The sequence below is a fragment of the Mauremys reevesii genome, linkage group 26 (assembly GCF_016161935.1).
Source record: "Mauremys reevesii isolate NIE-2019 linkage group 26, ASM1616193v1, whole genome shotgun sequence".
Lineage (NCBI taxonomy): Eukaryota > Metazoa > Chordata > Testudines > Geoemydidae > Mauremys > Mauremys reevesii.
The window spans coordinates 13664895-13805020 of record NC_052648.1 but is presented as its reverse complement, the minus strand read 5'-3'; the positions used below and the strand labels follow the sequence as shown (position 1 = coordinate 13805020).

The following is a 140126-nucleotide window of genomic DNA, read 5'->3' as shown; positions in this document are numbered from 1 at the left end:
CTCTTGTTGTTGCAGAGAAACCAAAAGGCAAAGGAAAGGGCCCGACCTTGCTGTTTTCAACCAGTCCTGTGGTTCCTGGGACCTGACTCATGAGGTGTGAGTAACCTGAGCAGCCAGCAACTGAATCCTACAGATAACAGCATTGAATAAAAAAAACAGGAGTACTTGTGGCACCTTAAAGACTAACAAATTTATTTAAGCATGAGCTTTCGTGAGCTACAGCTCACTTCTTCGGATGCATAGAAGCGGATGCGGATGCGGATGCGGATACAGACGAACACGGCTGCTACTCTGAAACCTAGCATTGAATAAGATGCCCTGGGGTGTCTGTTTTGTTCTTCATGGGGCGGGCGCGGGTGCGGGAGTTGGCTTGTGCAGTTCACCAGCCTCACAGGTTCTGGGAGGGAAAAGCTGAGCTGCAGCTATTCAGCCTGGGTGCCTGCAAACTCTGTCTGTTGCTCTTGCCAGCTCCTTGCTCTGGAGCTAATGGCTCTGTGGACCCAGATGCCGCTTTTACTAGCTCCACTGTGTCTTGCTCCAGAACTGTTACGGCCACTTTTCTCAAGAGCTTGAGCAGGAGCAAGTTGCTATTCAGGTCTTTCCCCCAATCCAGGACACACAGGGGGTGGGTGTCAGGGATCATACCCGCGTTGCATGAAAGTCCAGTGGCTTGAGCACTCCAAGGGGGCGGGGAGAGGGCTCTGTTTGGGCGAGGAGCAGTCGGTCAGTATGTCAGGCAGTGCTGGGTGTGCTCCGTGGCTGCTCAGCAGTTGGTCGTGTTAAGAGACCCAGCTAAGAGGTGTAGGGAAGGTGCCAAGACCTTGTTAGCTTCCCTGCAGCGCATGCACCCGAATCAGACAGCACCCAGCTGAGCGTGCAATGGCCGAGAGAGTCATGCAGACAGGAGTGGCTGGACGGAAAGTCAGGCTGAGGAGCAGGGGTGGGAGTTCCTGGGGGTTGCGGGACAGGGATGCAGCACTGGGAGAGGCTATATTGGGAAGTATATATATATATATATATCAATATACATTGTGATTCATAGATCCATGTAATATCTTATAGGTCATTGAGGCCTGGTGTGAATGATGTCTGCTTAACATGAATACATGCACTGCAAGTTAGCAACCGAAGCAAGAACTTACGGTCAAGGACTATTAGAACTATTTGTTCAAAAAACATCGTATGTTCAAAAAAAAAATACAAAAAATACAAAAAATCAGCAGAAAAGGAAACAACACCAGCTGAATTAATATAAAATTGTATTAAAATTTTAAAAAATGGCCTCACATCATGGTGGCCTGCCCAGAATTGTCTCTTTGGAATTGTGTGGGTAGAAGGCCTAGTAAACAAAGACAAAAACACAATAACGCAACAGAATAAACTATATTTGGTTGCCTCTAATTTCTGCAAATCGGAGTCGTTTATTGATCCAGCCTCCCGTGTGGATATCGATGTGGTTTTATCATATTATAATCAAAAGGAATCTCAGCCGTCCCTCGAAAGCGTTCTGGCCTTTGGACTCTGGTATAGTATGTTTGGGATGTAAATGTAAAGTGAGTAAGGTTGGTTTTGTAATCAGTAAAAAGCATTTGAAGTGTTATATACCAACACCGTGTCCTGTATCTGCCTGCTTCCCATCCCATAACAAAACCTCCAACAGCTGGAGTACAGCACCTGCCCATGCTGGGCCTGCACAGGAAAAGGAGGCACCAGGCAGGGAAGGTGGAAGCTCAGAGAGCCCCCGTCCTGCTCTCATCCCTGACCTCCCTCAGACCTGGGTCACTCTGACACCACCCAACACCTCTGTGATGAGCTGCAGAGGCAGCTGCTGCCCCTCCCCCACCTCATGCCCTCCCCCCACTAAGCGAGTTTCCGATTGTTTTGGTCCTAGGCTGACTCCGGGTTGTCATGTTCTGCTCACATCTCGAATCTGATGAGGCCCCTGCGTGGGACTTCTCTGTCCTGCCTGTTTAGCATCATTTCTGAATATTGCTAATGTGCTATTTCCCCCGTAAACACGCCGCTGCCGCCTGCTAATGAAGAAGTTAATGAGACCAGACCTGCCCCGATCCCTGCCGAACACACTGCACTCATGCGCTGCCATGGACGCCCCTAAAACCAGCATGCAGCGCGGGTGACAGCTCTCCCAGCCACGGAGCCACTGATGAGACACTGCTCTGCATCAGCCCAGGACCTGATCCTGCTGTCAGGGACAGAAGCAGCCAAAACAAGGACAACTGCACTAAGCGGGGGGAGGGGATAAAATGGGGCCTAGCCAGAGCTACCCCTCCCCCAGACCCCGACCCCAAGGCCACAACTGTACAGGGGAGACTGTCACACTCTGGAGGCACTAGGACCCAGGTGGTCCTTAGTCGGGGGGAAAACTGCAGAGAGGAACCAACCAGCCAGAGACTCCATCCGGAAGGAGCAGAAGCTGCAATAGCAGGGACATTTGGGCAGTAAAGAACTTTCTACTGCCCTGTGCTGACAGGCTGTTTGCTCCAAGCCTTCCCCTCCCTCCCAGTCCCTTCACCTCAGCTTCACTCCACCCCCGAGAGCAGAGGGACTGAAAGCAGAGCCAGCAAGCGTCACAGGCCCTGTCCAAGTTCTGTCCACACCTGGCTGCAGTAGCAGAACCCAGATCTCAGCTCCCCAGGCAGTTGAGTTCAATGGAACTGGGCATTAGCCGTGCTGGACCAAATGGTAACAAATGCCCGTCCTGGATACGACCAGCCAGCAGAGCCACGGACTGAGCTTTTGCTTTTCAGGCTTCTGTGAGCTGTAAATGCAACATCTGAAGAGGCTCGTAGAAGGAAGACAATTTGGATAATGAGCGATCAGCTGTTGTGACCTGCACAGGATGTGCCATGTTTGGCTTTCTCCCAGAGGATTAGAAGTGACTTTGTCTGTACGAAGTGCAAGCTGGTCCCCATATTGGAAGAGAAGGTTAAAGGACTAGAGACCCAAGTATCAACCCTGCATTGCATCAGAGAAAATGAAGATTTTCTGGATAGAAGTCAGCGTTTGGTACTGCAGGCACAGCATGCTGAAGAATCAGAGAGGACAGTGCAGAATGGGGAAGAAAATTGGCAGCATGTGACCTCCAGAAAAAGAAAGAGGAGAACCCATGTACCCCCAATGCAGATAGAGGGAAGAAACCGTTTTCAGGCTCTCCGCACAGGTACTACGGTGGAGAATGGTTTGGAAAAGTCATCTGAGGGAAGGGATCAGAAGGGGACCCCATCGACTGGAAGGCATGGGATGCATTTGTCCTAGAGATGGGGGTTCCACAACCACCACTTCTGTCAAGGTTCCTTCCCCACTCTGAACTTTAGGGTACAGATGTGGGGACCTGCATGAACACCTCTAAGCTTAACTACTAGCTTAGATCTGGTCTCGCTGCCACCATCCAGATTTCTGAGTTATCTGGAAAACTCTCAAATACTAGCTCCCTTTTCTGGATAGTCTTGAGAGACTTCTTCACAAAGTTCCTGGTGAACACCGATCCAACCCCTTGGATTTTAACACAAGGAGAATTTAACCATCCCCCTTCCTTTCCCCCACCAATTCCTGGTGAGTACAGATCCAATCCCCTTGGATCTTAAAACAAGGAAAAATCAATCAGGTTCTTAAAAAGAAGGCTTTTAATTAAAGAAAGAAAGGTAAAAATCATCTCTGTAAAATCAGGATGGAAAATAACTTTACAGATAATCAGATTCATAGAGCCCAGAGGAACCCCCTCTAGCCTTAGGTTCAAAGTTACAGCAAACAGAAGTAAAATTCTCTCAGCAAAAAGGAACATTTACAAGTTGAGAAAACAAAGAGAAACCTAACACGCCTGGCCTGGCTGTTACTTACAAGTTTGAAACATGAGAGACTGATTCAGAAAGATTTGGAGAGCCTGGATTGACGTCTGGTCCCTCTTAGTCCCAAGAGCGAACAACGCCCAAAACAAAGAGCACAAACAAAAGCCTTCTCCCCACCAAGATTTGAAAGTATCTTGTCCCCTTATTGGTCCTTTGGGTCAGATGTCAGCCAGGTTTCCTGAGCTTCTTAACCCTTTACAGGTAAAAGGATTTTGTTGTCTCTGGCCATGAGGGATTTTATAGTATTGTACACAGGAGGGCTGTTCCCTTCCCTTTATAGTTATGACAACTCCCTAGAGGAGAAGACAGGTGGTGGTGGTCGGGGACTCCCTCCTAGAGGGGGACGGAATCATCCATCTGCTGTCCAGACCGGGAAACTCGAGAAGTGTGCTGCTTGCCTGGAGCTAGAATTCAGGATATGACAGGAGTGTCTGCCAAGACTGATCAAGCCCTTGGACCGCTACCCCTTCCTACGTGGCTCTGGGAAGAAGGATAAAGAAGTTTGAGGCACAAGTCGTGTTCTCGTCCATCCTCCCTGTTGAAGGAAAAGCCCAGGTAGGGAACATCAAATTGTGGAGGTAAATGCATGGTTGTGCAGGTGGTGTTGGAGAGAGGGCTTTGGATTCTTCGACCATGGCATGTTGTTCCAGGAAGAAGGATTGCTAGGAAGAGATGGGATCCACCTAATGAAGAGAGGGAAGAGCATCTTTGCAAGCAGGCTGCTAACCTAGTGAGGAGGGCTTTAAACTAGGTTCACCGAGGGATGGAGACCAAAGCCCTGAGGTAAGTGGGGAAATGGGATACCGGGAGGAAACACAAGGAAGAGGGAGCAACAAGGGAGGCCTCCTGATTCACACTGAAAGAGTAGGGCAATCGGCTACTTACCTTAGGTGCCTGTACATGAACGCAAGAAGCCTGGGAAAGAGGCAGGAAGAACTGGAAGCCCTGGCACAGTCAAGGAACTACGATGTGATTGGAATAATAGAGACTTGGTGGGGTAGCTCACATGACTGGAGCACTGTCATGGATGGGTATAAACTGTTCAGGAAGGACAGGCGGTGGAGAAAAGGTGGAGGAGTTGCTGTCAAGGCTGATTCCCCACTCTGTCACCCCGAGTGCAGAAGGTGGGGGCCCACAAGGGTTCTAAAAATTAATACTGGCCACTCCAGGCTTGTATTAAATGCCCAAGGTTACAGCTTCTTTCTAATGTTCGATTGTTAGATGCTGCCACCACCCATGTGCAAAACCCCTTTGAGAGCCTAGGAAGGCGCACTTGGGAATTCCTTCCTGTGGGGTCTCCTCAAGCCCTTTCGCCCCCCCCCACCCCGGGAAGAGCTGAGAAAGAAAAACAAAGGAAATCAGCTGTTGCCACCAGCTAATTAAACAATGTGTGCACAAACCTCTTAGGACACAAAAATCCAGTCTTGTTCTTAAAAAAGGTAAATTTTATTAAAGCAAAAAGAAAGCAAATACATCTGGAAACTCAGGCTATTGCTAGATTTAAAAAGAGCAAATAGAAGGATTAAGCATCAAGAATAGATCTTGAGGTCCAGCTTAAAGGTTACAAGGAAAACAAAAGCACCTGAGGTTAGCACAGAGGCGTCCACAAGCCATAAAGAAATAAAAGGAGATAAACCTGATCGCATCTTCCCAGACATTTCCTGATCTACTTACATATCAGAGTTTTAAATAAGTAGTTTCTAGGTATGATACTGATGGGTTTTCATACCTGGCCCCAAGATTCTTACAGCAGAGCTCTGCCCTGTCCGCGTCTCCCCAGGAGAACAACCACAGACAGACAAAAGGGGAGTCTTGTTTCGATTTTAAAAAGTTCTAATCTTCCCATTGGCTCTTTTGGCCAGGTGCCCACTCACTTCCTTTTATCTATGCATAGCAGTGAGTTTTAACCCTTTACAGGTAAAGCAAGTAGAGAACAGCGACTAAGAGGGATTTTATAGCTAACTGGCTGGCTGGGTTCATAAAAGGGAGCTACCCTCCCCCCACCTTTTCATTTATCACAGTTGCAATGTATGTAAGAGACCAGTATGATTGTTCAGAACTCCAGTCTTTGGGTTAAGCTTACAGGCGAGAGCAAGAAGGGTGATGTCGTGGTGGGCATCTGCTATAGACCACCAGACTAGGAGGATGAGGTAGACGAGGCTTTCTTCGGAGTATTAACAGAAGTTTCCAGATCACAGGCCCTGATTTTCATGTGGGACTTCAATCACCCTGACATCTGCTGGGAGCACAATACAGCAGTGCACAGACAATCCAGGAAGTTTTTGGATAGTGTTGGGGACAACTTCTTGGTGCAAGTACTGGAGGAACCAATTAGGGGCCGTGCGCCTCTTGACCTGCTGCTCATGAACAGGGAAGAATTGGGAAGGGAAGTAGAAGTGGGTGGCAACTTGGGCAGCAGTGACCATGAGATGGTCAAGTTCGGGACCCTGACAAAAGGAAGAAAGGAGAGCAGCAGAATACGGACCCTGGTCTTCAGAAAAGCAGGCTTCGACTCCCCCAGGGAACTGATGGGCAGGATCCCCTGAGAGGCTAATATGAGGGGGAAAGGAGTCCAGGAGAGCTGGTTGTATTTTAAGAAGCCTTGTTTAAGATGCAGGAGCAAACCATCCCAATGTGCAGAAGGAAAAGCAAATATGGCAGGCGGCCAGCTTGGCTTAACAGATAAATCTTCAGTGAGCTTAAACACAAAAAGGAAGCTTACAGGAAGTGGAAACTTGGACAGCTGACTAGGGAGGAGTATAAAAACATTGCTAGAGCATGCAGGGGTGTAATCAGGAAGGCCAAAGCACAACTGGAGTTGCAGCTAGCAAGGGATGTGAAGGGTAACAAGAAGGGTTTCTACAGGTATGTTAGCAACAAGAAGAAGGTCAGGGAAAGTGTGGGACCCTTACTGAATCGGGGAGGCAACCTAGTGACAGATGATGTAGAAAAAGCTGAAGAACTCAATGTTTTTTTTGCCTCGGTCTTCACAGACAAGGTCAGTTCCCAGACTGCTGCACTGGGCAGCACAGTATGGGGAGGAGCCCTCAGTGGTGAAAGAACAGGTTAAAGACTATTTAGAAAAGCTGGACATGCACAAGTTCATGGGGGTGCTGAGGGAGTTGACTGTTGTGATTGCAGAGTCATTGGCCATTACACTGCTCTACAGCCAAAATGCTTCTGAAATAAATGTAGTCAAACTTTACTAATTCTGGGTCACTGAGAACGAGAATGATGCTTAAAATTGTTGATTGGCTCTAGTTTTCAAGTTATGCTATTGGGTCAGTATATCCGACCCTTGACTTGGGAATAGTGGAGGATAAGTGAATTATAAAGGGAAGGGATCTCAATTTAAACCAGAAATGACTAAAATACATCTTTGACTGGATCTATGAATAAATCTATGACTGGGTTTGGACAGTACTTGCTTTTTAGGCAAAACAATGAATGATGCAATCTGAAGCTGGTATTGCGTCATACGTGATATGAATTGCATCATGTTATTCCTAGAAGTCATGGATGATGCCATCATAACGAAGCTTACATCACTCTGCTGAACTTGATTCAACAAGTGGTGGATGCTGAACACTTTACCTTCCAGGCTCCAATGACTGTCGGAGTGGCCAATCTTTCTTGATGTAGTGGGAATCTCTTGCACGATTATCCCATTCACAGAGAATTAGAGCATTAGTACTAACACCCTAATTAAGGGGTGTTATTATAATTCATTATAAAAGGGGTAGCACACTAATTTTAACTTATGCGCACCCATCCACCACCAAGGTACTCTCAGAGAAAGGATTGTGAATCCCCCCTCATGGACTGAGCACCTGTACCTGAATCACTCCATCTCAGGAGGTGAGGATCGGTGCAGTGGGTGGTGATATGCCCACACCTTCAATACAATGTGAGCTCAAAAAAAAAATATTGGAATTGGAAAAGGTTCAGAAAAGGGCAACAAAAATGATTAGGGGTATAGAACAGCTTCCATATGAGGATAGATTAATAAGACTGGGACTTTTCAGCTTGGAAAAGAGGTGAATAAGAGGAGATATGATTGAGGTGTATAAAATCATGACTGGTATAGAGAAAGTAAATAAGGCAGTGTTATTTACTCCTCATAATACAAGAACAAGGAGCCACCAAAAGAAATTAATAGGCAGCAGGTTTAAAACAAACACAAGGAAATATTTTTTCACGCAACGCACTGTCAACCTCTGGAACTCCTTGCCAGAGGGTGTTATGAAGGCCAAGACTATAACAGGGTTAAAAAAAGAACTAGATAAGTTCATGGAGAATGGGTCCATCAATGGCTATTAGCCAGGATGGGCAGGGATGGTGTCCCTAGTCTCTGTTTGCCAGAAGCTGGGATTGGGTGACAGGGGATTGATCACTTGATGATAACCTGTCTGTTCATTCCCCTTGGGGCACCTGCCATTGGCCACTGTCAGAGGACAGGATACTGGGCTTGATGGACCTTTGGTCTGACCCCAGAAGTGGCCATTCTTATGTTATGTTCTTATAATGCGAGGCCTCTTTGCTTAATGCGCTGTTTTATATTTAATAAAGCTTTTAATTTGGTCACTCATTGAGTCATTCACAGGCCTGCGCTAAATTAAACTGTGTTTCACCACCCTAGAGGCTCGAACCTAGAAAAATTCAGTTTGGTTTTATTCCTCATTACTAATTGGGAACACACCGAATCAAAGGCTCCAGAAACCCTGGAGACGAATTCCTCCCCAAGCTGTCACCGGGCCTCCACACCATCCTCCCAGCCGTGGGCTGTGCATTGTGGGAGAAATTCACTTTCCCACTCACTCCCAGTGTGGGGACTAAGTAGCACATAGGCCTTGGCCCCTGCAGAGGGGTGAATTTCACCCAGAATCTGACCTGCCAAGCCCAGGCATTCAAAAGCACAAAGTGGCATGAAAATCATGAGATTCTGTTTAAAAAATAAATTCTGGGTGCTTATATTTTTTTGTGTTCTGGTATTTGAACCGCTAAGATTCACATTTTCAAGCTTTTCTCTGAAACTGAGAGGGCCAGAAACTCTCTTTATCTAAAAGAAAAAAACAAAAAGTTGAGATTGTCACATGACGGCAGCAGCTGGGGCTTTAAGAGAAACACCAGATATAGCGATTCTCATGCTAAAGTGGTAAGAGTAGCAATGCCACATGATGCACAGTTTGTATGGAACGAAATCAGTGAAGTTCAATTAAACGTCAGTGCTAGCTGCCATGATGGGCTCTGTGGTTCAATAGCGAGCTAACCGCGGAATATCCAGGCACACGGAGGTTTCCCACATCACCTAAGATGCACAGACAGTGGCTCTGTACTCGGAGCACCGCCGCATGTGGTACCTAGACAGCAAAGCTTCTCTTTTCTCCAGCAAAACCTGCATTTCAAGTCCATGTGAAATGTGCTGGGGAGAGAAAGGCACTTTGCGCTGCCTTTGCCAGTCTCTGTGGAGTTTTATTTAGACATCAAAGAACCATTGTGTTTCTTGTCGGATCATTTAGATTGTCGGCGCTTTGGGGCAGGGCCTGTCATTATGCTTGTACAGCGTGTAGCACAAGGGGCCCTTGGTCTTTGCCTGGGGCTGCTAGGTGCCATGGTCCCACAAACAGTAAATAATAACAAGCGGAGATGACGCCGCGTGGCAGGTCAGCTGCGGCTGCTTTGGGGTCAGAAGCGCTGGGGGGTTCTGTACCAAAGGACTCTGCTGTTTACTAGAGAGAAAAAGAAATTCTGTGTCAGCTTAAAATTGTGCAACACTTTTCTCCTCCCGGCAGAGAGGTCCTTTCCGTTGAGTCAGAGGCAGGGCCGCCCAGAGGATTCCAGGGGCCCAGGCTCTTCGGCGGCGGGGGGCCCTTCCGTTCCGGGACCCACTGCCGAAGTGCCCCGAAGACCCGCGGCAGGAGCCCCCGCCGCCGAATTACCGCCGAAGCGGGACCCGCCGCCGATGTGCAGCCCGGTCTTCGACGGTAATTCGGCGGCGGGTCCCGCTTCGGCGGTAATTCGCCAGTGGTGGGGGGTCCTTCCGCCCCGGAGCAGAAGGACCCCCCGCCAGCGAAGACCGGAAGCGAAGAAGCTCCTGCGCTCTGCCCCGCGAGAGTTTTCCGGGCCCCCCGGAGCGAGTGAAGGACCCCGCTCCAGGGGCCCCGAAAAATTCTCGTGGGGGCCCCTGTGGGGCCCGGGGCAAATTGCCCCTCTTGGCCCCCCCCGGGCGGCCCTGACCCTATCCACCCCCCCCCAACAACACCCACAATCCAACCCCCCCAGTCCCTGCCCCCTGACTGCTCCCCCAACCTCTGCCCCCTCCCTGTGCCCTGACTGTCCCCAGGACTCCCTGCCCCTTAGCCAACCCCCCCGGCCCCAGCCTCTTACCCCCGGCTCCCTCCTCACCCGGAGCCTCAGCGCGTCGCTGAACAGCCGCAGCGTGTCTCCGGCGGGGCCTGAGCTCCGTCCCACTCCGAGCCGCGTGGGGAGGGGGCGGGGCTGGGAGCTCCACGCCGAGCGGAGGGAGCTGAGCTCAGCCCGGAGCTCGCAGCCCCGCCCCCCTCCCACGCGGCTCTGAGCGGGGCGGGGCTCAGGGGCCCTGCCGGAGACACGCTGCTTGATGTGCCAGGGCTCCAGGAGCGGGACGGAGGCGGGAGCCTCAGCTGTTCTCTTGGGGGCCCCGCGGAGCCCGGGGCCTGGGGCAAATTGCCCCCTTTGCCCCCCCCTCTGGGCGGCCCTGGTCAGAGGACATGGGGCTTGCAGGGCAGCATAAACAGCTCAGGCTGCAAGTCCCTTATTCTCTAGGTGCCAAGAAACACCTCCCAGATTCTGGGCCTGTAACGGGGGTGCAAGGCAGAAGTGGGGGAATGGGCTACTGGGTCCTTTGGCCCAGTTAGCCCCAGTTAAGACTCCTGGAGCAGGAAGCAGGCCCCCAGGGAGGTTTCAAAGGAAGAGCCCGGCTCAGGTGTTGCGAGCAGGTGGAGAGTGAGCGGATGTTGAGCTCTCGGTGGGGGAGAAAAGGCTGGATAGGGGGGCCAGGGACTGGGAAGACTCGGGCCAGGCGGCTCTCCTGGCAGCATGGGGAATTATGTTGCTTTATACTTGGTTTGGACTTTGAGCGCCCTGGAAGGGGTAGCACGGTAAGAGGCCTTGCTGGAGGGCTGCGCATTGGAGGGTGGGCAGAGCAGTGGAAGCCTGCCCAGCTGGGAAACTGAGGCTGAGTGGCGGCTGCCCTGCACAGCGCTGGACAGGGCACGCTGCGTTTACACAGCTGTTCCGGTCCGGCGTGTTAGGCTGAATGTTTTAGCCATTCAGTTGCTGAGGGAAGGGTATTGTGCAAGTCCAGGGGAGAACCAGGCATCCCTTGCCAGTGGTGCACCCTGCCAGTGTATCTGATCTAAAACCTTCCACCTGGCCACAGCAGCAAAGGGGAGAGTGAAGACCCCCCTCCCTTGCAGCGTATCCGATCACTTTACAGCCGAAGGGATTGCACTTTGCCCACAGACGGGCGGAAGGACAAACCCCCGGGGCTGGACGGTTGGAGCTGTCATGGGACAGGCACTGGCTGTGTTTGAAGCTGGTTTTTGCCACCTGGAGGTGACGTCAAGGTTCTTGAAAGGAATTGTCCAAGCAGAGATGCCTTAAGCTAAGACGGCAGATGGTGGATTAGACGCAGCATCAAGCAGGGGAGACGTGGCACGTCTTGTGCCTTAAGGGTGGGGACAAAGCCCCTCCCGAGGCCACTAGGGAGGGTTCTGCATGGGGTGCCCTGGACAAGCAGTGCACTGGACCCATGACCGCCTGGGCTGTGCCCAGGGTCTGTCTGCACTGCAATCCGAGGTGTGACTGCAGCACAGGCAGACGTACCCGAGCTAGCTCCGGGAACAGCAGCCTGGGGCCTGGGGCCCTTGGGGGCAGCTAGACCGTGTAGCTGAGAGTCCTTGGGGCGGAGGGAATGAGCAGAGCAGCCCTCCCATGATTCCCACCCCGGCCTGGTCCCGCTGTCAGGCCAGCTCCGCCCGGAAGGACATGGGCTCAGCCAGTGGCTCTAGCCTGGCTGTTGGGGATTGTCCCATGCTCTCCTTCATTTATTCTGTTTCCTTCCGAGAGCTGAAACGCCCCCTCGCTTGCCTTCATCTCACATACGTGAAGGCTCTGCCGTGGTCCCCAGCCCTGCGCTGAGACCCGCACAAGGGGCTCGAGTCTCCCCTCCTGGGTACGTGAGTCACACCGCTGCAGCCCATTGACTCCTTGGAGCTACTCCTGGTCGGCGTGTGAGTGAGGAGAAGGGCAGGACACAGCAGTGAGGCCCCCAGGGAACCCTGCTCCTCTGTACGTCACTCCAGGCCCTCTGTGGTTCTTACCAGACTCCCGTCTGGGAGTGCTGCCACAGCTGGACAGGACCTTGCCATGCCTGGAGGAGGTTCATTTCCTGCACACACCAAAGGAAGGGAACAGATTTATCTGCTCCAAAGGCCTAAAAATCGTCTGCCAGCTTGGGAGAGAAACGTCCCGCTGTGCAATAGGAGAACAAATACTGAACCCCGGGGCGGGGTCCACACTGGCGCTGGGGGCTGGATCCCAGGTGGTTGTGCTCTGAGGGGTGGCACGGGGGGAAGTGAGTTTGCACTGGTGCTGTAGAGGGCAAGGAGGAGCCAATTCATGGTGGCACCAGCCACGCCGGCTCATTAGCGCCCGTCGCTTTCTGCAGAGTCTGGCCACCTTCTTCTTTTCAGAAAAATAAAGATTCTAGGGTGGGATTTTCAAACTGCCCAAGGGATCTGGCCGGTATTTGAGCATCCAAGTCCCTTCAGCAGCTTGGCAAATCCCCTCCCTAGCTTGTCTCACTGCAAGGATCTCGTTCCGCTGCAGGGTTCTGTCTGTACCTCCCTTCCCATTGAGGCCTGGCCCATGGACGCTCCGGAGCACAGCAGGGCCATCACACAGCCCAGCTGGCTGTGCCAGGCGATTGCACCCAGAGAGGAGAGGGCTTTGATAGACGTGCTGCTGTGCACACCCCAGAGCCAGAACCCCCACAGGAACTGTGCAGAGGCCCCAGTGCCACCAAACCCATCGGGCAGTGGGGCAGCAACACAGGTGATGACACGGAGCTGCTGACCTCGAGGGTGGGAACAGAAGGTATTTTTCCTCTTCAAGGCCCCTTAGATTCTCTGTTCAAAGGCGTGTACTGGGGCTGCGGATGAGGTGGGAGGGAGGGGCCTATTAGCGTGGAAGACAAGGGCAGACCCCCCCACTCAGCGCAGTAGGGCGTTCGCTTGCTAGCAGGGCTCTTTAAATGTCAGGTTGTTAACCATTTCCCTGCAGCAGCTTTGCAGCACTTCCAGCAGTCCCTCCCAAGCCTCATTGCAAAGGGAGTCGTTCCCTTTAGCTCCCTTCCACATGGGTGGGCCACCCCCTCACTTTTGTTGTTATTCCCAGCGCAAAAAATGAATCATGAAACCGAGGTTACAGAAAGCGTCGTTTGCACTAATGTCCCGAATCCCACAGCGTTGGAAATTTCATTTCCCGGGGGCAGAGTGTGGTTGCAGGCATAATGGTTCAGCTGCAGGCTGCTTATTTAAATTGACAGAATCTCCATCATTAATTACAAATGTGCTTTTATGCGGGAAAGAAAGTGCTTCCCCTGAGCATCTGGCTGTGTGTACGCGTCTCTTGCCCACTCCGTTTACTTGCATGGCTACAGTTCTGTTATCGGTTGCTAGACTGTTTGCACTGAGCTTCCATGCGGCCTGTGATGTCCGTATTTCACACTAGCAGAGCTCCCTGGCTGGAGGGCAAACCCACATCCGGAAAAGGCAAACACTGGCGAGGTAAAAATACAAGATGAAAAAGTTTGGTTTGGGTTTGTAGTGAATTGGAAAACTCAGTCCCCTGCTTGTTAACATCTGGGGACTCTGTTAGCAACACACTAAACACTTTGCCAGGCCAGTTGATTATTTACCCTGTAGTGAGTTAGGTGGCAGGATAAGGCTCTGGGATTTGCAACTCCCAGAATTCCACACTGCTGGAAACTCTCTACTGCAGTGGTGTGAAAACTTTTCCAGTCGCCCCCCCCATCACTGTGCCCCCCTCCATCACCCCACAGCAGCAGAGCATGAGCCAAAGTCAGAGCTGGGGGTGGAACTGGGGACGGGGAGGAGCTGGTCTGGGGACGGAGGGAGAATGAGGGCAGAACTGGGCTGGAGGCGGAGCAGGACTGGGAGCTGAATGGGGTTGGGGGTGGAGCTGATCTGGGGGCAGAGCAGGGCTGGAAGCATGGCGCTCCGTTGCCGACCCCTGTGGGGGCTTGCCTGGGTCCCCTACACCTCCCCCCCAAATGTTCCTCCGTGCCTCCCTAGGGGAGCACACCCTGCAGTTTGGGGGCCACTGGTCTATGGACCCGAATGATGGGGAGAATAAGAGTGTGTAATAATAAATACTAATCCTTAGCTCTTATCTAGCATTTTCCTCAGTAGATCTCAAAGCGCTTGGCCAAGGAGGTCAGAACTTTACAGATGAGGAAACAGGCCAGAGAGGAGACGAGGCTGGTAGCACTGCCTGGGATTAAGGTGCCTTTCCATTATAAGACCTTGTTTGCTTGTTTATAACTTTGTCAAACTTTAATCATTTGGGCTAAAACTTTCCGCGCCAGTGTCTGCCTCAGGCTGATTTTCTTTAATTTCATCCAAGGTGGTTCAGCCATTTCTGAGAATGAGCTTAAGGAAAACATTTCTGGCGATCTTTTCTTTCAGTGCTCTAGCTCGCCCATGCTCTGGAGCAGGGACTGGGACTTTGGCAAGGGAGTGGCCTGTGGAGAGGCCTTCTGCTGTGTCAGTGAAAACTTGCCCAGCTTGGTCCATGCTTTAAGGATGGCATGTCCCTCGGGCTCCTAGGCAGGGGACAGGGAAGACAGGGGAACTCCACACACTGCCCCCACTCACAGGCGCCACTCTGAGTGCTGGCTCTGCTGTTCCCATTGGCCAGGAACCGCAGCCAATGGGAGCGGCGGGGACGGCGCCTGCGGGTGGGTGCAGCGCATGGAGCCCTCTGGCCGCCCCTCCACCTAGGGGCCTGAGGGACATACTGCCACAATAGCTGCAGTTAACTGTTGTCGGATTTCTTTTCCGATTGCCTCCATCCTTCTCATTATGGTTGTGTCAGACAGTTGCAGCCCTTTGGTTTGCTTTAGGGTTGCATTTTTGTTATTGAAATCAGCATACAGGATTGCCGCAGAAGACAGTTTGCACATACTCAGTAGAGACTTGCTAGAGCTCAGCAGTTAGAGCCACTGAAGATGCCACGTGAAGCAGGCGGGGCACCGGGGCTCAGCTCCAGACAGCAGTGGGGTTGCCAGGAATCCAGTTTTTGACTGGAACGCGTGGTCAAAAAGGGACCCCGGCAGCTCCACTGACGCAGCGGGGCTAAGGCAGGTTCCCTGCCTGCCCTGGCTCTGCACAGCTCCCAGAAGTGGCCAGCATGTCCCTGCAGCCCCCGGAAAGCTCCACGCACTGCCCCCGGCCTCAGCGCCACCTCTGCAGCGCCCATTGGCAGGGAACCATGGCCAAGGGAAGCTGCAGGGGCAGCGTCTGCAGGCGTGGACAGCATGCACCATGCAGAGCCATCTGACTGTGCCTCTGCCTAGGGGCCGGACATGGCAGCCGCTTCTGGAGCAGCACGGAGCCAGGGCAGGCAGGGAACCTGCCTTAGCCCTGCTGTGCCACTGACCGGGAGCTGCATGAGGTAAGTGCTGCCCGGCTGGAGCCTGCACCCTGAACCCCCTGCCCCAGGTCGGAACCCCCTCCTGCACCCAAGCACCCTCCCAGAGTGCACCCCCCCCTCCCACACTCCAACCCCCTGCTCCAGCCTGGAGCCCCTTCCCGCACCCTGACCCCCTCATTTATGGCCCCACCCCAAAGCCTGCACCCCCAGCTGGAGCCTTCACCCCCTCCTGCATCCCGACCCCCTGCCCCAGCCCAGTGAAAGTGAGTGAGGGTGGGGGAGAGGGAGGGAGGCTGGAGTGAGTGAGTGCAGGGCCTCAGAGAAGGGATGGGGCAGGGGTGGGGCCTTAGGCAGGGAGGGGGCTAGGGTGTTCGGTTTTGTGCAATTAGAAAGTTGGCCACCCCAGGCCCTGAGCTCAAGCCTGCCAGCGACCAGGAGCAGCGCTGGGGCCAGCAGGGGGAGGAGGGGCTGGTGCGGGGGACAGCCGCTTGGCCTGGTGGTAGAGTTGCCAGGCATCCGGTTTTCGACAGCTGACCAGGCTGCTAAAAGCCCGGTTGGCCACAGCAGGGCATGCAGGCTCTGTGCCCGGCTCCGCGCGGCTCCGAGGAAGCGGCTGGCATGTCCCTCGGGCTCCTAGGCAGGGGACAGGGAAGACAGGGGAACTCCACACACTGTCCCCACCCACAGGTGCCACTCTGAGTGCTGGCTCTGCTGTTCCCATTGGCCAGGAACCGCAGCCAATGGGAGCGGCGGGGATGGCGCCTGCGGGTGGGTGCAGCGCGTGGAGCCCTCTGGCCGCCCCTCCACCTAGGGGCCTGAGGGACATACTGCCACAGTAGCTGCAGTTAACTGTTGTCGGATTTCTTTTCCGATTGCCTCCACCCTTCTCATTATGGTTGTGTCAGACAGTTGCAGCCCTTTGGTTTGCTTTAGGGTTGCATTTTTGTTATTGAAATCAGCATACAGGATTGCCGCAGAAGACAGAATCACTCTTTAACGAGCTCTTTGTCAGTAAATGCCTTTTTATGTCTTGCTCAGATCCATGCGATTTTGAAATATGCCTCTGTCAAGCATTCTGCAACGGACCTCGAGCGCTGTTTCATTTTTTGCTGGCCTTTTAGTGAAGCAGCAAGTTGTTCAATTTTACTTTTTCGTAGGTTACTTCCAGGTGGATAATTTTTGCTGAAATTTGCATGCGCTGTTGCATAATGGCATTTGAAATTGCTGCACTTAAAAGCAGAACAAGTCTGCTGACAAATTAAACAAACAGGCTTCATGCATGTTTCATTAAGCACAAAGGAAAGGTCATCAGTCCACTTTTCTTGAAACGTCCGGTTTTCATCTTCCAAAGCACGTACTTTTCTCTTTTTCTTGGCGGGCTCTGGAAGGGGGCTCAGGGCTGGGGCAGGGGCTTGGGGTGCAGGGGAGGGGATTGGGGGCTGGCCCCAGGAGGCTGCAGGGTTGGTGGTGGAAGAGAAACGCTGTTCCAGCATAGCTGGGCCTGCTGTACTCATGCTACTCCTGGTCTTAATGCTGCAGAACTGTTCAGAACCTGCCCATTGAAGGGGCGGCACTTACTTCGGGCAGCCTGGGCCCCACGCCACTCCCGGAAGGGGCCAGTGCGCCCCTGTGGCCCCTGGGGGGGGCATGTGGCTCTGTGCGCTGCCCCTCTCTGCAGGCACCTCCCCCACAACTCCCATTGGCCACAGTTCCCTGTTCCTGGCCATTGGGAGTTGCAGGGGCAGTGCTTGCAGGCAGGAGCAGCGTGCGGAGACAGCACGGGCCGTGGGGGTGCGGTGGCTGCTTCCAGGAGCGGCGTGGGGCCAGGGCAGGCAGGGAGCCTGCCTTAGCGGCAGCCCCACTATACCACCGGGGATCGCTGGAGATCGCGATCGACAGGGAGCTGCACTTAGGGTCGATCGGAGCCGCCACTGGCTCTCGGGCCTTGCAATGAAGAACAGTGGTTTACACTGTACTGCTATGGCAGGTCCTCCAGCCCCCCGCAGCACACATACAGATAGGGACACGCCCAGCTGCAGCTGCACACGTGCTGACATCAGTTCTGCATGGGCAGGCTCAGCTAAGGCACCTCCCGGTTTCCAAGGCTCGCACCCCCCTCTGGAGTGTAAACCCCAAATGATACCAGCTTGTGCTGCACAGGGAGCTGTACAGCGTAAGCTCGTGAAATTCGCCCCCTCCCCCAGTGTGGAGGAAGATATACACCAGCGTTCTGCCCCCGGTTATGATTCCCACACATTGGGGGTATTTTGGCTGGAGCCTTTCTACTGCTGGTTCATGCAGTGGCTGGCAGAGCCTTCCCGAACACAGCCGGGTGTGGCCGCTGCCTGTGGATGCCTGTGTTGGGGCAAGCTTGGAGGGCTCTGCAGCTCGTCACAGCATGAGAGGGAACCCAGACTAGTAAAACAGAGGGCTCAGCCGTACCCCCGTTCCAGGGGGCACCCCGGGGGGACCCCTCACAACCAGAGCCTGTGGGAAGAGCTTTGCGGCTGCTGTAGCCTGCTACAGGGGCTGGCCAGGGCCCAGAATTTGGAAGGCACCATGGGAGCCTAGAGCCACTTTGCCCTTACGCCACCAGGGCCTGTATGCTGCCCCCACCATTGCATCGGGGGCCCCCTGATGCTGCTAATCCACCTCCTGAAGGGACTGAATTCCCAGGCTCTTTGGCTGGAAAACAGTCTCTCTGTGGAAGCCAATAGACTGTTTTTCTCTTCACCTGGGCAGGACACCTCTGGCAAACTCTCAGCCGCTGGTGTTGGCTTCCTGACAGATGTGGGAGAACTTGTCCTTCATCCCTGCGCTGCAGACCATGTGAGAAGGACAGGCCGTCACACAGGGCAGGAATTGCCATCTGGCAACATTCCTCCTTCTGACCAGCTCCCAGGTAGAAATCAGAGCCTTGGATTGCGCGTCTCTCAGGCTGGGAGGAGGATGAAGCATAGTGCGTGGAGATGGGAGTCTCATGGGAAGAAAGTGCATACAGGCGAGGACTTGGTTACTCTAGTAACTGTATCCATAGTGATGGAGCTCACTCACCCTGATCGTTAAAAGCATATTACAAACCATCTTACAGCTGGGCACAATCTCCAGGTAAGGGGCTTTCCCACACACATTAATGACAGTGAGTCACTCAGATACTGCAGTAATGGGGACTACATAAGTAGTATTGTCCTACTGGCCTGAGCGGTTAGCCAATACTTGGGGCTTTGCAGGGCTGTTTCCCTTCGGAGGTGATATGATGATACGAGTCAGGTCATTCTTTGGTGCAATTCTATTTATTTACAAAGAATGTGACCAGAGTGCTCTTCCCCTGCACACAATAGGAACAAACAATTTCAGGGAGTTTCCTTGCTCAGGAATTCTCAAGCCTGCCATTCTAGCCAGCCCTGTGCCCCAAGAAGCTCTATTTCTGTGCTCCGTCTCAGGGCCATGCTGGTGATGTCTGCTGGCTTTTTCCTCGACACACACAGCTTGCCAAACAGTCCCCTACCTCTGCATTTACAACCAGTCACAAGGAAACCCCTCAGACCACTCAGCTTACCCTGATCAAGCTTTGGTATGTGGCCCTGTACCTTGGGTGGTAGCCTCCTACAATTTCCAGTTATCACTACATAAAGGGGCATTTAATTGCTTCTTCCATTTAACCTAAAAAAAGGATGCTTAGCACATCCATCAGCTTTAACCAGGTCTGTGACTGACTGTAGAGCAAAGATCTCTTTGATTGCATCTTGTGACATTCTGTACCTCAAAGCAGCACCCTGGAACCACCATATTCACCACCATCATATAATTATATGTTTCGTACAAAGTATGCCTTGTGAGGTATCATTTTAAAAGTCTTGATCTGTTGAACATTAATATCCTGTTGGATTGTATGTGCTATCACTGTATGTGGAGTTATGAAACTGTGCTATGTGTGTGTTATTGAAATATGTTGTGACTTTGGGAACCCCCACAACTAGCCTTTCAGGTAAAACAATGAAGTAGCCAGACGTACCGATGGTCCATTAAAGGGAATCCACTCTCCTAACAACCATCCCAAAAGACTTCTCAGAGTGAGCGTATGGACAATGGAGAATGCTTGATCCACATCATAGCAAAAGATCTTTCCAGCAAGCTGGAAAAAAACATAAAAGAGGGGAAGTGACATCAGGATTTGTCCTCACTCTCCCCCCCTACCCTCAACTCAACACCTGGAAACACAGCTGGAGGACAAAGACTTGGAACTGGGGGAGGGTGGTCCCGGGCTGGAAGGCAGTTCCAGCCTGTGTATTGAAGATCTGTGACCTGTCTGCTATCTATCAGGGTGAGTCACGGCTTGATTCAAATCCTGTTTAGTTTATAGAACTCAAACTGCAAATTTACTTTTATTTCTTAGGTAATCAACTTTGATCTCTATACTCACTACTTATAATTACTTAAAATCTGTCTGTAGATAATAAATCTGTTTTATATGTTACCTAAAACAGTGTCTTTCAGTTGAAGTGCTTGGGAAATCTCAGCTCAGTTTACAAAGGCTAGTGTGTGTCCTCTCCACATCGAGGGAGGGGCGGACGGGTAATGGATTTACACTGCTCAGGCTTCTGACCAGGGCCAGACAGTACAGCTCTGGGGCGCAAGGTTGGGCAGCTGGGGGGAATTGACTGGAGCCTCCCTATTGCTGGTTCATGAGTGGCTGGGAGAAGCATTCATGCTTCTCAGCTGGGTGTGTCCCTGCCTGGGGATGTCTGTGTCAGTGCTGTACCTGCCAGTGGTTTGTAGCTTGGCAACAGCATCCCAGGGTGAGAGGGAGCCCAGGCTGGTGGGACAGTGGCTCAGTGGTCCCCCAGCCCAGGTTGCACCCTGGGAGCCCCGTCACACAGTTATTAGCACCTGCCGGGAGGAAAGCGCTGGGGAGGAATGGAGAGTAGCTAGCTTGCACAATGCTGCAGTGTTGGGCTGCAGACACATTAGGGGAACAGACTCTTGAATCCTTGCTCATGTAGGTGGCATCCTTGTTCTAGGGGACATCAGAGCTGAGACTGGGGCCCTTTTTCGCACCCAGGGACTGTATTCAGCAGCAGCTGGAACAAAAATGCACAGGGAGAAGAGCCAAGAAATACGAGGGGAATGTGGAGGCTTGGAGGGGGTGGTGTCTCTCCTGCTTTGCCAAAGGGAATGTGGTGATTGACAGCACCATAGACATACTGGGGGTGTCTATCAGTCAGGTGCCACTAGACAGATTAGGTTGTGATAGGAAGATTCCTAGTTGCCAGCAGTGGGTTTTGGGATGCTGGGGGTGGTGGGTTTTGGGATGCTGGGGGTGGTGGGTTTGGGGGGGGCTGGGTGATCACATTACTGACCCCAGGGTCACCCCATGCTGTTGGTTACAATATCTGCCTCCTTGCCACGGGACTCATTCCCCTGGCCTGAGCTGGGCTGCTGCGGGGAATGACGTGTGCCGGGTAGCAGGAAAGGTGAAATGTTGGCCCCACTAATTATCCCGGAGTGGACTCAATGGAGCATTGTCTGCTGCATTGTTCCTGCAATTCCCTTGAGGGGGGCTTACTGGCATGAAAACTGGGGATTCGCTATTTGAAGCCTAAAGCCCATGTTAAAGCAGCAGTTGTTTGGATTGTCTATGGCTCAGGGGGTGGGGAACAGTCCATGGCAAGGAGGCAGACATTGCATCCAGTGGCACGGGGTGACCCTAGGGTCCATAATGTGGCCACCCTGCATTGTTTGTGCACATCACTGCCAGGCTGTTTTTAGGGCCCCAGCCACCAGAGCCACGGCGCGTTCTGCACTTGGGAGCATTGCGCCTGCAAAGGAAATCTGGGTGCACATGGGGAGGAGCAGGCCCAGCAGGGCTGCTGGCCAGGGAACGTTACTGAGCAAGTGGGATTGGGAAGACAGGCTCATTCTGAGGGATGATCCCACCTCTCCAGGTGCATCCCCAGCCCCACTCTCCATAGTGTCTGAGCACCAGGTAACTGTCCAGGAAGTCAGGTTTCAGAGTAGCAGCCGTGTTAGTCTGTATCCACACAAAGAACAGGAGCACTTGTGGCACCTTAGAGACTAACACGTTTATTTGAGCATAAGCTTTTGTGGGCTACAGCCCACTTCATCGGATCCACAAGTACTCCAGGAAGTGACCCCCTCCCCTGCCCTGGGAAGTGGGGTCTCCACCGCAGAGCCAGAAGGTGACTTTCCCCACATCACCCAGGGAGTCTGGGTCAGAGCTTGGAATTGAACCCAGCTCTTCTGGGCCCCAATCCCGTGCCTCAGACAGCACAAAAGAGGGGCTCTGCCCTGCCCTGTGGCAGCCCTGTTTTGGGAAGTGGGCCCAGGACTGTTTGAAGTCCCTCGACCCCTGCTGGGGAGACCTGTGTGATGTGACGATCATGAGGAAGGAAATCATTTGACTCGGGGTGCTGGTTTGTGAGCATTTTCCTGGGGTCCCTCTGCTTCCCTTCCCCTTTGGGTGGGGACCGTCCGCCTGGAGATGCTCGGCAGGTGGGTGTTGAACCATTGTCACTGTCTTCATGTAAATGCTGCCCCTGGTTTCTTCCCTTGGAGACCGTTTGTCTTTGTTCACATGGCAATGGGCTGGTTTTGAAGGTGTGATTCTGAGCAGTGTGACACATTCCATGAGGAAAGTACAGGGCCTTGGGCTCTTTCAGGTGCATTTGTTTGGTGTTAAAATCTGTTCGGCTTCATTTTAACTGCATTTTATCTGGGCTTTTACCGGGTGCTGCCCAACGCAAGTCTGTGCAGCTTTTCATTCCCTGTGGCAACTTTATAAGATTGTTTTCTATTAAACAATAACAGAGTCGTCAAATGATCAGAGTGGTCAAATGATTCCCTGATCTGTGAATCCAACCACGAAGTGAGACAATCAGTTAGTGGGGCCCAGAGCTGAACACCCAGGGTCTGGGAGAAACGAAAAACTCTCTGATGAAGAAAAGAATTGTTTGTGCTTTTGACATTCTCTGTCCCAAGAGGGGATTGCAAAGAGATCCAGACTGAACGTTAACACAAGCAATGGGCAGCCTCAGAAATCACCACACAGCACATCCAGAAAATAAAGCAGGAGCTGGTGTGGATTCATCGAAAAGCAACATCTCTGGAGAGCGTCCATTCCATAACTGCATTTAGCAGAACCAGTGAGCAACTAGGGCAAAAGCTGGGCTGTGGGAAATGCGGTTCTGAGCACTAGAGAAATAAGGCGCCGACACAGCAAACCACTTACATTAAATCCAAACACGCTTAAATGCTTTGCTGAACAGGGACGAGATGACTCACTTGCGTAATGGTAAGCACGTGCTAAAATGCTTTGCTGAATCGGGGCCTAAGTGTCCTGCACTTGGAAATATCTGCAGAGACTGTCCCAGAAAGGACCATGATGAAAGAGACGTGAAGCAAGAGACGTGCCAGCAGGCACAGACAGGCATGAAGTGAGGAGCGTGAGGAATGGAACTGAACAGAGGTGCTGGGTGAAGTCTTCAAAAGCACCTAAATACCTTTGAGGATCTGGGCCTTAACTCCCATTGAAAGCAAGGGGGGATCTGTGCCTATGTGATGTAGAAGTAGGGTGACCAGATGTCCTGATTTTATAGAGACAGTCCCAATATTCGGGGCTTTGTCTTATATGGGCACCTATTGCTCCTCACCCCCATCCCGATTTCTCACACTTACTATTTGGTCACCCTACCTAGGAGCCTGAGAAGCCAACGGGACATAAGCTCCTGAGTCACTTAAGTGGTTTTGAAATGTTGTTTGCAGTGGTGTTGTAGCCATGTCGGTCCCTGGAGATTAGGGAGACAAGGCAGGTGAAGGAATAGCCTTGACTGGATCTTTGAGTGAGAGACAAGCTTTTGAGCTTCCCAGGGGTCTTCTACCTGAAAAAGCTCTGTGGGGCTCAAAAGCTCATCTCTTGCCCCAGCCGAAGTTGGTCCAATCACAGATAACACCTCCCCAGCCTTGTCTCTGAAAAGTTCACACTTCCATGGTCAGTGTAAGGCAGGAGCTGAAGTCACTGCAGTGCCAGGAAAGCTGGCAATAAATCCGAGCTAAAAAGCACAAAAGAAATGTGGTTTGAGCAGAGCTCAGGAGGCCAGTCCTGAGTGAGGAGAGTGACAAAGTCTGGGGACTACGGTTTTAACAGGAAGAGGGGGACAGCAAAAAAGGCTGAAGTTTGAAAGTTGAAATTTGGGGTGGAGCCAGATCTGGGCAGCCTCTGGCCGGCTGAATGAAGCTGATTGGAATTGACACATTAGGAACATTTGAAAATTGCCCTGGGCCAGATTGTGCAACCCGTACGCTGAGAAGTGCTTCTTCATGGGAGCCTGAGAGCGCGTGCTCACCAGCACAGTGTGGGGGTGACTGAATGCACCCCTCTATTCACACCTCCGTGCTAGTGTAATAATCTTTGTACCCAATATGCCTTGTGAGGTATCATCTGAAAACTAACAACACACCGTGCAATCATATCATGAGGCAATGCAGCAACATTATAAGTAAATGTATGAATTCCTCCTGCATGGTGTTGGTAGCACATGTTCAAACCCACGTAGCCCTGAGCCAGCAGGAGTGGTTATGCAGGTCTATCTTAAACAAAGGAATGTGTGTTTACCTCAATTTACATAGAAGTAGTAAACCGGGTCCTTGAGACAGCAAGGGGGAGACAAGGCAAATCTGCATTTCAGCACACGCAGGGGAGAAGAAAGCATGGGGCAACTTCACCCCCAGACTCCACGTTGCCTTTACTGCTTGAATAAACTTGGGGTTAATCTTCAGATGGGGAGAGGCAAAACACCCCAGTCTCCCTCTCTCTCTTTCACTGAAGAAGACAAGGGACCCGGAGTTCGGGAGGGGTTCCGGCCAGAGAATTTGGTCAGCCCTGTGGCTGGGACCATGTGGTAAAGATTTTACCTTGAACCAAGTCTAGTTTGTTAAACCTAGAAAGAGTTTTCTCTTTATTTCTCTTGTAACCATTTCTGACTTTAATACCTTATACGTGTCCTCACTTAAAATCTCTTTGTAGTTAAATAAACTTGTTTTCTTTAAAATAAAATTGAATCTGGTTTTGTGTTTAAACTGAATGGTTTGGTAACTCCAATTAAAGTAGCAAACGATTGTGTATTGACCCCTTCTAAGGGCAATGGACCAGTAATCTCTGAGCTGTCCAGGTGCACGTGGACAGTGCAGAATACATGTTTTTTGGGGAAAATCCAGGACTGGGAGTGTGCTGGGGTCACCCTGCAGGTAGGAACCAAGGCTGCTGGAAGCCAGAGTGGGGCTGGTGTGTTGCTGACAGGCTGCTGGGGTCAGAGCTGCTGGACCAGGGCTGCAGCTACACACAGACACTCAGGGTGTGCCCTCCATGCTGGTGGGTGGATCAGGGCCAGCTCTACAGTTTTCGCCGCCCCAAGCAGCGCACCGAATTGGCGGGGGCAGTCCGTGTGCCCTTATGGCGGCAGGCGCGTTTCCGCGGTGGCAGCAATTCGGCAGCAGCTTCTATGTTTAGCTGAAGCCGCTGTGGACAGCCACCCCTTGCAGATTGCCGCCCCAAGCAGCAGCTTGCAATGCTGGTGCCTGGAGCCGGCCCTGGGGTGGATTGTGGGCAGGACAAGCTGCGAGATACAGCAGCAGGGCATTATGAGACACCCCAGGTGGCAGGGCAAACGGTGTCAAAAACCCTCACTGGTCTGTATGGCCTGGAACTGGAGTAGGGGAGAGGAGACCAGGGAACTGGGGCAGGGATGCTGGGCAACAGGAGGGGAGTATGAAATGGACCCAAGCCGCAGCAACCTACAAAGAGCATTTGGAGACTGGCGTGGGCGGACAATGGGTTTGTGGAGCAAACGGCTGTACGGGACAGGGGGGTTCCAGTTAATTTCTGGGGGTGCTACTGAGGCAGTCTGTCTACACCAACATGCAGCAAGGGAAATGCCCCTCCCCCCAGAGCAGGGCCTGAATCGGGGGTCCTGGGCTCTGTGAGCAATTCCAGAAGCAGAAGCTCATTTTGGATTGAAGGAATTTTCCAGGAATCTCCTTTCACTAGCCAGCCGCTAACACTTCCTCTGCAGCATCGCAAATTCCTTCAACCTCCCCTTTCCAGGACTCAGGAACAGGACACTGGCACTTTCCTTACTGTGGCAAATGGCTGGCACTATTATGATGGGTCTCACACTTTCTCTTCTTTAGGGGGGGTTCAGGGCACCATTTCTTGCCCCTGAATTGGAATATTAATTGCCTCACTAGTGTCTTTGAGGAGGGGAGTGGAGAGGGAGGGACCTGGGCCTGCTCTCTACTCCAGGTCCCAGCCCAGGGGCCCTGAGGATAGTGGTGAACCACTTGAATTGGCGGTTCCTTCCCCTGGGCTACTTCCCTCTCCTGCCCTTCAGCTTGTGGGGGCTTCCTGCCCTCCCTCTGCACAAGCCAGGTGCCCCTTACCTAGGGTCTAGGACTTCTTAGCCCACCGCAGCACTTCTCCAAACTGTTCTCTGCTCCAACCAAACCTTCCTGCTCCAACAACCCACACTGTCTGACCTGAAGCAGGGGTTTATATCATGTGACTCACTGCTGGTGCTCTAATTGACTTCAGGTGCTCTAGTTAATCTATAACAAACCTTCCACCCCTTGCAGGGAATAAGGCTCCCTGCTACCCCTCTCCTGCTGCTCTCTGGCCAGGCTGTATCACATTACACTTACACGGGGCAGGAGTGCAAGGGGCCAGGGCTGAAGAGCCCTGAGAGACATAATGCAGAGGGAAGCCTCCAGCGACAAGCTGGAGGCAGGCGGTGGGTTATTAGGGAATGGTGCAGGGGTTGGGATCATAGGGGGACGTGGCAGCTGAGAAGGCAGAGTTGCGATGGGGACAGGTATAGGAGGGTTTGGAAGCTGCTGCTTGGGTCATGGGTGCTTATGCCAGGAGTGCAGGAAGCTGAGGGAGGGTCTATTTGGACAGCATGAGTCTTGGAGGAAAGAGAGGGCAGACAAGGGTACTCATTGGGGTGTCAGGTGGCCTCCAGATTCCCTCCCCTTTCTGCCTCTGGACCCGGCCAGCAAGCCCCCACTCCCCTGTAGTGTCCCTGGCACTTTAAGGGGCTATGGGAGAGCTGCAGATGGGGCAGGGCTGTGGATGGGGAGGTGGGTCCATGCCCGTGGAGTGGGAGGCACCAGACTATGGAATGTGACCATGGTTCTTTGAGATTCACTAATGTCCCAGCTGCAGAGCATTCAACGTGAACTCAGATCTCGCAGGAAATAGCTTCGACTGCACAGAACCCACATCTCCCTCCCCAGCTCCTGGCTCTTCGGGGGACTGGAGGGTGGGAGTGAAGAATGGAGGAGTTTCCTGTGTGGGCCACTTCAGGGCACTGACCTTCTACTGGAGGCAACTCCCTTAAATGAGCGAGCAGAGGTCAGGCTGCGTTGGAATTGCTCCCTGCTACCAGGACAGCAATTCCAGCTAGTGCCAGAGGGCTCCCAGCAAATAAACAACACACACAAGAACAGAACATAAGAACAGCCACACTGGGTCAGACCAAAGGTCCATCTAGCCCAGTGTCCTGTCTCCTGACAGTGGCCAATGCCAGGTGCCCCAGAGGGAGTGAACAGAACAGGGAATCACCAAGTGATCCATCCCGTCGCTCAGTCCCAGCTTCTGGTAAACAGAGGCTAAGGACACCATCCCTGCCCATCCTGGCTCATAGCCATTGATGGATCTATCCTCCATGAACTTACCTAGTTCCTTTTTGAACCCTGTTATAGTCTTGGCCTTCACAACATCCTCTGGCAAAGAGTTCCACAGGTTGACTGAGTTGTGTGAAAAAATACTTCCTTTGTTTGTTTTAAACCTGCTACCTATTAATTTCATTTGATGACACCTAGTTCACGTGTTATGAGAAGGAGTAAATAACACTTCCTTGTTTACTTTCTCCACACCAGTGATGATTTTATAGACCTCAATCATATCCCCCCTTAGTCGTCTCTTTTCCAAGCTGAAAAGTCCCAGTCTCATTAATCTCTCCTCATACGGAAGCCATTCCATACCCCTCATCATTTTTGTTGTCCTTTTCTGAACCTTTTTCAAGTCCAATATATCTTTTTTGAGATGGGGCGACCACATCCGCATGCAGTATTCAAGGTGTGGGTGTACCATGGATTTATACAGAGGCAACATGATATTTTCTGTCTTGTTATCTATCCCTTTCTTAATGATTCCCAACATTCTGTTCACTTTTGTGACTGCTGCTGCCCATTGAGTGGATGATTTCAGAGAACTCTCCACCATGACTCCAAGATCTTTCTTGAGGGGTAACAGCTAATTTAGACCCTATCATTGTATATGTATAGTTGGGGTTATGTTTTCCAATGTTCATTACTTTGCATTTATCAACATTGAATTTCATCTGCCATTTAGTTGCCCAGTCACTCAGTGCTGAGAGATCCTTTTGTAGCTCTTCGCAGTCTGCCTGGGACTTAACTATCTTGAGTAGTTTTGTATCATCTGCAGATTTTGCCACCTCACTGTTTACCCCTTTTCCCAGCTCATTTATGAATATGTTGACTAGGACTGGGCCCAGTACAGACCCCTGGGGGCAGCGCCGTAACAAGGACGAGGCGAGTGAGGCACTTGCCTCGGGCACGCAAAGCTGAGGGGTGCAGAAAAGCCCCAGATCGTCCCTGCCTGAACGAAAGCTGCTGCTGCCGATGGCAACAGGACGCCAGCAGGACGCCAGCTGCTGCACATCCGGAGGGGGTGGGGGGAGGAGGCACACATGTGCTTTGCAGCCCTTGCCTCCCCCGGCACCCGCCTGGAGGAGACACCGAGGGGGCTTCCGGTGGGAGACAGGCCGGATCATCTGCAGCCAGGGGACCTCACTCACCTGAGCAGCTGCTGAGGCTTTGGTGAGTGTTTGACCCTGTGATCCCCCCCTCTCCAGCCACCACTCCTGCAAACTGGGCAAGGGGCAGCCCCATCCCCCACCCCCAGGGAGGCTATGGCCAGGGGCAGCAAGGGAGGAAGGAAGCCACATGTGATGGCAGTCCCCTCCCCCCAGCACCCACCACCCCCTCCCAGAGCCCACACCCCCTCTCCGGCCCCCCAACTCTGTCCTGCACCCCTCCACCCATCCTGCACCCCACCCCATGCCCCAGCCCGGAACCTCCACCCAGCACCCAAACTCCCTCCCAGAACCTGCACCCCAGACTCCAACCCAGAGCCCAACTTTTCAACTGTCCTACACCCCAATCCCCTGCCCCAACCCAGGGCCTGCACCCCAGACCTCCTCCCCCAACCCAAACTCTCTCGCAAAGCCTTAGGAGGTGGGGGGCAGAGTTTGGGGGGAGGGGGGATGGGGGTGGGCTCTGTGTGTTCTGGGCACCACCAAAATTTCTACAAACCTGCCGCCCCGATACCTGGGGAGGAGGGTTGAGGAGGCGAGTGGCGAGTTGGAGGATGGAGGGGGGCATCCATTTTCAGTATTTTAATTTTTGGTACTGCAGTGATTGACTGTTGTGTGCAGTAATATAGTGACCCCTGGGTCTCTGAGTGAGGCTTTATACTGGGGGGGAGTGGTGAGGAGGTGAGCGGCGAGTCGGTGGCTGGAGGGGGACAAATCTCCCAGATTCAAAATCTGGGACTGTCTCTGTTGGTCCTTTTTTCTGCTTTTCTCTGGGCTGGGGGTTGTCCCAATGCTGCACAGAGGGTGTTCCCATAGGAAGGGGCTTGCTCCTAACCCTGAGGCCGTCAGTGTGTCTGCGCTTCTCTAGCCAGCCCACTGACAAGTCTGATTGTCCTTGGTCCAGCTCCCAGCCCCTCTCCAGGGGTTGCAGCTGTCTGGAGGTGCTGCCTTCCTCAGTCCCACCTCAGTCATTCAACAGGGCAACTGATTACCAAGTGGGGGAAGATCTTATTCTACTCCTAGCAAAAAGACATTTTTCTTTTACCTTAATTACACTACCTCAGGGGCCTGCTATAACATATTACCAAGGTTTAATACAAAGTCATATAAAAGTTATACAAAAATGCATAATGCAGAGATTTATCTACAACTGCATTGACTGCCTGCTGTGTGCAGTAATATAGTGACCCCTGGGGCTTTGAATGAGGCTTTATACTTGGGGGGGAGAGGGAGGGGAGGGGAAGGGGCAAGTGGTGGGTGGGCACAGTGGCGAGCTGTGAGCCAGCAGGGGCTCTAGGGGCGGGCATGGGGGCTTCTGGCAGGGGAGGGAGAAGGTGAAAGGAGGCGAGTGGTGGGTGGGGGACTGACTAGGAGGGACGCAGCAAGCCAGCGGGGGGGCTGGGGGGGAGAGGGGTGTGATGGTGGGGCTGAGCGGGGAGGGGGCGGGTCCTATTCTAGTGCTGTGATCTGGTCACCCTATTGGTGCCGTTTCTTCTTATATGGAGGGGGGAGGGCGCAATTTTAGATTCTTGCCTTGGGCACAAAAATAGCTAGTTACGGCTCTGCCTGGGGGACACCACTATTTACCTCGCTCCATTCTGAAAACTGACCATTTATTCCGACCCTTTGTTTCCTGTCTTTGAACCAGTTACTGAGCCATGATAGAACCTGCCCTCTCATCCCATGACAAGCAACATCCCACCCCGAGAGAACCCCCAGGCCGGCCCCCAGCACCACACCAAAGCAATGCTATGCCCTGCCCGGGGACAGGGGCTCTCTGCCAGCCTCCTGCCCCAGGGAGAGCCACTGCGGCCTGCCCTGCCCCAGCTCCCATGGGTCCGTTGGCAGGAGCTACCAGTGGCCACATGGCCACACTGCTTGGTCAGAGGAGTCCAGGTCTCTGGAACCAGCCAGTCCACAGTGCCCAAGATTGTTGCTGGGGACAGGGTTCTGGGGGTCAATTCCAAGGGGAGGCCCTGCAGGCAGGGTGCTAGCGGAAGGACCAGCTGATCCAGTCCAGGACCAGTGCTTGCATTTTCCCTCCCACTGAGCTGTTAGAGGCAGCACCAGGGCGTGCAGCCGATGCCGCCAACAGGCTACAGCCCAGTCAGCTCTGGGAAATGCCCCAGCTGGCAGAGGTGTGTGAGTGCACATGCACTGCTCAGGCACTGCTCAGGCACTGCATGGCATTGCACAGACAATGTACAGGCACTGCACAGTCACTGCATGCTCAAAGCAATGACACCAATGGTTGGTGCAATATCTTTTTGCCTAGTGTAAAGACATGTAGAGACGCCCAAGTGTCAGCCCCCAAAACTGCGTCAGGTTCCTTTGGGGTTCTCCCCTACCCTTCACCCCCGGGACAGCCAGCTCCAGCCCCACCCTTCCAGGCAGGGGCGGCTCTAGGTATTTTGCCGCCCCAAGCACGGCAGGCAGGCTGCCTTCTGCGGCTTGCCTGCGGGAGGTCCCCGGTCCCGTGGATTCGGCGGCAGCCTGCGGGAGGTCCCCGGTCCCGTGGATTCGGCGGCACTCCTGCGGGAGGTCTGCCAAAGCCGCGGGACCAGCAGACCCTCCGCAGGCAAGCCCCCAAAGGCAACCTGCCTGCCGCCCTCGCGGCGACCGGCCTAGCGCCCCCGTGGCTTGCCGCCCCAGGCATGCGCTTGGCGTGCTGGTGCCTGGAGCCGCCCCTGCTTCCAGGTCCCTTCGTGTTGGTCACATTCTTCCAGCTCCTCTCCCTCTGCTTCTCTCAGTGGCAGGAGGAAATTAGCTGGCTTTTCCCTGGTGCTACTAACACCACGAGTTTGCACCCTGGCCAAGATCTGTACTTGTGCCAGTGGTCACCATCTCAACTTGGCTCCAGCCTCTACGTCCAGGGGAGAGACCCAGAGAGAACGGCTCCACTCTCCAGCCATCTCAGAGAGGGCCCCACTGCAGGCCCAGAAGCTACCAGGCCCCTCCCCAAGGCCTGGCAGTAGCACTCAGAGGGCTGCTCACTGGTTTAATTTGTTGGACTTGCCCGGATTGAGATCTAACGTTTGCTGCGACTCCTCAGATGTCTTCACGGCATCCTGCAGGCTGGGGCTTGGCCCACACGGGAAGGTCGACCTGGTCTGCTTGATACTTGGATAATGGTACAGACACACCAAACCTGAAGTGCCAGCCCCACACTGCTTACTCTCCAGCCGGGACACGGCGCAGTGCGTGGGGTGGGAATCCTAGGGGGCAAAGGGCTGCTGCTAGGCTCTGGGCATTCCGGGTGCTTTTTGCAGTGGATTGTGGGTACCTGCAGGTATCTTAGGGTACTGTGGGACTCGGCAACAAACTCCCATGATCCCTCAGGATTCAGCAGCTTTTTGCTATCCAGCACCATCTGCGAACTGCTGCAGGCAGCACGGGGAAGCACTGCTGAGCGCTGGGACCGACAGACCAGGTGAGCCTGGGGAGCAGCAGTTGCTTAGCTGGGCAGCTTTGGCAGAGGCAGCAGCAAACCATCACCAGGGCGATTCACGTGGGGACAGAGGCTCTTTCCTAGCCACTGCTTCTACGGCGCCAGGCTCGTCCCAGTTAGCGCGGCTGAATCACCGCACAGTGCAGAGTCCTCAGGCAGCAACGGACGGATCTGAGCTCAACAGCCAGACTGGACCAAACTTCTCAGAGAGCATCAATTCCCAGGGACCTTCCCCCTGGATATCTACAGGATGTGACATGGACGCAACGATGGGGGATGGCTGCAGGAGTCCCTGCTCTCGGTGGCTGCAGGCAGCGCACTACGTGCTGTGTCTGGGGGCAGCTGGAGGGTCCGTCTCTAGGAAGGCATTTGAACGCCTAACCCTAGGAGAGCAGAATGCCCAGGGCTTGGGGGAAGACACCATTTCTTTCTGGACACTCGCACTGCCCTCCCAAGATATTTTTATTTATTTATTTATAATTGGAGGTATACCTATCTCCTAGAACTGGAAGGGACCTTGAAAGGTCATTGAGTCCAGCCCCCTGCCTTCACTAGCAGGACCAAGTACTGATTTTGCCCCAGATCCCTAAGTGGTTCCCTCAAGGATTGAACTCACAACCCTGGGTTTAGCAGGCCAATGCTCAAATACTGAGCTATCCCTCCCCCCTAAACTTTTAAACTTGAGGGATGAAAGCTTGGCCCTGCTGAAGTCAAGGAGGGTAGAGATAGGGTCCAGAGTGACCTAGACAAATTAGAGGATTGGGCCAAAAGAAATCTGATGAGATTCAACAAGGACAAGTCCTGCACTTAGGAAGGAAGAATCCCATGCACTGCTACAGGCTGGGGGCCGACTGGCTAAGCAGCAGTTCTGCAGAAAAGGACCTGGGGATTTCCGTGGACGAGAAGCTGGATATGAGTCAGCAGTGTGCCCTTGTTGCCAAGAAGGCCAGTGGCATATTGGGCTGTATTAGTAGGAGCATTGCCAGCAGATCGAGAGAAGTGATTATTCCCCTCTATTCGGCACTGGTGAGGCCACATCTGGAGGGTTGCATCCAGTTTTGGTCTCTCCGCTACAGAAGGGATGTGGACAAATTGGAGAGAGTCCAGCGGAAGGCAGCGAAAATTATTAGGGGGCCAGGGCACACGACTTAAGAGGAGAGGCTGAGGGAACTGGGATTGTTTAGTCTGCAGAAGAGAAGAGTGAGGGGGGATTTGATAGCTGCTTTCAACTTCCTGAAGGGGGGTTCCAAAGACGATGGAGCTCGGCTTTTCTCAGTGGTGGCAGATGACAGAACAAGGAGCAATGGTCTCACGTTGCAGAGGGGGAGGTCTAGGTTGAATATTAGGAAACACTTTCACTAGGAGGATGGTGAAGCACTGGAATGAGTTCCCTAGGGAGGTGGTGGAATCTTCATCCTTTGAGGTTTTTAAGGTCAAGCCTAACAAAGCCCTGGCTGGGATGATTTAGTTGGGGTTGGTCCTGCTTTGAGCAGGGGGTTGGACTAGATGACCTCCTGAGGTCTCTTCCAACCCTAATCTTCCATGATTCTATAATTCTGTGATTCTAAGGGGAGTTTTGCTGTTGATGTCAATGGGACTAGGATATCTCCAAGGGTTGGATCCTGTGAGCTAGAGAGCAAGATTCAGGTAGCAGAAGGCCACGCATCCAACCAAGCCCCTTCGCGGTACAGATTGTTTTCTTAGAGGCTTCAGGATATAGTGGAAGTGGAAGCCACAGCAGTCAAGGAAGAAACAGCTTTTGCTGTCCCATGGCAGCTTGCCAGCTGCTGCTACGAGAGCATGTGCCAGAGCAGCGAGTCCCACAGCGACACCACCATGCCGCACTGCGTCACATATGCTGCCTGTCCGGGTCCAGCTCCATGTTCTCCAGGAAGGCAGACAAGCCTGTGCCTGCTGACACCACCCCAGCCCCCGTTTGGTAACCCCCGGGCACCGGCTAACTGGGCCACCCAGGAACGAGCCAGCTGCCAACTCTTGCCCTTACTCCAGCAGGCACCTGGGCATAGCTGCCTCTCACCCCCTTTCACCATCCTCTGCACTGCGCTGGCAGAGCCTGTCACCCTTCCCTCACCCTGGGCCCTGGCAGAGCCGGCCCAGCTCAGGCTCAGATTTGGGTGGGCCTGGGTGCTAACTGGGTGGGGTGTGGCCCACTCCTGGCTGCGCCCTAGCAGGCCTGACATGGTCCCCGGGCTGCCCGTCGCCCAGCCCTGCTGTAAGCAGTGAGCGGAAATGGGAGTGACGGGAGCTGCGGCACGACAGAGGGGAGGGACACCATTCATCTCCTTGGTAGCTACCCGCCCTCACAGGGCCACTGGCAAAGCCTCTCAGACCAGGTTCGTTCTGACAGTTTCAAACTGCACAGGGCCTCCCACTCCTCACATGGGGGATGAGACTCTGCACAACTTATAGGGTCCACACAATACCCTCCCTCAGCCCCATTACCCTCCCCTATTCAGCCAGATAGGTGATTAGCCAGATCATTATACAGCAAACTTCACTGTCCTTCCCTAGATGCCCTTACCGGGGTGGCAAAAATGCACTGAGCATGGTCAGTAGGGATCTGAATTCACTCATTGCTCAGTCGGCTCAAAGGCAATTTGCTCCAGAACAAAGCTGTGTGCTACCGCTCGGTGAGGGCTACTTCCAAGCCAAACACCAGCATCCAAACCGCAGGCGTCTCAGCTGCAGGCCTGTTCAGAAGCAGTTTTTATTTATTCTGTTTTTAACCGTTTCTGCTCCTGCTTTCCCAAACTAAGTCTGGAAAATTGCAGCCTGAGAAGTGAAAGTTTTATAAAGTTAAGAGTGAATGAAACTGGGGACTTGGAACGGAAACCATCGTGCAATTGGAACTATTCTGGGTTAGAACCAGTGGCCCCTATAATGCAGCTTTCCAAATTCATGCAAGGCACACTCTCAAGTCCCATCCCATAATATTCTTTTCTCTGCACTAACTTTTCTCTGCATTTTTCATAATCAGCCCTGGTGCCCAGGCAAGTCTCCCTACCTCCCTCATGGCAGCCTCAGCTTTGCAGAAACTCTAGGCAGAGAGGTCTCCAGAGAACAGCTGATGCAATAAACCTTATTCCAGGCACTTCTGCCTTTGCCTTCTGAGCACTGTGAATATTGTAGCAATGCTGTTCCTTTCATCTCGGCTTCCTTCCAGGGAGCCCCCAGCTCTCCACACATTCACTTCCACCTTGCTGTTCATCTGAATTATTCAGACTCTCCTTCCTGAAGTGGAGAACCGTCCATTACACTTTTATCTCTGTGATGCAGCTGGAATCATGGGGTTTGAAGCTCCACTGCATTAATCTACTCTCTTTCCTGACCAGCGTGTCCTTCCTATAGATTTAGCACAAAGGACTTTGTCCTTCAGTGTGCACAGGCCAACCCCATTAACCTCCCAATGCCTTGATTGGTTTTATTTCAGGTCGGGAGGCAGCCCGTCAAGATCTCAGGGTGTTTAGATTTGGGAAGGATTCACCAGGCTCTCGCAAACCTTAGAACCAACCTCTCTTAGACCTGAAGGCACCTAGGATTGGCAGCGAACTCTCAAGTCCATTGGCCCTTCAGACCCTGAGACAGAGAGGAGCCCGCGGGTTGAGGCAAGGGCTGGCAGTCAGGGACTCTTGAGTTGTGTTCCCAACTCCACCATGTGATTTGGCTTGACTGCATTGCACGGACACCGCACCTTGTGTCCAGAGTGCTGTGCAAACCTGACGCAAGGGTCACAACTCTCCCACCGGCTGGAAAGATGCTTTATGAGGGATGGGCGAGAATTTTCTCTGTTTTTTGGTGGAAAACTGGGTTTCCCATTAAATGAAATTTTCATGAAAAGTGTCTGCAGAAAATTTTGAATATTCGTTGAAAATCAGAAACCTTTTGGGTCCAAACCTGAAAGCGCATTAGCTGGACCCCAGGGTTTAGTTTTTGCCCCAAAGGCTTCCAGTTTGTCAACAAAAAGTTGAAAGGTTCTTCATGAAATTTTTTCCCCAACCAGCTCTAATTTTAACCATGTTTTCTGATGGGGAAAGTGAAGCCAGGGAGGCAATGGGATTGGCCCAAGGCCACCAAGTGAGACCGTTGGGATTAAATCAGAGGCCTTCCCACACCACTAGGCCACGCTGCCTCCTGCACAGCTCACTTAACCTGTTTCTCCGTTGTTAGAGTGGGGCTAATACCTCATGGGGATGAATGAGCTAATGTGTATTGCTGCGGTTTGACAGTCAGACTGGTTGTACAAGTGATTCTGTGATACTCACCCGGGGTGAAAGTAACTTAAAGGACTTGCCGGTACTCCCGGAGGGGGAGGGGAGGGGCCTCAACCAGAAGAGGCATGGCCTCTATCGGAAGAGGTGGGGCCTTTAAATCCCGGGGCTTTTAAATCAGGATTTAAAGGGCTCAGGGATTCAGTTGAAGCTAGGAGCTGGGCCCTTTAAATCACCCCCGGAGCTACCAGCTGTAGAGGCGGCTGGGAGCCCTGGGGTTTGGGCAGGGGTGAAAGTAATTTACATTTCTTACCCATATAGTCCAATCGCAAGCAACCCACCTCTCCTATGTACTTCATGGATCCCTCCCATTGCATGACATGGATAGAGAAAATAAAGCTACTATTACTACTACCAGTACTGTCTGTAATAAAACTTTACTATTGGAATAAACCTGGAAAAGTGAAAACTCACTGTCACATTTTTCTCCGTGTCTTCCCTCCTCCTCCAGCCAGGCTATGGACACTAGGCTCCATGCTTTCTCCCTGCCTGGCACTGAGCAGCAGCTGCAGGGGCTTCCCTCCAGGTTGCAGCAGGAGCAAGGAGACTGGCTGAGGGAGGGAGAAGCCTGCCTCCTGCATAAGAACAGTTTAAACTCAGCTGTCCCCTGCGCGGTTCAGTAACATTTCAAAGAGGATCTGCAAGCAGTTTGGACATCACAACCATGATCCTCTGCTGGGGAGGGAATGGGATAGATTTGAACTTGGAAATGGTTCCTGATTTTGATTGTGTTTTTTGTTTATAGGAGATCCCCTCATCTCGAGGGCAGAAAAGAACTGCCCCTGCCATGGTCACACACTGTTCTTATGCAGGCAGCAGCAGCAGGCATCTCAGCCGGTCTCCCTACTGCAAGCTAGAGCCTAGAGGAGAACCCCTGCTGGGGGTGGGGCGGGAGGAATACAGAGCCTTGTCTGCAGCCTGGCTGGAGGAGCGGGAGGGAGGAGACGAGAAACCAATGTGACAGTGAGTTTTCCCCTTCCACCTGCTTTTATTAGCTCTGGATTTAAGCGGTGAAGCCAAATGCTTGTATTTGTTGTGTATATTAGTACTGGAGACAAGATCCCCTCATCCCAGGGGCAGACAAGGACTGCCCCTGCTATGGTCAAACACACCCTCCCCACTCCCCCCAGCTACTGTGAGTGAAATTAACAAGGATGCCAGAAACCACTCCTAACCCCGAGGGCTGAACCACTCAGGGAACAGCTGAATTTGTTCAGCTGAATTTCTTATGCAGGGGGCAGGCTTCTCCCTCCCTCAGCCAGTCTCCTTTTCTTACCGGTCCTCCGTACCAGCCCATACCTGCTTACTTTCACCTCTGTACTCACCATAGACAGAACTTCCCTGCATGGATGATGCCTGCAGGGGAGCATTGGGTGGGCAGAGTTATGATTCTTTGAGATTCCCTGGTGTTGCCTTAACTCCAGTTTTTCCGGTAAGGGGAGTGTAGGACAATGTTCCATGGCTTCATGGTAAAGCAGACGGCTCATCCACGGAATGGGATTACCGACAACACAGCTGGCATGGAATGCCTCCGACAATCCCAAAGTCTGCAGATTTGTATTGGTCTCCAGATCTCTCGATCCTTCACTTACTGCATGGAGATCTGACAGAGGGCAAGTGTCCATCACAATAGCATCTAGGTGCCCCATACAGCATGGCAATAGCCACTCACTGCTGTCTGCTACCTACTGGTAAGGCCATGCTTCCCGCAGCTTGGGGAGTAGTGCACGGAAGGTGGGAGGGGAGATATTTTAGAGGGGGGAGTGGCTCCTGGTTGTTCTCGCTGTGGTGAGGGGGCTTTGCCAAGAGGTGTGCCCCGTGTTTTTCTCTAGAGGAGGAGGGACGTGAGCCCTATGGCAGGGTGCCCGGCTGTCTAGAACTGTCTGTCGGAAGTGCCCTTCCCTGGCTCCCAAGACATTGGTGGGTGACAGTGCTGGTATCCTGGGGGAGAGAAGCACTCTTGGAGGCTGCAGGCAGAGAGCTAGCCAGGTCCCAGGCACCTGAAGGGAATCTGGGAGTGGAGAAGGAGCCAGTGCAGAGCACACGATATCAGTGTGGTGTGTTCTTGCCATGGGGCCTGGGTGGGGAGATGATCTGCAGCATCCTGCAGTGGTGGAAGATCTGCCCTGAGTGGAAGACGCTACCGTGGACACGGGGGCATGTGCCCTGTGGCCAGGCCTGTGTCTCTGAGGAGGGGCCACATGCTGCTTGCCGACAGCAGGTGGAGAAATCCCCATCAGGTGACTGAGGCTATTCGGTGCCTGGCTTCAGGGGTGACTCCAATAGGACTCACTGTATAAAGAACCATGACATTGCCATGGGCTTTCCGAGCCCCGTCTGTGTGACTGGCACAGGGGGCAGGAGGGCAGGCCCAGTCTGGCTCTGCTCCTGCCCACGAGGAGGAGAGCGTGCCAGGAGCTCTACAGGGCTGCAGCCAGTTTGAGGCCCACAGAACAAAGCAGCGGATCCCGGGTTAGCCGGCTCTTTGGCACAGTAGAAGGGTCTTTTGGTTTCCATCCCAGGAGTAGCTAGACTCACAGAGAAGGTCCCTCATACTTAGGCTTGGCAGCACTAGCTTGGGATCGGTAAATGTTGTTTTCTCCGTACACACACAAACCCACCAAAAATAGTTCCATTGATAATAATTGAAACGTGCAGAGAGGCAAAGTAAGGAAAATGCTGCTTGAGAACTTAGGAAAGTTTGATTTAAGGATATTTACTTTGTGCATTTTGCCATGTTCTGTGTTTTAGTGGTTACAGGGCTTTAACTTTTTGAATCTCAGTATTTACTGACATTAAATCAGTGCTTAATTTGTGCCAGGGCTTGCCAGGGCCTCTGGGCTTGGTGATTCATAGCCCCAGAACCTCTGGGCTTGGCGGTTCATAGCCCCGGCACCTCTGGGCTTGGCGGTTCATAGAATCATAGAATATCACTGTTGGAAGGGACCTCAGGAGGTATCTAGTCCAACCCCCTGCTCAAAGCAGGACCAACCCCAACTAAATCATCCCAGCCAGGGCTTTGTCAAGCCTGACCTTAAAAACCTCTAAGGAAAAACCACCTCCCTAGGGAACCCATTCCAGTGCTTCACCACCCTCCTAGTGAAAAAGTTTTTCCTTATATCCAACCTAAACCTCCCCCACTGCAACTTGAGACCATTGCTCCTTGTTCTGTCATCTGGTATCATAGCCCCAGAAACTCTGGGCTTGCTGCATCAGTAATGACATTTTTTTTAAAATCACTTGAGCCCCGGCACTTTTTTCCTTATAAATTAATCCCAGCATTAAATAATCATTGTTTTAAGCCCTGTTGTCTGACCTACTCATAATTTTGAAAATTTACATCAATAAAACTAGAACAAATGCTTAATATGAACATTGATTCTATCTGTTGAAATTATAATAAATGAATATAGAATTGTGCCTAGCAGACCCATACTGTCCATTGACAGGTCACCCCACAGGACGGGGTGAGATTGTAGGGAGCGGCTACGAGGATTCCTTCACGGGAGGGGACTGGGCTTTCTGAACCCCACATTGCTAGGCCCTGGGACAGAATGTGACAGGGAGTTAAAGAGTGGCTGGCATAGGCCAGCAAACCAGGAGAATGAGGTCTTGAATGGCCAGGGCACCCTCAATGGTCTCAGAGGGGGACTGCGCCCCTCACATGTCTCCATAAGGGAATCCGCCAAGTTCCAGGGTCTGACAAAGCACCAACAATACAATCAGCCCAGCAAGCCGCTCTGAATCGGCCTGTGGCAGCTCAAGGGGCCACCAGGCAAAGTCAGGGTTTGCCAGCTGTTATTCCCCAGTAGCACCTGAGACCAGACCCTTCCAGTCGTCTGAACAGGAAACAATTGCGGCATGTGAGATTCACATTCATACTCATGAGACGTGTTGGTGTCGCCTGGGTTCGGAGAATAGCCAGAGCCCACAGTGCTTTGGTCCTGACTGACAAATGAGACCAAAGCCCTGGTCTTCCATTTAGGTTTGTGTCCCCACCACTGGGCTGTGTAGAGAGACAGCCCTGGGCTCCCTACCCCTGCAGCAGGGCGGCTGGCTTTGCTTTGCTCCAGAGCTCACAGAGCGCCTGCGACTAATTCTGGAGATTTAGAAAATTTGCCATGACCAGTTTGTGATTCTTGGCAAAATGCACCATGACCAAAGCCTTGCCCTGGTCACAGCTAACGGCTCCAGGGTGGGAAGGGGGAAGTGTGGGGTGACAATTCATCTCTCTGGGGGCGAGGCCTGGATGAGTTGCATTTTTGAAGACTGATCTCTGCTCGTGACGAGGGGACCCCACCCTGAGCACACTACAGTGAGACAAATTGCGAAAGCTCCTCTGGACTCCAGTGCAGCAGGTTCTAAATGAATAATCAGCACTTGCTAGTCGCTCTACACTGGGGCTTGTTACTTAAAAAGATTCTTACACATGAAAAATTCATTGCGTTAAATGATTGATGGCCAGTCCATGGAGGTGCCCTACATTCTGCAGCAGAGCTTGGAGCGCAGGCAGGTTCTCTCTTCCACTCTGGGGCCTGGGCTAGAATGAACACAGCTTCCTCCTCCAGAGCGTCGTCCTGCCCCATGGAAAGTGAGGACATTCCCATTCACACCAGAAAGAAATCACACAGGCAGGCAAACCCCTACCAAAACACACAGAAATTAGAAACATAACTCACTCACTCACTCACTCTATCTATCTATCTATCCCCATCCACTCCCTCTATCTATCTATCTATCTATCTATCTATCCTTTGAAGTATTTCTCATAGTGTAACATATTCATTTCCCCTTCTTCCTCCTCCAACTTCTCTTTTCCTCCCTTCTTTGGGACAGCCATCTTGGAGGGAACAGATGTTCTGCCTGTGGTTGGGGGGAGATTCCTTATTAGCTCTTGTGGCAAAGGCCTCCACGTCTGTTCTATTCGGGTTCTTGTACCACCCTCATCCCTGCATGAGTGGAGCACCTTCCAGTAGCACATTAAGGGATATGACTAACAGCTGTCCCATGTGGTTCATTTCCTCTCTGTCTCATCTTCTCCCCACTAAGCACGTCCACTAGAAGATCTTTAATAATAATTTGAGCCGGCTGGAGGGGGAAAGGAAGAAAAGATTTTTGAAAATTTTGAGATTTTTTTTTTCAAAATTTGAAATGTTGAGGTTCAGACCATTTCAACTCACTCTGTAGCGGGCTGAGAAACGGAAACGTTATCCTGGGAACATTCTAGCTCAACTTATTGTGTGAATTTTGAAAGTTCAAATTTCAAAATCTGTTGACCAGGTCCAATAATAATGCTGGAACTCCCAAGCCAAGGTAACACACACACACACACGCACGCACACACAATCTTAGTGACCCAGAACATATTAGCTCTCTCTCTGGATTTGTGTCACTGTACTAGGGCCTGGTCCATTCAAGTCAATGGCAGTCTTCCTTTTGCCAGTGATGGGAGTTACTCTGGGCCCTGTAACATTTGAGAAGTGGATAATTCAGTGTGGATGCATGTTATTTGCATGGCAGTATCAAAGTGTCTGGGCCATTACAAAATGAATACCTCCTGTTTTTAATGTAAATGACGTTCTGATGAGCGGGTGTGAGGTGGGTTATGTTTAAGCTGTGTTCAGCCATTAGATTTGCCTCTAATGATCGGTACGTGGAATTATTTTGCTCAGTAGGAGAACGTTCCTGTTCGATTATGGGTATTGCAGATAACCCCAGCTAGCTAGTTTTGAATGTTAACGTAGCCTTGATGTTGCAGGTTGGTTATAATTGTACAAAAAGCCACATTTTGTGTATTTTTGTAGGACTGGGAGAAAGGCATTACAGGGCTCATGGAGCCCTCAGGAGAAAGCTGGAAGCCTGGAGAAAGCGTTGTTGACACTTTGCAGTGCCTGGGCTTTGTCCCAGGGCGGAGGGAAAGCCGCCCAGTGGGAATGGTTCTGTCCAGTGGTGTAGGTGATGGGGTAAGGCTGGGCTCCGATAGCTCATCTTGCCTGAGCTTGCACTTTCCATCGTTTTTAATGTTCGTGGCTTGTTTTCTTACAGCTGGATTTAGTTCTGCAGCTTCTCTTGCAGTGAGGTTAGCGGCCGTAGTGAGCCTTAGCAGGGCTCACGGTCTGGAATTTCCCATATTTTGTATCACTCCCTGGTTTAGCTGGATGCCAGGAGCTGCTGGGGCTGTGCAGGAGAAGCTCTGCAGCGCTGCCTGGAGACCAGCTGGGGGCGGGGGGTTTCTCAGCTACGCATACAAAGCTTTTCCCGGAGCAATTAGGATTTTTACCAGCTCCCTGGGCCTGATCCTGGTCCCCAGCAAGTCCCTCTCCACAGACCTTCAGTCTCCAGCTTTGGTTCCCCCGTAGGGTTGCCAACCCTCACAGATTGGCCAGGAGTCTACTGGAATCGGCATCCATCTGGTGACTATTCAAAGCAATCCAGGAGATTTTAATAGGCTGCAAAAAGTCCAGTTGGCGGTGCAGTGAGGGTGGCAGGCTCCCTACCTGCCCTGGCTCTGCACGGCTCCTGGAAGTGACTGGCATGTTGAGTTCCTAGGTGCAGGGACAGCCAGAGAGGCTCTGCCTGCTGCCCCTGCCCCAAGCCCCGACTCCACAGCTCCCATTGGCCAGGAACCACAGCCAATGGGAGCTGCAGGGGTGGTGCCTGCAGGCAGGGGCAGCACGCAGAGCCTCCTGGCCGCCCCTGAGCCTAGGAGCTGGACATGCTGGTCACTTCGGGGCACCACCCGAGATAAGTGCCACCTGGAGCCTGCACCTCAACCCCCTCCTGTGCCTCAACCCCCTGCCCTAGCCCTGAGCCCCATCCCACACTCTGAACCCCTCATTTCTGGCCCCACCTGAGAGTCCACACCCTCAACTGGAGCCCTCACCCCCTCCTGCACCCCAACCCCCTGCCCCAGCCCAGTGAAAGTGAGTGAGGGTGCGGGAGAGCGAGTGGGGATGGAGTGAGTGGGGGGCGGAGGTGTGGCCTTGGGAAGGGGCGGGGCAATGGTGTTTGGGTTTGTGCGATTAGAAAGTTAGCAACCTTATTCCCCAGCAGCCCATCTTCTCCTTTCCTTCCCCCATGGGCTCATTCTTTGTCAGCTTCTGGGCTCTTTCCAGTGGCTGCCCAGTCTCCCCCACCATTTGTGGTGATCTCCCTCACCCCACAGTGGCCCCCCCAGGGATGCAATGTGCTGCTGCTGAGCCCCTGGAAGCTGCAGAGCAGGCCTCTCCCTCGTTTGCTGCCCCACGCATGGCACTGAGGGGCTTGGGGGTCAGGGAGCCAGCAGAGGTAGCAGTGAGAAGGGGATGAGGAAGCCTTGGCTGTTTGCTCAGAAGCGGCCCCTAGCAGCAGAAAGGAGGCACTGGGGGGAAAGGCCAGTGCAGGAGCGAGGCATGAGTCTGACACCTGGGGTGTAACCGCACTTGGGCTGGTGGGGAATTCCCAGCTTGAGGAGACGCACCAGAGCTAGTTCTTATCGAGCTAGTGTAGCGCTGGCAGAGACCCCCAGCCTGCAGCGGGGATCAAACCTGGGACCTGTGGAGCTTCACGCAGGAGCTTCAGGCTACATCTTCCTTGGCCCAGGCGGCAGCAGACTCATCCCTGTCTAGCTGGTTTAGCTGCTACTAGAGGGGGACAGGGGGCCACCCCAAGCAGGCCTGAGTTACACTAGCAGCTAAAAACAGAGGGTGGCGGCTCATTGCCCTGGGGTGACCCCATCCCGACCTGACACTAGGTACGGACTGGGGGCAGCTACACTACAGCTCAATCCGAGCTAGTGCTGGCCTGTCTCCTCGAGCTGGGAATCGCCTTCAGCTCAAAGTGCAGCCAGACCCTCAGAATCAGGGACAGGCAGGGTTTTACATGCCCGGCAAGAGGAAGGGTGGCCTAGTGGTTGGGGCAGGGGCATCCTTAGGCATATGCAGCATAAGCAGTTGCGTAGAGCACCATGAAATTTGGGGCATGAAATTTCATAGTGCCCTAGGCAGCTGCATGCTGCACATGCGGCAGCACCAGCCCCGGCGACCAGCCCTATCCCCCGGCAGTCCCCCCTGCAAGGGGTAGGGCCGTCCTTAGGGGGGTGTAGGGCCCCGGAAAACTCCCTCCGCCCCCACCTCTTACCCTTCCCCCCTGTTCAACCCCCGGATCGCCCCCATTTCACCTCTTCCCCCAGTGACCCTGCACTCACCGGCAGTGGGAAGTGGAGCAATGCGGCCCCAGCCGTGTCACTGGGGGAGGGGGGTTAGGGAAAGGTTCCCCCCCACATACACTCACCAGCAGTGGGAAGCGGAGCCCCACAGCTGGCAGCTGGCAGAGTGGAGCAGGCTGGGGCCAGGCTGCTCCACTTCCCATCACTGCCGGTGAGTGCAGGGGGGGTGGGGATCCCTTCCCCCAAGCCTTTTCCCCTGAGTGAGGCAGCTGGGGCCAGGGCGAGGGAAGCAGAGTGGGCTGCTCCTAGCCCTCCGCTAATCCCCCAGGCCACTCTGGGCCTGTGGGGCCCCCAAAAGTGCCCCCCCAGCTCCTACTTCCCAGACCCTGGGGGCGGGGCTGTGTAGGGGACCCAAATGGCTAGGGACAGCCCTGGGTTTGGGTGCTCATGTAGGATGTGGAAAACTTGGGTTCAATTCTCTGCTCAGCCACAGACTCCCTGCGTGACCTTGGCCAAGTCACTCAGCCCGGCTGGATGTCAGTTCTCCTCTACAATGGAGACAACTGCCCTGCCCTGCCGCACAGGGGTACTGTGAGGTGCTCACATATATGGTAATTGGGGTTGTACAAATATCCTGGGTAGACTAGAGCTGTGCTTTCTAGTGAGTATGTGAATTAAATACACCCGGGATGTGGAAAAGGGTTTGCAATGAGCATTGGCTTTTCATGGAAATGTCTGTGTGGCTCAAAAGGCTCAGATTTCTTGGGGGAGCGATTCAGAACCAAAAGGTTTTGTTCCAGCTCCACCCCACTCACAATGAACACTCAGTTCTGTATCTATAGCTGAAAAATCAGAAAATTCCAGGGGAAAATTCCGTTTCGATTGAAATGGTTCCTGGAGAAGAATTCCCATTTTTCTAGCAGCCCTGGTGGAAATCTCTTGAGCCTGAAACACTATCTCTGCCCGGGCACAGGTGAGGCCTGTCCCCAGAGAGTACCCTGTTAGGAGCCATTGATGTCTTTCACACCTGGGTCCCCATTCCCAAATCCGGGCTTCCCACCACACCCTGCTCTCTGTAAGTTGTCCCAGCCGGACAGCCTGGAGGCAATGGCTAGCCCTGTTCTGTGGGGTAGCGCTGCCCTCTGCTGTCTATCCAGCAATTTGCATTCATGTTTATTTTCCATTCTCTCGTCCGGCAGCAGTGGCAGGATTTAGAGGGTGGGACTGAAATTTGAGGCCAGATGTTAAATACAAATAGAGCCACCTTAATCAAATGCAGTGCCCTTGACCCACTGCACTGTGTGGTCTCCTAGGCCCCTTTATGCCACTGTGGTTGGAGGACCATAGGAATTACAGCATGAGCTAGAGCAGCCCTGAGGCTGCTGTAATTTACACTGTGGGCTGGACAGATGCTCAAACAACCCCAGAATACAGGACAACAAGGTGAACTCAGTTATGTAACTCTGATTTATACCAGCTGAGGCACTGGCCAAGGGAGTACAAAGTTGCTATATAGCTACCTTTGTCCTAACTGGCCATTCCCCTGGTCCTGTACTGCTCCGGGACAGGGCACCTCAGATTGGGGCCATGGTGACCAATCACCCTGTGCTGTGGTGTCTAAGTGCTGACATAGCCTGAGAACTTCTCTGCTTTTTCTGCTGCTTCACACTTGAGATCCTGCCAGAACTGAGCAATGCGGCTGAGCTGGCAAACACCTGGTGGTGTTAAAACCTTCTGAGATCTTAATGAAAACAGATTTTTTAAAAGTTTCCCTGTACGCCTAACAGGGAACAATGACCTCAAATGTGTCAGAGATGCACGTCAGGCAGATATATTATAGAACCAACTTCTCACTCTCAGGTTAGACTAGCTCCATGACCGTGGGTGGTGGGGATAAGACGCCAGGGGAGGCTAAGCCTCCCCAAACAGGACACGGTGCTTCTCCCTCTGGAGCTGTGCTGGCCCACCGCCGCTGCTAGCCACTGGGGCCTTGGCCCCACCCACGCTCCTCCCTGTGGCCCCACATTTGCTGCTTCTCTTCCCACCTCTGCCCCACCTCTTCCCCCCATGCGCCCGCACCTTCCATTTGTGCCTTTCCACCCTGGCGGGCAGAGAGGACCTCTGGGGCAAAGAGGAGCGAGCAGTGGGTGGGGGAAGGGAGCAAAGAGGCACGAGTGGCAGGGAAAGGGGCCTTGGGGGAGGAGGCCAAGTGGGGACAGGCCTCGGGGCAGAGCAGGGGTGGAGTGTGGGCAGGGCCTCAGGGTGGAACAGGAGATGTGGCCTCCCCACTTCTAGGAAGGTTCTGGCGCTCGCTCCCAGCCTCCCCAAATGCAGGAGTCACACGCTGCCCATGTCCATTATGGGTACAAAGCCAACATCCCACCTTGACTCTGGTTCTGAATTGTTCCTGGCGCGTGGCCCTAGGTTTGTTGCCAGCAGTGGGTGGGGGGATGAGCTGGGGTGGGAGTGGCATGAGCACAGCTGCTTTGAGAGCCATGAGATAAGGCTCTTGTTTTATTTAAGGGAAAATGGAAAATCAAACCAGTCTTGAAATAACTGCGACGGCTCCCTAGACATGAGGTTCTCGCAACAAATATTTTGGTGGCCTCCGAGTGCGGCCACCAACTCTTGCTGGTGGCCGCACTTACACTTTTTCCTAAAATTATTTATTTTTCCTAAAGTTAAAAAAGGTAATATGCACATCTATACGTCCAAATCATTGGCATTCCTTTATGTAAGGCCTGGGTTTTTTTTGCAGACTCAATAATAAGAATCATGCACAGTTCTCTCTATTCTTTACTGACCTAACAGAATAGAAACACAAATAAGGTGCTTTGCACGTGCTTCTCTTTTTTTATTATTGTTTCTTTGCCTGTTTTGGTAGAAGCGGGTGTCTGTATAACAATTCTGAAGTAAATTTAAAAATGCTTTGACATAATAGAAGTCCAAATAATAATAGAAAACGTATCTGGGTGGCTTGGGTCTGGAGAGGGGAGGGGAACGGAGGCACGGCTGCGTCTGGCCCAGGGGAGCTCGGGGCTTTGGCCAGCCTGGAGCTCCTCTGGAAGAGGTGGGGAGGGGGCTGGTTTCAGGGCTTCGGCCAGCCCGGGGCTCCTCTGGCCACAGGGGGGGGCACTCGGGACTTCTCCAGGCAGGGGACTTGTGGCTTCAGGCGCAGGCAGCCTTGGGGCACCAGCTGCCAGGGGCACAGGCAGAAGGGATGCAGTTGGGGGCTAGCCTCCCCAAAGGGGAGCTCCACCTGCTGCCCAGGCACCCACCGCTCACCTCCTCACCCCCTGCCCGCCGCTCGCCTCCTGTGTCCCTCCTCACTCCCCCACTCACTGCTCACCTCCTCACTCCCCTGCCACAGACACCCCCCTGCCCGCCGCGAGAGCTCCCGCTCGCTGGTTGGTCACCGCTCCCCTCCTCACTCCCCCGCTCGCAGCCAGACCCCCCTGCCCGCCTCGTCACCCTGCTGCTGGCTCACTGCTCGCCTCCTTAGCCCTCCGCCAGGCCCCCCGCCACTCGCCTCCTCCCCCCCATGCACCCGCTGCTCGCCTCCTCACTCCACCCCTGCTCACCTCCTCACCCCCCCCCGCCTCCTCACCCCCCCATGCACCTGCTGCTGGCCTCCTCACCACTCCACTCGCCTCCTCACCCCCGGCTTGCCTCTCGCCTCCTCACTCCACCCCTGTTCACCTCCTCACCCCAGCCTCCTCACCCCATGCACCTGCTGCTGGCCTCCTCCACCCCTGTTCACCTCCTCACCCCCGCCTCCTCACCCCCTCACCTCTCGCCTCCTCACCCCGCTCACCTCTCGCCTCCTCACCCCGCTCACCTCTCGCCTCCTCACCCCACTCACCTCTCGCCTCCTCACCCCTCCGCCTCCTGCCTCCTCACCCCCCCTCCTCGCCTCTCGCCTCCTCACCCCCCCTCACCTCTCGCCTCCTCACCCCCCGCTCACCTCTCGCCTCCTCACCCCCCGTCACCTCTCGCCTCCTCACCCCCCCGCTCACCTCTCGCTTCCTCACCCCCTCCTCGCCTCCTGCCTCCTCACCCCCGCTCACCTCTCGCCTCCTCACCCCCGCTCATCTCTCACCTCCTCACCGCCCCGCTCACCTCTCGCTTCCTCTCCCCCACATCCACCTGCTGCTCACCTCTCACCTCCTCCCCCCCCCGCTCACCTCTCGCCTCCTCACCCCCCCGCTCACCTCTCGCTTCCTCACCCCCGTCATCTCTCGCCTCCTCACCCCCCCGCTCACCTCTCACCTCCTCAACCCCCCCATTCACCGCTCACCTCCTCACCCCCTCCTCGCCTCCTGCCTCCTCACTCCACCCCAGTGATATTGCTTTATGTGATGCACGATAGATATAATGATTTTCTTTTAAAGGGTTAAAGATCTGGCTGAAGACTACTACAGATCTATTACAGGGGTAGGCAACCTATGGCACGGGTGCTGAAGGCGGCACGCGAGCTGATTTTCAGTGTCACTCACGCTGCCCGGGTCCTGGCCACCAGTGTGAGGGGCTCTGCATTTTAATTTAATTTTAAATGAAGCTTCTTAAACATTTTAAAAACCTTATTTACTTTACATACAACAATAATTTAGTTATATATTATAGACTTACAGAAAGAGACCTTCTAAAAACGTTAAAATGTATGACTGGCACGTGAAACCTTAAATTAGAGTGACTAAATGAAGACTCAGCACAGCACTTCTGAAAGGTTGCCGACCACTGATCTATTAACTAGTCTACTAAGGGGTAAGGAATGGGAACTACTCAATTGTCAGTCCTCATTCTGCCTTGGCAGACTCAATAGTATGATTGTGTGTCCAGAATAGCAACCTCATTTTAAGCCAGACATGCAGAATGGCCCTTTGATGAGTTTTCAATGGCAGATCTCTGAGATTTCTGCAGGGGGGGGTGCCCATCACCACTTTACTGACCCTTCCCCAAACCTCCTCCTTTAATAATCAGGGCCTTCAGCTGAAAGGCTGGCTCCCGACCCACTGGGAGGAGAAGGGCCACTCTGTATGCAAAGATACATGGCTGTTTTCAGCTTTGTCTGAAATGTCAAAGGAAAGTGGAAAAGCCTGTGACGTAACCCTGAAGCTTCTTCTCAGCTGCAATATGTGAGTGAGTCAGGGTGCGGGGGGACTAGAGGTGAAATCACAGCTGAGATGAATGGATGATGGATGGGCCGGGATGAGGTGGCAGAAATAACTCTCCAGTTTTACCAGTGAATGGATACAGAGACCCAGTTCCTACTGGTGCTGCCTAGTGCTGAAGGGCACCGTGTTCTGAGGTCCTGGCTGTAAGGGGTGTACGAGCCAGAAGGACACTCTAGCTTTGTCATGAGTACATGGCCAGAGCTTTTCCTGGCACCTAAAGGGGAACGATCCTTTGGATGAAAAGGGGTTTCTGAGCAACCATTTACTTTTTCCTCTTGTCCCTCTGGCAGCTGCACCCCCAACTTCAGAAAGAGCATCCACGGCAAAGCTCCCGGTCAGGCCAGTGGGGTAGGGATGAGCCCTAAGACCACAACCATGAAAGGCAGAACGAAATGTGAGAGAGCCACCCTATCACACAGCCATGGAGCCAGCGAGTGTGTAACACCAGAGATGGGGAAAGTGCAAGCTAGGATCATGCAGCTGAGTCTGAGACTGGCAGCCCCATGGTCGCGTGGGAAATGGTGAGACATCAGAGAAAGCACTGCCAGGACTTTCACTTCTGGGGAATCCATCCCCAGTGCTCACAACATGCTCATTACCAAGAAGAGACAGAACCAGTGACCAGCCCTCAATGGTGGAACCGCAGATTCCAGGGTGATGGGTGGTGCGGTGTAAGAATGGAACAGGGCAAACTGAGATCAGAGGGAAAGAGGAGCAGAGAAGCTGACCCCACCCCCAGCCGAGCCCCTAGTAGCCACTGTAATACACTGGGGCACTGGAGGTCCATGCAGGAAGAGCTTAGAGCACCTGGTTGTGTGTGCACACAATTCTGGTACTACAGTTGCCGAGCAAGTCAGACTAATCATTTCCAAATCAAACCCCAGCTATGAACCAAGGAGGGGCTTTGAAGATGCCACCAGGTGAGATGTAGATCAAAGCCATTGCAAGTTAGGGAGATTTTCTGGGTCTGAATGAGGGTTAAAATCACTTGTTCTGCTGCTCATATGACATCCCATAACCTGTGCTTTGTTGTGTAGGTAATTGGACCACACTGAAGGGCTCATGTTTGATTTCTTGCTGGAAGTCTGGCGAGGATGAAGGGAAATCTCTTTTAACCTCTCATCTGAGTGCTGAGGAGCTTTGTGGCTTGAAAAAGCATGAGTCAGTTTGGGTGAGTAAAGTAATGCAGATAGAAGCAGGAGCAGATAAGCCACCACAAGCCCTTTTATTCAAACACCATTTCACTTTGATGTAGGTATTTTCTGCCTCTCAGTGCACTAGAATGTGCATTTTATTGCTCTTCATAGATCAGCAGGAGCCAAAAGCCCAACTGCCAAGGGAGATGGGGAGCAAAAGAAGAGTTTTTCAGATGCTTGCTCTAGCGTGGCAACTGATGGCCTCCTCTGCCAGCCAACTCGTGCGGCAAGTGGGCCAAAGTGACATTCCCTTGGGTAGGAGCAAGACCCTGCTTGCATTTGCCACAGCTGGGAATCTGTCTTGTTCCAGGTGAAAGGAGTTTTCTGATGCCTGCAAAAGCTGCTTTTCATTTTCAATAAAATTTTGAAGCTAAAATGTATTCATGGAATCTTCAGAATAGGGCAGGGTGAAACTTTTCCAAGGAAACTTTTTTTGGTGGGAAATGTAGATTTGGAGATGCCAAAACATTTTGTGAATTCATGTGGGTTTCACCCAATGATTTGTTTCATTTTTTTAAAAAATGAAATGTTTCATTGAAACACTTCCATTTTTCCCTCCAAAATGACTTTTCATTTAGAAATTTCTCCTAATTTAAAATGTCCTTAGTTCTCTCAATGCTGTTTCAAAATGCTTGGAATCGAGACGAAACATTTTGTTCAATCTGAAAATATTTCTTTGTTTCAACTTTTTGATGTGCCGAAAATGTCAAAACATTTTTTTTCTGGAATTGCCAGAAAACTGAAAAATCCATTAGTCCCCCAGCTCCTCTTCAGAGCTGGGATTTCATAGCATTTAGTGCCAGAAGGGTCTCGTTCTGATCAGCTAGTCTGACCTCCTGCAGAACTCAGACCAGAGAACCTCACGTACTGATTCTGCATTGAAGCCAACATCTCATGGTTGAGCTAGAGCTGATCTGCTAGAGAAAGACCCGTCTTGATGTAAAGGCCCCAAGAGATGAAGAATTCACCATGGCCAGGAAAGTTGTTCCAATGGTTAATCGTACTTATTTCTAGTTTGAGTGTATCTAGCTTCAGCTTTCAGCCACTGGATCTTGTTAGGATTTTGTCTGCTGGGTTTAAGAGCCCTTTAGTATCAGAAAAGTTCTCCCTCTGTTGGTATTTGTACACTGTGACGCAGTCACCTCTTAACATGCTCTTGGAGAAGCTAAACAGATCAAGCACCTTAAACGTCTCTCACTGACAAGCAGGTTTTGCAGACCTCAGATCTTGTGGCCTTTCTCTAAACCCTTTGCAACCAATTGCAATTCCCCAGCACTGACCTTTTCTTTCTTTCTTTCTTTCTTTTTTTTTTAATACCCAGTTCTAATCAGAGCACCAGACACCCTGTGGTTTGGGCGCACACTGAGAGCACGCTGGTGCACAAGGAAGCTACTAACATCCAAGGTCTGAATTATTCATAAGAGAGACTGGACTTGATCCAGGTCTAGTTATGCAGCTTCCAGCACCAAAGGAGAGGTAGGACCTCCAGCCATGGGAAGGCTTGTTGTCCTTACCGGCCCCACTCACCACAGTATCTAAGCACCTGAGAACCTTCCATGGCACACCCAGCGAGGCGGGGCAGGGCGAGCATCCCTATGGTGCAGATGGGAGATATGAAGCACAGCAGAACTAAGTGACTTACGCTGGGTCACAAGGGAAGCCTGTAGCAGAGCAGGGAGCTGAACAGGGAGTGGCTCCGTGCTATGGAGAGGCCCTAACCACTGGCCCATCCTTCCACACATCAAAACACAGCTGTGGCTACCCGCAGATGATCTTACTGAACCATGTGCAGACAGGCACAAGGCACAGAAAAAGGATCCTAGTAAAGAGGAGCCCTGCAAGGCCTGCATGAAGGGTGTCATGCAGTCTGGTGCAGTTCACAGCTGTGAGTGCCTCCCTCACGGCAGACTGTCACAAACCAGGGCAGACACCCCAAGCTGGCGGCGTGTTCTATTCTTAGATTTCACCTAGACAGTAACAAATGTGAATTCCTGGTCACTATCCCAGTCTTACCATGAGTCACAGACAGTCCCCTTAGGCCCTCCAGCCTATCCCGCCACCCAGACAAACTGAACTTTGTGAGAAAAGCCTCAGATCACACCCCATCAGCTTGCTCCCAGTCCCAAAGGACTAGCCGCTTACCCCGGATCAGTTAGTTCTCCAGACCTTACACCAAAGGCAGCCAATTCTATAGTAAACTAACTATAGGTTTATTAGCTGAGAAAAAAGAATGAGAGTTATTGAGCAGTTAAAGCAGGTAAAATATAACAACAGGTGCATCACAGTTTGGAATTCCAAGTGGTGGCAGTGATTAATAAATTGCCAGTGTCCCAGGAGTCTTTTCCAGAGCGACCCAGAATAATTCTGGGGATCTACATGTTCTCATTCAGTTATTTTGCCCTGTTAGAATCCAAGCAGTCCAGAGATAAAGGATCTTTCTTTGAATCCATATTAATAGTATCTTCACGCAGAAAGAAACCTGGCAGTGTCTGTACCCCTGTGGGTTTTTTCTTTGATGACTGATACTGAGGAATGCACTAAGAGTCCTTGACCTGGATCATCACACACAATGGCCACTTGTTTTGAAATTAGCATTTTCTGTTAAAGACCTTAAGTCCTTCATTAGCGTTTCACAAGCTTTCTTTGGTGGGTAATTTGGGTACAGGTAAATGTTTGCTGTTGCATTATAATAGGACAAGATAAGTGAGAACAATTCAAGTAATAATACATTCGTTTTCATAAAGTTTAAACATCTGAATACACACTTATACATTAACAATCGCCTTGATCTACACTAACACAAGTGAATTGGCCTGTGGCCTGGGACTGATCTGGTTTGCCAGCGTCACAAAGGGTAGGAGCAGAGCACCAGGACTGGTCAGAAAATGTTTTTTTTCCCCATGGAAAATGTAAACTTGTCATTGAAAAACCAGAACATGACATTTTTGATGGGCCCTGCACAGCATGATATCTAGGACATTAATGATCAGCAGCAACGCAGGGATATGACACAGACTTTACAAGTGTGTTACACATGCAGATTCAGAGGCCTTGTCCTGAATTGTACCATGGTTGGTTACAACTTTGTTAGCCACGTTTAACAATCTGAAGCACAGAACACAGTCACTACCCCGATATCCTCTGCTCCCAAGAGAGAACATCAGGCCTGGCCGTGACAGATACAGCCATAACAGTAAGCAGTCAGGAGGGAGCTCTGGAGTGCTGGCTGTGACCAAACCTTCCCAGTTTGAGCTGTCCCTCTTCCCGGCTCTTGTTCTCTGTGTGGCTGTGTTAATTCTGTGGGCCGAGTGCTCCTCGTGAATGCTGTGTGGTCTCCTCACATTCTGGCTCCTCACATGGGTTTAGCAGAAATAAATCTCTCTCAGTGCCCAGCTCGTTCCAGCCCCATTCCAGACCCACAAGCTGTTGTGAAACAGAGGAGGGGTTTAAGGCAAGATCGAGATGGGGACTCAGGATTTTCCCAGGCTGTGGTGGGGTTTGTAATGACCCTAACGTTATCAGAAGAGAGTTTCCTGCATGGCAAACAACCAGCGAGTTCGGGGACAGGAAGGCAGCAGAGATCCTGCCCATTAGCAAGTTCCAACAGACGCAGAACCATCATATGGAATCAAAAACAGCTGCCAAATAATCCAAGAGTGTCCCAAGCTGAGTATATGCAATCTGCATCACTGAAGGATGCCCCGGAGGGTTAGCTAGGCATGCAGCGCACTGGGGAGGGCTTTGTTCTGCAGGGACAGGACAAGAGGCTGAAGCAGAAATGAAACATGGGAAACCAAAAGCCAACTCATACAATATTTGGTGTTTTTCTTAAAACTCCAGCTTCTGGAGTCATGTGATTCTGGGAGAATCTAAGCTTTCATTTTAATGGAAATAATATTTCTAGCCCTTGTGATTGTGGACGAAAGCTCGAAAATATTACATGAATGTGAAAAGGCCCAACTGTGGGAAAAGAAAAGGCACCCAACAGCTATTATTTTTCAGAAATCTCATGATGTTTTGGGCTGGTGACTCATGAGTTTGGAATACTTGGGGTTGGGATACTGAAAATCATGGCGTGTACACGAGGAACGAGCTCATCCTGTGTCCCCTCTCCCCAGGCAAAATGTACCACAAGGGCTGTCTGCAGTGTAGCCGTGTTGGTCATGGGCTATTAGAGAGACAAGTGGGTGCGGGAATAGCTTCTATTGGACCAACTTCTGTCGGTGAAAGAGACAAGCTTTCAAGCTCCACAGAGCTCTTCTTCAGGTCCTCAGGTCACCCGGAGCTTGCAAGCTAGTCTCTTTCACCAACAGAAGGTGCTGGATAAAAGACATTACCTCGCCCACTGTGTCTCTTCCACAAGGCCTGGGCAGTTCAGAGACAGGAAGTGAATAGCCAGCCAACAACAATGTGCTGAGGCTAAGAAAAAGCCTTTAAAGCCTGGAGCTTCACAGCTCAGAAGACCTTGGGGAAGGGAACATTCAGGGTGAAGATAAGGAAGTAGCTCCTGGCAGAGAGAGGTATCAGATGGGGGAATCCCTCCCCAGGGAAAGGAGGGAGGTGTCAAAACTGGACACAACACTCAGCAACGTGGTGTGGGGACCTTAGCCCCAGGGAGATGGAGCAGCAGGTCTGACAGACCGTGTCTGTCCCTCTCTAGTGGGATTCCAGGGCCCCTCCTGAGGCAGTTCAGAAAGAGTGGAGGAGCTAGGGAGCTGGGATGGCCATGTGAGCTTGAGAATTAGCATACAGTGTGGACAGTCTTTCCTGGGCATGCACAAGCAGTGAGGGAGTGTCTAACATCTTGCCAGCCAAGGCTTGGACTCTGGCACAGCAGGGGCCAAGCGATTGGTCTATCGCTTTTGGGCTCTGTGGCACAGCACGCCCACCGTGAGGCAGGGTCTCCCTCTGATGTTTTACAGGCAGGCTTCAGCGTGTTTATGGCAAATCAATGGCAGGAAGTCGCCCAGGCCGAGGGAGCTAGTGGAGCAGCACTGACTTTGGGCTGGAGACTGGCCAAAGTAACGCCCTGGACTTGAAAAGCACAGACGGCATTTTTCTCAGCTCTGCTCCCTCCAAACTCTTGATAAGGCTGAAACGAAACGTGGCCCAAACAAATGAGAAGCCGCCAACCTTTCCCGCTTGCTGATTGGGTAACTCGCCAAGTGGGCTAAATATTGACTGAGATAAAAAGCTGCCTTCACTCCCCTGTGCCAGCAGGAAATGCCACCTGCAGCTGATTAGCATCAGTGGGAACTGGAGCGAAGGTAACAAAGGGACGGGGGGTTCAGCAGAGGGACCATATTTCCCTAGGCTGAATATGGGAGATCTGGTAAAATTACTCACATTCAAGCGAGGTCCATGGCAATCAGTCAGAACGATGCAGTACAAACGTTCTAACTGACATCAAGCTGACTGAGCCCCTGTTAAAAAGAAATACTGCTTTAGGGTTCACACAGGGAGGGGTGACACACCACCCCTACCCCCCCCCACACACACACACGGGGAGAGGTGACACACACACACGGGGAGAGGTGACACACACACACAGGGAGAGGTAACACACACACACTCCTGTACACCTCTCTCACACGGGGTGCCCGACTGACCTGACCCTTCCTGCCCGGTGCTCTCTGCCCTCCATGCCTGCCTGGGCCCCCGTGATGGACCCGCCTCTCCCAGTACCTGGCACCACGTCTTGCCAAGACAACATGTTGGGGGGCACGCAGGGTCACATGCCCTCTCTTCCCCCCTGCCCCCGATTTCTGCCAGGGTTCACACCAGAATGTGGCGGTGGGAAGGGACGGGAGCTGCTGCAGCTGTGGGGGGCGGGGAGGGATGACCTGGCCCATGTCTTTGCAGAGCTCATCTCTTCTTCTTCTGCTCCCCCTCTCCCTCCCACCCCCCATGGCAGGGAGCTGCTTGTCTCTTCTTGTCCACACAGTGTCAAAAGGCAGCTAACACCTCCAGGCTGCTGCTGGCCACCCACCTAACTCAGCTGCCTCCTGTCCCGCTCGTTCCCCCCACCCCCACGGCTACAGCACAGGCAGGAAGGGGTTAAGCCCTAAGGCTGCATTGTGCACCAGAGCCCAGGGACTGCAGGGGCTCCAGCGAACTGGCCAGAGAGGTGGCTCAGCAGGGGAGGGCGCCTAGGGGCCAGAGCAGCCCCACACTCCCTGGGGGCAGGACCTAGGGTGGGGGGTGGATGAAGAAGGTGCTAAACCTCTGCCCTGGGGGCTGCTGTGGAGCCTGCAGGCTTGGGGCGGGAACAGGCTGAAAAATGGCTCCCCCCCACACACACACACACTGCCGCCACTCCAGAGCTTAGCTGAGGGGCGAGAGGCTTCCCCGTGCCAGTGCTGCGTGGGGCTTCAGCACGTGCAGGGCTCGGCTCCTCCGGGCCAGCACCCCGGGCCGGCGGGTCTTGGGCGTTCCAGGGGTGCCGGCCCAGCCAGAGGCAGTGCGGGAAGGAAGGAGCCTGCCGGCCAGGCTCTGGGTGAGCTGGTTCTCCGCACAGCACTGGGAGTGGGACATGCCCCGCTGGGGGGGATGTGGAGGAGCAGCGCGGCTGGGGAGGGCAAAGCAGGGAGAGGACAGCGAGAGGGGGAGCACGTAAAGGGCTGATGGGAGGGCAGCAGAGGCGACACGTAACCAGCCGCCGCCTGGCACCTGCCTGCACTCACCCGTCACCGCAGCTCTCAGTGCAGCCAATGCCGGCTGGAAATGGGAGGGTGGGGCAAGGCCCTGCTGACCGAGAGCCAGCACACAGCGGGGGCTGCACCGACGGACCAGCAGGGGGAGCAGCTGGCCCTGCCCGCTGCATCTGTGCCCCGCCACCAGCCTTGCACACCCACCCCCATCGTCAGCCACTGGACCCCCCCCACTCACCGCGGGCGGGCGGGCGGCTGGCGAGCAGGGATCCGGCCAGCAGCAGGACCCGCCAGTACTGATGTGGAGGAGACAGAAAATATGGGACAATTTGCCCGTTTTTAAGAAAAAGCTGGGACACCTGCAGGAGGGCTGAAATACAGGACTGTCCCTTTAAAAACGGGACGTCTGGTCACCCTGCTTCCTCAGCTGTGCTAGGGCCTGGTGAATTTCATGGTGGGAGCCTTCCGAAGATAGGGGAATGTGGTCTGTTTGCAGAAGGTTTGTCCAAATAACTCTAGGGAAATGAGAGGGCGCTTAGACTCCCCCTCCAGCCCTGGCACCAACCCCAGGATAAGGAGCAGTCCCACTGTCTCCGTCTGCTCTAGATCCCTGCAGATGCGGTGGTAACGCCCTGTGAAAGCACAGAAATCAGGTGGTTCCCACAGTGAGACTAACTGGGCCACCCCGCACACGGTTGTTCAGTGCTTGGTGGGGGTGGTGACTGATGTCAGCATTTTCGGGGGTGTTCCCCTACAGTGGGAGAGGAGGAATGGGGGAGGGGCAGTTTATAGTAGCTCCATCGCCTCGGCACCTGGACTCCTAGCCCAGAGGAAAGAGCTAGTCTCAAAAACCCAGACACAAGAGCAAGATCCCCAGCCCAGCTCGCTGTAGTTAAACTGATCTCAGAGTCCTGGCTGAACAGCTCTTACCCTGAGCCCCGGCAATCCTGAAATGGGGGGTCCGGTGGGCGGCTGGAAGGAGCAGGATCCAGGGGAGAGGGTCCCTGTCACGGTTACAGGGCTAGCTGCCCCTCTCTGGGCTCTCTGGATTCACCCCCTCAAGTCTCAGGTCTCCTGCCTTCCCCTCTCAGGGTGGACTCCTACGATTCTCCCACTCTTAAACCAGGCTCTGGGCATCAACCATGCTTATGCATCAGCTCCTACCGGGTTCGGTACCTGCAGTTCTTCCTCTCAGATTCTGCGGCCAAAGAACTGCATTGACCCACAACCATCTTCTGAAACCAAAGCGTTGTTTGTTTAACCACAGGAACACTGCATAGCATGAGACAAAAAGGTTTTAAAACAACAAAAGGTCTGCAGGCGTGTCTATCTTCCCTGGAAGTCTGCATTCTAGCCAAGCCTAGCCTAGCCTACTGAAGTCTGCATTCTCCCTTCCCTGGGCTGGATCTGCTACCCAAAACCCTTTGGGGAGCTCAGCTGGTATTGGAGATAGAACTTCAAAGCATGTGGCTTTTGCATTGTCCTGGATCTCCGAAGCCATTGTCCTCTTTTCTTCCTACATGCTACCACCAGCTTCTTCTTGAATTAGCCCCACCTTTTCCTACAGCAGTCAGGGCAGACAGTATTCATTGCAGGCAGCCCCAGATCCCGCACAGAATGCCCTAGAGATCTCAGCCCCTGAGACACGAATCCAGACTGACCCAGTAGCCCACAACCGCCACAACAGGACGCAGGAGAGAGGCAATCTCAGAGGGACCATGGCCAACCCCAGCAACTTACCATCAGCTTCCCACTTTCCTTCTTTCCAAGGGTGGCTGCCCCGCTCTGGGCCCCCAGCTCCTTCCAGCTGACTCTGTAAAGGTCAAAGAGGGGTGGGAGGAATCCTCCAGCTCACAGCAATGCCTGCCCGTGGGGAGCTGTCTCTAAAAAGCTTCCTGTCTGAGTTCAGGCCCGTCTGATTCTCTTGCCCCTGTGCCATTTTCCTCGGGGAGGCAGGACTGGTCTCCTTGCTCCCTAGTTCACTGCCATGGCCAATAGCTCCTGTGACTCTTCTGCCTTCCCCACAGCCTGCCACGCCCCACTCCCAGGCCCCAGAGATCTGTGGTTTCACTCAGGCCTTGTCTACACTGCCACTTTACAGCGCTGCAACTTTCTCACTCATGGGTGTGAAAAAACACTGATAGCTACTCCCCTCATGGGGGTGGGTTTTTTACAGCACTGGGAGAGCTCTCCCAGCTCTCTGCCGTGACTACACAGCCACGTGAAAGCGCTACGTTGCTAGTGAAGACATACCCTCCGTCTGTGGGAAATAAGCTTAGAATTTGCACAGACCCTCTCGTGCTGAATTGGGAGAGGTGAAGAGAAGTATCCGGCAGCTATCCCAAAGAGCACAGGTGTGGCCAATCCTTTCCCAGCCTCAAGCTGCCGAGACAAGGCCAGAGCTGCCCTCCTGGGCAGGTACTGTCGTCCGTGCACTGTTACCTTGCTGGGAGAATAATGGCTTAATAAACAAGAAACTTGGCGTCTGTCCGAATGTCGTGATCTTCAAAACCTTGTGCTGTAAACGAGAAAAAGTTACACTGGCACAGCTCAGGTGATGTTGAATTTCTGCATCAATATCTGCCTTGGATGAAAGATGACTTCCAAGAGGAAAGGATCGACATTAACATGGAGTGAAGTCCTATGTGATGGTCCCCTGCATTTTGAACTTGCTCGCCGACAAGCTGAAGAGGATAAGAGGCGCAGGAGGAAGGAGAAACTGGTTCTCAGTCATGGTCATCAGCCTCTTGCTGAGCCTGAAAACATCTGCCCTCATTGTAATAGAACTCGTGGTTCAAGGGTTGGCCTTGTTAGCCACCTGAGGACCCATAACTCCCATGGAAGATGATCATACTTGGTAACGAGTGATCGCCCATCATCATCATTACCTTGCTGCTTGCTTTGCTCCCTGTCCCAGTTATTAATGGGGACCAGACCAGACCTACCAGCTGGCCCTTGCCAGGGACCGGCCCTGCCCCCACGACCTCCCTCAGCTCCCTGCTCTGTCTGTGAAAGCCTCACAAAGGAGGCCAGACTGTGCTCGGGCTTGGCCCACCTTCACGTGACGCCTCAGCCCAAGCACAGCCCCTGTCATCGTCCCACTGACTCCTCTGGAGTTACGCCAGCCGAGGAGCTGGCCCAGGCTAAGCCTTGTACAGTATCTGCCCCCAGACAGGCAGTGTCTCGCCCTGGGGCTTTGGTGGGGAGAGAGTGACACGTACTCAGCCAGCTGACACTGGTGCTTGTGTGACGACAGGGGTGAAGCCAAACATCGAAACATCACAGCCAGCATTTGGGGGGCGGGTAGGTACAGGGCTAGGGCTGGTGCATGGGACACTGGGGGGGTAGGGACAGTTGGGGGGCTGGTGTATGGGGCACTGTGTGGGGGTTGGGGCAGTTAGGAGGATAGTGAATGGGACACTGTGGGGGCTGAGACACTTGGCGGGCTTGGGGGTTGGGGCAGTTGGGCTGGTTGGTGTATGGGGCACTGTGGGGTTGGGGCAGTTGGGCTGGCTGGTGTATGGGGCACTGTGTGGGGGTTGGGTCAGTTGGGCTGGCTGGTGTGGGGCACTGTGGGGGTTGGGGCAGTTGGGGATGGTGTGTAGGGCACTGGGGGTTGGGGCATTGGGGATGGTGTGTGGGGCATTGGGGGTTGAGGCAGTTAGGGGATGGTGTTTGGGGCACTGTGGGGGTTGGGGCAGTTGGGGATGGTGTTTGGGGCACTGTGGGGTTGGGGCAGTTGGGGATGGTATGTGGGGCACTGCGGGGTTGGGGCAGTTGGGGGGATGGTGTGTGGGGCACTGTGTGGGGGTTGGGTCAGTTGGGGGGATGGTGTGTGGGGCACTGTGGGAGGTTGGGGCAGTTGGGGGGATGGTGTGTGGGGCACTGTGTGGGGGTTGGGGCAGTTGGGGGATGGTGTGTGGGACACTGTGGGGGGTTGGGGCAGTTGGGGGGATGGTGTTTGGGGCACTGTGGGGGGTTGGGGCAGTTGGGCTGGCTGGTGTGTGGGGCACTGTGGGGGTCATTTACATTGCTCTGCAGCTGGTGTTGCAGTCCCCTGAGGGGAGGGATTCGAGGCTGGATGCTGGAGCTCTGGAAACAAATGTCCCATCTGTCCCCCAGCCCAAGCCTGCCGACACAAATGTGCAGGAGGACATCCTGCCATGGGCTTACCCCTGAGCAGCTCAGCAGGGGACCAGCAGCCCCCCACCCCGCGGCTCGGCTTGGTTTATTTATTTAGGCGTACAGGCATACGCAGTGCTTTCGCACCAGGGGATGGGGGCAGGCACAGAACATAGGGCCCGACTCTCCCCTCCTCGCACGTGTGTGGCCATTCACGTCTGTGCGCAGTGAGTGTGAAACGTAACCACAACCGAATGACAGCATTTCACACACTCTTTATACAGTCAGTAGGATGCGAGGAGCCGGGCAGTGGAGAGCCAGTCCCCAAAGAGCTGGCAGGCTGGAGGCCCTGGCGGGTGCAGTGCAGCATAAACAATCCCTCATTAGCTCCGACTGCCAGGCAACGACTCAGGGAAGATATCAGACCTCTTTCCAGGTGCGCCTTGAATAAACACAGTGCTGTGCCTGGCTCACTCCTTTGGCTGAGAGAACCAGGTCGGCTGTCAGGGAACTGGTACCAGCTCCCTGATTCTTGGGCAGGCCTGTTCTCCTGGGCTCTTCTAACGCACATCAGCAGCGTGTGCAAACCCAGTGGAGGCCGCGATGTTCTTTATGTGTCAGTGGGGGTAGAACCTGGCCTATAGAACATTTATTCTGCAAGAAGGAAGGAACCAACCCAGCTTGACTCTCAGGTCCCAGACTGAGTGCAAAGCTGCTGGTGCATTTATGTGCAAATTACTGAAAATCAGTAAACATGGAAGTAATGATGCCATCATTACAGGGCCACTCTTAAGATGTCTTTTACCCCAGGACAATTTTAAAACAGTTCAGCGTCCGAAAGCCAACCAGCAGTAACTGCCCTGCAGAGTTAAACTGAAATACCGTTTCTTAAATAACCAAAATACCTGTGTTTAGAAATAACATTGGGAGCTCTGAGTCTATGGCATGGGTGGATGGGGGGATTTGTGCTGCAGGGCACCACTTGTGACCTTTTCCAGACTGTGACCCCATGTTACAATACAAGGGAGCTTTGGGACCCTCCTCCCATCCAGCCATAATGAAAGAGAGGGAGGTCCTGATCCTCCCTGGAGGTCTCAGGCCCCTGCTTGGGACCTGTCTAACATCCTTAGAGTTCTGGAGGCCTCTGACCCTAAAGATCCTGCCAAGTGCAGCCTAGAGTGTCTCCTCAGCTCTCCAAATGAGGAGACTTGTGCTGTTGGTCAGGAGCAGGGCCGGCTCTAGGTTTTTTGCCACCCCAAGCGCAAAAAAACAAAACAAAAAAACCCTCCGGGAGCGCAACTGCCAAAGGTGGCCGGAATGCCACCCCTGAAATTGTGCCGCACGTGCTTGGTTTGCTGGTGCCGAGAGCTGGCCCTGTTCAAGAGCAAAGGAAAATGCAGCTAAAAGTGTGAGTCTCCCCCACGCAGGCAGAGTGGGAGACTGGACTGTCCTTCCGGAGACAGGAATGTCTAGTGTCCCTCCCAGACCAGCCTCCGGTCTACAAATATCCTTCCCCTTGCTTTGAAAGGCTGCACTGATCCCAGGGGAGAGGTTCCTTAGGCTCCGGTACTTTAACACACTGACATATCCAGTTCCCACTCACTCCTTCAAGTATTAAACTGTTCCCCAAAGTATCACAAACAATGTTAATGCTGAATCTGCCTTGATTAACCCACAACTCGGTGGCCACACAGGATCCCATCACCAACAGCATGAGAAAAGGCAGACCTAGTGTTACCCCTGGTGAGTTGTTAGCAGGGCTCCTCTGTGCCTGTCCAGAGAGGAGAGCAGGGGGTAGAGCCCTGCCTAGGGAATGCTAGCAGCTTGTGCTTTTAGCTGTGGTGGCTCCCGGGTCCATCCATGGTGTGTTGGCCAAGATGGCAGCTGTCACATGAGCATGACAGCAGCAATTCAAATGTACCTTAAACAATAGCTTAACCTAGTACAGTGCTTTACATCCATTGATTGCAAAGGAAGTATCATTATCCTCATTTTACAGATGGGGAAACTTAGGCACAGGGCAGTGAAGTGTTTTGCCCAAGGTCACCACGGTAGTGCCATCTCCAGTGGGTTACATTGCCTGCCTTGTGGGAGCCCTTCTCATTATGCACAGATCTCTGGGCTCTGTTTATAATGGGTATGTATGTTCATAAGCAGGTATGCCTCAGATAATAGGATGAGTCTATTCTTGTCATTTGGAATTTTGTAAATAATTTTCTTAATTAATGCTCATACTAGTTACTGCATGCTCTGTAATGTACATATTGTTTAACTCCACCGTCAAATGTTAATCAGCCTTTGTAACTGTTCTTTCTTTGTCTATATAGATTTAGGAAAATTAAAGAGAAATAGAATTTAGGACTAAAGAACACAGAGAGATGGCTTCTGTTACTGGCAATTTCCTCACTTCTTTGAAATGAGCAATTTAAGAGTAGATGCAAAAGTGGTAACATTTGTCAGGGTAATACTAGTGGGCGTCACCAGATGGCGCTATCTCAGATGGTCTTGCTTATTTATAGGCGTTAAAACTTCCACTAACGCTGCTCTGTCCGCACTAATGCAGCTCTTCGGAGAAGCACAGCACAGCACCAGCAAAGTCTGTTCTGGCTTCAGCTGTCTCTGACTAAAATCATTCTTAGGTACAGAGCTGCTGCAAAAACAGTGCACAGGGCCAGGACATTCCAGCTTGGTTTGGACTTCTGTTTTCATGCTCCTTCCTACTAACAATGACAATTCACTCAAAGGATCAAAAATTCTTTGAGATACAAGAGTTCCGCCCTTCAGCAGCCACCCATGGTCCTCAGCATACCCCCACTGGCTACCTGGGGGGCCCCATGCCTCTACCTCATGCTGTGGCTCTGACCCTGTAGGGGTGCCTCATACCTCCTTAGGGTAGGGACATGTTGCAGAGTTAAGCTGAATGGGCCCTTTCTAGCTCTTGCAAGCTATTGTTTCAGGCTGTCAGCAGACTCAGGCAGGTATCAATTACACTCAATTTAGGCTTTTCTTTGTATCCATGAGGAGGATTAGAAATATAAAGCTGAGATTCTGATCTCATTGTGACTCCAGGAGCTAGATTCGTAGGCATGGGCTAATAGTGTCTACTCTTTAATCGAATCCTGCTACCATGTACCACGCTGGAAGCATAAGACCCAAGAATGAGACTCCTGCACTGATGAGAAGGGGCACTTTCCATTAAAATAACATCTTTAAATAGGGATGAAAGGGGGCCGAAAGTACAACTGGGTTCAAAAGAGAACTAGGTAAGTTCATGGAGGACAGGTCCATCAATGGCTATTAGCCAAGATGATCCAGGACTCAACCCCATGATCTGAGCAACCCTAAACCCCTGCCTGCCAGAAGCTGGGAGGGTAAGACAGAGGTGGATGCTCCAGCTTCCCTGTTCTGTGCACTCCTCCTGAATCTGGTACTGGCGTCTGCCAGAGACAGGCTACTGGGTTAGATGCCCCATTGGTCTGCCCCAGTGTGGCCGTTCTTATGTTCAAAGCTACACTTGGGCTTTTGCCAGCACAATTATGTTGGGGGGGTCTCTTCCCCTCACCCCCCCATAACCACGCTGGCACCACTTTTAAATGTAGACAAGGCCTCAGTAAGAATCATTGGATGGTGTCCTGCAGCCTGCTGTGTCCCTGCAGCGCCTGGCGCAGTGGGGGCCTGATCTCACTTGGGGTCCCCTGGGTGTCACCCTCATGGAAATAACACAGAACCGTGCGCCCTGCGCCCAGAGCCACGCGCTAGGGTTACACTGCTGGCTGGCTGGGGCGAGGCCGGCCTGGTTCATACAGCGCCTAGCACCGGCGGGTCCCGGCCCGCGCTGGGCGCTGCTGTAATGCGAACAAAGCCCCCCCGCTGCCAAGCCAGGCGGCAGCTGGCGCGGGCTCCCCGGCGCTGCAGGGGTCCGAGCCGGCTGCAGGGACCTGCCCCGGAGGGAGCCCGGCTCCGCGGCCCGTGCGAGCGCATTCCGGGCAGGCAGCGCCCCCGGCGGGTCCCACCCCTGGCGCGCAATTGGCCAGATGTGAGCGGGGACCCGCTGCGCCGGCCGAGCCGCAGCCAGTGTCGCGGGCGCTGCGCGGGGCGCGCCGGGCCGGAGGCGAGGCGGCAGCTGCAGGTCAGGAGGGGTTTTCTGGGCGGCGCGGGGAGCCGGGGCTCGGGGCAGCGTGGCGGGGTCCCCGGGCTGCTGGGCGCGGCGACACGAGCCGAGCGCGGCTCTGGCAGCCGGCGAGCCCCGCGCCGAGCCCAGCCCAGCCCCGCTTGCACAGGTGCAGCGGGAGGCCGGGGACCCGCCGGTGCCTGACTTCGGGGCAAGTCCCGAGGCGGAGCAGGGCCGCTGGGCTCTGCTCCCCTCCCAGCCGGCCCCTTGCAGCGCCGCGGGCTGGTGCCCCACGTGGGTCCGTGTCTGATGCGTGGACGGGCTCCGCGCTCGGACACGGGGGGCTCAATGGCCCCCGCTTGGAGCTGCCCTGACTGGCTCGCTTAGGAGCGCGAAGGGGGCTTTCCCGGGGGCTGCTCTGGTGAGCTCTGCGGTGGGTGTCGTCCCTTGGCCGGGGGCTGGGGCAGAGCCCTGGGTCCATCCCCAAACCTCAGCTCCTGAGAGGAGCCGGGGGCTGGAGGTTCCCCCACAGCGGAACAACTTTATGGTGGGCGGCAGAGAGCCATGAACCAAACTGTAAATCCTGTAGAGAATAGAAACTACTCCAAGCCCCCACCAGCACCCCTAGTTCCAGCGCCTGTGTTCCTCCTTCCTTCCCTTTGCTTTGACGGGCTCAGTAATGCAGCCACAGAGCGGGTGGCCCCCTGCTAATGGGGAGCTCCCATCCCTGGCCATGGCTGTGTGGAGTGGGGCAGAGATGAGACCCTGCCTCACACCCAAATCACGGGGTAGCTGGTTTATGTCCGTGGCGCCTTCATGCCACAGTGATGGGCACTTTTGAAATGCAGCGAGGTGGACAGACAGGTTCTGTCCAGGTTTCACGTGACTGACTTTCCTATGGTACCTGGTACAGAAGTGCCTAGCTGTCTCCAGATCAGCCACTCCCTGCGTGAAGTATGGGTGTGAATGAAATACTTTCTCAGGCACCGTATCTATCTATGGTCCATATAGAAATGCCCTCCCTGCCCTGGGCCGGTGGCTCTGTTAGACGCCTATCGGATTCTTGCGGGAAGGATCCTGTCAGTTGGAGCTCACTCGGGGGTTTGGCAGCTCTGAGTGGTTTCGCACAGAAAGGTGGAACGTGATCCAGTGGCTGCAAGTTGAAGCTAGACAAAGTCAAACCGGAAATAAACTGTACATTTTTAATGGGGAGAGTAATTAACCACTGGAACAATTTACCAGGGGTTGTGGTGGATTCTCCATCAATGACAGTTTTCAAATCAAGAGTGGGCATTATTCGAAAAGCTCGGAGTCGGTATTAGGAATTATTTGGGGGAAGTTCTGTGGCCTGCGCTATACACGCAGCCAGGCTAGAGGATCACAGTCGTCTCTTCAGGGCTTCGGATCGATGAATCTGTAAGTGTGGGAATCTGGCAAGGAAACTTGATCCCCAACTTCCCGTAACTGCCTCGGATCCTGCAGCTACAGTGTGAGCCTCCTGCTGCTCTGTCCTTTCTTGTCTGTCTAATGCAAATGATACCAGGAAACCAGATTATTTGCAAAGGCTGGTGATTTTGTGTCCACTGTTATTAAGCAGTAATAAAAGGAACAAAGTGGAGACGGTTAGGGTAAGAATCTGTTCTTCTCCAGTCTTCTGGAAGACCATTTAAAAAGACTACAGTGACGCAGCCCTAGCGAAAGGGAATGTCTGCTGTGAATGCCCACCCACCCCAGGAAGCGAGAGAGCTTTCCATACTGAACCCAAATGCCAGGCTTGTTAGCGGCCATATCCTCAGCGGGTGTAACTCACTGGTGCTCTATTGAAGCTAAAGGAGCTATGCTGATTTACACCGTAAATGCTGTGTTTAAGGAAACGTATGTGGATTCCAAGAGGCGGAGGGATGGAACAGGCCAGACCCACTTTGGGAGTGAACCTCTTGAGCTCCCTCAAGGTATCTGGGTTGCAACCAAATTGCTCTGCTTTTCTGTATTGATTTTATCCTCTGAGTTGTTATGGGCTTAATGGCCTCAGCTGTTGTGGCTGAGCCTGAATTCTGCAGGGTGGACAGGCCTCCATTTCCCCTGTACTTACGCTGCAATCCTGTTGATTACCTCGTCCTGCCATGTGGGTCGTGACGGGCCTCTGTGTCCCACTGAACCACCTCAGATTAGCTTTCCCAGGATAATTGCTCTCCCTGGAGACACGCCAGCTGCTGTAAGCGCATACACCTGCCAGCGATGCCGTTATTAGCCAGAACGCACACAGCACCGGAGCTGTGCAAGGTACATGAAAGGTACCTGTGAGGATCCCTTCATCGATGCCATACACAAGGCCTCAGATATTGCAGTGGTGGGGCCCATGTCAGTGACTGCACAGTTCATTGGGCTAAGCCCTTCGTGCTAATGAGGATCCAGGTGGGGAGGGTGCACAATGGAGCAAAGGAGAGATTCTCTCACAAAGGCAGGAGAGGTTAGCTAAGGTTCTCCCAGAGCTTTGGAACTGTGCTCAGTAATACGGGGAGAGAACAAGGGCTTTTATTGTTGCCTGCAGTAGGTTTATTGCTGAAGCACAAACATGTTGTCTCAGACCGTGAAACAGCAGTTAATTTGCCCCACCCTTTCACAAGACTCCTAGCCCAGCCACAGTATCCATTCATAGCCATTGGGCCTGATTCTGAAGCCCTTGCCCCCGTTTGACACCGGTCGGACTCCATTGTTCTCAGTGGGGCTACTCCTGATTCCCCCCAGGGTTAGTGAGTTCTGACTCAAGCCTGGTTGTATGAAGTATAATTTAACAGCAGGGCGCCGGTTACAAAGTCCAGGGCTGCTGGAAACGCGTGGCTGTGGGGTTCACTGGCACACTCTTTCCAGTGTCTGATGAAAAGCTGCGGCCTAGGAACTTGTTTGAACTTGTACAGTTGTTCCTGGTAGTAGAGTTAAATTATGTGGGTATTAAACACAGTTGTGAAGTCTGATGACCATTCATCCCCAAGGGAAAGAAAAAGGAAAATGAAAACATGGCTGAGTTTAGAGTTTATACTGTGTATACAGGCATAGAGACACTGCATGTGCAAGGAGGCACAAACGTGCATATGTGTCAGCCCAGTGTGGGTATGTAAACATACCTGCATGCCTTCAAAGGAAGCGTGCGCACATGCAAATGTATTTGTGAACCAATGTAGTAAGAACTGTGAGCACACCTTTTATACATGTGCCCTGCTGCACTGAGGCGTTCTCAGATAAATACAGATGCACATACATGTGTCCACGCATACAAACATGCAGATCTGCACAGATTGTGTGCGCACATTCTGACTCGTGTAATGTAAATCACGAGTTATCCTGGCTGAAAGTGTGTGTTTACTCTTTGTAAAATGTAACCGTTTCATCCATGGACACCTTCCTCCTGACTCCCCCATTGGTCTCAAGTAGACTGGGTCACCTGCTGCAGGCCCGTTCATTTGTCTTCCGTCGGTGGGAGATGGTCAATGTGCTTTTGCCGCTGGATTGATTCAGGTTCAAGCCATTGTCTATATCGTTATATGTAGATTCCAGAAATTGACAGGAAGCTGCAGAGAGGGGAATGGATGGATGTCCCGTTTTACTGGAGCATGTGCATACAAAAAACTAAGTAACTAGAAATGTTGGGCCAGATCCAAGCTGGTGTAATGAGCATGCCACTTACACCAGCTGAAGATCTGGCCCAGGTGTCACAAGCTCAGGATGTTCCAACAGCCCCTTTGCAGCAGTGCCTTTTTTGCATTAGTATAGACAGAACCACTGTTCTGCAGAAGGAAGAGGGTTAGGTTGTGATGATGATAACTCCATAAATCATTACTCCATCCTGGAATTAGACGACTGAGGATATTCAAGCTTGCCTTCTTCCCTCCAGTCCTGACTTCAGTGGGTCAGACCAACTACACCCCTTCCGGTGTGGCTCTGGCTCCTGAATGAACTTTGGAATAGTTGAGAACCTTAACAAAGATGCCTGGGATGTATATCCCTGGGTTGTCTTGGAGACGACATGTGGGCATCTCAGACCACTCTGACCGTCCTGCTGTCAGTCAGACAAAGCAGGGAGCATTCACCTGCAGATGGATATGTGGTGTGTCAGGGTCACTGATGGCTCCTGGAGAAGAGGTGAGATGTCAAATGCATGGAGAAGACCATGTGTGGAACCAGCCTCTAAGATGGAACAAGAAACTACTGACAAGTGAGCCTGTAACTTCAGCACCAGGTCCAATGGTACAACAGCTAACAAGGTAATTGCTCAGGGAGGCATTCGGGTCAGAGGTCTAGGTCTAGGCATGACAGAAGGACCTTTCTGCTGTGTACCCAGCATGAGGGGCAGAATGATACTGCCCAGCGTGGTTACTGCTCTCCAGTGGAGTCCAATGAATTCTATGGTGAGGGGGACACGAGATGTTTCCAGATGACATCATGGGTCTCCAGGTCTGGGGAGTTCACTTTTAAGCCCCCAACTAATTGCAGGCGGAAACGAGCTTTACACACTTGGGCCCAATGTTTCCAAGAGTGACCACTGCTTTGGGCTACCTGACCATGGAACTGTGCAGACATGAGTCAGCGAGCTTCTGGAGAGCGATTTGATTTGAAGGGCGCGCTGTAAGAGGTCCAGTGGGATGCAGGTTCACAGCCAATGGAAGGGGAAGTTGATGGCAGGAGAACACTAGGATCGTCTTGGGTGGAGGATGTGGTATCCTGGGAGCGTCAGAAGGACCATTCATCCCCAGAGATTCGCAGAGGATAGTACAGAGCTGGCTACTTTGGTTGCAAACCTCCAGTATTGGAGAGGCCACATGAGACGAATCTTAGACACCGAGCGCCCAGATGGCAGCCGGCATTACAGGTGCCGTCCCTTCTGAAAAGCAGGCCCGAGCGAGCTGTGCAGCCAGCCCATCTACCCTGCTCCGAGCTTCTCCTGCTGTTCTCGCCTGGCTGGGGCCTGGCATTCCCAGCCTTGCTTTGGCAGCTCTTGGGGAGGATTTCTGCCCGCTCACTGGAGAGGAAGCAGCCTGCTTGCTCAGAGGTTTCCCTTTAACTCTGGAACAGCCTCAGCGCTGGGTCTGCAGAGCTTATCTCCATGACCCAGCTCAAGGGGAAATGTGCTTTGCAAAGATAAATCAGCCTGGGGCTGCTCTGGCCACTGTCCCCCTCACGCTCTTGATGACCTCAATGATTTGGCAAAGCGCGAGGATCAGCTGGAGCCACCGTCTCGGTCACTTATCCCACTCGAAATCGCCTAGAAAAGCGTTCCCGGGTTCCCAGCAGCAGACTGCGCCGCAGCTGGGGGGAGCAGACATCAGACTGACCTCTTTGGAAAGTGGCTTAAAGGACTGTGAAGCTTTTAAAAAAGCCACATAAGCCCCACATCCCCATCTGATAACACACTCCAGACTCCCCCACAAAACACACAGAGCCCAGCCAGACCCTGCAGGCTGGAAAGCCAGAAAATTCAGAGTTCAGTTTCCATGCAGTGTTCAAGCTATCACAGTACGGCTGATCCCAAATGGTCAAGAACCCTCAAATAAGAGATTGGGTTTGACATCATGAGATTTTTAAAGATTTTTTTCTTTTTAGCTTTCTGAGCTTTTAGGTTGCACTGTCCAGGGTCACGTGCCCAGCTTTTCTCCACGGCCAGGAGGGCTAGAAATGTTTTTCATAAATATAAGCTGAGCTTTGCCCGTATTCACCTGGCTCCAGGAGCTGGGGCTTCACCCCAGTATCACGGCACTCATGATAAAATTGCGAGAGTTGGCAGCACTGCAGTCCGTTTCTTCTAGACAGAAGGTGTGGTAGGGGCCTTGGCCCTCGGCTGACAACAGTAAATCTTTTCAGTCAGGGATTTGAACAGAGACTCCGAGAACGGCTTCCTTCAGCCTGGCGTCTACCTGATCTTAGTCAAGAAAGGACAATGGGTGGCTTTGTGCAGCCAAGGTTTGAACCTGGCAAGAAACCAATACAAACCAGTGGGGCAGGAGGCAGGCAGGTGTCAGCTCACAGTTTCTAGGAATGATCCCTGCTTAGGTCTTCGTTCTGCTCCAGGAGTTAAGGCTTTTACTGCCATCCCCTGGATGGGACCGGTACATCTCACCACACATCATTATGAGTAATGGCCAGTCTTTTCCTTGCAACCCCCACTTGGGAGCCAGCCCCATCTCCGATAGCAACATGGCTGCATTTCAGGGCAGGCTCGGTGCTTCATGTACAGTAACAGGCGATCGCGGGACGTTCTAAGTGCTTTGGGATCCTTGAGGATGAGACTATGTTGGGGCAGAGAGCTAGAGACCAGGCGAGGCAGATGCTGGGGGAGCTGGAGTGGAGGAGAAGGTCTCATTGAGGTCAGTGCCTTCCACATGCAGCTTGATTCGCAGCTGGCCACGGGATTCTTCTTATCCTCAAGTGTCTGCAACATAGCTGCTCGCTGCCCTGTCAATTCATCTCGCCTCCTCCAACTCCCTCTTCTCTGCCCGGTGCTCTTCTCCTGGGACGCTCCCCTGCTTCCCCCTCAGCAGGTCTGCACCTGGGCTAGGGGCCTGCAAGGTGTCCTAGAGCATGGCTCCCCATTTATTTCTGTCCCTTGGGCAAGGGCTGCTCCCCCGGCCCCCCAGCTGACCACAGAACCTCTCCAGCTGCAGACTTGCCATGTGCTGAGGAGGAGAGTTCTCTGGTCCTGCCACAGCTGCAGGAGGTTCCTGCGGGGCTGTATAAATCCAGAGGGGGTCCCATGGAAAAGTGGGAGCCTGCTGCATAACTTAGGTGCCGCGTGCTGCAGGGGATTGGGACCTCACTTGTGGCCATTGAAAACACAGCAAGGAACATTCAGAGAAATAAAGACAAAGACCTGGGGCCTGGTCTTTGTGCCAGTGTCACTCGACTGACTTGGAATCAGGCCCCAGGAGCCCCCAGATTCCTCCACACACCTGCTGCTTACCAGGCGAGAAATGCAGAGCCTGCGTCCAGGCTCTGTCCCACTTGCACATTCCACACTCCTGGCTCCCTGGACGTTTCCTGCCATTGTATGTGGTTTGGGAATGTGACTCACGGTGGAAGTGTTTGTGGGAGCTGGGCTGCATTGAATTCTCTGCTGCCTGGCCCGGGAGGGTTTGCAGTGATGCTGTATGCAGCTGGCCCTGCTTTCTGAGCTTTGTACAGACGGCCACAGAGTTTTTTTCATTTTTATAGTCTAGCAAATAGACTATAAAAGAACAGTCCAGCCTTGGAACTCCTGGGGGGATGGATTGGAAAGTCAGGGGGGGCTCCATGAACTGTCCCCCCAAAGGCCAGAGAAGGGCAGCACAGCCCCAGAGCTAGTGACTGCTTGGGCAGCTGACGAACCTCATAGTTCCCCATCTAAACAGCCGAGAGGAGGAGAAAGAGCCGAGCAAAGCCCGTGCTTGTGTCCGGGGGAGCTGGGGGGGCTCCGTTTCCACCCTGCCTTTAAAAATAACAGCACGGCTTCCTCTCTAGCGGGGTCCGTGGGAAGTGCCAGAGAACGGCTTGGAGGTGACTTAACGCTGTTGTGTGAGAGGCCCCCGAGCAGCAGGAAACTGGAGAACAGACCTGCCCAGCATTAGTGGAGACGTGCTGAGAGCTAAGGCCAGAAAACTTCCTAACCAGGGGCGTTTGCTCAGACGCAGCGGGGGCAGTGGGACGGTCCAGGGCTCGCGCTGAGAGATGAACGTAGCCAGATTTTCAAATTCTCATCTCTTGTGTAGCACCTGAAGAGCTGGGCGCTGAGCCCTTGAAAGCCTGGCCTAGAACTCCCCCGGTGCGAAGGAACGTCTGAGATGGGCGAGCCCCTTATATCCCCCCGGGCCCATTGAGTCCCGGGTCTGTGGCCTCCCCTCCAGCCTGGTGTGATGGTGAGAGGCGCTGGTGAGTGTGCAGCGATCTGTGTGCTAAGGGGTGACACAGCGAGGCCTCTAAGCAGGGTCACTGATTCTCCTCTGGCTCCTGCTGGGCTAACTGGGGAGTAACCGAAGTCAGTTGTGTTGCCAGTGGGAGTGAGGGGCTGAGCCACTTGAGTGACACAAAGAAAGAGTCACTGGGCTGGCACTCAGGAGACATGGGTTCTAATCCTGGCTCTGCCGTTGGCCTTGGCCGTGACCCTGGTACCCATCCTGCTGGGTCAGCTAGACTGTTTGGTCATTGGGGCAGGGATTGGCATGGGCTGCTACTGTAATAGAGCTTGATGATAAGAAGAGGAGGTGCCAGGCTCCTCAAAAAGGCAGCTGTGCGGTGGAGAGGGACCTTGCCAGAGCTGCTGCCAGTGGACGGTGCTGGTTAATGTTTGACTGGGGCAGCTGATGCCATGTGTCTCCAACACATGGATCACTGTGCTCTCCCCGGGCAGGAATTGCTCTTTGCAGACAGGCTTGATTGGATTCAGGGCTGGAGAGGGTGGGGTCTCTGCCCCAGGTGCCAGGCCCACCTGCTGAAATGGCTGGTAGAGGGGCTGGGATCCTGCCGCAGTGACATCTGGCTCCTTTTGGTTTCAGCTCTGGGCACTCTTACTCTGGATTGTTCCTGAATGTGTCAACCAGTCAAAGAAAGGAGCAAACTAAAGAACAGTGTGCCTGGATTAACACTGCTGCCTCTGCAGTGCAATGTGGCTATGGCAGATCGCCGCACTGTACCCCCCATAACTAGGGGGAGGTGGTGCTGCCTAGTGGGGAGAGCACTGGATTGAGACTCGCAAGACCTGGAATTCTGTTCGCAGCTTTGCCACCCACTGACCAGCTGAATGATCTTGGGCAAGTGACTTCACCACTTTGTGCCTCAGTTTCTCCATCTGTTACAAACTGACTTGTTTGTAAATTGCTTTGAGATTCTCTGATGAAAAGAGCAAGGTTTTGTTATTAGATGCACCCAGCTTCCTAGCACATTCGCAGCCACTAAGACCATTCTCACTCTCTCCTTTTTAAATAGATCTAATCAACCGGTGAAAACCCCTAATGCAAACACACTTAAAGCAGCTAACCCCTCGGTTCAGTTGGTTGAGCTTCATTCAATAACTTACCTGTGCAAGGCAAAGCAATTTAAGAATGGCTTAAACCTGTTTAAGTGCATCTACATGAGGCGTTTGCGCTGGTTTAACTAGATTAGTTTTAAAAGATGTAGTTTAACCTTTGCAACTTTCCTACTCTAGACAAGCTCTCAGTGAGCTAACCAAGAACAGTAACCAGTGTGAGGCCTAGCAGAGATGCGTCACTTCAGTGCTTTTCAACCCGTCTCCATGGACCTCTGGGGGGCCAGAGACTAAGTCTAAGATTTCCAAAGGGGTCGCGCCTCCATTCGAAAAATTGGAGGGGTCTGCAAATGAAAAAAGGTTGGAAACCACTGGGCTAGTTCAAAAAGGTGTTATCTGGGGGCCGTTCTCTGGCCCAGGTTATCCAGGAGGTCGGACCAGCTGATCACAATGGTCCCTTCTCACTTTATCATCTATGAAAATGGCTGAGATGCTGAACTGCTCTTTAAGAACCTGTCTTCAACAAGAGAAATAGTGAAAAGAAGTTGGGCCCACGAGGTAAGTAATGAAGACCTGGTAAAAGAGAGACTGATGAAGAGAAAGCACAGACCCTCCAGAGGATGATAACTTATTCAAATCCACCTTGACTGTCTGGTTCACATCGCAGAACAATGAGGGACTGCGCTAAGAAACGTGGTGCTGTACCACTGACGACTGAAAAGTCATGGAAAACCATGGAGCTACCAGGAGACTGGAGAAAGCAAATGCGGTTCTGATTTTCAAAAAAAAGTCAGACGAGTGATCCTGGTTGTGAGGATGTGGGATTTTTCTGTAGCATTTTCATGAATCCTATGTATGCCTCAGTTTCCCCTATATGCTGTACTGTTACCCAGTGGGCGGGACAGAACTGCTTGTTCTCAGGGCACGCGAAGAGACATGGGTATGAATGTGGCCCAGCTGTCTGAGCCTGGCTGGGCCATTGGAAAAAGACTGGCCGAGGCGACCCCATATCAGTGGAAAATCCATGAAGACAATGACAAAGCCAGTCACCAGGACGCTGACACCTAGCAATCACCAGGGTGAGGGATCTCCCCACCTCTCATCAGGGACGCTTGAGAACAAAGGAGTGCGAGGGGTGAGGTGGGGGCATAAGAGCTGGCTGCTGGGGGGCTCCCACCACAGGCAGACAGACAGAGCTTGAACAGTGGGGTTCACTGCAGCTTGGCTGGGCTCTGGGCTGACCAGGAGGGTCTCTGTTCGGACCTTCAGTTCTCTGCTAAGCTAAGGACTTACCATGCTGCCTTCCAGTTAATGACAAATCCCGATTGTTTTGACAGCGCTGTGAGTGTCACTGCAAATGCTTGGTGAGGTGCAGCAATGCCTGCAGAGTGCACACGTCTCAGCCCGACTCGCTGAGCAGAGCTCAGAGTATGAAGCAGGAGGGCGGCAGGCCCAGAGGGCCAGTCTAAGGAGGGGGTGGTGTGGCTCACTCTGGGAGGAAAAGCGGCACCCCAAGGAGTCTGCCACACTGAAGGGTTCCTCCTGGAGACTGTTTCAATGCTGGGGGCGAAGCCCCAATCCTGTGGGTCTTTGACATGGGCCGTGATCTTCCAGTCAATGTAATTTCTCCCCAGGGCTGATCGACACATAACAGTGGTATCAGTTTAAACCATCTGGAATAAATACATCAAGGCTGCCCTCACCATGGCTGTGGCACCTTGAGGCTATAGCCGTTCTGCCAGTCTAGTGCCCCATTTCTGCTAGCAGCTCCCTGGGTAGCTAGGAGAGGAGACTAGGAATCCAGCTCCCCCTCGCACCTCTGCACAGGGGCTGGCCAGGATCTCCTATGGGAATGTCACCATGCAACAGGGGCAGGGAGAGACCGGATCACAGCAGTAAAGTGATGCAGGGGGAGCTCGGGTGCCTTGCTCATCCGGAGCCTAGCTCCGAGGAGAACAGACTCTGCTAGGATTCACGTGCAGGGCAACCTCTGACATGCCAGGACTCCTTGCTCATGACTGCGATGTGCTGTGAGATGGGACTGGACTCTAGGAGAAACCCACTCTCCATGGCTGGCAGATGACATGGATGCAGGTTCTGGCTGGAGGGCAGGAGGGAGGACAAGGCAGCTGGGGATATTTTCAAAGGCCGAGTGGCTGAGCCCTGGATTGTCTCCCAGACGGTTTGTTTGAAGGCTGAAGCTCCTCAGGAAGTCTGGGATGGAGTGTGGAAGGTTTTTCCTGGCACGCTCCCCGCACAGGATAGAGCCAGGTTTCCCGGCGGATGGGAGCTGCTCCTCTGTTTCCCTTCTCTCAGGAAGCAGGGTAATTAATTGTGGTGCAAGAGATGGCTACATAGCGGTCGGTCTGTCACTGTCCCTTTTCCTCTGGTTTGATTTATTCTCCATGTGAGAACCCCCCCGGGAGGGTCAGCCTGTCCTGGAGTCTGCTGGAGGAAGGAGGGTTAAGATCTAGGTATAAGGAGGTTAGTGGTTTCCCAGAATGCTCTGATGCTTTTAGACTAGAGAAAGAGGGAAACTTTCAAAAACACCTAAGGAAACTGTGCTCCTAAATCTCTTTGGCTTTCAATGGCATTTGTGCTCCTAAATCCCTAAAGTGCTTTTGAAAATCACCCCAAAGAGGTTTAAAGCAGGTCTTTCTCTAAAGGCCCATATGTGGCCAGGTTTCTAACAGAAGCACTCACTCACCATGCTGAGGAGTGCAGTAAAAATGCCTGGACAGACAGACAGACGTGCCCTTTGGAGGGCAGGGAGCATGGGAACACCAGATGAAGACAACCAGTAAAAAATACAGGGTCATGTTGTGATTGGAGCCTTAGGGGATGGAGAAGCCCCTTAGGGAGATGGTTACTGCTGCATGTTTCTCTGCTTGGCCCCAGCACAAGTTAGAGTAGCCTGGGGGCTGCTCTAATGTGTGCTAGCCAGTAGGGGTCCCTGAGAAACCATCCACAAAGCTGCGCATAGATGGATTGTGATGTGCGCCAGCCAATCCTCCTCTCCTCCCGGCCCCCAAGATTCCTTCTGCACCAGCGGCTGCCGGAAGGAAAGTTTAAGAGCGGGCTCTGTCAGCTCTGTGTCCGCCTGGCCTCTGAGCACCAAGCTGGGCCTTGCCAGCCTTCCTGGCATCACCCGTAACAGAGATTCTGCAGCCAAGCTAGGCCCGGTGACTCCTGTGCAATCCCTTCGGTGCGGATGGGTTTGCACAGGTCACCAAGTGGAACGTAATAAGCAAGCCCGTCGCTGGCTGATTTGTTATTAGCTTGGATTTGTAAGAAACCCCGTGGCAGGGTGGTCACCCCAGGCAGGAATAGAGCCCTGCTCGCTCCCCCGGGCTGGCTTGGCAGAGCTACCAGGAGTAAGAAGCAGCACACACTCGTTTCGGTCACTCGGGTCAGTGGATGTGGCCTGGCGGTGCGGGGAGGCAGCCTGCTGGGGTTATTTTAAGGAGTCTCTGTTGGTCTGATTCCTCACAGTGCGTCCCAGAGCCCGGCAGGGCTCTGGCAGATAACGGCACCACCAGGCTTTTCTGTCTAAGCGAGCAGAGAGACTGAGCTAATCCGGCCTCCTGTGAGCGTGTGATGAGCCAGCGGCCGCCTCACGCCGCCCGGCAGCAGGAGCCTTTGCGTGAGGGGCTCTGTCAGGGCAGTTCTCCTGGCTTTGGTATGGTCTCTTGCTGCCGGAGAATGTCCCTCTCCCTCCCCTCCATTCCCACGCAGTAGGTGCAAAGAGAGTGGGGTTCATCCCATGCCTGGGGCCACCCCAAGTCCTGTGCTCCTTGGATGTCCCGCTTGAGCCCTCGGGAAGGAACAGAAGCTGTGCATAGGCCCGGAGCAGAGGAGGAGAATTTACTCTGCCCATGTTTGAAATGCACAGTGCCCCTCCGCTCCCAGGGTGGGGCCAGAGCAGCACCTCGGCATGGGGGTGCCAGGAGACCCCCCCCCAGCCCCAGATTTATATAACCACCTTTCCACTGCATCAGAGTTTGGCACTCTGGGTGGTAATGTCCTCTCAGCCTTCAAACCTGCCAGTGTGTGGCACAAGCTGTGGAAATCCATGGCTTCTTCCCCGTGAGAGGAAGGACACCGCTGGAGAGTCCTTGCTCTGCCACAGACTTCCTGTGTGACCTCGGGCAAGTCACTGGCTCCCAGTGTCTCAGTTCCTCATGAGTAGTGGGGAGGGTAAATACAGTAGCGACTGGCAGGTGCTCAGATATTGTGGTGAGAGGGTCAGATATGTACCTTAGATGGGTAAACATATGACAGATGTGCAGAATGTGGGAATCTGGCCTTTGTTGCATGTTCCACCACAAGTGCCAGATTATGACTGTTACTTGCTATAGAAGCTGTTGTTTTCTCACAGTGTCAGTGCAATAATCCATGTTTTTCTGAAAGAGGAAACTGGGAAACCAGAAGTTTTGTCTTGAGCAGCTGTAAGTGCTCCCCATATGGCCCATCCTTAGTGCTTTGAACACAGGACTTTCAGATCCCCAGACCTCCACACGGGAGGTGAAGGGGCAACTCCTATTCTTTGGGGACTTGCCATGTCTTTGTGGACGTAACACACCCTTTGCCAGTGGGTTACAGTTATTTGCCAGAGAGCAGTAGAATGCAAGTGATCGGGAACCTGGGCTTCCCTTCCTGGCTCTGGGAGGGTAGCGTAATCTAGTGGCTAGAGACAGGATAGCCACACACATAGAGCTGGTACAATCAGCCTGGAAGGCAGTGTGGCTGAGTAGCAGAAACCTGGGTTCTGTTCTGCACCCTGCCAGTAATGATCTCGTGTAACCTCTCATTTAGCATGTTTATCAAACGAGGGAATGGTACTGCCTGGGACGGGACACGGGGCTTCGCTCGATTGACATTAACAGCAGTCAGTAGATGGGATACTCGAGTGCAGGGTCTCCTTGCTCCCAGTTCAGTGCACTTCCCCCTAAGCTACAGAGCATTCGAATGGTACGTTGGTCTGTCTGTCCTCTGCAGAACAGGGAACCGGATTGAGCTGCATTGTGGAATGCCCTGCAAAATCTGGGAGCTCCGGCCTTGGTGCAACCGGACTGTGCTGTCAATGGCACTAGTGTAAATCTAAAGTGACCCATTTGAATTCAGTGGGGACGTTACAGGGAGCAAAATCTAATCCAGTGTGTCTGGGAGCCGGAGTCTCTCTGGAGGACAAAAAGTGTGAGACCATTGCTGGGCGTTGCTGGCTGCGGACGGCGCTGGGATTCTGCAGGGCTGCTGTGTAATACAGCCTGGCCTGGAGGGCAGGACCGGCTGGAACGAGTCTGCACAGCTGTGGGCAGTGGGAAGGAAAGCAATGTTCTTCTCATGGGCACGGTGTTTCCTTGCAGCAGCTGGGGGAAAATCCAGGGTGACTGCTGGGTTTCCGTGCTGGCTGCTCCCCTCAGCCTCCATCTGTCTGGAATGGGCTTGTGTACAAAGCTGGCTTTGAAGCACAAGACTGTGGCCTTTTCGGCTTTAACTTGGGAGGGGAAAAGTGCCTGGCCCAGAGCTCCATGCAGCACAGTCTGTCTGCACCACACCACTCCTGATAGTAGTGGGCAGACATGCGAGAGCTTTGGGGTGGGCTTGGAGGCTGAAGCTGTGACGACTCAGCTCAATGTAATGCTGCCCTCATCCCATGAAAGAGCATCAGAGCATCCCGGAGCCTCGGCCTGGCCTCCTGGAACTGGCAGGGGGTGGACACCAAGGAGCCATGGTGCTGGCAGAGGGTCTGATCTGACTCCCACTGAAGTCAGTGGAGAGACACGGTGGGATCTGGATCAGGCCCTGAAATAGGGCTAATCGATTGGGGGAGGGGCAGAACAAACCCAGACCCAGATTCAGGGGGAAGGAGAGGTTCGGGGCTGCCCCACTGCTGTGGCACCAGGCCGTACCCATCAGAGCTTGGCCTGGCAAAGGTTGTTCCAGCCCTGTTGGCTGGGGGAGTCTGACTTCCTGGATACCGATCAGTGCCCAGGGCACCTGCCAGGGCAGAGGCAGTGATTCAGCTGCAGCTGGTTAGCAGGTTGTGACCTTTCCTCCTGCAGGCATGCCCTGGCCCCTGCCGTGCGCTGTCCGGGGGCTGCGCCTCGAAGCCGGTCTGTAGCTGGAGCCAGCCAGACCCGTGTGCACCTCTCGCGGTGAGGCGGGGCTGGTTGCCAAGCGTTGCCAGCTGTAGTTCAGAAGGACAGTGTCCCCAGCCCTGCCTCTGACCTACTCCTTCCTTCCCGTCCCCATGTGTGGCTCCCGGTCTCCGCTGGCCCAGGCTGGGCGGGAAGAGGATGGTGTCTAGACCTGGCTGTAACCCCACCGTCCAGGCAGGACGAGGAGCCTCTGTATGTCAGATCCCAAGGGACTTGAGCGCTGGTTCCATGAATGTCTGGCTGTGGGACATTGCTCACTGAGCAGCTGGGAGGGCCCTGGGCAGAGGTTTTAAGGCCCTTTCATCTATAAAACTGGCAAGTTTGCCATATGCCAGATGCGTGCGAGGACTTGGGTGGAGTCCAGCAAACACAGCAGATAGCTGGTACTGTACTGTGCTCGCAGGCGTGGGTGGAGCACCTGCAGAGCTCCTGGGAGGAACCTCTGGGCTGGAGGACTTCAAGAAAAGCTCAGGTGAAGCCTGGAAGGAATATTGGTACAGCTGCAGCAAGCAGGGGCACGGGCAGGGCCGGCTCCAGGCAGCAGCCCAGCAAGCAGGTGCTTGGGGTGGCCAACGGAGAGGGGCTCTTGGCGGCAGTTCAGCGGCGGGTCCCTCAGTCCCTGTCGGAGGGAAGGACCAGCTGCCGAATTGCCGCCGGACACTGAAACGGCGACGGTAGAGCTGATCGCGATCGCGGGGGGTTTTTTGCTGCTTGGGGCGGCAAAACCCCTGGAGCCGGCCCTGGACACGGGACTGGTGAATGGATGCCCCCGAGCAGCGGTCGGGTTACAAACCTCCCGTCTTGGACCAGTAGGTCTCATTCCTTCTCTAGGCGGATGGGGCCTAGACACAAGGAAACGCACAAGCTCCAAACGCGTGTTCTCCGTGAATGTAACTGATTCCTCGAGGAACTGGCAGGCTGCGTTAGGCTGCTGTCTAATGTCTGTGATTAGCCGTGTAATTATAGGGCTTAGAGCCAGGGGACTCGATTGCCAGCGGGTCTGACAAAATATCCTCTGCTGTCAGAGGGAGCTGGTTCGAAGCTCTTCTGCTGGCAGTTCCCAAAGCAGGTGCGACTCTGCGCCGGCTGTTGTTCCTCTTCTCTTCGCAGCCCACACGGCAGCTGTGTCGTGTCCACCCACTGGGAGCGCTGAGCTCTGGGCTCTCAGGGGCTGCTTTCTGAGTCAGCTCCCTGGTGACTAATCCTTCTAGGCGGAGGTGTGATATTTCTGATCAGCAGCGAGAGCATCACTGCCCTGGCACGGCCCCTGAGTGCAGGCAGCCAGACTCAGCACCAGCCGCAGGCACCTTTGAACGGCTAAGAAGCTGGAGATCTGGGCACTGCTGAGCCCTCCGCTTTGGGAATTCACGACCCCCGCTGCGTTCACACACTGCGATGGTTAGTGGCAGTAGGAGGCAGGCTAGCTGCAGAGACCCAGCACTTTCATTCACGGCTCGATCATCGGCCCAGTCTGAGGCTGCTCAGACGTCTAGAAACTCATCCCTGCCCTGATGCTTGCAGACAGCTCCAGACGACGACCCCTGGCTGAGGCTGCTGGTTGGCTTCTTGCTCCCACGCATGGGTCACACAGCTAATCTGCACTGCCACTGCCTGCTATGGTTGTTACCCCCACCAAGCCTGCTCGTCTTGACCTCTCGGGTCCGGTGGCTCTTAGCTTTAAGCTCCCTGGGTCAGGAATTGTCACATTTGTGCAGAACCTAGCACAATGGGTCAGGGATTTCCTCGAAGGTACTTACCTGGCTCCATCACCGTAGGATCTGAGCACCACACAATCTTGAATGGATTTACCCCGTGGGGTAGGACAGAGCTCTCAGCCCTGCATAGCCTGGGCAATGGCACCTCTATTTCCCTCCTCGTGGTCCGGCAAGGGAACCCACTCTAGGCACCTGGCTCCTCAGCTGACCTCTGTCTCCTTCCTCACCAAGCTTTCTCCCCGCTGCACAGTTCTCTGCCTACACTGTGTTACTCCACAGTAAGACCGATGGCCTGAACAGGTCTTTGAAGACTATGATGACTGGCATAATTACCCACAGGCACAAGTTACCTCACAGTGCTTTCTAAGCACGTACATTTATTCTTAAGGTTGAAGCATTACAGAGAAAACACCACCCTGAAAACAATATGAACCTCCCCCCATGCCAGTAAACTTATTCCCAACCCCACCCAGGGATTTTTCTGTGGTCACAAGTTCATAACAGCTGCTAGCTCAGAACAAGCCCACCCATGACTCTGCAGATGCCCCTTTACCCAATGTGTGTGTGGTCTGCAGAACCCGTGAGTAAGTAACCGGACAGAGAGCGGGTTTCTCTGCAAGGCCTGGCTTGGAAAGGATGGGTCCAGAGGTGGGTAATCTGCATTCCCTGCCTCCCAAGTATTTCCTGGGAAACTCACCCAAGCAACAGTTCAGTCTCGTCTGGCCCATTCTCTTAAGAACCCTTTGATGCTCACAGCACTTCCCAGGGGTTATGTAGTCTTGGCTCCTACAGACAGTCCCACCATAACACAGCAACATTTGCACTGTTAATACAATGGCCTTGGAAGACACTGAAACGTACTTCGGTGAGGTGTCTGCAGCAGAGTGCAGGAAACCCCACGTCTGTCACAGTCCTCGTTTCACAGAGAGGTGACTGAGTGGCAGAGAGGCCAAGGCTCCTAACTGCCATTGGAATCAGGGGCAGTTAGGAGCCAAAATACCTTTGAGGAGCTGGGGCTAAGCAACGTGCCCAGAGCAGTGAATTGTACCTGGGTCTCCTGTGCCCCAGGCTAGTGCCCTTACCACGGGGCCAGCCTTCCTCTTCTGGCCGAGTCCTCTGCCTGCTGCCACTGCCGAAGTTCTATAGCTAGAACTTGTTCCACAGGTTTGTCACAGTGAGAAAAGAGTGACGGATACTGGATATTTCCGTGGGGCCGTGACTTAACAGAGCGGTGTCCCCAAACGGTGGGTTGCTGGCCCGGGGGAAGAGGAGGCCCCGGTGGTGGAGGCTGAAGAGCATGCCTGCCCTGCACTCATCCTGCAGTGGTGGCTGGGCCCTGCTCTGGGTTGCAGCACCACTCGGGTTTGGCCTGGCCGCCCCTCCATCATGACCATGTATAAAACAAGAGAAACTGAAAGATCAGCAAACTGATCAAAGGGAATGCTTTCCCCACCTAATGACCAGCGGAACTCACTGCCACAAGATATCACTGTGGCCAAGAGCTTAGAGCAGGATTCAAACCAAGAATTGACATTTCTATGGATAATGGGCACGTCCATCATCGCACTAGGCAGATGGGCTATAAACCTTCCAGGTTCAGGGTATAAGCCGACCACTAAGTGACAGGGAGTAGAAACAAACGTTCCCTATGAGCAGGATCACTAGGGGCTTCTTTCACCTTCCTCTGGAACACCTGATGCTGGTTGCTGCTGGACACAGGATTCTGGCCTAGCTGGACTCTGCTGTGACCCCGCCTGGGCCAGGGCTGTGTGACACACACGGTCTGGTATGGCATGTCCTGTTCTCACAGGCCGATGTTAATCCTGCTCTCAGCAGCTTCCCTGCTCTGATTTTCTTCCTTTCTGATCAGGAGCAGAGTGTGGTGCCCCCTGCTGCCAGATACAAGTATTGCAGCTATCAGACAAAACCTGCCTTCCCCCTCCCCAACACTGGGTTTTTCTTGTAAATGTGCTGCAGTGTTTAAAGAATAAACATCTCTGATAATGCTGAAGATCTCTTAGCTCCTCCACGACCCCTGCCAGTCCTCCTTGGAGAGAGAGATTCCCACCCCCTGCCGTGCCCTGGAGGCTGGCAGAGTCCTTCTCTAATAGTCACCCTCATTTTTCCGTTTCTTATTTTTACTCCCTTTTACCCTGGCAGCTCCCAGCCTGCCTTTTGGACCCTTGTATGCCCCACGTCTCTGCAGGCGCTGAGCATGTCACAATCATTCGTCCTCCCCACACCTGGCCAGGCAGGGACGGATCATTGTTCCCATTTCACAGATAGAGGAGCCGAGGGAGGCACAAAGAGATGAAGTGACTTGCCTGAGGTCACACACACAGTCTGTGGCTGAGCTAAAAATTAAACCTGGGTCTCTTGTGTCCCAGCTGTAATCACGGGCTTCTCCTCTGGCATGCCGGAGCCCCATGATCTCTGCAGGAGACAGAGTGTGCCAGAGCCCAGAGATCTCAGATTTCTGTATGCGTCCACCAAGTGAAACCAGTATGTGCATCAGTCCAAAGATTACCTGTACCTGCCAAGAGTAGGGCGCGGGGGGAGAGGGAGTGAGGGCAGCGGCTTCAGCAGATGTTACTGAGCATGCTCACAAGCAGCAAATCAGGGGGTTCACATGACTCCCCCCACCATCGCCTCTCATGGCACTGACATGTCTGGCGTGACCATTATTTGGAACAATTCTGCTGTCACTGGGGATAACAGCACATCCACACGCTCTCGGGAATCTGAGTAGCTCTGGCGCATTCAGGAGACTCTGAAACTGAGGGACATGCTGCTATGTCACTATGTTACATCTCGTTCCTAGCAAGGGGTTGAAACCAAACCCCAGATTCAGCATCCTTGGACTTCGGGGAGTCCAAATCTAGCTGCGGATTTTACCCCAAACTCTGGATCCAGCCCCACTGCCCTTTGTGGGAGTCAAAATCCAGAGGCGGAGCCAAGTCTGGTGACTCCTGCTCATCTCTGGGTGCGGCAGGAGAAGGAGGACCCCGGTGGGAAGCTGGGGCTGTGTTATATTTGGGATATTGCTGCATTCACTTTGTCTGGGGTTTGTTCTAATCTGCGGCCTGTGGGCTGCAGTCAATCTCTTGTGATTGGCTGAGCGGCTTTCAGTGATGTATCACATCTGATAAGAGGGTTGTTTTTGGAGCTGGAGTTTATCATGAGCTGTTGGGGCTGGGGTGCTGGCTGCTCCGATCTGGCGCTGGTTCTGGGAATTACAAACTCCCCTCCCTTTCGCTCCCCAACCTGCGGGGTGGTTTGTTCCAGCAATTTCCCACAAAAGCAAACATCATTGTTCCTGCAGCGCTGGGGCAGTTGGCCAGCAGATGCAGACAGATGTTCCAGCGGGTCAGCGCTGAACAATTGCATGTTCCCCGCTCCCCAGCTAATTAACTCACTTCTTGGAATTCTTTCAAAAACAGATTTTTTTCCCCATGTTTCATGGAATTCTCCGACTGGCTCCTGGAGCTCTGCTCAGTTTCACTGCCCTAATCTCTCTCCCTCTCCCTCTCCTGCTCTTCCCCTTCCCTCCTCGGTTGTGTCTCCCTGCTGCAGCGAAGGGGGCAAGGCCTTGGCTACAATAACAAGGAGTCTGGTGACACCTTAAAGACTAACAGATTTATTTGCCACCGGACTCCTTGTTGTTTCTGTGGCTACAGACTAACGCGGCTCCCCCCTGATACTTGGCTACAATGTGCCTGATTCCCATTTGCTCTCAACTCCAGCCCGCCGTGTGCATCTGAAGGTCGGGTTAGAAAATCTGTCTTTGGGCGACTGCAGCCCCAATGCTCCCTGCCAAGGGCTGGGGGTGGGATCCTGCTGGGGCTTGGCTCACACTCTGTCCCTGGGAGCAGGGCCGGCTCCAGGCACCAGCGCAGCAAGCAGGTGCTTGGGACGGCCTAAGGAAAGGGAGCGGCACGTCCGGCTCTTCGGCGGTGGGTCCCTCAGTCCCTCTCGGAGGGAAGGACCTGCTGCTGAATTGCCGCCACAGAATTAAGCTGCGGCAGTAGAGCTGCTGCCGAAGTGTCGCCGATCACAGCTTCTTTTTTTTTCCTGCCGCTTGGGGCGGCAAAAACGCTGGAGCCGGCCCTGCCCGGGAGAGCTCAGTCCCCTGTGACCAGAAATTCCCGTTCTCGCAGATCTGCACGGCCTGAACATGCTGCTGAAGGAGCCATTCCTGCTGCAGGTCACCTCGGACGCTGCAAGTCACTGAGTGCTGCTCCTGGAAAGCCATTGAACCTGGGGAAACGCTGCTGCTCAGCAGGGTGTGGTCACCAGGAAGTGATCACAGGCCTGAGGTGTCAGACGGCCTCTCGCTCCCTTCGCTGAGCTCACAGCAGCCAGACCGCGCCCCCTGCAACTGCCTGACGACACACCCGGAGGTTCCTCCTAGCTGCCCCTGCTGCAGCGCTAGGAGTGTGATTCTCAACATGTCCTGAGGCCGTGCATAGTGCTGGCCCGCTGCTCCTCCTCCCCGGGATAGCCCAGCCCCACCCAGCCCTGGCAGCCAGGAGCCACTGGGCTTCCAAAGGTGAAATGCAGAATGGGCTGACGTTGAGCCACATTTATCGGTGCAGGATGTTGGAGCAGGTGCTCTAGGAGCTAGTCAGGTGCTCTGGTCACATGGGCACGAGAACACAGGAATCCCAGCTGGGCCAACAGGGAGGAGACAAGTGGGACTAGATTCACACCCTGCCGAGTCCATTGGATGCCATGATCTCCCCTGGGGCAGCAGCCTCGTCATTGGTCATTTGCATTCTAGCTGCCCTCAGGCTGGGTATAAAACAACCTGTCTGTCTTGGACCCAGATAATCATTTCCTTAGCAGCGAGGGCGCACGTTCCATAAAGCCCCGGGCTACGCCCTTCGAATCTGCGCCCGGCTCCGAGTTTAGCTTCTGTGGCCTGAACGAGTTATCCTGATTGTCCTGTGGCTAGCTGGGGAGGGTGACTGGGGTGTCTCTGGGCATCTTCTAATGAGTCTTCACTGTGATAGTAACATGCCAAGTACACGGATTAAAGGAAACACTAAAATTGTTCAGCTCTGCACCCCTCTGCAGGGCCGGCTTTAGGCCGAGTCCCCCGAATCGGGCCCCGCGCCCTAAAGAACAGTGCCTAACCTTTTAATTTTTACTCACCCGGCGGCGGTCTGGGTCTTCGGTGGCACTTCAGTGGCAGGTCTTTCAGTGCCGCGGAAGACCCGGAGCGAGTGAAGGACCCGCCACCGAAGACCCAGACTGCTGCCGGGTATTCAAATCGGGCCCCGCACTTCCTAAAGCCGGCCCTGCCCCCCGTGACCCATTTGCTTTTCTCTTCCTCTTCGTCTCCTCTCCCTCTGCTTCTCCTCCCTCCTCATGGTCACGATCTGGCCATGCAAAGGGTGAGAAGGGTTCCAGGCCCTCTTGTGGCCTAAGCTCCTCAAAAGTCTGATTTGCTGCTTCTTGCGTCCCTGGCTACTGCCCCTCCCCGCTTCCCGTGCACTCTCCTTGGCAATGACTGAGATTGGGCCTCATCTCTGGCACCTCTTGTGTTATCAGGGAAGCAGGGGCAGCGTTTCTCTCTCTCTCTGTGTGCACCTAGTATGGAATTGCTCCATGTACAAGGAGCTAATTTTAGCCGGCATGACTCAGAGCAGCAGCTCCGCTGAGAGCTCACGAGCAGCCCCTTGCAACAGAGCTAATCAGCGACTGCTGAGTGTGGCGAGACATGGACAAGGTGAACGGAAAGCCCTCCACACCAATCTCTACCATGACCCTTGGAGCAGGGCAGCCTCTGCCTTCTGCTTCGGGCCCAAAGTGGCCCACTGGCCACCCTTCCATTTATGGTTCCTGCTCTGAGCATGTCAGACATCCAGGAAACCTCCATCTCTGTTCATATAACCATAGTTAGGCGCCAACTGTCCAACCCACGACTGGTGGGAGATGCCCTAGATCCAGCAAACCTTGGGAACGGAGCGGGGAGACTAACAGGCCAGAAGTGAAAAGTGGGAGATCTTCATTTGCCTGGCAGGATGTCTGGACTGACACTAGATCATTGGTGCAGGAACCAAGCTACCCAATAGGAAGTAGGGATGTAAATATTAGTTTAAAAAGTTAACTGGTTAAACAATTAAAATTATCTCATTTAACTGGTTAACTGTTAACTGATGTCGCTCCGGCGGTGGGCTGGCATGGGGAGGCAGGAGCTGGGGTCCCAGCAGGGCTGGGGTCGCGCCGGCCCGGCATGGCTGGGGGTGCTCCAGCTCACCCGGCAGGGCTGGGGCCGCTGGGGCTGGGGTCCCACCAGCCAGCCAGGCGCAGCCAGCCGCAGGGGTTAACGATAAGCCTATGCTTACCAGGTAACCAGGTAACCCTTTACATCCCTAATAGGGAGTCTGCTTTATGCTGCGCTGGGGGTGCAAAGCAACCTCAACCCAGCTGGAGACAGCCCCGGATCTGCACCAGCCTCTTCATGCTTCACTTTGCACTTCGGAGACTTTGCAGCGTTACAATAAGTGTGTTGCTGAAGCCAGACCAACACTGTGTCCTCCCAAAGCAGAGAGAATGGCCTGTTCCCTGGGAAGGAAAAGCCGTCTCTCTTGGTGTCCCTCGCTTCGATCGCAACAACGCCCATAACGTAGCCAGAGTGGTATAAAAACTACAGCCAGTTCTGTAACCAGGAACCCAATAGCACCCAGTCCCCCCTGCAGTTCGGACGAGCCCAGCTGAAACAGAGGGACGCAGCCTGCGACTCAAGGCCTTAAAATGGCAAAGTCCCACTGCACAAAGCTCGTGCCTAGGCCAGGCTCACCCCGAACCTCCGAATCACCTCGTCCAAACTGCCCCTGGGCGCCAAGGAGATCCCTTGAGCCCCGCTGCCCTCCTGGAGGGGAGGCTGCTGGGCTGGCAGGGGAGAACGGGGGTATGAGCACACCCTCCCTCAAGTTCTTCCCTAAGCAGCGGGGAGGAGATTGGCCCTGGTGTCCTGGGCCTGAATGTCTCTGTCCACGTGCTGCGCGAAATGCTGGGGCTGGGGGTATCGTCAGCAGTGGAGAGCGAACCTCCCTCTGAGGTGGGAGACAGGCCAAAGAGCCTTTCAGACGTTCCAGAAACAGCTTAGAAAACATTCCAGAAATGCACTTACAACCCCAGGCCTTGCAGACAGTTTGATGCTAAAATCTCACTGGAGCCAGACTGCAGCGGGAGCTGAGCGTGGCTCCTCCAGAAGAGCTCGTTTCAGTGTGTGCGTCATGTCCCAGCCAGCCCCAGGCCCTACTCAGATAGAAACCCCTCCACCTCCATTGTTACCTTAACTATGGCCGCAGGGTCTAGTGGCCAGGGCGCTGGTCTGGGACTTGGGAGACCCGTGTTCATAAGACCAGCCATGCTGCATCAGACCGATGTCCATGAAGCCCATTTCCTCTCTCTGACAAGGACCAGCTAGAACTTCCAGAGAAGTGCACAGAACAGGGCAACTATGGAGAGATCCACCCTTGTCTTCCCCTCCCAGCTTCTGGCAGTCAGAGGTTTCGGGACACCCAGAGCATGGGGTTGCATCCCTGGCCATCTGGGCTAATAGCCATTGATGGACCTATTCTCTATGAACTTATCTAGTTCTTTTTTGAACCCAGTTATACCTTTGGCCATCCCCTGGCAATGAGTTCCACAGATTAATTGTGCATCGTGTGAAAAAGTATTTCCTCCTGTTTGTATTAAACCTGCTGCCTATGAGTTTCATCGGGTGACCCCTGTTGTTTTCGTATTGTGGGAAATGGTAAATAACTCTGTTCACTTTTTCCACATCATGATTTTATAGACCTCCATTGTATCCTCCTTTAATCACCTCCTTTTCTAACCTGAACCGTCTTTTTAGACTCTCCTCGTATGGAAGCCATTTCATACACTTGATCATCTTTGTTGCCCATCTCTGGACCTTTTCCAGTTCCACTTGATCCTTTTTGGAATGAGGTGACCAGAACTGGACACAGCATTCCAGGGGTGGGCGCACCAGAGATCTGTTCCCAGCTCTGCCCGTACCCGCTGAGTGCCCTTGGGTGAGTCATTTCCTCTCTCCGTGTCTCTGATTCCCCTACACTCCCAGTCTTCAGCAAATAGCCCGGCTCTTGCTCAAGCCTCCTCCTTGTCTCCAGGACGGTTTTCTCCACACGGAGATTTTGCATTAGGGATCTTGGGGAAGGTGCTCTTCATTGTAAAGCATTTTAATAACCATCCCTACCTCTTCTATGGTGCTTTGCCTCAGATCTACAGAGAAGGTCAGCGTCATTCTCCCCATCTTACAAATAAGGAAACTGAGGCACAGAAAGGTGACTTGTACCTACGGTCACCTAGCAGCGAGCCAGGTCTCCTGAGCCTCGGTCCAGTGCTCTCTCCAGCAGCCCTTATGCTTCTTCAAGATCGCCAGCTGACAAGTGCTGAATAGAAGCTGGGGCATGGTACAGATTTTGCCCTTTCTCTGATGCAATTGGTGCCTGAGCAGAGTCTTCTCCTCCCTTATCTTTGAGGTTATATTTTCTTTTCCAGGTTTCACTTCAGGTCTCCCGCTTCCCTCTGTGCATTGCAGAGTCTAGCCGCAATTTCCCCTAATCCTCCTATGCTGTGCGTTGAGGCAGGCTGCCCAGATGGGGTGGGGGTGGCTAAAGGCTTCCAGGGCAGGAGCCAACACAAATGCTGCAGACTGGAGTTGGGGAAAGGGAGACACAGGGTCCCCGTCTAATCTGTGTGGGAAACGCAGGCTCCTGGCTCCTGCTGCGCTGAGCCGTCTCTGCAGGAGGAGGAACGCTGAGGCTGTCTGGGCACAGAGCTCTCTGAGGGAGGTGGGTTTCACCGTGTGATGCGGCGGGAGGCTGTTCCCCTTGTGATTGGGGTTTCTTTGTGATGTTTTGGTGTAGGAAGTGGAATTGGAGTGTGAAGCCAGGAGGGCAGTTGGGGTTGCATAGACGGGCTTCCTTCTAGTCTGTGCTGCTGAGAGTCACAACCTGCCTACCAGGAAGGAATTCACTCTGGCTTGTAATGTCTTTTCAGATTTCCAGTCCGCTGGTCTATGGTTTTGTGATCCCCTAGGAGAAGATGGCACAGCCCATACACCTGAACCAGAATCTCCCAGGTAAAGACACGGGCAGCTCCTACCTAAGGGGTACTAGGATGATGTGTTCTCCCAGTGCTCGGCTCTGAATGTAGAGATGGGGCACCCCCGGCCCTCCCACAAAAAGAGATGGGAGGGGGTGATCAACCTCTGCCATGAATGCAAATGGCAGGGGCTGCAGGCTAATCAGAGTCATCTGCACCGCCAAGGCTGCAGCCAGGGCCGGCCTTAGGGAAAATGGCACCCTGGGTGAACTTGTATTTTGGCATCTCCCCCCTCCCCCCATCACTCCTGGCCCCCACAGGCTCCCTGGGCTTTCCCTCCCCTCCCCCCATCACCTCTGGGCCCCGCTGCCTTCTCTAGTGTTTAATTTGTATTGAAAGAGATGCCAGAGGCTAGACCTAAGCACCGGCAGGGCTGCCTGATACTGGCCAGGCACCCAGCTCTGAAGGCAGCGCCACCACCAGCAGCAGCGCAGAAGGGTGGCCTGGCATATGGTGTATTGCCACCCTTCTGCGCTGCTGCTGTGGCTTGTGGTGCCTGATGCTAGGCATGTGGCTTCGCGCTGTCACATGGGGGCTGCATCTTGCCAGAGCCCATGGCCCTCCTGGCTCACCCAGGGCACCATTTCAGACCTGGGGGGGAGGAAACTTTAACCGTGATTCCAGGGACTGCTTAGGTACCTGAAAATTCTAGGGTTTTTGCAGATAATAACGTAGGAATTAGCTGACAGGAGCACTGTGTCTAATTGTTATATAAAGAAAGAAAAAATTATATACAAACACCAATTAAAGCCACGTTTAAAGTTTATATGTAAATTTAGAACAATCAGGAGATAATACAGCAAGATATTCCCAATCCCAAACCTTGAGGTATCAGTGCTGGAGCTTTAACACAGATCTCAGAAACACACGTTTGATACTTTGTACACTATCTTTATTAGAGGTACATAAATAAAATCTGCTTAAAATCTGTGTTACTGCCATTATCTACTTTAGTCAATTGTTTTTCACTAAAAACATAATTTTAAAATATGTGATAAGGGTTTTTTCTCTTTCATTAAGAAAGGGAATTTATTTTTCTAATTATTTTGGCATTTATGTTTACCGATCGTAATCATGTATGTGACTCACAGGGGCGGTCGTTTTTTTTTGGCCGCCCAGTCACATGCGGCGCGAGGCGCCCGAGCCGCGGGAGCAGCGGACCTCCCGCGGCATGACTGGGCAGAGACCGCTTGGTCCGGCTGCGGGCGCTGGCGGCGCGCGCTCGCGCCGCTGCTGCTCCGGCGGCTCTGCTCTGAGCTGCCGCTGAGCTGCCGGCGAGCGGGAGGCCGCGCCGAGACCGAGCGAGCCTCCCGCGGTCATGCCGGCAGGTCCAGCCGCCCTGGGGGGCGGGAATGCCCAGCCTGCCGCCCCGCCGCAGGACGCCCCTTTTTTTGCGCTAGGCAGGCCGCCAGCTGCTTTGCTGGTGCCTGGCCCTGCCTGGTGACTCACTAACATTTGACTCTATCATTGCAGTTGGTATCAGAGTTGGAACTGCAGTTATTTTCATGCAAATAAAATAGTTATTTTACAGATATAACTAAAAATACAATTTGAAAATAAGCAACTTTCATCTGTCCAGGGTCTAAAGTTATGTGTTTAGCTAATGTTTTTTAAACTGACACTGCTAAGGTGAGTACAAGCTAAAGTTACATTCTAGAAGGAACAAAAAGATTGTGGGCATATATAATCAACAGATTTTTGTGCAGGAGTGCGGTGAATAGTGATTCTTCAGGATGCAAAGACCCACTTCACCCAAGAAAGTCACCTGCTAAAAGCTCATGCCTATACATTCTAGAAGGATACTGTTATTTGATTGTACCACTTTAAATAATGAATGACAAAGCACAATATGATAATAACAGTAACAATGATAATTACTCCAGCCAGGACAGGTTAGGCACTTTAGAACTCGCTACTCAAAGAATTCAGTGTAAGCATAAGAGAGAAATAAAATTACGAAATGCACAAACCAGTCAAAAACTAAAATAACAGCACTTTGAAAGAATAAAATTACAGAGAACGTATACGCATTGCAGGAAGTACCAACAAGGACCACCACCAGCACCAGCACTACAAGTATGTGTTGGGGAGTGAGTGTGAAAGAGACAGTGTGTGTGAGCTGGGGGAGTGTGAGAGAGACCATGCGCTGCCCCTTTAAGAGAGCAGCACTCAGCAGTTGAAGGAAAGCTCCTTCAGACACTGCAGCAGCTGCCAGCAGCTCCGTCCCTCTCTTGGTGAGCCCTGTTCTCACACACACACCCTGCTCTGCGGAGATGGGGTACCTGGCGGGGGCAGGGGACACCGTGACATCAGCACCCCTCCTTCCTCCCCCTCTCCCCCATATAGCAGACAGGAAGCTCCCAGGAGCAGCTGGCCGGGGCAGCTCCAAGGCAGGGGGCTGGAGCCACGGGGCTGCAGGCACCAGCAGAGCAGCAGGGGGAGGGGCACCCGTGCTCTGGAGGCACCTCGTTTATAACGGTGCCCTGGGCTTTCTCCCAGTTCGCCCCTAGGTAAGGCTGGCCCTGGCTGCAGCCGTATCTCTCTGTGGGCTGTTGGTAGAGCTGAGCAAAACCCAGCATTTCCACCCGGCAGGAAATTCCTGTATGTCAACATTTATTTTCACACAAATTGGGATGAAAAGTTGAAATTTAGGAATTTTTTCATAAAATGGAAAGTCTGAGAAATTTCTATTTGGAAATGTTTCATAGAATCATAGAATATCAGGGTTGGAAGGGACCTCTAGTCCAACCCCCTGCTCAAAGCAGGACCAACCCCAACTAAATCATCCCAGCCAGGGCTTTGTCAAGCCTGACCTTAAAAACCTCTAAGGAAGGAGATTTCACCACCTCCCTAGAGGACCCATTCCAGTGCTTCACCACCCTCCCAGTGAAAAACTTCTTCCTAATATCCAACCTAAACCTCCCCCACTGCAACTTGAGACCATTACTCCTTGTTCTGTCATCTGGTACCACTGAGAACAGTCTAAATCCATCCTCTTTGGAACCCCCTTTCAGGTAGTTGAAAGCAGCTATCAAATCCCCCCTCATTCTTCTCTTCTGCAGACTAAATAATCCCAGTTCCCTCAGCCTCTCCTCGTAAATCATTTGCTTCAGCCCCCTAATCATTTTTGTTGCCCTCCGCTGGACTCTTTCCAATTTTTCCACATCCTTCTTGTAGTGTGGGGCCCAAAACTGGACACAGTACTCCAGATGAGGCCTCACCAATGTTGAATAGAGGGGAACGATCACATCCCTCGATCTGCTGGCAATGCCCCTATGCAGTGATGAGCTGCCAAAATATTAACAACCAGTTCCCTCCTCCTCACCCCATGAGGGTGACCCCCCCCCCCCCTCCCTCTGCCCCCCCCCCCCCCCCCTGCCCCCCACCCCCCCCTGCCCCTCCCTTAACCCCCCCCCCTGCCACCCCTCCTCCTCCCTCTCCTAGCCCCAGGACCCCCCCCCATCCTACCCCCCCCCTTCTCTCTTCCCCTCTTCCCCCCGACCCTACCCCCACCCCCCCCCCCTGACCCACCCCCATGGTCCTTCCTGACTGCCCCAGTACCCTTGCCCCATTCAAGGGCACACTGTTCCTGACTCATATCCAGTCCCGTCCACTGTAATCCCCCCGTCCTCTTTGCAGAACTGCTCCCTGCTCCCTGTCCCTTACCCTGCTGCCTGGAGATGGGGCCGTGCCCTAAGTCGTGGCTGGACTCCACGGGCGCTGGGCTGCAGTCGGGGTCCAGGTCGGCGATTTCTTTGGCCCAATCCTCTAATTTGTCCGCCCCTCTGTATCGGGTCCGCGCAGAGCCGCGCTGCCAGAGTCTACCAGGGTCCCAGTTTAGTGTCATCTGCAAACTTGCTGAGGGTGCAGCCCGCCAGGCCAGAGTCGGGCCAGATCATTAATGAAGATATTGAACAAAACCACGCCGCCCGCCCAGGACTGGCGCCTGGCGAGGCACTCCACTTGATACCAGCTGCCCCACCCAGCTTACCTGCAGGAAGCCATTGATCACTACCCCTTGAGCCCAGGCTTCCTGAGCTAACAGCTGATTGGCGGGAAGCCTGGAGGCACCTTCAGATAGTCCATTCATCCAGCCAGGTGAGCTGGGACTTGCTGGCAAGAATACTGCTGGAACTGTTAAATTTAAAAGCCCTTTACAACCGGTTCTAAAAGGGTTTCTAAATTTAACACAGTCCACTGAACTGGGAACCCCTCAGCTCACCACTGCCCCTATGTATACAGCCCAGAATGCAATTAGGTTCTTGGCAACAAGGGCACACTGCTGACTCATATCCAGCTTCTTGTCCACTGTACCTAGTTGAAATGATTCAGAACTGCTTCTTTCCAGTCAGTCCATTAAACTGTGCATGGATTCTTCCGTCCTAAGTGCTCATGGGAGCTCAGGAGTCCCATTCTCCCTATGAACCAGACTCCTTTCCCAGACTACATCTCCCATGATGCACCACACAGCTTGGGCTGAGGGAAATCTACACTGCATTATGGGAGATGTAGTCCTCCAGGGAGCTTGGCTCATAGGAGAGAATGCAGAGTCCTGCACTTAGGAAGGAAGAATCCCATGCACCACTGCAGGCTGGAGACCGACTGGCTAAGCAGCAGTTCTGCAGAAAAGGACCTAGGGATTTCAGTGGACGAGAAGTTGGATATGAGTCAGCAGTGCGCCCTTGTTGCCAAGAAGGCCAATGGCATATTGGGCTATAGTAATAGGACCATTGCCAGCAGATTGGGGGAAATGGTGAGGCCACATCTGGAGTACTGTGTCCAGTTTTGGTCACCCCATTACAGAAAGGATGTGCACAAATTGGAGAGAGTCCAGGGGAGGGCAATGAAAATGATCAGGGGGCTGAGGAACATGACTTATGAGGAGAGGCTGAGGGAACTGGGATTGTTTAGTCTGCAGAAGAGAAGAATGAGGGGGGATTTGATAGCAGCCTTCAACTACCTGAAGGGGGTTCCAAAGAGGATGGAGCTAGTCTGTTCTCAGTGGTGGCTGATGACAGAACAAGGAGCAATGGTCTCCAGTTGCAGTGGGGGAGGTTTAGGTTGGATATTAGGAAACACTATTTCACTAGGAGGGTGGTGAAGCACTGGAATGGGTTCCCTAGCGGGGTGGTGGAATCTCCTTCCTTAGAGGTTATTAAGGCCCGGCTTGACAAAGCCCTGGCTGGGATGATTTAGTTGGGGTTTGGTCCTGCTTTGAGCAGGGGGTTGGACTAGATACCTCCTGAGGTCTCTTCCAGCCCTGATATTCTATGATTCTAATGCAGGGGGCGCGGCTGAACTACAATTCCTACAAGGCCCTGTGCTTCAGGGAAATGTAGTTTAATGTTTTATTGAACAGATTTTGGTAAAATCAAGATTTTCCCACTGTAAACGTCGACTTTGTGGAAACTGCATTTTGTGTCAGAAAATCACTGTGACAAAAAATTCCCAACCAGCTCTAGCAGGATTCTAGTGGGGTTTCAGAGCTAATCCAGTGGGAGGGTCACACACCTGAGTCAAGTGGAGAGGGGCTCCCAGGGGTCAGCCACCCTCGCTGTCTGTCCATTCGTACTAATGACGGAGGGTTTCCTTCAGATGCTCCGGGGCTTGGCCATACACCTGAATTGACTGGCAGCTGCACCAGGCAGGGATGGGGAGCTGGGCACCCCCCACCCTCGCAGCTCCCCTCTATTTAACCCCAGAGTGAAACTCAGACTCCTAACCTCTCTCTTGGCCTGATCCAAAACCTATTGCCACCACTGCCCTCCATGGACATTGGATCCAGCCATAGGGCACTTTGTCTCATGGCTCCGTCCCTGCTGAACATGCCCCAGTTTAGCATCCTCTGTCCATGGACTGACCGTGCTGCTTCACCTCCCTCTCAAAGACCCGGAATTAATCCTCACCCTCAGATCTGGGTGTGACACTCACACGGGTCCAGGCTTCCCCACAGGCTCCAAGTGGTGCTCAGAGCAGAGGGCACATGGGGTTATTCCAGACCCCTGCTTCCCATCTTCTGCCAGGTGAGAAAGCCCCAGGCCTTTTCGTCTAGTTTGGGCACCTACGTGAACTTTCTGTGACATCAAACACTCGCCCTGCGTCCAGCAGGAAAAGCTGAGAACATGGAGACAGGCAGGGGTGCTGAGAGCTGAACCAAACTGTAAACTCTGTATATGATGGAAACCGCTTCAAGCCAGGGGGTGCTGCTGCACCCCCAGCACCCCACTTCCAGCACCTCTGGAGACAGGGACAGGAGATGGGTTTGACAAACTTAGGTCTTTCTTGACTGTACCAATGGTTTCCTTTTGGCTTTCCTGGCAGATTTAGGTGGCCCCTTCTTGTACAGAGATCAGGACGATGGGGAGAGGAGCTCCTACTCTGTGGAAACCCCCTACGGCTTCCTGCTAGACCTTGATTTTCTGAAATATGTTGATGACATTGAGAGTGGCCAAACTCTCAAGAAGGTGCCGAAGCACCGGAAAGTGAAAGGACCCAAGCAGCACCCCAGTTCCCTGAGAAGCCCCAGCGGCCACGCCAGTGGATGGACCTCCACCGAGTCTCTGGCATCCACAGCCAGCGAGGATGGAAGGAACGTGCTCCTGTTATCTCCACGCATCAGAACGCAGTCTGGGTCTTCAGAAATGAGAGAACCCCTGAGCAAACAGGCTTCCAACCCCGTGTCTCCAACTCCAGTTATAAATCTCCTCCCACCTCCTGCCCCCAAATCCCTCATGCGAAATCCCCGGGTGGAGAAAACCCTGCAAGAGACAAGTAGGAGGCTGGAGCTAGAGCAGCTCCATTTGCTGAATAGTGGAGATGCCCAGATGACTGGGCCACCCAGCAGTCCCTCTAAAACATGGATCTCCTTCTCCAGTACCACTTTTTTTCACCAGACCCGCTCCTCCTCTGCTGTCCCTTTGAATGGAAATGGGGACAGCCAAGCCACACCTGGCCCATCTCTGACGGGCTCTATGAGAATGAGCCCTTCGAATTCCGGAAGGAGCACCCCGGCCACCAACATCAGCCCAGCGCATCTGCAGCATGTGCGGGAGCAGATGGCTGCTGCCCTCAAGCAACTCAAAGAGCTGGAGGAACAAGTTAAGACGATCCCAGTCCTAGAAATGAAAATCTGCAAACTGAAGCAGGAGAAGGAGAAGCTGATGGCGGGTTTGCAGGAGCAACCCCTGCCCGAAACGAGCGAGGCCTCTGTTTTCAGCTTTCCACCCAGGTCTCTCGGCGCAGAGGTTGCCAGGGCAAGCCAGGAGGCTCCCGCGGAACTGGAAAGGGAACTAGAGTCGGTGAAGGCTCGAGCAAGTAAAATCACAGAGTTAAGGAGACTCACTGAGAAACTGTCTGCTTCGGACAGGAACGTGCGAGCCAGCAGGGCGGCTGCCCACCCCGCAAGGGCCATGGAGAAAGCGTATAAGTCTGTAGGTGTGGGCGAGGAGGTGAACATGAATGAGGCCGTGTTCTACTACCGATCTCAAAAGCCATGCCATGAGATTGCCGTTGGCCAAGAGACTGAGACCAAGGACGCTGCAGTGTGGGTCGTGGAATCCTTGTTAGGGCTTCCGACGGAAGCAGAGAAGGAAATGGAGCTGCTGCAGCACACGATTGGCCACCAGAGAGAGGTTATCGCCATGATGGAAGGCCACTTGAAGGACGCGACTAAGGAGCTTGAGGAGTTAAGAGTAGAGGTTTGTTCCAGAAGGCCAAGAACTTTGATAGATAAGGAAATAATGGCCACGCCTCAGATGGTAGAAGCGCATGCAGAGGCCGCAGTACCAGTGCAGAGCCAGGGGGTGGGCAGCCACTTGGAAATGATCGATAAGGGTGTGGATTGCTCGCCAGAGATGTTGTGCATTGGAGTCAACTGCAATTTGGAAAGTAGAGAAGTTGCTGTAGGTCCAGATTCACCAGCCCAGTATGAAGAGAAGGACACCCAAGCTGATCTAGAGGCAGGAATCGATGCAGCAATGGAAGAAACAGATCAAGGTGTGGCTGGTGATAAGTCTAAACAAACCCCCAGTGGTGCCGGAGAAGGTGGAAACCAGGTGGATGTTGCTGAGTCTGGCATCGCCAGTGGCACTAAGACAGCCGTGCCTCAGGGAGGGACAAGGACAGGGACAGTGAAAGTGGAGCAAGGGGCACGTTTAATTCCCCAGGACTCCAGGAAAGGGGTGCACGAGTGTGTGAGTGCAACACGGGAAAGGCCTCTGGAGAAGGACAGTAACGCTCCTCTGAGTCCTGGGGCTGGTGAGTCACTTACGCCAGCATCTGCTGCATGCTGACAAGCCTCACGCCTGTCAGGCCCTGGCAGAACACGCCCACTTGCATTTCTTTTCAAGCAGTTAGCTGGAGCCTGACCCCCCAGGATCCTGGTTCTCCACTCACTCACACCGGCTGACACCGTCCCATTAACTTCAATGGAGCTACTCAGCAGTGTCAGTGAGAGGAGACTTCCAACCTGAGAGGAGGCTGTGTTGATCAGGCACCTGGGCAGATGACCTCATCATAGGTCATGTGACAGCAATTCTGGTAACCACATGCTTCCAGCCCCCCAGTGAATTAACCCAGAGGCTCTGCAGGCTGGGGGAGGGGGAACGCAGTGTTTGTGTGGAGCAGGACAGGTGGAGCCATTGTAGGGGGCGGCTGGGGGAGGGGTAAGAGCGGCAGGGATTGTGCGCTTCTGTTTGGGGGGCTAGGAGCTCCCACACCGGGGCAGCCATTGAGAATTAGAGCCCCGGGTGCTGGGGGTTAGAGCTGCCCTCCTCAGCACATGCAGGATGCTGCCCGGGCCCGTGGCTCTGCTGAAGCTCGGGGAGATGGACGGAGCAGCAGATTCCCCTGTGCTTTGTTACTCTCTAGCGAGACGAAGGAAGAACAAATTCCAGGCCTTCGGGGCGGGAGACGGAGCGACAAGTGGAGAATCCCCCAGCCCAGCAGGCTCTGGACAGGAAGCCTCCTGGCCCAACCCCAGCCTCTCCTGGACGGCCTCCCGCCTCACCCAGCCCCCTTTCCAGGAACTTGGGGTGGGGTGGTGGGTGGAGTGAGACCCTGGCTTTCCACCATCTCTGTTTCCTCAGGTGCCCTGAAGTCGATCATGAAGAAGCGAGACGGGTTTCCGAAGAGCGAGGCCGAGGGCGGGAGGAAGAGCCTGCAGTTCGTGGGGGTGCTGAATGGGGAGTATGTGCCCTTCATTCCATCTCTTGCCAGGGCGCAAGCTCCAGCACTGGCCGATCTCTGTAATCCCGGCTGCATCCTAGTCCCACAGCAGGGCGAGAAGCTGCCGTGATTGCAACATGCCATGTGTGTGTTGGGGGCAGGGAGCAGTGTGACCCCAGCTCTCCCTCCGCACAGTACGGGCGCCATGGGAGAAGGTGGCAGATCTCACTGCAGTGCCCTGACCCCGCTCTCTCTCACGGCAGGTACGAGAGCACGTCCAGCGAGGAGGAGGAGGACAGTGAAGACAGCTCCTCTGAGAAGATTTCACCTACCAGCTCTGACAACGACGCGGAGGACGACGCAAACACCTGGGACAAGGAGATGGGTGTGAACGTGGGTGAGGCTGCGAGCAGCATGGAGGGTCCCGAGCCGGGCACAGAGCAGAGGAAGAGAAACGGGGAGCAGGAGACAGAGAGCACACCAGCTCTGGACCCCACCGAGGTGAAGGAGAAGTAAGTGCAGGGTAGTCTCCCCAGGGCTGGAATTCCAGCCAAGCTTAGTCAGAAAGGCCCAGTAATATGAGAGCGCTCCAGTCCCAAACCCCCTGGAGCCAGTGGGGAGGGAGGAGGAGTTGTCTAGAGCCCCTTCCACAGAAACGTCTCAGGCCAGGAGCGGTTCCAGCTGCTGTCTCCCTCTCCTGGCCGAAAAAGCCAATTTTATTTCTGCAAAAATGTCTAAGGAAATGATTTCGTTCTGATTTTGCCATAGACGATCCCTTCCCTCCCCCAGTGAACAACACAAAACGGAGCCACAACGTTCATCTCATTTCCAACTCTTTGTGGCCACAATTGGACCCATTTGGTGAAACATTTGAATTGTATTTTTTTGACAGGAAATTGAGTTTAAAAAATCCGACTGGCCCTAATCTCATCTGAATTGGTTAGTAAAAAGATCGGCCATTCAAACTCATCCTAGCTCCACCCCCCGGGCGAGCCAGCATCTCTCAGCTGGGTGCTGCCAGCAGAGGCTGTTAGAGCCATCACTAGTGGCAACCAGTGAAGCTAAGGTTGCTAAACAGTTTGCATTCTGGCCCCATTTCCACATGCTCCTAGCTTTGTAAAACACTCCCCCTCGGGGGCTGGCATCTGCCCTGGGCTCTGCTAGAAGGTGAATCTTTCAGGAAATTGGAGCAAGATTCTGCCAGCTGTATCAGTGTTATGGGGGCTCGGGGGGAATTCTCCCTGCTTGGTGTTTTGAGCAGGGCTTCATTAAACAGTGGAAGGTTGAAAACAGGCCTGGGTGCAAACTACTCTGGGGACATTGTTCTGTTGGGGGAAAAAACAGATTTCAGTTTAGCAATCTGCCCATTTGAAATCTGTGATGAAACATGCACAAAGAAAGCTGCCTTCGATCTGCAGGAGCACCCAGCTTGCTAAAGGTGCAGTCACAGCTCCTAGGGCCAGAGGAAGGAAGTGCACTGCCCTTAGCTGAAGCTCCTAGCAAGAAAAGCCGTAACGCCTCCAGGGGAATCAGGGGAGCATGTCTCCAGGAGAGCCTTGCTGTACTTTTGAGAAGGGGTAGCATGTGTTCCCCAGCGCAGCCCTTCCACTGAATGACTGGAAAACCATTCACAAATGGCAAGGTACAAGATGCATGTAATTTAGACAGGAACCAAACAAGAGGGAACATGCTAAGGGTATAGGAAATAATGAATGGTACAGAAAAGCTGGATTGGGCACTACTGAAACAAGAACAAAGACACCTCCAAGGCAGAAACTTTAAAACTGAAATAGGGAGACTTCCTTTTTACACAACACAAGATTAGCCAGTGGAAGTAGATACACTTCACTGCCTCTGGGTATAATTGAGGGCAATTGCCCAGCAGGATTAAAAAATAGGTACAACATTTATATGGGAACATCCACATTGGCTAGGATTAAAAACCCACAAAGCTTGGAATGGATAAAAAACCCCATGCTTTGGGCATCAGCCAAGCACTAAATCAGGGGTAGGCAACCTATGGCACATGTGCCGAAGGCGGCACGCGAGCTGATTTTCAGTGGCACTCACACGGCCTGGGTCCTGGCCATCGGTCCAGGGGCTCTGCATTTTAATTTAATTTTAAATGAAACTTCTTAAACATTTTAAAAACCTTATTTACTTTACATACAACAATAGTTTAGTTATACATTATAGACTTATAGAAAGAGACCTTCTAAAAGCGTTACAGTGTATGACTGGCACGCGAAACCTTAAACCAGGGTGACTAAATGAAGAGTCAGCACATTGCTTCTGAAAGGCTGCCGACCCCTGCACTAAATGATGGGTTAGGAAGAAATTTCCCTCTTTGGCCATGTTATACCATGATTGCGCACTGTGGGGTTTTTGCATCGGAGACTGGTCGGTGCAGGAGACAGGACACTGAACGAGATGGAGCTTTGTTCTAACCCAGCTGGGCCGTCCCTCCATTCCGGTGTCGCTGCTTGCTAGGGCCTGTAACCATTTCTCTGGGAGCTCCAGGAAAGCAGAGACTGAAACGCACGTTCCCTGAGTGCTGCAGTCCGGGACCCTTTGGGCCCGTGCAGAACACAAATGGGATTCTGAATGACGGAAATAATGGGGGCTTTTTCCAGGGCAACCCCCCAGGAAGGCAGGAATCCAGATCGGCCCTTTGACCCCTCTAGCCTGACCCTCCCTGCTGCACCAGATCAGATATTCGTGCCTTTACTCTGGATTCAGTCTCTGGCTGTTACCAATGTCTGATGCGTCGGAATCCCATGCCCAGCACCTGGGAGGCGAGAGCGTCCCCACTGCAGAAGAGGAAGGATAATCTTGTGGCTCTGGCACTTGCCTTAGACCCAGACGTTTTGGCCTCGCTCCGTTCCATGCTCCCTGGGGGAGCCATGGGCCCTCCTGTCTGTGCCTCGGTTTCCTGTCTTCAAAATGGGGAGTAGCAGATGAATCTGAATGTCTGTGAGGTGCTGAGATCCGCTGGCAAGGGGAGCCACAGCTGTATCTGGTCGGTAGGGCCAGGGCGTACGAGGGAGGGTTCAGGGCTCTCTCCACTCATGCATGGAAGCAGCACGTGGATCATTTTCTTTTCCCCTAACAATCCTTTGAGTCTATTGCTGATGAATTCCACCCCCCCCACACTTTGTGCTTTAATGAGCAACTAACTTAGCTGCTGAAACCCCCCCAGCCTGTCCTGCCAGAGACTTAAAAGCAGCTCCTGGCTGTGCCCTGAGGCATGGCTAGAAGCTGGCGTGATGTTTAGGCACACGCCCGTCAGGAACTCTAGGATCAGGTTGTTAGCCAGCCGCTGCGCCCGCTCGAGGCTGCCCGTGCTGTTCTGCAGGCCACCTCCGTCTCTGGGGTAACGCTGCAGACAGCTCCGTCCCCCACTGCTTTTCACAGGTTTGAACTGAGCCCAAGGATGAGAGAGGCCTGCATGATCGTGAAGCACCACCTCAGCCATCCCAGCGCCGTGAAGAGCAAAGAGGTGGTGAGTAGGGGGGGTGCCGAGAGGTGAAACCGCTGGGCTCGCCCTCGGTGAGATGGAGACCCACAGTCGGGGGTGTTCTCCCCAAAGAGGCTTCTGTTAGGTCATCAGAGCCTGGATCCACAAACCCCTCTGCAACCCCTTGTACTGCTGGGCCCCACGGCTAGAGCCCATAATCGGCCACACTGAGCGCAAGGAAAAGGTGTGTGAGCCAGGACAATGGAAGACTAGTTGTTCCCCTGCATGCCACATGCTAGACGCCCTGCTCGCCCCAGAGCGCCCCTTTGGGGGTTGCTCTAGTGCAGAAGGAATTGTTCTGGGCAGGTCTCTGGCCTGTGTCATGCAGGAGGTCAGACGAGATGATCACCGTGGGTCTCTCTGGCCTAGGAATCTCTGAATCCCACCCCCAACCCCTCCCTGTCCTCCTCTGTGCTGCAGCCTTGGAGTCATGGTCTGAGTCACTAACCCCTCCTCCCGGCTGGGCTCAGCCTGACATTCCAGGCATCACAGACCCTAAGAGATTGGAGGCCGAACCGCCCGTGCTCCCTGCACACACAGTCCCCTCAGCATGCTGGGAAAGCCCTGAGGGCAGGTATAGAGCCAGCTGCTGCTGCCTGCTACCCATGTCTCCAGACATCTGTGCCTTCCCTCCTGGGGCTCCCTGCCCGTGTCCACTCCCCGCCCAGGGAATGCCTAGCGCCATGTGTAAGGCTTCAGTCCAGAGGGTTCGGCCCTGGCCTGTCACCCAGGGCCTTGGTGCAGCTCAGATATGTGCCATGTTCTCGAGGGGGAGGGGGAGGGAATTGCACTGCTTTGTATTTGTGGCAATGGGAGGACTTGGCTGGGGATGGCGCAGCCTCGGCCACAGCTGCTCGTGGGAACTCTGGCTCCCCGGGCTTCGTGTTAGGGCGAAGCTTAGCTGAGGAAGTGTTGAGAGCAGCCACAGCATTGGCCAGCAAGCACGTTCCCTTGGAGAGAAGCATTTCCCAGCCCTTCTCCTTGCCCAGCTGTCCAGCAGCAGCATCCTCCTCCAGGAGTGGTTCCGAGTGTCCAGCCAGAAGTCCTCCGTCCCAGAGATGGTCGCCAACCACCTCCTGGCCTTCGCGGAGGCCTCTCCGGGGATGCTGGCCCACGTGGTCAATCTCTCGGACGGGAACGGGAACACAGCTCTCCACTACAGCGTCTCACACTCCAACTTCCAGATCGTGCAGCTGCTCCTGGACACAGGTTAGTAGGGCAAAATGCCCTCTGCTTACCCCGGGCGTGATGTGACCCTGTCCGGTCCCGAAGTGGGGATGGCTCAGCTGGGGGTTCTGCACTAGGAGACGGGAGCGGAGACCTTGGTTCCCTTTCCAACAGCTGCCGTGCTCCCCGGGCCCCTCTTGGCTGCTGCTCCTGAGCCCTCCCATGAAACACACCCAGCCAGGAGCCCTGACCCACCGCCTCCTCCCGACTGCCTCCCTCTCCTAGCGCCCCCTAGCGGCCAGGCTCTCGCCCGAGAAACTAGCCTGTGCTCGAGGTGTAGAACGCATCACTGGCCCATGCCCTGGGGTTACAGAGACATGTCAGGTGAATTAGGCCTGAAAATGAACCTACTACACAGGCATTTCCCTGCCCTCAGCATCCATTCCAGGGTCCCCAGATCCTCTGCCCACAGATTCCTGCAGTGGTAGAATCTGATGCAGGAATGCTGCCCATGGGCACTGCAGGGCGGGTGCAGTGACAAACACACGGACGGGGTCTTGGTGTCTGTGCTGTGACAAGGGGCCTGATCTCGCTGCCCTCATTCATGCCCAACCTGCAGTCCAAGGTGCCACCTGTGTACAGAGAGCAAGACGCAGCCCAGGCAGTGGCCATTGCAGGGGCATGTAAAAGTGGGTCCCTGTGCAGAACACTGTTCAGTGCCACCATTAGACATTTGTCATGAGCCCAGGTAGCTGAAATAGCTTCGGCGGGCCCTGAGGTCGCCCACCCCTGGCAGGGTGGGGAACAGAACAGGAGATTCCATGCAGCAGCAGATCCTCCAGTCCCAGTCTTGCTCCACTCCCTGCGTGGAGCCGCTCAGGGCTCTGTGCTGCACAGAGCATGTCAAACCTCCTCTGTAGCCCCAGGAACCCAGCAAGGGGTTCCCCGCAGGACCGCAGCTGTGGAGGAGGGGGCTGGGTTTGCCCTTACATGCCCAGCAAACATGTACCATAGGGCAACATCAAGGGAACAAGGCCTTTCCAAACCGCAGAGCATCCCCGGCGAGTGCGCCTGAGACGGGTGGGGGCCATGCGGTCTGTGGCTGTGCCTTGGCCTAGCAGTGCAGCGCATCCACGGCACAGGGAGCATTGCCATCCGGAATCCAGACTTCCCAGCGCACAATAGCTCGGCACCAGCAGCTCCTTGACTTGAGACAAGCTCTTGGAATCAGAGCCGAGGGCAGTTTTGCTGCTGAACGTGCCGGCCTGCTGGGGTCTCCAGCGCTCCCCCACTTCTCTTTCTGCAGGGGTCTGCAACGTTGACCATCAGAATAAAGCCGGCTACACAGCCCTCATGCTGGCAGCTCTGGCGTCGGTGGAGCATGAAGATGACATGAACGTTGTCAGGAGACTTTTCAGCATGGGAAACGTCAACGCCAAGGCAAGCCAGGTCAGTGCTAGGAGGGCTGCTCCCTGCAACCGTCACCTCCACTCTAAACCCCCAGATTCAGCCCGGCTGAGCTCCCAGGCCGGGCCTCTGGCCTCGACCGACCGTTGGAAAGAACAGCTTGTGAGCAGGTGGGCCGGCTCACCTGAGTGACAGGGCTTGTTTCTGTCCCCTGATTGGTTGCCCTAAGCTTCGGAAGCCGCTCGTGCTTTGGACCAAAACAAGCTTTGTTTTCCCCCCCAGTGAGCTCTGGGTGGGACAGGCTGGCTGCAGGCGGCTCCCACACAGAGCCGGGAACACAAGCCAAGCCAGCCTACTCCCAGATAGCGCTTGTCACCGTAAGCAGCTGCTGGCCGGATCCTGCGTGTGCTCAGTGCTGAGCTCCCAGTGCTCTGTCGCTGGCAGGACCAAGCATTTTCCTAATTTGGATTTGCCTTCTGGGTGAAGCTGCCCCTGTCCCGTGCCTGGGACCCCGAGGGAACCAGGACTGGGGGGGAAACGGTAGCTGGCAGACTTGGGGGATAGGCAAAGCCGAGCAGGTCCTCGGGGGAGAAGACCCCGGGGAAGTGGAGAGAATCCCTCCTCCCCCTGTCGGGCACATGAGCCATGGCTGAGTAGCCCCTGTCCTCTCCCTGCAGTCATTACCCCCTCTGGCCTAGGGTGACCAGACAGCAAGTGTGAAAAATCGGGATGGGGTGGGGGTAATAGGAACCTATATAAGAAAAAGACCCAAAAATCGGGACTGTCCCTATAAAATCGGGACATCTGGTCTCCCTACTCTGGCCTAGTATGAGTCTGTAGGTCCTGGGCACTTGTCTGTCTAGGAGAGCGTCCAGCTGTTACTAATATCCCCTCTCCCAGCTGGAGGGGACCATGCCAGGTCTCTTCTCACCTCTCCTCTCGCTTGCAGGCCGGCCAGACGGCGCTGATGCTGGCGGTCAGCCATGGCAGGCAGGAGATGGTCGAAGCCGTGCTGGCCTGTGGAGCCGACGTCAACCTGCAGGATGAGGAGGGCTCCACAGCCCTGATGTGCGCCTGCGAGCACGGGCGAGTAGAGACTGTGAGGCTGCTCCTGGCCCAGCCAGCTTGTGACATCTCCATTGTGGATAACGTAAGTCACTGCCTGCCCCACTCGCCCCCAGGGACCATAGTGCTGGGTTCTCACCACTGCTGCGTTATGCTGCATACGCTGATGTGCTGCCACCTCGCCAGTTCCCTGCATGACAGAGCTGGATGAATCGCTCCTGCCTGGGGATTTTCACCTTGTGTTGGCCTGCAAATTATCCACAAACAGAGTTTGATTTTTCCCAGTGTGTTTGTGCTCAGTGATTGTTTGACTAACCCCTTTATGTGAACAAACCTCAGCCTGTCGGGAGTTCACAAACCGTCCACTTGGACTAGTCACTGTACATGGCATCCGGCTGATCATCTGCAGCCTCGGGTGCCTGCCTGACTAACAGGGACTAGTGCACAGTGCATGCCCTTGTTTGCAAGTGAAACCAGGTATTGTAAAGAACAGCTGAGCCCCGAACATTCAGAGACTGCAAGGCCAGAAGGGCCCATAGTCTGATTTGTACAACACAGGCCAGAGAACTGCCCCATGGAAGCACATGGAAACACAAACCCATTCAAACAAACAGCCCACACCTAGGGAGCCAACCCGGCTGAAGCCGGCAGCTGCTTGGAGGCAGAATGAAAGCATTGCTGTGCGGGTTTCACCCGGCCCTGTCACACCTGCACTCCACGGTCAGTCCAAAAGCAGGAGGGGAGGTGGGTCTGGCAGGCCCTGCTTTTGGACTGAACCATGCCTGTCCCCATTTAGCACCTGTCTCCTGTGTCATCCCACCATCCGTTATTCCAGCCCTGGACCTTCACCTGGGAGAGAAGTTCCATAACTTGCTCAGCCTGTCAGGCCCTGGCTGTTGCTGCCTGTTCCAAGGCGTTGGAAGCGCCAAATGTTCAGTATTGTGTCACACCAAGTCTCCTGCTGGGAGCTCTCTGAGGAACCCTTTTCCTTTTCTTCCCTAGGATGGGAACAATGCCGTGGCCATCGCTCTGGAGGCCGGTCACAGCAACATTGCAGTATTGATGTACGCCCACCTCAACAACTCCAAGGCACAGTCACCCGTAAGTAACCGAAGGCTCCCCCAGTGGAAACCATGACAGCTTTGGCCCCATCCAGACCGTCCAAAGTGCTATGCAGGAAACACGTCACCGTGCTCACCGGGACCTGCTGAAAGCGCAGTCCGGACATTTCCCGAGCTGGCTTTTAAATGCAATTGGCTGCTGAACTCTCACTGGGTGATAGGCCAGGGTGGTTAGCACAGGGCCCAGCATCGGCCCTCTCCAAGCGGGGAGGCTTATGGAAACCTGAGACAACAGCAGGGTGAACTGACTGCAAATAAATCCAGCCTGGATCTCTCAGGAACTGAACTCTCTGCTGCCAGCTTATAAAGGGAGGGATCTTGCCGGGGGGCTCAGGGAGGAATAACAAGAAGTCACCCAATGGACCTGCCCAAAGGCAAGGTTAAAATGGATAGGAACTAACCTTTCCCATCAAGGCTAGTGGCGAGGTCTCCCAAGGGAAGTGGTGAAAGCCCTGGCCTTCGAATTGTTTAAACCTTGAGCAAGACCGAGCTCCAGGGTGGGCTCTGTGGGGACCGGCCTGCCCAGGCTGAGGGAGAATGATCTGTACTGAATATATTAGGAATTGTTAAGGGGGCAGAACAAAAGCTGGGACTTCCCATATATGCGAGAACTATTCATGAGAAGATAAGAACGACCACACTGGGCCAGACCAAAGGTCCATCTAGCCCAGTATCCTGTCTTCCGACAGTGGCCAGGTGCTTCAGAGGAATTGACAGAACAGGGCAATCGTCAAGTGATCTGCTCTACAATGTGTGTGAAACAGGCTTCTGACACCCAGGAAAGGGGGAATTCGGAAAAGGCGTCTTTCTGAATGGCCTCAGAACTATGGGCCACCCACCGCAATGAGAGTTTGTGCTAAGTTCGCACTTGGTGTTTCATTGGCTTAGTGTGCTGTCACTCAACCACCTGATGGAGAGACCGGGGAGGGGTGGAGTTCTAAGGAACATCCCAGAAGTTCCTCTCTAGTGCTCAGCTCTTCTGAAATGCAGTTGTTATTTCTCCATCTTGCCTCTAGACTCAGGAATTATTGCTGTCAATCAGCTTTACCTAGTGCCCCAATGACACACGCATGCAAATGCATGTAAATTACAATACATGGCAGGAAAGCAGAATCTAGGAAGTAAATTACATTATTCTATTTGAAATAATTATTAAACTGTACGTGATTTTCTGTTGTTTGGCATTGATTGTATTAGAAAGTTGGACGAACTTCCAGAATTGTCAGTATATGTCCTAGCGCTGCCGCACTGACACACTAGGAAGACTAAGAGCTAGGCTGGCATTTCTCAGAGTGGTTCTTAGCTGGGATGCATATTTTGGGTGAAAGTTTGAAGCAGCCATTAGGGAGTTCTCTGCATTTGGAAGCAGAGAGGTAATTTCATGCACTCAGATATATTTTCAGATGCTTTTTTTTTCACTTAGTTGACTCTGAAGCAGCATCAGACTTTTAATTGTGTCCTGTGCCTGGGCCAGGGGTAAGGAGCCACTCTGCTGAATTGATGAAATTGGAAGAGATTTTTTTTTTAAACCTATCCATGCTGTTCTTGGCGTTCTCCCCAGGGGCTCTCCCAGAGATGCCCAGCTGGGTTACACCCAAGAGAAGGGGTGACTCATAATGTAGATGAAAAATTCTCATAAGGCATCAACAAGGAATTGGCTACTGAGCAGAGCTCAGGCACGGCTTTGCATGCTCCCCAGACTGAACTGCTGGGGCCTGTCCTCCCACTGCCCTAGCTGAACAGGGCACCGGGGGCTGGAGCAAGAGGATCTTCCCCTTTGGTCCCACACGCAGGAATACCGGTGGGGCGGAGGAGGAGGCTGTTGTTTCTGCATCCTAGAAAAGTTTAGTGACTGATGTTCTCTCTCTCTGCATCAGGGGACCCCACCGCTAGCCTTGAAGAGCTCTAGCAACCTAATGAAGAAACATTAGAGCAGCCTTCACATCCCAGGCGGCTGGATTCTCCGGGCACTCACTCCTCATCGTCCTGAAAATGGAAACTCCCCCATAATCTCATCACGTCCAAGAACTCGGGCCCAATCCCCCAAGGGCCCGTGTGTTTAAATTCCTGTCAAGTGTGCCAGGCATCTATTCTCAGCCTAATTAACCCAATCTCCACTGGAGGGAAGCAGCTGGCACTAATCTGTGTCATGGGGGCTGCTGTAGAGTGAAACAGAGGGTCACTTCCAGCATTTCCTCTCTTCTCCCCACCTTGATGCTCGTCTAGGCTAAACCGGGCAAGTCGCCCTACCCGGGCCAGCCATGAGCACTATTTCTAACAGCATACCTAGAGCTGGTAGAAAGGTTGGGTTTCATCATGGAAATTTTCAGCAAAAATAGGAAAAAATCATCTACATCTACATTTTCCACAGAAAATTTCAATTTTTCAGTGGAAATTTGAATTCCAAAATACCTGAGGCTGAAAACAAACCAAAAGACCAAAAATAAAAAGTTTGATTGGGAAATGCAGCTGTAGCTGTGGTTGCTCAGGTCCCATTCTTCTCTCCGGGCTGTATTGTTCTGCTGCTTTATGACACGTAGGCTCTGTTGTACCAAGAATTCTTATGTAACATTTGAAACATAACAACTGGTGGGGGTGGCTGTGCTGCTGGTCACTGCCCTGCATCCTGGCTCTGCCTTGCTCCCAGTTCCTGCAAGATGTCTGACTGCCAGTTCCTGCCCTTGCCATGCATATGCATAAGTTCATTAGCATACCCCACACATCTTTCCTTTTTTTTTAAAAAACAACTAAAGAAACGAATACCCTCATTGTTCATGCATTGGTGAGACGTGATTCTGCTGCTGCTCAGCAGCTTTCAATGAGTCTTTTTGGGTTTTTTACCACTGTGTTGTAATTGTTCTCACCTCCGCTGGGCGTCTTGGAGCAGCATCAGTTTCCTGTGGTCATGGCGGTGTGTTTCCCAGATCACCGACCCAGGCATCCAGTGATCTTGTGTCTGAGAGTCCCAGCAGCTGACATCACTTTGGTATGTGTCAGTGTTGTTATCAGGATGTTCCTAGTTTGGTGTGTAGGTGGGTTTACTGTTAAGTTCTGCACTGTCTGTGGAGGTAGCTCATCCGGGACATTTATCATCAGTACCAGTAAGAGATGCTTATGGCTCTGCCGCAACAAAAATCCTTGTTTTGATCTCGTGTGATCTTGGAGCAACCGGACAAATCACCTCAGCCTTATCCCCCATGCACCATTATTCCAAATGTTAACAGATTCTCCAGGGCGTTGTTCCCTCGGGTGCACCGCGGTTTTGTCATAGTAGCACATTTTTATGCCTTCATCTTTCTTTCCTTCTGCACCTGTTTGTGCCTCTGTTCTTTAGCTGCACCCTGTTTAATTTGAGGCTGAGGAAGTTGATTTTGTACCTGACATCCTAGCACAAGCTCTACAGGCGACTTACCACATTCTAAACACTCTGAATTTGCCTGCCCCATTTTCAAGCCCATTATCCTGCAGGTATTTAGAAGTCGTATATTCAAATCATGTGCATCTGCACAAGGCTTGAAGTCTCTGCTCACAGGTTGAGATCCATTGTCAGTCCCCACTACCTGTGAAATCCCAAATCTGGCAAAAGTCGCTTTGTGTTTCAATATGACCGGGTAGGATGTGGCATCCGTCCGTATTTCTACCTCTGGGTAGTTTGAGTTTGGATCCAATATAGCCACATAGTCTCTGTCCAGTAGGGTAAAGGTATCTGCTCTCACTGTGTCCCAAACACCGGCTGACACATCTATATTTAACAGTGATTCTTTGGCTGTGGCTGGCCTATGGGTTTGACATGTGGCACAGGTATTTACCATATCAGTGATGTCATCATTCATGCCTGGCCAATCGAGTGCTCCCCATGCCCTTCTTTTGCATATCTCTCTATCCAGGTTTGCTGTATTAATTTTCATGCACTCTAGTCCGCTGCCATTCCACACCACTAAGTAACAGTTTTCTCGTATTTTTTGTTGTATCAGCCAGGTTATCTATGAAGTTGCCCAGCCAAGTCACCAAACCTATAAACCTTTGTAAGTCTTTCGTTTGCTTTGGGTTTGGCATCCTAAGGATGCTTTTGCTAGATCAGGCCTGACACCACTTTCTGACAAGATTTCCCCTGTACAGAGAAGTTCTGTCTTCATGAACTGGCACTTTCCTTTGTCCCTGGCGAGCTGCTGAATAGTCGCAAGCCTTGCATAGTGTTCCTGTTCTGCAGTGCCCCAGATGAAAATATCATTATGTGACCTTGACACCTTCAGTGCCATCCAGTAAAAACGCATGGTTCTATGGCAGAGGTGGGCAAACTACGGCCCACGGGCCACATCTGGTCCTGCCTGGCCCCTGAGCTCCCAGCCGGGGAGACCAGCCCCGGCCCCTCCCCCGCTGTCCCCCCTCCCCCGCAGCCACGCCACCGTGCAGGCAGCACTCTGGGCGGTGGGGTTGGGTGCTCCTGCAGGGCAGCTTGTCTGGCTCTGGCCGGGCGGTGTGGCTTCCAGACATGCTGCGCTGAGCGGCATGGTAAGGGGCTGGGGGATTGGAAATGGGTGGAGGTTTGGGGGGGGAGGGGGTTGGATAAGCATGGGAGGCCTGTCAGAGGGTGGGGGTGTGTGGATAGGGGTCAGGGGACAAGGAACGGGGGGTTGGATAGGCATGGGGTCCCGCAGGGCTTGTCAGGGTGCGGGGGTGTGGAGAGGGGTCAGGGAGGTAGTCAGGGGACTGGGAGCAGGGGGGTTGGTTGGGGGTGGGGTCCCGGGGGCATTTAGGGGTGGGGAGTCCTGGGAAGGGGCGGTTAGGGGACAAGGAGCAGGGGGGGATGGATGGGTCGGGGGTTCTGAGGGGGGCAGGAAGTGGAAGGGGGTGGATAGGGGGCAGGGAGCAGGCTGTTTCAGGAGGCACAGCCTTCCCTACCCAGCCCTCCATACAGTTTTGCAACCTCAGTGTGGTCCTCGGGCCAAAAAGTTTGCCACCCCTGTTCTATGGAATGCTCCAGGTACAGAGCAGATTCCGAAAGGTAGACGTTTGAAGCAGTATCTGCCAAAAGGAGTGTTACAATACTGCACACAGCCGTGAGCTCTAAGAGATCTAGAATGGTGAAAATGTTGGCACCCGCCATCTCTCCCAAGAGTTCCTCTTGGTCAGTGTGTGATAATGCTCCCGTCTTATGTTAGTGTTTAATTCCAGGGGTTTGAGACACAAGCGCAAAGATCCAGATTTCTTTTGTACTATCACCAGTCTGTGGGTTCCTCAACCCTTTCTGTTACTTCCATGGCTTGGAGACATTGCAGTTCTTGCTGGAGTCTGCCTCTCAGGGCCACAGGTACCTTCCTGGCTGTGTGTATAACAGGGTTTGCATCCTTCTTCAAAGTTATTTTATGCATGACTGCCAATTTCCCCAAGCCTTTGAACACATCTGTATCTGTATCTACTAAAGTTTTGATGCCTCACAACAAGCTGTGTCCTGTATTAATCAGCTTGCATATTAGTCCCAACTGTTGACCTGATTCCAGGCCCAATATAGGTGTTCTGTGTCCTATCAGAAAGGTGTACTTAGTCTTTTCTTTCTTATATGTGAGAATGAGCCAGCATCAGCCCACCACAGGACTATGGAGTCCATCACGAGCTGTCTGGACGTTTGCCTGTTTCATCAGTGGGGTCTTGTATTTTAAAGTTCACCACCATTGTGCTGGTTGTACATTCAATGCTTGTGTCTACGTTATCTGTGATTTGTGAGCCATTAGTATTACCAGCGATGAACCAGTTCTTGTCTACTGGCAGCTGTAGGGTGTCAACATACACTGCCTCCTCACTGGAGCTAGCACCATAGTCCTGGATTGCATCCACCGTTTACTATTGGCTGCATTGGTTAGCAAAATGGTTGTACTTGAGACACACACTGCACTTCTGTCCAAATGCTGGGCCTTGTTTGTACACAAGTTTGGCTCCACACGTCCCACGTTTGTTTGGAATGGCCCTTCCACGGAATTTTTTTTTTTTTTTGCCCTTTCTTATATTGATTGGTGTCAGTTTATCACTTTGTGAGTGTGCGTCTCCTTGTCCTGCACTGCAGTGACCTCCTGCACGATGTCCCTGGTACCCTCTTTGCTTAAAGCCTATATTTACAATTTTGCCTATTCTGCTGCTTTGCAGGTGTTCATGGCTTTCTCCAAAGTTAAGCCACGGTCTCTCAGTAGACATTCCTGTAGCTTTAGATCACTGCAGCCTGTCTCTAATCAAGGAATCTCTTTGGGCCCCAAAGAGGCAAGACCGGCTCTTGTGCTTAAAGTCTGTGACGTAACCCTCAATGCCTTTGTTTTCCTTTTGCATTCATGTGGAAAAAATGTAAGTTTCCTTCTTTCTAGGAATGCGATGAGTCTGAAATTGTGCTAGGACCTTATCAAAATCTTCACTGTCCTCAGGGGACAGCTAGAAGCTGTTAAAAAGATCTAGAGCTTCCCTTCCAGTTACAGTTAGCAACAAGGCTGCTTTCTGGGCTTCTACTCAAGGAGCCTGCATCTATTGCCACCATGTATAGAACAAACAATGCTTAAACCTCATCCAGGATTCCTCTACGTTCCCCATTAACCTGAGTTCCAGTAGTGGCTTTATGCCATCCTTTTTTTTTCTGCCTGTGTTGCAGAGGAGGTGTGTTTATGGAGCAGGGAGGGTGGGGAGCTCCTCTGATGTAAGGCTGCTTGAAACAATCCCTCTTTCCTTAACATGCTGCCTTTAAATGTTCTCCAGACAGTGCTCTCCTCTCTGGCCACTTCTGGTACCGCGTCTTGTTCGGCTACTTTATGAAACAGACGCTGTTTTATAGAAAGGATTTTATTTAGTGTTTGAAACATAATTCTGGGTGGTGGCTGTGTTACTGATCACTGCCCTGTGTTCTGGCTGCACCTGGTGCTCAATTCCTGCAAGATATCAGGCTACCTCTGCCTGGAGTTGTGCCTCAGCACATAGGCTGTGCTCCCTTGTTGAACTACACATCCCATGATGCACCAGTCTCCCCTCTTGGCAAAGTCCGTGGCCAGGGTGCATCATGGGAGATGTACTCCATCTGGTGAGGCAGGTCCATAGAGGATAATGGAGACGTGAAGCACGTGAACTACATCTCCCATGAGGCACCATGGCAGTATTTCCAAATCAAAATACTTTGGTTTTCAGGCATTCAGTTTTTCAACCAAAAAATCTGACATTTCTGTAGGAGAACCTGCACTTTTAATGAAAAAAATGTGTTTTAGTTTAAAAACAGTTTCAATGGAAAATTAAATTACTAGTTTAATCATCTTGGCAGGAACTAGCTCTTGTGTTTGCTGTAGTGCACTGGTTCAGGAGGTGGCTAGAGTACCAGACTGGGCCACCCCATACCCATGAATCCACTCAGACTGGTCAGCTGGGGCTTTTTTGGAATTCTGACAGCTGTTCCTGCCTCCTCCCCCTTGGGGGCAGCCTCCTTCTCCCAATGGGGTTGGGGAGGGAGGCAGGGAAATTCCCTTTTGAACTCCCGCCCCCTGCTTTTAAAGAAGCTGGCAGCTTTTAGCTGTGAAGCTCCTCTTGCCCCTTACCCACCCTTCCCTCCAGCCCTGCCTGTGGGGAGGAGCACAGGGGCCAGAGGCAGCTGGGAAGGTTACATCAGTGAGTGAAAAGTGGAAGTAGCAGCTGACAGCGCAGCCAAGCTTGTGCGGGGAGGGGAAGGGCTAAGATTATAGGTCCATGGGGATGAATGCAGCTGGGATGGAGGAGGGCAACACACCCATGGAATGTAACAGCAAATATTGAAACCAGAGCAAGGCTTTCCTGGGACATATCACTACTGGGCTTTCAGGTTCTGCTGCTCAGCTACAGTGGAAGTGACCCCGCCAGTTTCCAGTAGCTGGGGGAGCAAAGGGCTGGCACTCCCAGAGACCTGCCACCTCACTTTACCCCCGTTTCCTTCACTGGGGCAGGAGCTGGACCTAGCCGCTGAAAATCATTGAGAAGCTCTAACCTGGAGCTTTGGTTATGCCCTCCGGAAGCAGCCTGAAAGGCAGGTGGAGAGACCCACTCCTTTCCCTTGATCTCCGCACAGGAGACACTGTGTGGGCCTCACACCAGCACTGCACCTTTGCACCTACAAGCCAACAAATCACAGTCCAGTGCCCCTTGCGCATGGGATGGGCTGGTATCTCTGATTCCAAGAGGGCCTGCTCACTTAGGCTTATATGGGAGTTAGGCACCTAAATTCATTTGAGGATCTGGTCCTTAGCCCCTTTTCAGCCCAATTTTTCACTCGGCCCTTCTCAAAGGACTCCAAACCTGCCAATCAGTGTTAAACGCCCTGCATGGCCGAACATACTCGCTTATAGGGTGTGTTACTGGCAACTGCACTGTGAGGTTTCACTAACTCTCGGAGGGGCCTCCTGCCAGCTATAAAAATCAGAATATTTGGTCATGAAAAATGTAAGTGGATTTGAAAAAGTGATCACCTCCTCTCGTGCACAGCAACGCTGTCCAGCAGCTCTGTGAAAAACCTTCCCGTCACATAGCAGGGGTGTGAGCTCAGAACAGCAAAGGCTGGGCCAGGACACACACACACGCCCTGGGGTTAGTAGACAACCATGCTGGGGCATTTGAGAGCTTACAGCTGGGTTTGTTACCATGTTATCAGTATAGAGCAGTGGTCCCAAAACTGTTCCTCTCCCCCTCCTGCTTACCAGTAATGGGATGTGTCCACATTCCCCCCACCCCAGCCTGGAGCCAAGTCGTGGCTGGGGGTGAGGACCATGGGCTGAGCCACGGCTGGGATCAGGGCCAGAGCGGAGCTGGCCTGGCCATTCCTTCACACCCCCATAGGGGAGCAGGCCCCCCAGTTTGGGGACCACTGGTATAGAGCCAGCAGTTCCAGCCTGACTCTCCCAGACCAGCTGTTATTGTTTGTCCCAACCAGACTTTGTCTGAGCCAAGTTTATAGAATCTGAGAACTGCTCTTCTGATGGGCAAAAGCCCAGAGCCTCAGAGGTATTTGGGCATCTAACCCCTATTGCTTTCAGTGGAAGTTAGGTGCCTAAATACCTTTAAGGATCTGGGCTGAGGCTCCCATGCGTGTTGCAGCAGGCCTGGGTCTGCTATACCCTGAAGTCGATGGAGGATGCTCACAGCAGCTTTCTAGTGCTCTGATTACACTTGCTTTGTATGTACCACCCATTAGAATGCCTTTGCCTGGTGTCTTTGCTAATATTTTAATATTGTTTATTTTTTAAAATATAAATAAAATGTAAAGTTAAATATATTTTAAAATCAAGTCAAGGTGCCATCAGCATCCCCTTAACCTTTAAGGCTGCCTCCAATTGAGGTGTCCAGAACCTGAACTTTACAGAACAAGGCGACCTGAGCTGGTTACCAGCTCGCTGTTTCACCTGATTTCTTCCAAGTTTATTATGCATTGGCTGAAGCAATTCTGCCTGGCTTCCCCCATTCAGTGGTCCAGGGGGTGTGGCCGGATGCAGGAATCACTGGGTGAAATATTCAGCTGTGTTGGGCAGGTCAACCTAGCAAAAATGGTCATGTCGGACTTTAAAATCTATGAATTAATTTCTCAGTTGCAATCCCTGGCCCCTTGTGCGGGTTAGACCAAGGCCCACATGGTTATACTGGAGGTCAGCTCAAGTGCTAGCGTGTGCACTCAGCACTTGCTGCTCCTATCGGTAGGGCCCTACCAAATTCACAGCCGTGAAATCTGATCCTTTGTGTACTTTTACCCCATACTGTTCAGAGTTCACAGGGGAGACCAGCGGTTCTGAGTGTGTGTGTGTGTGTGTGTGCGCACGCGCGCGCACGCGCCAGTCTTCCACCCAAAGGGAGGCTGCAAGGTTATTGCTGGAGGGATGGGGGGGTTGTAGTATTGTCACCCTTACTTCTGCGCTGCCTTCAGAGCTAGATGGCTGGAGAGTAGCAGCAGCTGCTGGCCAGGTACCCAGCTCCAAAGGCAGCACCCCTCCAGCAGCAGCACAGAAGGGTGGCAATACCATACTACACCACTCTTCTGCGCTGCTGCCTTCAGAGCTGGGCTCCCAGCCAGCAGCCACCGCTCTCCAGCTGCCCAGCTCTGAAGACAGCGCAGCAGCACACAAGTAAGAGTGGCAATACCACAACCTGGCTATAATAGTCTTGTGACTTTGGGGTCAGGACTCCTACAGTTACAACACTGTGAAATTTCAGATTTAAATATCTGAAATCATTAAATTTATTTTAAAAATCCTATGACAATGAAATTGACCAAAGTGGACCATGAATTTGGTAAGGCCCTACCTATCAGACCTGCTCAACCACCTTGGAATGGCCTGTCACTGCACTGCCTAATTCCCACAAACAGAATATAGACCAGTATTACAATTGTTCTCGTTCCTGCCAAGGCTGTGCTCTGCCAGAGGAACAACCCGGGGCTGGGGAACTCCTCCCATGCTCTAGCTCTGGTTAGTTAGTGAGGCCTGGCTCCACAAAGGGTCTTAGGCAGCACAATGCTGAACTTTTAGGCACCTAGTAAAATCACCAGGAGCGACAGTAGTAGCCACAAAGGCTGAGTCAGGCACCTGGGCTCCCTGTATGAAGGGAGAGGTGCCTTCGGCTGCTGTCCACAAAACCCAGCACAACAGGCAGGGATCTGCCTGAGCTAGCCAGTGGGCAATGCCAACCACAGGTGTGGGCTGAGCCCTGCTCCCTCACAGAGCTAAGCAGCTGAGTCCAGGGGGCAAGAATGGGAGCCTGCACAGCACACCCGGCGGGAGATCTCTTCTTCGAAGCCTTTCTCCCGCTCCAGCAGGACAGTCAACCTGGGGCTCCCACATCCCAGGCAAGTGCTGGGGTCAGTTATAATGTGGTGGCAGCACCTCCTCCTGCTAGAGTTTGAACTCGACCCAATCCAACAGGCAGGCTCTGAGCACACCTACCGGCCAGGACCCTGCCCACAACTCAGGGGGACGAAGGTCTCTCTTCCCCAGGTTTGTGAATTGCTTAGGCAAGGGACAGGCATTCAGATAGCTAACAGGGAGCAGCCCACATGCCCTGAGGGGACTTTTACCCTGAAAACTTAGGTGCCAAGTGAGGTTACAGGCCTACGGTGTGGGGTGGGAGCTTTGTGGATCAGAGTGGACCCAGAACCAGGACACAGGCCCCTTAAGTGCCCAAAAGCAGGATAAGTGTCCTAAGGCCACAGATCTACAGCCCCAGCTCTAAGTGACACACGACAGGGAGGGGACAAACCGGGGGGGGGGGGGGAGAGGGGGGGCAGAAGAGACACAGCAACAAGATCAGGCAGAGGATCATTGGCTGTGGGCACAACCAAGGGAGATTTGTTTTTATATTACAAATACACTGGCAGAGCCACGGCTAACTCATTCTCTATCGCTGTTGTGGCAGAAAAGGAACTGCCAGGTCAGGGGAGATCTTCTCTGCATAGGCTACGCTGAGGGGAAGCCTGCACAGAAGGCTGTGAAAATAAACAAATGGGGCATCATTAATGGAGGAGACTGGAGGCACCTCAGCAAGAGATTGGGCAGGTGGGAAGCAGGGACTTGTGTGCCAGAAGCAGCTGGAATTTGATGTCGGGCGGGGTGACAGTTATAGGATCAACAGGAGAGTGATTGACTGGATGGGGCAATGTCTGTCAAGTAAACCAGAAGGGAGGCTACAGCAGTCTCCCTGAGGTAAGGGGCCTGCATGCATATTTTAGCTCTAAGACGCAGATCCAAAAAAACACAGACTCTTGATGAGCCAGTCAAGATGCAGGTATTTGTACCCAGAATGGAGGGGAAAATGGCCCAGTCCTGATAACTCTGGGGTAACAGCCTACAGGAGGCAGAATGAGCTAGTGAAATGAATGTCAGGACACCTGGCTTCTTGGCCCAGCTCAGCTCTTGATCTGCTGGGGTGACCTTAGCCAAGTCCCCTTATTTCGTCCCTATGAGAAAATTGCACTGGTTTAACACTCACACCCAAAGTTCAACTGGTGCAAGTTACCCAGACACAGAAGCTCTTAGTTTAAGACCGGCACAGGTCAGCTTTAAGGCAGGGACTATCATTCACTCTGTACCCATGCAGCACCTAGCTGCACAATGGGCCTCTGATTTATGTTGAGGCCTCTAGCTGCTACTACATAAAACAGCTCTAATCCTTCCCCCACAAAGGGTATTATGGCTAAAGCTACAATTGTGTCATGGGTATTTTTTTAGTAAGTCATGGACAAGTCACAGGCAATAAAAAAAAACTACAGAAACCATTACCTGTCATGGAGGGAGGGTCCAGCACCTTCCCCGATCCCCACCCAGCAGCCGGGAGCTGCAGGGACTCCATTGCCCAGTGGCTGGGAGGTCCCCCTGCCCCACCCTGGGGGTGGGTGGGAGCTGCGGAGGACCCCCTGTCAACACTGAGCAGCTCCAGGGTCCCTCTGCCGCTGGTGGCAGTGGCTGGGAGCTGGGCTGGGGAGGGGCAGCTGCTTGCAGTAGCAGAGCCGCTGCAGGGGGGACCCCTACCAATGGCAGCAGCTAGGAAGCTCAGGGGTCGTCACCAACGGCCAGTCAATTGCCAGGGTCCTGCCAACCGCAGCTGCCCAGCAGAGGCTGGGCTGCTGTGGGGTCCCCCGCTGCCGGCAGCATCTGGTTAGCCAATGTCAGAGGTCACTGGAAGTCATGGATTCTGTGACTTCCATGACATAATTTTAGCCTTAATTACAGCCGAAAAGCATTCGTTATCTCATGCCTGACAGCCCATGGTCTAAAAGCTTTTTTTGTTCATTAACACTGTCAGTCTTGGTACTGCTGAGGTCTGAGAATGGATGGAAATGCACTGGCTTCCAGCATGAAGTTTCAGCCAACACCAGATGGGATCTTTTGTATGGCAATTCAGCTACAGCACTTGTAATGAGTTTTAAATGAAAGCGAGGAACAAAGTAGCTCAGAAGAGGTAGCCTCTGGAAGTAGTTTCAATATTTTCTTCCTATAGAACTTTGTTCTGCTTACATCACCAGCATACATTTGTTTCTTAAATAACTGAAAGAAAGGAAAGATGTTACTGGAAAAAAATCCTTTATTTTAGTCTCTGAAACAACATTCCTCTTCACTACGTCAAGTGGAGTAGGTATGAACTGTCACCTCTTCATTACAGGAAATCAGACATGGTAGTCACATCAGGCTTGCCATCTATAAAGAAAGCATAATGCAGATCTGAGCCTTACATTATCTTCCAAGACTTGGGAGGGGAGGCAGGGGGAAGAAGGACTAGAGATAACTGAAAAATCAGAGTTTCATTTTGCTCCTATAGTTAGTTCGGGAGCCAAACAGCCCTAACGTGGTTAATGGGGCATTTGCACATGTCACTGCAGTAAGTGGAATTCAGGATTTCACCTGCCTGCTCTCACCCACCGTATTTCATTGAAACTTGAGGACCAGTTACAGCTTCCTGTGGCTAGGAGATCATTACATAAATGGAAATATCCTGGGCTATTTTCAAAATAGCTAGTTAATTGCCCAGACACATGCCTGAGCCCCAGAAGCAGAACATTCTACAGAAACAGGCTGCACTCTCCAGTTTACACATAGGAAAAGCCACAGCCAGCAGAACCTGAGCACTCCATAACAATTACATATGGCTCCTCTTTGACCTGAAGTTCAGCCTGGATCAAAGGCTGCACCTGGAAGAAATCGCCTTCAAAAAAGTTTTTTTTATTTGTATTATCGTAACACCTAAGAACCCTGGGCACGGACCAGGATCCCATTGTTCCATTTGTTTTTACAAGCCAATAACTTGCTCTATGGCAGCATGAAAAGGCTACAGAGCAACTCTGGGCAAAAGCTGCAGTAAAGCAACTAGCCCTGTTCTCCCAAGCCTGCAGAGAGGGGTAGGCATCACACGGTCATGTTGTCTACACTACAAAAAGCTACTGTATTTGGAGAGTTATGAAAACCATCGTTCCATGGAGAACTGAGTTAGATGACAAGCAATGACTAGGATTTTGCAGTTAGTGTAGACAAAGAAATTGTGGTCAGCTCTCATGACTGCTAACTCAATTCTTCACAGCTGTGTTCAAACACGGTAAACACTGCTAGAGTGCAGACCAACACATGGAGTGTCTCAGTTATATGCAGTAAAGCGAAGGGCACCACATTTGAGTGTTAAGGTTGTTATGGCCTCAAAGCAAACATCCATGAGCACTCTACACAGAAGGGGTCTTAGAACTCAGACACATGTTCTAGGCCTAGACCAGGGGTAGGCAACCTATGGCACGGGTGCCGAAGGTGGCACGCGAGCTGATTTTCAGTGGCACTCTCACTGCCCGGGTCCTGGCCACCGGTCTGGGGGGCTCTGCATTTTAATTTAATTTTAAATGAAGCTTTTTAAACATTTTAAAAACCTTATTTACTTTACATACAACAATAGTTTAATTATCTATTATAGACTTATAGAAAGAGACCTTCTAAAAACATTAAAATGTATGAGTGGCATGCGAAACCTTAAATTAGAGTGAATAAATGCAGACTCGGCACAGCACTTCTGAAAGGTTGCCAACCCCTGGCCTAGACAGACTAATAATTTTCCGGCCTCTTAACCAGCTCACTTCAAAAAAAAAATCTGGCTGGATATTTAACGTATTAACAGTGAAGATTAACATCTCAGATACAATAAGGGCTCGATTACAGCCTGAGAATGAAATGAGTTACCAAGCTGCAGCATGCAGATCAGCGTAATCGCCTTGCTTCACGCTCAGACTCCAGCAACGTCAGGACATCCCCCTCACGGACAGGCCCCTTTACGTTCCGGATGATGGATCTACTGGTGTCGTCCATGAATTCGACACGAACCTGACAGCCACAGCAGAGAATGAACAGAAATGCGCTAAAGCCCCATTTTCCTGGCCCACTTGCCCGACACGCCTGCTCAGCTGGGCCCCAGGCCTCTGCTCACGTCTCCCCCCCCCCCCGCGTTTCAGTGCACGCTGGAAGTCACAGGAGAGGCGCAGGAAGAGCTATGAGGAGAGTATATAAAACATGGCCTGTCTACAGACGGCAGATGGGGAACGCCTGTTCCCCCGTCTCGCAACACGGGGACAAGGGAACCGGCAATTAAATTAAACGGCGGACGAATCAAACCCGTAACAGGAAACGCTGTTAGGGGAGGGGGAGAGTAAACGGCGGAACTCCCCGCCACTGGACGCCACAGGCGAGTCGCATGGGCCCGGCTCCCCGGGAGAGGAGCCCGCGACGCTCCTGAACCGCTCTCGCTAGGGCAGCGCTGGGTCCGCCCGGTCACTCACCTGGGTGCACTGGCCCTGCGAGCCCGTCCGGCCCAGCACCTTGGTGACCTGCGGGGAGAGACTCGGGTCAGCCAGGCGCAGAGACCCGCCCGCCGTGCCCGCCCGCCCGCCGTGCCCGCCCGGCTCCAGCCCCCCGCCCGCCCGCGGTCCCCGCCCCGCTCGCCCCCCACCCGCTCGCACCCGGGCCAGTTTGATGGGCTGCACGCGGCTCGTATCCATGGCGGCTGCTGCGGGCGCGGATAGGAGAGGGGGGGCCCGGCCCCCTCGCGCGTTTATATAGCCCCAGCTATCGCGAGACCCAGCGTGCACCGCGCTCCGTCCCCTTCCCGGCGTGCGCCGCGCACCGCTTCCGTCTTCTCTCTTCCCGACAAGCGCCGCGCCGTTTCCCAGGTAGCACCGCGGCGGCGCCCTTCGCAGCTGTCGAGATGGCGTCCGCCACCCCCTTCATCCAGCGGCTCCGCAACTGGGCGGTGGGGGTAAGCGGGGGGCTCGCGCGGGCCCGTCCGGATCCCTGGGGGCCGGTCCCCGGGGCCTAGCAACGCCTCGTGCTGGGACCAGCGTAGCGCGGCCCCCTCCGCCGGGTCTGCCCACTAGCCTCTGCTTCCCCCGCCCTGGGCCCGGCCCTTGTGACCCCTTCTCCCCTGTCCCCGGCTGGCACCTCCCTGAGACCCTCTCGTCTTCTTTGCAGCGGGACCTTCAAGCCAAGCTGCAGCTTCGGTACACGGAGATCTCCAAGAGGTAAATCCGGGGAGCTGGGGACAGAGCTGGACGGCTCCTAGGCAAGCCCGTCTTCTGGTGGTACGTGCGAAACTCCGCACCCGCTGCAGCTGAAACTCTCCAACCGCAAAGGGTGAAGCCTAACCGCACCCAAACTGCTGTTGAATACAGACGTGCAACTTGGCGTAAAAAGAGAGAAAACAACTGGTCTCGCTGATCTTTCACGTATAGGAACCTTAAATGTAACAGCAGATGATAAAAAAACTTTAGACAAAATTATAATATTTATTAGTAACTTGTTGCTACCAATTTAAATACAAATCTCAGGAACTTTAAAAGTTAAAGGAGACCTTCAAAGGTAGAAAAATGGGTTAGTGCTATTTTCTGAGTTCAGGACATAAAGACCTGAAAGTTTCTCCCTGCCCTCTGTTTCTTTCTGCTTATTTTATATTAAAAATGCAAGTCTTGTCTCTCTTGGGGGGGACTCTGAGGCTCTAATAGGGTAATCATATCCAATGCCATGCAAGCAAAACTTGATCAAGAAGGGAAGTGAGTTTTATTCAAACAGTTTACACCTGTGGGGGTTTTTTAAATAAATTATTATAGTTAATTAAAATGTTGCAGAAACATACTGCATTTTTAATACTGTGCTCCAACCAATCATTTTTCATTGAGGGACTAAAAATGTTCAGACCGATGTTTGAGACCTCTGGAGTGCAAAACCAGACTGGACAGTCCTTGTATTTCTAAGGTAAATAATAAAGCTGGGAAAAAAAACCCACAAGGTTTTCAGACCTCTTTACTCTTCATAAAGAAGCAATACCTACTTTTTCTCTTTTGTCGGTCACACATAAGATTTCAATAGCAACATTAACTTTCTCTGTTGCATATAATTGCATGATAGTTACTTTTTAGCCTTGCAAAGAACTCAAAATCCTGTTTCACATAGCTGAATTAATATTGCTGTGGAAATATTAACTTTTTGTTTTCCAACTTTTGTATTTAAAGTTACAGCTTAAAAAGAAAAAGAAGATGCAAACTCGCTGTTCTGCAGCTCCTGGTGGGAAAAGTTATGTCTGTTACCCACATAATGGCTGATTAGCATCTGATAAGGAAAGAAGCTCAGACCACTGCATTTGGGGTCATGGGGAGGATCAGCTCCTCACCTATGATATCCCTGCTTAGGTCCATTTAGTGTTAATAGGTATGTAGGCTGGTGCCTGGTAGGAAATGGAGAGTAAGACCTGCAGTTCATTTCTCCCAAAGACCAACTGCATGCAGGTGGAAACGTTCCTTCACTACCCATGTTCCTGAACTTGGAGTGGCAGCCTGTAAGTGAAAGGCTGGATCGTGTTCCAAATATAGTAACTACTCACTTAACTCACCTCAGTTAACGTCATTTCATTGCTGATCAGTTAGAGAACATATTTGTTTAAAGTTGCGCAATGCTCCCGTATAACGTCATATGGTGGCCGCTTGCTTTGTCCACTGCTTACAGAAAGAGCAGCCCGTTGGAGCTAGCTGGTGGGGGCTTGGAACCAGGGTGGACCAGCAGCTCCCCTAAGTTCCCTGTGCGGCAGCCACCCAGCAGGCTATCAATTGCTGGGCAGTTCAGCTGTATCTCCTCCCACTGCCTGTGCTGCTCCTGCTCCTGCCCTCTGCCTTGGAGCTGCTCCTGGGAGCCTCCTGCTTGCTTGGAAGGAGAGCGAATGGAGTGTGTGTGTGGGGATAATGTCACCCCATCTCCATGGGGGAGAGACAGGACAACACACAACAGGGCTCAGGACAGAGGGAGCTTGCTGGCAGCAGCTGCTGTCTCAACTTGCTGGCCTACTTAAAAAGGCAATGTACTTAGATTGGGGTCAGATTACTTAAAGGGGCAATGCGCGTCTCTCTCACACAAGTGACCAGACAGCAAATGTAAAAAATCGGGATGGGGGGGTAATAGGAGCCTATATAAGAGAAAGACCCAAAAATTGGGACTGTAAAAACCTATAAAATCAGGACATCTGGTCACCCTACTCTCACACACACAATGTCTGTCCGTCTCTGCCATGCTGCCTTGAGAGTGTGAGGCTACATTAACAACGTGTTAACCCTTGAGGGCTCAGCCAAGTGCTAGTTCATGTAGTAAGGCATTCCATGGGAAATATCCCACCCTCTGTCTTCACCTCCTCAACTAAGCTTCACAATCATCATTGCTGTATATAGTATTAAATTGTTTGTTTAAAACTTATACTGTGTATATGTGTGTATGTATGTATATATAGTCTTTTGTCTGGTGAAAAAAATTTCCCTGGAACCTAACCTCCTCCTCACCCCCACCCCCCCATTTACATTAATTCTTATTGGGAAATTGGATTGGATTGGCTTAACATTGTTTCACTTAAAATAGCATTAAGCGAAGAATTACTGTACAAGATATCAAATTCTGCCTCTTCTCACTCTCAGTTCCTGGTCTCCCTCTTCTCAGCAGCAGCTATACTCCTGTTCAAGCAACTGGAATTAAGTTGTTTTCCACCTGTATGTTGGAACCCAGTAATGATGTTTTATTAAGAGATGTATTCTCATTTGAAGGAGGTGTCCCTGTTTTTAGTGTAAATGATTGTCCTTTAAAGACTACAGGTTCTGCTGAGAGAGTGACAGTTTCCTGGATATCCTTTTTGTTGCTTGCTCTTTCCTCAGATTTTTTAACATAGTCCAGATACAGGCTACTTGCTCTCTGCAGGTGCCCTACTCTCCTAGTTTGGTACTGGGCAATGATGTTTCCCTAACTTTTAATATACTGCAGGGGAATTAGAACATACATGTTTGGAACTCTGCCCTGTTTTCTGTTTCTGTACATGAGAGAGATTGGGTTGTTATTCTTTGCCCTGTGAGCCTTTGTTTACATGAACAGATGCTCTGAATTCATGGCCCCAGTTCTGTATTGGTCCCATGACTGTGTCTAAGGCTTTCTGTGCTCATTCTGAAATCTTGGAAGGTGGCTCAAGCTATTATGCTAGTGTGTCTTGTGCATAACACTATGGTGCCTATTTCTCATAATACTCCACTCAAGAGTAAGACTGAGAATATAGTTCTCACTTAGCACGGTGTGTGTGCTGATGCTTTCTTTGGATTGTTTGCTGTTTAGAACTCAACCACCTCCTAATCTTCCACTGGGTCCCAATCACAAGTTTGCAAATAACTACTACTGTACTCGTGATGGACGCAGGGAGTCCTATCCTCCAATTATTGTTGTGTCTCCGCAGAAATCCCTCGCATCATGCGCTCAAGGTGCCAGGTAGGTCCTGTTTATCCTATGATCTGCAGCCACACAACTTCTGGCTGTGATATTGTGATCTTGCAAATTAAGCAGGGTCAAGTCTGGTCAGTGTTTGGCTGGTGCACCACCATATAACACATTGCTGCTGCAATAAATGATAATGACTGTTCAGTAGGTCTTGCTGCTAGTGAGTGAATGCTCAATTAGTGTGCAGTCTCTATGCACCTTCTTTTGAGTAAGAGGGGATGTTAGGGTTGGGAATGGTTTCCCTAAAATGCTCTATGTTACTAATAAACCCTGTATTGCTGTTAAATATGAATTGATTATATAAACTAACAGTTTCTGAAGACCAGTCTCTGTCTCTCCCCTAGCTCAGAATCTGCAGTAGCAACAACTGAGAAAAAGGCAGTGACACCAGGTGTTCCACTTGAGAAGTGGGAACTATCAAAAGATCAACCTTACCTGTGAGCTGGCCAAGTATGAAGAGAAGGCTGAATGAGAATGGACTTGATAGGATTAACTGAAAAGCAGCAGCCTCACTGGTGATCCAGTGACGGGGTTAACTTCAATAACGCTGTGTAGAATTTATTCTGGAAAAGAGACCATTTTGCTGGGGCGTGACTGATTAAACATATTTATCTAATGTATAGCTAATGTTCTTTTCAGAACTTTCTTTATTCAAATGATGGTTCTGAGTAAACTTGTATTTTATGGAAATGAGGGATAGATAATCTTGAGGTGTGAACTCATCAGCTCTCACAAGATAAACAGATTCAAGCCTGGTCACTCCTAGGATGAATCCTCAAAACACAGGTCGTGTACAAATTAGAGCTGGTGATACTTCTGTTTGAATCATTATTAAAACTGGCTCTGTATGGTGCTAGAGGGTGCAGTTCTGCAAAAGGTGCCATAGTCAGAATGAGACTTACAACTCGGAGCTATATGCAGTGCTGTTGTAGCCATGTTGGTCCCAGGATATTAGAGAGATCAGGTGGGTGAGAGAGAGAAGCTTTTGAGCTTACACAGAGCTCTTTTTTTATGTCTGGGAACCTTACTCAGGGCTTGGCTACACTTACAGTGGTGCAGCTGCCCCTGTGCCACTGTAGTGCTTAGTGAAGACACCTGTGCTGACACGAAAGCATCTCGTGTTGACGCAGGTACGCCACCTCCCCAAGAGGTGGTAGCTGTGTCAACAGGAGAAGCCCGACTGTCGACATAGACCTGTCTAAACCAGGAATTAGGTCGGTATAAGTACATTGCTTAGGGGAGTAGAAAATCATCACTGCGAGCAACGTAGTTATACTAACAATTTTGAGTGAAAACTAGGGCTCAAAGTGTCACAGCTAAATACAGGATGGAACAGACTGTTAAATATAAGTAGTTAACACATTTCAACGGACCATTCAAGGTGAAATAGCCAGTAAAACTCCAGTCATAGGGAGGAAAGGAATGGGGTGTGGAGGTTGACTAGAAATGTTTGTGTCCCGTGACCTGATTGGTCAAACTTCACTAGTTTTAACTTGTTACTCACTTCTCCTTTGAAGAATTGTTGTGTAGTGTTGCTATTGTACAGTCTGTTCATTCTATCCCAGATCTACTTGCATTTTTAGTCAGGCTGTTCCCTATAGACACTATACTGCACTATGGTATCCTAAAGGATGAAGGATATTAATGTACATAAGTTACCATACTTGACTACCATGCATTCTCCAAGCAATCCCAGCATTTTTTTCACTTTCCCCAGGGCTGTGAAAAGTGGTTGTTTCACTCACCAGTGCTGATTGCATCTCAAGGACATGAGAAAAACTAAGGATATGTCTTCATTACACTTAACTTGGGTGATGGCAGCTGGCTTTGCCACACTGCAAAGACATAATCAAGACACTGGGTCCACAGTGGTGTTGCACTTACCTATGTGTTGGTAGGACCTCTGGAAGATACATCCCATGATTCTTTGTGCTGCAGTAAGCTAAGTTGCTCAGATTCTTTACCAGTGAATTATGGGAGAATGTCTGCCCTTTTGGGCAGAGGTGGGGAGGCATTGTGGGAAGGTATTGGAGAACTGTCAGCCCTTGAGTGGCTTAGCCTACATCCTCCCTGTAAAGTGGGTGGGTTTGCAGCCTGAGTGAAAGCAAAACCCAGGCAAAACACCCACACCCCCAGCTGGGCAGGCTAGCTTGGGTTGAAAGCACAACCAAACTCAAGTGAGAGGGTATTGTGTGTGGAAAAGAGGGAATGTTAATGGCAGCACCCAAGTAAGAGCTGAATTTCTGGACAAATGCACCACAGAACCAATGATCTGTTTGAGATAAATTGATATCTTCATCCTCTGGAGAGAGGACCTAAATTCCCTCAGATTTCCACTACATCTTCAACAACCAGAACCCATCTATCACACTCTGTAGAACTCTCCTGTGCCAGCATCAACTTCCTGAACACCAAGATCAGCTTCAACAAAGGAACCCTACAGACAACTATATACAAGAAATCCACAATCAGCACACCTACCATCATATATCCAGTAACCATCTCAAACACACCAAGGCATCTCTTATCTACAGGTAAGTACTAAAATACCAGGAACAGGCCACCCAAGAGAACCTGATGGGCGGAGGACCCACCAACCCACACACCCCTGGTTGTCACATACCATCCCACACTGGAACCCAGATGGGGTATAATTAAACAATTACAACCAATACTCAATGAGGATCACATCCTGAAAGAAATCTTCCCCAAATCCCTTTGTTGTCTCTGAATCCTTTGAGTTTTTCAACTGGAGATGGGATTCTTAAGTCATAAAATCCTGGAAAGTAGAGATCAAAACAGATTTCAGCTCATCTAATGCATTTGGCTTCTATTGTCTTTAGAATGTTATTCTGCACCTTAATACACCTTTCACACTGTCAGGAAGACGTTTTTCCTGATATTTATATCTAACTTGCCCTTTAGCTTTATCCCATTATATAGATAGCATGAGGGTCATTCCTGTTTGAGGTAGTAAGTGGATCCTGGGCTGAATAAACTGAAAAGCAGTAGGGAGATGTTTTGCCCAAATATAGGATTAGAGTTAACAAAAACCACTAAGTTTTACTAATATAGGCAACTAAAAAAAGTTTTAAAGCAGGAATACTTTCAAGCAAACATGGCAGGGCTAGCTGCTGAAAGGGAAACTGTTTAAACGCCCTTTTGCCTTGTTTTCCCCACATTCCCCTAGCTCTCAGCAAAGCTTTTCTCCTGGAATATTGGTCATTTCTATTTTCCTTTAGCTTCCCTCCCAAACCCAAAAAGTGTTCTGGGAAAAGAGCCATGGTGCCTTAAATGACCACAGAGAGAGGGAAGTGGGTTGAGATTGAACGTTTAATGCTTGAACACACCTTGGGCTTGTGTTGGGAAATGTAAGAAAGCAGTGAGAGCCCAAAGGCCTGCCCACTCTACCATCTGACTGCAACGCAGCCGCACAGAAATCAGTCCCGTTTCGTTGTGCCTTGTCCTGTCCCTGACAGGAAAGCCCACGTCACATGCAGCCACAGAATCTAAGCAGAGTGTAAGCCCACCACGAGCTTGTCCTGCAGCAACCAGGCCCGCTGCTTCCTTCCCTCGTGCAGCGTGACGCGCAGGCTGCAGCGGAGCCAGCGCCTCCATGGCTGCAGGCTGCAATCCGGGCACAGGCTGGGGCAGGCACGAGCCGCACCGCACAGCTGCCGCGGGGCACTCAATTCCCTCGCGCGCGCCTCGTTGGCTCGCCTCCTGCGCATGCGTTCTATTTGGAGGTTGGGGGGGGAACCCCTCGGCTCCTGCCCCGCGCATGCGTCTTCCCTGGACTGCCCCGCCTTCTTCCTCTGTCGCGCATGCGCCGCAGCTCCGCGTGGACGCGCTCTTTCTGACCTGGTGCGGGCGGCATGTGGCCGCTTCTCGCGCTGCTCCTGAGGCAGTTGCTGGCCGCGGGGCTGGAACCGCCAGCGGGGAACGGTGAGGACCCGGGCCGGGGGGACGGGCGGGGGGGGTCACTGAGCGCACTGCCGGGCGCTCATCCTCTCCCTCAGCGCCGGTCACTCGACTCCGCCCCCCACGCGCTGGCCCCGCCTCTCAGCGGCGCCTATTGGTCCCCAGCCGCCCGTCTCGTGTCCTGCCCCCTCCCTATTGGTCATCGCGGGGCCCCGCCCCTCCGCGTGCCGGGGTGACACTTCTCAGCGCGGGCAGCCCGGGGGAGCCCCGGGGCGAGCCCGGCCGGGGAACGGGCGCAGGGGCCGGGCTAACCTGCCTCTCCTCCGGCTCCAGCGTCCGGCCTGCCGTGCAGCCCCCGCGGGGAGCGGTGCTGGAGCCCCAGGCACGCCCGCAGCCTGCCCCCGGAGCGGTTCTGCGATGGCCGCCCGGACTGCCCGGACCGCGCGGATGAATCAGCCCAGGCTTGTGAGCACCCGGGAGCCCCGCCGGCCCCCGCCTGCCCCTGCCTGTTCCAGTGCGCGGAGGGGGCCGAGTGCTTCCCATCCGCCTGGGGCTGCGACGGCCACGCGGACTGTGAGGACGGGCAGGACGAGCGGGAGTGCGGCCCCGACTCCCCTGGCACTGCCCCAGCGCCGAGCACTGCCCGGACAGGTGAGCGCTGCAGGGAGACCGCCTGTTACAGCCAGGGTGGGCTGGGGGCCACACGGAGGCAGGGACAAGGGGGAGTGCGTGCAGGGTGGGAGCCGAGTGCTGGGGCACTGGCAGATTGGTGGCTGGGATGGATGCAATGCAGGGGGTTGGGACATGAAGCACTTAAAGGAACACAACCCACTTTTAAATCTTCCTTTAGTCTGTAAACCTTACACCTGCTACAAGTGACACCGGGGATTCCTGCCTCTTGGACACCTGAGAGAAAATTTGGGCTGGTCTACACTCAGGGCCGGCTCTAGGTTTTTTGCTGCCCCACGCAAGAAAAATTTTGGCTGCTCCCCGTCCCCGCCCTGGGCTTCCTCCCCCGCCCCCCCCCCCGCACTCCCCTGCTGCCCCAGCCCTGGGCTTCCCCCCTGCGCTGGGCTTCCCTCTTTTCCCCCCCACCAGTGCCCTCCCCGCACCCCGCTGCTGCCCCAGCCCGGGGCTCCCCTCCTTCCCTCCCCACACACACACCTCCTGCCGCCCCAGCACTGGGCTCTCCCACACACACACCTGCACCCTCCTGCCGCCGCAGCCCTGGGTCACTGGTAACTCGCTCCCAGGGCAGGTCATTCATCAGGAATTTTGGATGTGCACAAAACAGACAGGATTGGTTCCCATGTGGTTCCAGAACTGCAGTAAAGTGGAACAATTTTCAGCTTGTGTGATTGGAGGATATCTGGATGCATATTATAAGACTGTCCTACATAAATGAGGAAAAGTTGAGGTGCCTTTATTCCACTCTTTCTTTCTATGGGGAATTTGCCAATGCAATATCACTGTCTTCCTTTTAAACAAACAAACAAAGAAGGCAATGGCTGTTGAAAATAGCAATTCCAGTCCTAATAACCACTGGGGAGCATTTCTTGCTCAATTTTATCCTACCTTTTCTACAGCAAGTTACAGTGTATTTGATTTGGGAGAAATGAAGAAACAGCTGCTCAAACTGAGCTTGAGCGCTCCTGAATTTTGAGGTGTTCAAATCTGGAAGGCAGGTGCTGGGTGGGGCGGGGGGGCTCTGCAGGGGAGCACGACAGCATGTATGCAGCAGTGTATCTGGAGCTGCGCGGAGCCGGACATGCTGGTCTGAGTGGCACAGTATGGGGGCTAGGCAGTTGGAGAAGGGGTAAGGGGTTCCGGAGGGGCAGTCAAGGGACAGGGAGCAGGGTGGGTTGGATGGGGCGGAGGTTCGGGGAGGCAGTCAGGGGACAGGCAGCGATTGGATAGGCATGGGAGTCCCAGAGGTTTGTCAGGGGACAGGTAGGGGGTGGGGTCCTGGGGAGAAGTTGGGGGGGGTCTCAGGAGGGGGCAGTTGGGGATAAGGAGAAGGGAGGCTTAGATGAGGGGGTGGGGTCCCAAGGGGCAGTTAGGGGCAGGGGTCTCAGGAGGGGGCAATCAGGGGACAAGGAGCAGCAGCGCTTAGATAGGGGGTGGGGTCCTAGGGGCAGTTAGGGGCAGGGGTTCCAGGAGGGAGTGATCAGGGGACAGGGAGTGAGGGGGGGGGAGTTGAATGGGTTGGGGTTTCTGTGGGGGGCAGTCGGAGGGAGTGGATGGTGGCAGGGTGGGGCTTCCCTCCTCCTGTTTTTTGAATGTTAAAATATGGTCTCCCTACCATTCACCGCACTCACAGCATGCTGCCACATGAGGTCCCCCTCTTTCCTTTCCAGTTGGGTGTAGCCAAGGGAATGCTGGGAAATGTAGTTCCTTCTCTGCTCCAGGGCTGGCTCTATAGGCAGGGAGCTAACCAAGGAACTACAAGACTCTTTGCTGCTTTCAAGGAACTACAGCTCCCAGAGCCCCCTGTTGGTTTTCAGCTCCCATGCCGCCCCTGCAAATGGGCTGCCCCAAGGAGGTGCTTGCTTTGCTGGTGCCTAGAGCCGCCCCTGTCTACACTGGGAACTTCCATTGGCGTAGCCATATCTCTCGCATCCCTGAGAGACATGGCAATTGCGACCTAAGCCCTGGTGTAGACAGCACTAGAGGAGGTGGATTACAGGACCCCTCCTGTCACCATAGATCATGTCTGCTCTGAAGTGCTATAGCACAGCAGCTGTGCTGCTGCAGGAGTTTGACTAGACACACCCCTTGTTTTCTCCATTTCCCCCCACCTTAGTTAGTTTTTTATGCCTGCCACCGAGCACTGTCACAATCTTTTTGCTCCCACCCCCACAATCTCATCCTTTCTGGGCCTCCAGAGGTTATCTGTATATTACCTCGCCCACCTTGTCTTTCCTACAACAACGCTCTCTGCTTTCCCCTCTCCCCTACCGCAGTAGTCAGGTTCCCTTAGTTGTTCATGGGGGCTGTTCATACAGCCATAAGGCAGAGAAGACATTTTTTAAAATATGAAAATCTGGTGGTGAAACCCTCAAAATTGGCAAGGAAGCTGAAGGTGAGGTGCAGAATGGGAACTGCTTTGAACCCTTTTTGAGCGTAATTCAATCTCAGTATGACAGCGACCTTTGAAAGCCCAATTATTGAGTGCCCTCTGCTTTCATTTTAGAGAATCCAGCGATCTCCAAACCTGGGAAACCTGTGTTGTCTGAGATGCGAGGCCCCTTGTGGGTGACAGCTGCTTTTGGTATGTGAGACTCCAAAGGGTGCTGCAGAACTGAGCTTGGCTTTTGCTGAGTAGCGTCAATGAAACTGAACTTGGCTCCTATCGGATTGGATAGGAATGGCTGCCCTAGGACTTCCGCTAACCACTCTCGCTGCAGTGTGGCTTAGGCATCTTGTCCCAAGCGCTTAGGTGGCAAAGTCGAAGGGTCTAAATTTCCAGCTTTGGGAAAAGGCACATTATTTCCTTCTCCTGTTGGAAACGGAGTCCCACTGCATGGGACTTGGCACTAATCATCCCTCCAGGGGACACAACCCCACTTCTTACCATTGTGAGTCATTGCTTTGTCTGTCTAAATGCTGGGGCACTAGCATGGAGCAGCTTAGCCTCAGTGCTGCTGCCTACTTCGGGGCAGAAATCACAGCAACTTACTGCCTGTGTGTTTTTCTGTCTGCAGTGCTCCTGAGTGTGCTGGTGGCTGCAGGCTGCACTGTTAGATGGGGCCAGTTCAGAGGAGAGAACAACTTCTCCACCTTCAGCCTCGAGAAAGCTTCCAAGGAGCAGCTAGTTCCGGACAGGAGACCTTCGGACTCGTTCCCTTGATGGGTATGTCTCCTACTCTGCACTGGAGCCAAACTGCCCCATGCTGAGCTTTCCCCCCCTTCTGACCCCTTAGCCCTCCATTAGCTCTCTGGTGGAGCAGAAATCATTTTCTACTGTCCACTCTGCAGTGAGTTCCTTTCTCTATATGAGGGGCAGGAAAGGAGTCTCTCCCCACACACAAACCCAGCTTCTCTGTGCTGGGCAGACTTCTGGCATCTCTTTCAATGACTGGCTTGTTGCAGTGGGGAGATAATTGGGCTTGATGAACCCAGAGGAAGCTCTGAGTCCCTAGACACTAAGGGGCTGCTAATTTTGGAGCTTTTTACAGTGGATGGCTTCCCCACAAGCTTTGCAAAATAAAATTAAATAAAAGTCTTTGGCACAGAGGATATTAAATAACCAGATGTCTTGGTTTTTCTTAATCTTGCAGGAAGTTGCGGTGCTGTGAGATGGGACCCAATGCAGTGGTCCTCATCACACTCCCTCCAAATGCTGATTGCACAATTTCTGGGTCAAGTTTTCTGGGGTTTGACTGGGTGACAATCACACTGGAATAATCAAGGACTCTTCCTTTGGCACAGGGAGTTTAGATTGTGGGATTATAGTGGCAATGGGGAATCAGAAATGATTGTCACTCGTGCTCTAAAATCAACCCTACAAGAATGTGATGGAAACGCTTGGAATGTCACAACGGGTCATCCATTTCCCCCATTGTAGACACAACTCCTCCCCCCCGTGGGTTATTCCACAAGTCACTTCTTGCTGGAATAGCTCTGGCCAGTGCACTATGTAGCCTCTGCAGTACATCTGGCTGCTCTCCCTTCCATGTCCTCCCAAGAGTCCAAAACTACCTCTCCCTACCATGCTGTATCTTGCCTGTAAGCACAGCTGTTTGCTCCTGTTCCAGGGCAGGCTGTTCCATTCTGCACACATGTGAAGGGCCGAGCTGAGAGTGACATGGGTATATAATCTATATCCCCGAGGATACTGCTCATATTTCTAAGCCATGAGCTCAAATGTCATGTACCAGAAGCTCTTAAAACTTCATTGACTGCAGGAGAACTGTCAAGGAGATGGAAAAATGGAGTCTCCTGTGTGCTTCGCTTTGCATTGGGTCACGGGCAGTGCAGCGGCCCCTAGGCACAGCACAGGCCATTCAGGACCTGAGTGCCCTCAACTCCCAGTGCACTCAATGTAGGAGGTGCACTAAGCTCCTTGCAGGATTGGGCCCAGAGTTTCCACTTTGACACTGAAATCCCTGGACGTTGCATCCTCCGTGCAGTCAGAAGAGTTTGTTAGCAGATGTTTTAAGTTTTGACAAACATCTGGAGCCAGCTTTGCTCTTCTTTGCTTTTACCTGTGAGTAGTCTTGGTCTCAAAGGTCAGCTAGTAGCTGTGCCTCCATTTCAGATCTTGGTCGGTACATTTTTTCATGGACTGTTATTAAAGAAGTGTAAAACACTGGACCTGTTCCCTCTACAGTACTAGTGTAGAAACCTGGTGCTGGTGGAGGGCGAACACTCTCTTGTCCCTTTAATCCATTTTTGACATTCAAGACCTATTCTATTTTTTGCACAGATGCTTGCTCAATACACGCACAGATGGTAGAAGCTTGCTGCCCTGTTGGCTGAATGTGGTGCCTTACAGGTGATGCTTCTGCTTGCAGGCATACACTCCACCCAGCAGCCTCAGAGGGCAGGACTCCTTGGGGGTTTGTATAGTGAGTACATGTGCATATGTAATATGAGAGAGTTTGTAGGAGGTATGACATATTTAGGATCTTGGCTCTTCCCAGCACTGGAATAGAGCACTAGCGTGAGGCTGAACCCCTGAGGGCTCAGTGTGCTGCATTCTGGACAATGGACAAAGAACCACCGTTGGCAATTGGGTGGGTGCTGAATGACCATGGGCGAATTAAAGATCTTTAGAAAACTTTTGGTGGCTTCCTGGATTTTGTTTTAAGGGTCATTTCCATTATTATGATTGATTCAGTCCCTGCTCAGCATTAAGACAGACAAGGGTATGGATAGAAACATTCCAATACCAAACGCAGAGGATGGCTGAGTCCGAAGTGCAGCACAATGCTTTTTTGGCTGGGGATGTGACAATGTCACTTAGTTTGGAGCGTTAACCTTGATAGCTGCTCAGGAGACTGGAGTTAAGGAAGGATTTAGCTAGAGGCTGACAGAAGTAAGTTCTGTATGCAAGTCCCAACATGGAAAAAAGCACAAAGCCAAGAATGAGCAAGAGAAATACAGGGAGCATAGAGGCTTGACTGAAGCAAAGGGAGCAAAACAAGGAATGGGGAGATGCAGCTGGAGCTTTGGGCAGAGGCACAATTGTGCATGGCTGTAATCCTGGTGAAGGGCAGCTCAGACTTAAAGAATGAGGCAAGAGGGGGCTGGTCAGTAGCCAGTGAAGGGGCTTTTGCCTGCTGGTGGGGAGTGAGAAGTGAATTGGGTATGGTAGAGAGAGGAGGTTGCAGTCAGTGAGACCTAGGCCTGTGAGAATGCTTTACTATAGCAAAGGAAAAGAAGGGTGGTATTTTGGGGGATGTGGAGAAACTTCAAGTGCAGGCAGGAGTTGGTAACTGACTGGATACATCAGGGATATTAATCAAGCTCCCACTTCAACTCCACGCATTAAATGCAAAAAGCTCCGATCTGTGAGCTAGGCCTGCACAGTTAAATATCCAAAAGTGAGGAAATGCCTATGTTAAAGTGCACCATTAGCTCTGCCTCCTGGTGAGTCTGTTGTTCCCATACAGTCTGGTTGTGATCATGTGCCATCTCTCAGACAACACAGTGTAATATACTGATTTTTCTACAGTCTTACATGCACCTACCTGTGCTGCATCATTACTGCTTATGGTAGTTTTTATTGTCAGTCATAATGGTCTGGTCCATCTTTATGAATTTAGTCTGTGATTTTCATAGATTATAAAATGAGAAAGGACCATTGTGATCAGCTAGTCAGACATAATACAAGCTAAAAAACTTCCCTGCATTAATTCGTGTTTGAGCTAGAGCAGATCTTCTGAAAAAACATCCAATCTTAATTTAAAGATTTTCTGTAGGGCTGTTGATTAATCTGTTGACTCATGATTAACTCCAAAAAATTAACTGCTATTTAAAAAATAATTGCAATTAATAGCACTGTTAAACAATAGAATAGCAACTGAAATTTATTAAATATTTTGGATGTTTTCCTACATTTTCAAATATAGTGATTTCTATTACAACACTGAATACAAAGTGTATAGTTCTCACTTTATTTTTTATTACAGATATTTGCACTGTAAAATTAAAAAAATAGTATTTTTCAATTCACCTCATGCAAGTACTGTAGTGCAATCTCTTTATCGTGAAAGTACAACTTACAAATGTAGATTTTTTTTTTGTTACATAACTGCACTCAAAAACAAAATGTAAAACTTTAGAGCCTACAAGTCTACTCAGTCCGACTTCTTGTTCAGCCAATTCCTAAGACAAACAAGTCTATTTACATTTCCGGGAGATAATGTTGCCCGCTTCTTATTTGTAGTGTCACCTGAAAGTGAGAACAGGCATTCACGTTTCAAGATATTTACGTGCCAGGTATAACTTAGATAATTTTTAAACATGCATATGCCCCCTCATGCTTCGGCCACCATTCCAGAGGACATGCTTCCGTGCTGATGATACTCATTAAAAAAATAATGCTTTAATTAAATTGGTGACTGAACTCCTTGGGGGAGAATTGTATGTCTCCTGTTCTGTTTTACCCCCAGTCTGCCATATATTTCATAACAGTCTCAGATGATGACCTAGCACATGTGCGTTTTAAGAACACTTTCACAGCAGATTTGACAAAACACAAAGAAGGTACCAGTGTGAGATTGCTAAAGATAACTACAACACTCAACCCAAGGTTTAAGAATCTGAAGTGCCTTTCAAAATCTGAGAGGGACGAGGTGTGGAGAATGCTTTCAGAAGTCTTAAAAGAACAACA

The 140126-nt window shown here is 52.6% G+C and overlaps 4 protein-coding genes and 1 long non-coding RNA gene across 9 annotated transcripts; 4 read left to right on the top strand and 1 right to left on the bottom strand.

Annotated features, from left to right (window-relative positions):
* Positions 1-28432: 28432 nt before the first annotated feature.
* Positions 28433-52153, top strand: LOC120391886. 2 transcript variants are annotated; one of them, XR_005591515.1, is made up of 4 exons: positions 28433-28499; positions 49843-50073; positions 50590-50723; positions 52070-52153. It is a non-coding gene; the product is annotated as an uncharacterized LOC120391886 (long non-coding RNA). The 2 variants fall into 2 exon arrangements; XR_005591514.1 differs by lacking the exon at positions 52070-52153 and having other exon boundaries at positions 50590-50893.
* A 13403-nt stretch (positions 52154-65556) lies between these two features.
* KANK3 (KN motif and ankyrin repeat domains 3) lies at positions 65557-113578 on the top strand. 4 transcript variants are annotated; one of them, XM_039515744.1, is made up of 11 exons: positions 65557-65649; positions 91533-91614; positions 97959-99893; positions 100724-100823; positions 101066-101314; positions 104217-104304; positions 105309-105528; positions 106793-106935; positions 107843-108043; positions 108961-109059; positions 110957-113578. In XM_039515744.1, exons 2-11 carry the CDS (start codon positions 91578-91580, stop codon positions 111008-111010), a joined length of 3126 nt encoding a protein of 1041 aa, XP_039371678.1. In that variant the 5' UTR covers positions 65557-65649; positions 91533-91577; the 3' UTR covers positions 111011-113578. The 4 variants fall into 4 exon arrangements, with proteins under 4 accessions (XP_039371678.1, XP_039371679.1, XP_039371677.1 ...); XM_039515745.1 differs by lacking the exon at positions 110957-113578 and adding an exon at positions 109769-110850 and having other exon boundaries at positions 97959-99632; XM_039515743.1 differs by lacking the exon at positions 110957-113578 and adding an exon at positions 109769-110848.
* An 8536-nt stretch (positions 113579-122114) lies between these two features.
* RPS28 (ribosomal protein S28) lies at positions 122115-124693 on the bottom strand. The gene is made up of 4 exons (XM_039515756.1): positions 124537-124693; positions 124357-124404; positions 123764-123904; positions 122115-122245 (listed from the first exon to the last, which is right to left on the bottom strand). Exons 1-3 carry the CDS (start codon positions 124573-124575, stop codon positions 123782-123784), a joined length of 210 nt encoding a protein of 69 aa, XP_039371690.1. The 5' UTR covers positions 124576-124693; the 3' UTR covers positions 122115-122245; positions 123764-123781.
* On the top strand, positions 124674-128992 carry NDUFA7 (NADH:ubiquinone oxidoreductase subunit A7). The gene is made up of 4 exons (XM_039515754.1): positions 124674-124832; positions 125045-125094; positions 128207-128356; positions 128710-128992. Exons 1-4 carry the CDS (start codon positions 124782-124784, stop codon positions 128804-128806), a joined length of 348 nt encoding a protein of 115 aa, XP_039371688.1. The 5' UTR covers positions 124674-124781; the 3' UTR covers positions 128807-128992.
* Positions 128993-132147: 3155 nt separating this feature from the next.
* Positions 132148-138071, top strand: CD320 (CD320 molecule). The gene is made up of 5 exons (XM_039515753.1): positions 132148-132310; positions 132620-132937; positions 135480-135557; positions 135991-136139; positions 136567-138071. The coding sequence occupies exons 1-4, from the start codon at positions 132241-132243 to the stop codon at positions 136134-136136; spliced, it is 612 nt and encodes a 203-aa protein (XP_039371687.1). The 5' UTR covers positions 132148-132240; the 3' UTR covers positions 136137-136139; positions 136567-138071.
* Positions 138072-140126: the final 2055 nt, after the last annotated feature.

Coding starts and splice junctions, on each gene's coding strand:
- RPS28 (XM_039515756.1), bottom strand. CDS start 124,575: ATGGATACGAGCCGCGTGCAGCCCATCAAACTGGCCCGG. Junction 124,405..124,536: donor AGCCCATCAAACTGGCCCGG/GTGCGAGCGGGT, acceptor CTCTCCCCGCAG/GTCACCAAGGTGCTGGGCCG. Junction 123,905..124,356: donor CGCAGGGCCAGTGCACCCAG/GTGAGTGACCGG, acceptor TGTGGCTGTCAG/GTTCGTGTCGAATTCATGGA.
- CD320 (XM_039515753.1), top strand. CDS start 132,241: ATGTGGCCGCTTCTCGCGCTGCTCCTGAGGCAGTTGCTGGCCGCGGGG. Junction 132,311..132,619: donor GGAACCGCCAGCGGGGAACG/GTGAGGACCCGG, acceptor CTCCGGCTCCAG/CGTCCGGCCTGCCGTGCAGC. Junction 135,558..135,990: donor GTGGGTGACAGCTGCTTTTG/GTATGTGAGACT, acceptor TTCTGTCTGCAG/TGCTCCTGAGTGTGCTGGTG.
- KANK3 (XM_039515743.1), top strand. CDS start 91,578: ATGGCACAGCCCATACACCTGAACCAGAATCTCCCAG. Junction 99,894..100,723: donor TCCTCTGAGTCCTGGGGCTG/GTGAGTCACTTA, acceptor CTGTTTCCTCAG/GTGCCCTGAAGTCGATCATG. Junction 101,315..104,216: donor CCCACCGAGGTGAAGGAGAA/GTAAGTGCAGGG, acceptor TGCTTTTCACAG/GTTTGAACTGAGCCCAAGGA.
- NDUFA7 (XM_039515754.1), top strand. CDS start 124,782: ATGGCGTCCGCCACCCCCTTCATCCAGCGGCTCCGCAACTGGGCGGTG. Junction 124,833..125,044: donor TCCGCAACTGGGCGGTGGGG/GTAAGCGGGGGG, acceptor TCTTCTTTGCAG/CGGGACCTTCAAGCCAAGCT. Junction 125,095..128,206: donor TACACGGAGATCTCCAAGAG/GTAAATCCGGGG, acceptor TTTGCTGTTTAG/AACTCAACCACCTCCTAATC.